Raw genomic sequence first — 144179 nt, forward strand, 5'->3', positions numbered from 1 at the left:
TTGCAGATGCTACCATGATGCCAACTTGACTTCCCTGGGCAGACGACCTCACCAATGTGTCCTGGAACCCCACCTACCCAGAGCCCTAACCCACTAGGGAAAGATAGAAAGAGGCTGGGGATATGGAATGAACTGCCAATGTCCATGCCCAACGGGGAAGCAATTACAGAAGCCAGATCTTCCACTTTCTATACCCCATAATGATCCTGGGTCCATACTCCCAGAGGGATAAAGAATAGGAAAGCTATCAGGGGAGGGGATGTGGAACTCTGGTGATAGAAATTGTACTCCTCTTATCCCACAATCTTGTCAATCCAAATTTAAAAAAAAGTTTTAAAAGTCCACCAAGAACAATGGAATTCTAGGCATAAGGCCACTGGGACACTATTAAACAAACAAACACTGAATACAGTATCTTTCTTTTTAAAGCTTTCACCCTCTTTGGCTTTGATGATGTACTGAATAAATAAAAATATTTCAATATATACACCCTTTCCATTATCATTATAATTAATATATACTTTTTGAAAAGAACCTCTAATGAGCACTGGCAGCATCACTATGACTTTTTTTTTTTTAAATTTCATTGAGGAGTTAATGGTTTACACTTTGGTTGCTGACACACGGGTACAGTTTGCATCTTCCCTGGTAGATGTCTGCAGAACATGATGATGTTTGATATAAGCAGTAATGCACATGCACACACATACTGTTTATGGTGGGGCTTGCCTGATTCTACTGTTGACAAGATTAAAGAAGCAGACTATCAAATCATTACTTTAATTTTTATTAGTGAGTTAATATTAATTTACAAAATTATGGATAATAGGGGTATAATTCTGCACCATTCCTACCACCTGAGCTCTGTGTCCCCATTCCCTCCACTGGAAATTGTAGTAGTTCTCTCAGGGTCACAGATATGGGATTCTATTATTTCTTTAACTAGCTATCTACATTTATATATGTTGGCATATTTTTTTTCAATGTTCTTGCCTTCCCTCCCTTTCTAAGTCACATCCACCAGGTTGTTAAATTAAATACAGACTTTATTCAATTAAAAAAAATGCAAGTACTCTCCAGTACTGAACTTGGAAGCTCCAGATACTTGGACTTTAGTTTTTCATTTTTTCATGAAAAAAAATTTTAACTTCATTTCAAATGTTAATATATATATATATATATATACATATATATACATATATATATATATATATATATATATATATATATATATGATAGGGACACACACACACACACACACAGAGAGAGAGAGAGAGAGAGAGACTGAGACCACAGAACCAAAACTTTCAATGTGGTGGGGGCCAGGCTTGAACCTGGGTTGCACTAATGGCAAAGCAGCACATTATGTTGAACTGCTTTTTGTATTCATTTATTTTGGGATGAAAGATTCTGCATATATCAGTTAAATCCATCTCTCTCTCTCTCTTTTTTTTTTTGCCTCCTGGTACCCTTGTTGTTACTATTGTTGTCATTGGATAGGACAGAGAGAAATTGAGAGAGAAGGGGAGACAGAGAAGGAGAAAGATAAGAACCTGCAGACCAACTTCACCACTTGTGAAGCAACCCCCCTGCAGGTGGGAGCCTGGGGCTCCAACCAGGATCCTTGGCTTCGCCCCATGTGCGCTTAACCTGCTGTGCTACCACCTGACCCCTCTGAATTGCTTTTTAGCTCTCCAACTGAAGACTCAGTGTTTTCATAAGTGATTCATTTTATGTTTTTAAAGCATCCTTGTTTAAGTTTCTTTAAATTTTATAATACTTTAATTAAAAGAGCCCTTGGTTGTTTATATTAACTTGTAAAGTCATCATCAACAACAAAAATTATGTTTTCCAATTTCAACACCTATTTTTGCAGGACAATACTATCTGAAGATTCTTTGCATCTTTCACTCTGTCCTCAAATCCTTGATTTTTGAATTCAAGTCTTGGTGTTCAAGTTCTTTCACTCTGTCTTCAAATCCTCTGATTTTTGAGTTCAAGTCTTGGTGTACTAATTTAGGTTATTACAAAGATTTCTTACAACTTAGAAGATAATCAAGCATCTAGGGCAATACAGAATTCATCTATTTTCATCATACTATACTTTAAGAAAGAGAAAATTGGGTCTGATTTCCCAAGCAGTGTTTGTTTGTTTATTTATTAAGAGAGGGACATCAAAAGCTCTGGCTTTTGAAGTTGGGACCTCTGGAATCTTAGCCATAATTTTCCCAGTACACACAACTGCCACCGAATATGTTCCTGAGGAGCAGTCAGAATTTTTTGTTTCCAGATAAATCCTGTTCTCGAGATGTATTTCCATCAGTTTACTTTCTTCTATCCAGGTAAGCATGTTTACCTGGATATAAGAAACTATTTCTGTTTAAAAATATATATATATATACTTTCCATGCTGATCCAAATCAAACAGACCTTAAGAGGGTACTGACAATGACGTCTTCATTGGATATGATCGCAGCCAAAGCTTTAGCTCCTTGTTTGCTCTATAATGCTGTGCCAAGGTTTTGGCCTTTAGATGTTTCCAGAATCCCTGGAAACATTACTTATTTGTTTGTGAGTAGAAGCTTTAGAAAGGTTTTGCATCCATAACAAAACATGAGGATGAACAAAGCAGTGTGAATCTCTTACTGGGTTGGAATTTTCTGTACCTAACCACAAAACTTAGGGCCAGTTTAAGCAGAATTTTAAGTGATAGGCTACATTGGTGCATTTACAAAATATACTAGAATTAAGATTGGATAAAAGGATTTGCTGTCACAGGATTCACTTTTTTCAACCTTTGGTATCAATTTTTCCTGAATATTAAAAAATTATTACCATATTCACATTTTGAAGGATACTGGTGGATACTATGATTAAGAACTCACATTGCTTAACTTTTAATATATAAATTTAAAAAACAACTCTTTGTATCCTAGTCTAATCACTTAAGGAAACCAGCAGGGCATCCTAAAATAACTTGTTATAAAAATGGAATTTGAATATTATCAAGGCTAACATGGTTCCATCATCAGCAAATATTAAGATTACTGACAGAAATAACATTTCATAACTGTTGTTTATAGAGGTCAAACTAGTACACAAACAAATGATTTATTTCTATTTGGACTGTGCTTTGAACTGTAGAGCAAAACATTTTTAAAAATGGGTCCCTTTGAAAACGCAGAGGAAAGTGAACAACAAGAATCATCAGATGCTCAGAGGGAGAAGAGTTTTTTTAGAGAGCATGGGAGCCACAGGCTCCTTCTCCACTTGCCCTCCAGGGTATGTGCCAGCTTTGGTGCTGGGCAGCAGGGCACTGTAGCGTGTGAAGACAGACAGTTTTGCTGGCTCCCACTTGCTCCTCAGGCCAAAGTCCAGGCAGAAGTTGGCTTTGTGGGGTTTCTGTCATTCTGCCAACCCCTGGCACTCCAGGGACTCTGCTAGGAGAATACTGGCCAAATTCTGCATGAGAAGTCACCTCCTTCACATTCTCCTTCATGTCAGGGGTTCAGACTAAAGGAAACCCCTTCTGTCAGAGTGTATGGTGTTTGTGCAATAGCCAAGGGAAAGTAAGAGAAAGGAAAAGTAATATGTTGAGCCTCATACAAGGAAAAGAATTCTTCAAAGTGGTTGATCTGGGAATAAAGCCCAACACTCCGATTACAACCCAGTTGGCTATTTTTTCATTAATCGATGGTTTTCTTAGACATTTAAGTAATCACAGTCCTATCTATTTGGACCATCATATCACTATATCTTCAAAGAGAGAGTTTTCCCAAACTACTGCTGTAAAAAGACAGAACCACCAATGCACTATCTAACAATTGTCAATACAAAGTGCATATTTCGATATTTATATAGTGCCACAGTGTAAACACTGACTTAAAAGGTAGGTATTATCAGGAAGAGGCCTTCACTTGTCATTCATAAGGCCAAAAATAGGGAATACTCCTTTTAATAAGCTTCCTCTATTATCATGTGTATGTAGATCTTCAAATCAATATTCATACCTGTAACAGTTCAGAAATAAATCTGGTCATCTCATATGCATGCAGTCTCTTCTTTAAGCCAATAAAAACAATACATTTCCATAACAGTTACTTGAATTTATTGTACTTAAAAAAAAAAGCAGGAATCATCTTACATAATTTCCTTCAAATGGATAAACTTAAGACAATTTATCACGGCTCCCTTAAATTTTTACACCACACTGAACTCCAACAGGTTTTTGTTTTAAGGTAAACCAGGTTTTTGGTTCTTCCCTGTGGAGAAGTTACTTTCAAGTCAGTGAAAGTTCTTGGCCCATGATTAAAAGTCTTTGCCAATTAGTACTCAACAACTTCAATTCATTTTTTTCTAGTTCAAGATGAGTAGGAGCCTAATAAGGCTGTGATAAAAGGGCAAAAGGCACTGAGAGCCAAAAGCGGATTAATGAGCTCCTCCATTTATTTGTCTTCCTAACAGCTGAACTGTTACAACTATTGACACTCTTCAAAAGGTTCCGCTCTGAACCCTATCCAGGCACTGCAGGCTCCAATGGACATCTTGAAATCCAGAGAATGGAGGGGCAAGAGCTTCCCCTGTGTGATGCCAAAACCAACAAAGCCCCATGGATCAGGTAATGAAACTTCAGCTTTTCCCCCTTTGAGATTTATTTACTGGCAGCTGACAAGGGGCAAATTCAGCTCGAATTGTGCAGTCAAGGCCCTGTCAAGCTTTTAGAGGCACCCTTGTCTTGAAGCACCTTCATGACTGGCATTTCGCTCAAAAGCCCTCGGCACTGGTCCTTAACAGCTTATGACATCACAAAGGACACTCCAGACAGATGCCTACATGGCATCCTGCAGCATTTTAAAAGAGAATTAGTGGTTTTAATTATGGTCGTAGTATGAAAGGGAACCATGCAAGCTCCACAGGAGACCTTTGATCAGACCCTTTTGCTAGTACAATGCCACGGAACTGTGACTATTCCTGGTAAGGGGCCTTTTCTTGCTGAATGACTCACCAGTGATCTTTGAATGCAGACAAGCTTCTAGCCCTCCCTCTTCATTAGTGAGCATTTCTATACAGGGGCCTATATAGTGCTTGGAGTCTAGGAGCTATACAACTGGGGGGAAAAGAATTGCTACAGATTCTGGCCTCTACTTAGGAAGTGCTGAAGGACTCTGAGTGACTTTATTCATTAAAACAGGTTGCTATTAATTAACTGTCATAATAAAATAAAGAACTATTATTTGCATTTCTTACTAGGTTCTCTTTAGTAATATGTATAAAAGATGCTTGTAACAGAAATGAATTTATTGAAGCATTTCCCCATCCTCCCAAAACTTCCTTCTCCTGCTTTTTTTTTTTTTCATTCAACATTTTTGGTAGCAGGAATCTACTAATTATTGGGTCCAGGTTTATGAACCTAGATAGAAATAAAACATAAATATAAAATTTATTAATGAAATTAAAAATCTATTGACTTGTCAATTATCTTATGTTACTTTTGAAAAGAGCAGTAAGTTTTATTTTTTTCATGATTTCTGAGAATTGTCTAAGACAAAAAAGCTTTTTTCAAAATATGAAAAGGTTAGTGGGTAGTGTGATGTGTGAGACCACGTAACAAGCATAGCTACTAAAATATTCTAACTTGAAGCATAAGATACAATCTTTTTTAGAAAAAGATTTCACTTCTGGCAAACAAAAATATCTTTGGTCTAATATGAATATTTTAGAAAGTGAGAATGTAGTCTTCAAAATGTGAAGGTGTCTGAAGAGCCCAGTGCAATAAACTGGGTCCTTAAAAAGTTAGTGCTCAATATCTATAAAGCTTGGGAATCTATTCCAGCAGTTATCTGGTGAAGGACTGCAGAAGTAGGACATTTTTAAAAAAAGTAATTCTCACTGAAATACTAGTTTGATAACATGTAAAAACAGAAGCTGCATAAATAGTACATTCCATTCACTAAACACTTATTAAACAGCACCACTGTACCATGCCACTTATATCTGGGGGATGACTAAGTCTTCAATTTTTTTTTTCCTTACTGTTTCTTTTTTTTTGGAGGAAAAACTTTTACTTTGGAATCTTGGAAGTGGATATCAAACAGGTCTTTTTCACATTTTGCTTTCTCAGACATTTTTCGTATTTCTCAGACTTCGCAGTTCTTTTCTTAGGTGCTTCAGTACCACTAAAATATCAGCCAGCTGTGGATCATTCTGTGCTCGCTGAGTGTAGAGATGGAAGTGTCTGATGGTTTCAGATAGGAGGACTTCGGGGTCTGCACCTTGTTCCAGAAGGCGCAGCATTCGCTCGCAGGCGATGGCATAGTTCTTGTGCCAGTTCACTGGGTGTCTCTTTTGTAAATAGACAATCTCCTTATAAAGCTGGAAGACAGCAAAAACTGTTGGTATTCCATTGTTATCCTTTGGCTTCCCCCCCCCTTAATAATAGAAAATGTAGAAGAAGAATAATGTATACACACCCCCACCAAATCCAAGCTGCCTACAGTAGAAATCTAATCGTTGCTAGGCCATGCAGAAAATGCAAGGATGTTACTGTAATTATTACAGTAGCAGGAGGCAAACATGGCTCATCTAAAACTGCTTCTGGGGGTTTTCAAATGTTGCAGAGGGAACCTAAGACACACTGTGTCAGGACAAAATGGTCTTCCTCCAGAAAGATGTTCTGGGAAAGGGATTTAGTTCTAATTCATGGAAAGCTATTTACTCAACAGGCAGAGAGGTTGAAACTCTAAATTTAGCTGTTGGAGAAAAAAATAGCTTTCTTTAGAAAACTGCATGGAAAAAGAACTTGAATGAATTTAAATTTTGCCCCACATTTTTACATAAATTCCCTTCTATATTAAAAGCCACAGTAAATAACAATAGCAATGAAAACAATACAAACAAACCCTGGATCAAAAAACCTGGGCATAATATTTAAGGGCCAAGATATTTTGAGATATTTAAATATCTCAAAACAAGATATTTAAAATCTTCACAATCTCTCATAACTAAAACCTTGAGAGCATAAAAATTTGCCACAGAATTTTGTTTTTCAACACCAGATATAGCATTAATTGAACAGACACTGAATTTCTGATGATTTCCAAAAGTAAAACTGAAAAAAACATATAAAGAAGTAGATCTAAATCTGTGAAAACAGCACAGTGCACTTGCTTATTTAAGAATTTCACAGCTTACTGAGGACTGCCAAGTTAGAATCAGACCCCACCAATGTGTCCTGGAGTCCTGCTTCCCCAGAACCCCACCCCACTAGGGAGAGAGAGAGAGAGAGAGAGAGAGAGAGAGGGAGACAGGCTGGGAGTATGGATCAACCTGCCAATGCCCATGTTCAGCAGAAAGCAATTACAGGAGCCAGACCTTCTACCTTCTGCATCCCACAATGACCCTGGGTCCATGCTCCCAGAGGGTTAAAGAATAGGAAAGCTATGAGGGGAGGGGATGGGATATGAAGTTCTGGTGGTGGGAATTGAGAGGAGTTGTACCCCTCTTATCCTATGTTTTTTGTTAGTGTTTCCTTTTTTTTTTTTTTTTTAGATTTTATTTATTTATTAATGAGAAACATAGGAGGAGAGAAAGAACCAGGTATCACCCTTGTACATGTGCTGCCAGGGAATGAACTCAGGATCTCACGCTTGAGAGTCCAATGCTTTATCCACTGTGCCACCTGCTGGACCACCAGTGTTTCCTTTTTTATAAATAAAAATTTAAAAAATTCAGATCTGTAGAACTTGAAGCTACCACTAGACTCCACAAGAACACATTAGAGGTTGACAGAGTAGGATATGACCAGGGTCTGACTTATTGGAAATTATAAAATGTATTTTATTTTACTATCACTATTACTTCCTGGCTGTAAGAATCAAATTCATAGTCTTACAGATACAAAACTTGCACACTACTATTAAGCTGTATTCCTAGACCCTAATTGATAAAGCTTATTCACATACACACACACACACACACACACACACACACACAGACAGACACACACAGACATACACACACTATAGCTATACACACACAGAACTATAGCTTTGCTGTCCTCAAGTGGGCAAACTAGACGGTCTGCCTTTGTCCCTGTGGTTCCCTGCTTATGAACTGGCCTCTCTCTCCTCACCCCTGATATTCTGTCCAGCTATACATCTGGCTGGTATTAATTAATTTTATTAGAGCACTGTTCTGTTCTGGCTTATCATGGTGCTGGGGATTATACCTGGAGCCCCAAGCATGAAAGTGTGCATAGCCATTATGCTATCTCCCCAGTCCCCTTTTAATCTTTCAAGATGATACTTTAGTGATATCTTTTTTTTTCTTTGTTGGGGAGATTAATGATTTACAGTCAACAGTAGTGACATCTTCTTGGAAAGTCTCCCCTCCCTTCCTCACACCCACTTTCCTCAGAAGCTGTAGTCTCTCTCATGACACTCCTGCAAACTTCTGTTGCCTATAAGACCCAACTTAACAGTCTTAAGAGACTTTACCTTCTATTTCCCTTTCTAGCTAGTTACCTCTTTAGTACCTGGGATAATACTTGATTGCTTCCATCATAAAATTTGGTACAGACTAAGCAACTAATACACGTTCTGTGAATGATTAAATCAGCAATGAACCAATGACAACAAAATTTAGAAGCAGACTGATTTGCTACAATGCTATTTTGACTTAGCAGCAAACTGCTGCCCTGCCAGAACTACACATAACAGCTTGCCTACCCTGAACTGTTTTTATTTTGGGCTCTGGGCTCTTTTTTCAATGGCCCTTACTAGACTTGAAGACTATCTCTGAAGGTGTCTCAAGAGCCCAGTGCTATAATCCACAGAAAGCAGGGACCTATTAAAACAGTGCCTCAAGTTGCCTCTTTTTGGTATGTCAAACTTCCTTCACAGAAGATGACTGGGCAAGAGTCCACTATGATTGGGTATTCTGAAGGTCTTCCTGTGGCCACAGAATACAGAGTCACTATAATCTTTTTCTTTTCTCATAAAGTCTCAGCTGGCCATGGTCCATCTGATCAAGCTTAGCCAGGGCAGGCTGTCAGAACTTGTATTTGTTTAAGTTATTATGATAGCTTTGTTATTATACTATTACTAGCTTTCTACTGTTAAGACAAAACAGTATGGGGCCAGGTGGTGGCATACCTGGTTGAGCACACAAGTTACCATGCGTAAAGACTGGGTTCTTTACGCCACTCCCCACCTATAGAAGAGGGGATCTTCACAAGTGGTGAAGCAGGGTTGCAAGTGTCTCTTTCTCCCTATGTTCCTATCACCCTTCTTTCCTATCTAATAAAATAAAAATGGAGAAAAAATAATACAACCTGGTCTCTTATTAAAAAAAAAAAAGGCAACACAATGTAAATGTAGAAGCTCAACACCAATATACATTTACTACCTTACATTGTTGGGGGTCAGAAGTCATAAAACTAAAAGTTTTTGAAACATCAGCACTGTTAATGCTTTTTTTTTAAGTTCTAGATTGCACTTCTTTCTCTTTTGAGTTTTCAGAGGTGTCTGCACTCATTCCTTAATTTTCAGCCCTTTCCTCCATCTTCCAGGTCACCTATGCAGCTTCTTCAAATCCTGACTTCTTGCTTGTCAAATCTCCTTTTGTTTTTTTCCTCCAGGGTTATTGCTGGGGCTCAGTGCCTGTACCATTTTTCCTCCCTTTTGTTGCCCTTGTTGTTGTAGCCTTGTTGTGGTCATTATTGTTGGTGGTGTCATCATTGTTAGATATGACAGAGAGAAATAGAGAGAGGAGGGGAATACAGAGGGGGGGGAGAGAAAGATACACCTGCACACTTGCTTCACCACCTGTGAAGCGACTCCCCTGCAGGTAGGGAGCCAGGGGCTCAAACCGGGTCCCTGCACTTTGTGCCACGTGTGCTTAACCCGCTGCTCTACCGCCCGACCCCCTAAATCTCCTTTTCTGACTGACCCCCTGCTGACCCTTTGTCAGGATCCTTGTTATTACATTAGGCTTATGCAAGTAATCAAGTTAGGATAACTGGTCCATTTCAAGATCCTGAACTTTATCACCTTTTGCCATATAAGGTTATATCTGGAAATAACAATGTGAAACTCTTCCATTATTTTGTCACTCTCAAATTATTTACTTTAGACATTATGATACATGTACTTTTCCATAGTACTGTGTAAATGCCTGAATAAAGCTGGGGGGGCAAGAAGAAAACAAGAACCTCTACTGTGATGTACCCTTTCTCTGTTCCAAATAATCACAACATCCCACCAAATCTCTTTATATATGCACACACACACATATATGTATATAAGCATAACATACGGAATATGCATGAGTGTAGAGTTGAGCTTTCACATTTGAAGGCATACTAGCAGTTTCTGCCAGGCTAAAGATGAAGAATGCGGTTTTCATCCTGGGATGGGAAGGTAGGACAGGGGATCCATTAAAGTCATGTTGACAATTTCACATTCAAAGCTGAATCTACTAAACTTTTCTTCTATTGATAAGAAATATACTAAGTCCATTACATTATTTTAAGTTTTCATATTCGTAGACATTTACTCTGAACCAACAGCAATCCCTCCACCACCAAGATACTGCATCCACTGATTGCCAAATCTCTTAGGAAAAAGCTTACAATCACCATAATTTTTATATATCATTTTTCTTCCAGATGTCTATTATTGTTATGCTGGGGCAGCTGGGAAAGAGGAGACTTGCTGAGTCTGTCAGCACTTCCCTGAAGGAACCCATTGCAAAGGCTCATGTCATGTGTGACTAGTTCTTCAAAGGTGGCCAGACTCTCTGACCACATGAACTCATCCCAATTGTATTCAACACACCCATTAAATCAATGCCTGTCCAAATAATGAACTGCTTCCTTCTTTTATGTGATTTCTTTCCTCCAGCTTTCACACACTTAATCACAGTAGAGGATTGTGCAGACATACAGTAGATTTTTAAATAAGTTTTCTAAAGCTTGTATTTGTTCCTGTAACTAGATGGATAACTTGAAATATACTGTTTTTTGACTTAAAAAAATACCACAATACTATATATGTATATTAATAACAGCTATTTTGGAGTTGTATATTTTTTATGAGTTTTTAAAAACCTCATTAAAATTACATATGTAACTCAGTTCTTAATTCACAGGGCAAAGTGCATCCCTGGTCCAGAGGGGGTATCAATACATTTTGTTGAAGGAAATGCCATATATATATTTGGTAGCCCTGACTGTACCCATCAGGACTTTTGCAATAACACTCAGGTTAAAGTCTGTTAATATCGGATTTTTATTACTTTAAAATAATAACAGGAACATTACGAACTGCCCCACATTAGGACAGGAGGAAAGTATAACATCTAACACATTAATACTCAAATCCCTTTCAATCCGTCTACCTACTACTCCACTAGACTAGTTTCCTGAAGGCAGAAACTATATGCTTTTCATATGTATGGCTTCCATGTCTAACACAGTACCAGACATCTAGTAAATATTTAATACATGCTTACATAACTAGCTAGGGCACTCCATATGGAGACACTCACTTTTACTTAGTCGAGGCAGGAGACTACAGCAATTATGAGTGCTCCAGAGTCAGACAGCAGCTACTAGAGTAGCAGAGAGCAGTTTTAGACTCTTTTACTAATAAGTATGTAATCTTGGACAACTTCTTTGCCTCCAGCTTGTTCTTTTGTAAAATGGGCACAATAAGTTCTTCAGAACTTCTTGGGTGAAAAGAAAAATGGCACAAAAGTTCTTCAGAACTTCTTGGGTGAAAAGAAATTATTCATGCATAATGGGGAGTATGATGCCACCAACAAAATCACTGCCCACAGAATTGTTTTTACTATCACCACTCAACCTACTCGCCAAATGAAAAGTGCCACAGGCTATTCCTCTTTGTCTGCCATAATGAAAGTTGAGTGAAAACACAAAAAAGTAGATGAGTCACCTTGCTTGCCACATCTCTTCATTGGCCACAGATTCCCAAGAAGTTGGATCAAACCTAGAATTAAAGAAAACAGGACTTTTCTTTTCAGCTGCACTTATAATGATGGACATATAATCTCTTTCATAATCTTTTTTTAAAGGCTTCAGTCAGTTTAAATTTTTTATTTTATTTATTTATTTATTTATATTTTTTAGAGAGATGCAGAGAGAGAAAGACACAGTGAGAAACACCAGAGCATTGCTCGGCTCTTATGGTGGTGTGGGGGGGAATGAATCTGGGACTTCAGAGTCTCAGACATGAGAGTTTCTTTGCATAACCATTATGCTATCTACTTCCTACCCCTCTTTTATAATCTTAAAAGACCAATAAAACAAGTTGGACTTTAGAGGACTTCTAAACATGGAACCAGAGTGGAATAGACATGCAGACAGAGCAACTCTAACAGAAATAATGCTACCAGGAAATATCACAGCAAACCTCACCAGAGAATAGCTAGGACTTCTGGGTAAAAAGAAGCTAGGTAGACATGTATAGCCAATGGGTAGTGACAGAATGGGTTGACAGACAGAAACATACTTCATCAGGTGGAGACATAGCCCTTCACAGTTGTCAGGGTCATCTTGGCAAGCTGGATGGTGGGCTCAAGGAAGAGGGGAGACTGCAGGCTCTTATGGCGTGTCTCTAGGGAGCTCCCCAGGGAAACTAACATGCTGACCCACCCAGAAAGATTTGCCTTTGTGGAAGAGAGGAAAGTTGGTTAAAGCCGACTACTGAGCCATAAAGAGATAGTCTGACTAGATCCACCTCCCTCTCCCAAGAGAGAGAGTCACGAAATTAGCTATAGGCACTCTGATTGGGGAAGTAATTCTTTGCTCTCTTCAGTACTCTGGGGAGTCTGTGCTTACATCAGATAGTTTGTAAAGGGCATGGTGCAGGTTGGAATCCTCATGAAGAACAACAGCCTTCCCTTCTTCAACATGTTTCCACTCTTCCCCTCAACAATTCATAGAATAGCTCCAGTATTATAGCCACAGAGCCACCTGCTGGTACTAACAGTAGCCAAACTAAATACACAAACAAAAAAGTGGAAAGCAAGCCTTCAATCAGCAAAACTCTTACAGAAAGTGAGGCTACTGTAGACATTTATAGAGATGTAGAACCAGAGGATTTATTAGAGAAGTTTGGAAATACATCACCAAGACACTCACAGAAATCACATACACAGGTTCAGATCAAAATAAAGTGATAAAGGAATTCAAGGTATACTTCAACAAAGAGACTGAAAATTTGAAAGAAAAAAAAATCCAGTTATAGGATGTGAAATATACTTTGACTAGAATAAAGGCTTGATTGGAAAGCCTTAGAAGTAGACTTTATCACAAAGAGGAGAAAATTTTAGGATTAGAGGAGAGAATAATTAATTACAATCTCTAGGAGAGTGGGAAAAAGTATAGGGGAAATAAAGCAACTCTTACAAATGTAAATAACCCATTAAAAAGGCAAATATGAAGCAGGTTAGTGGCACACCTGGTAGAGTGCACATATTATTATGTGCAAAGACCTGTGATCAAGCCTCCAGTCAGGGGTGGGCGGGAGGGAGAGAGTGCTACAGGTGTCTCTCTTCTTCTTTCCTCCTCTATCTCCGTATCACTATCTCTGTACCAATTTTTTTTTTTTAAAAAAAAAACAATGGCCACTAGGAATGGTAGCATCCTACTGTAGGCACTAAGCCCCAGTAATCACTCTGAAGAAAAAAAAAGGCAAATATAAGGGTAATAGTCGTCTCCAGAAAGAAAGAGCAGAGCCCATATTCAAGGAAATAACACAAAACTCCCCAGATCTGGGGAATGTCCAGAACACAGATATGCTGGGAGTGTCTATTTCTCTTGCTATAACTGATATGCTAAGATCTTTTCTTTTTACAGTTTTTTTAATCTTTATTGAGGGTTAATGGATTATAGTACAACTGTTGACAAATAGGTACAATTTTAATTTTATTTTATTGAGGAATACTTTATAGCACATTTGTCACAGGGGTACAATCTTACATCTTCTGCAAATAAGAGTCAGCATGCCTCATCTACCACCTAAGTGCCATCTTTCTCCACCATAAGGCACTGAGTCCTAACCCCCCCCCAAACATTTCTCCCCTTTTATAATCCTTAGAATTGCTGAAATACGCCACACCTTAACATTTTACTCTATTTTTTTCTCTTGATTTGTTTTGTCATAATAAGGGATTCACTTGATCCTTTTTTTTTTTTTTTTCTTTTTAATCAGAAAAAGACAAGACAGGAAAAGGTACCATGGCACCAAAACTTCTTCCAGTGTGGCAGGACCCAGATTCAGACCTAAGCTACATGCATAGCAAAACAGGTATAACTGTTCAAGTGAGCTGTTTTATCAACCCCACTTTGTTTCTTAAATCCCATTTCTGAGTGAGAGTTGTCGAAAACGTCACTATGCATTTTTACATAGAAAAAAATACATCATCGGGCCAGATGGTGATGCACCTGGTTGAGTGCATGTGTTACAGTGAGCAAGGACCCAGGTTTGAGCACCTGCTCCCCACCTGCAGGGGGAAAGCTTCACAAGTGGTGAAGCGGTACTGCAGGTGTCTTTCTGTCTCTCTCCCTGTCACCCCCTTCCCTCCCAACTTCTGGCTGTCTCTATCCATTAAATAAATAAAGATAATTTTAAAAATAATTTAAAAAAAAAGAAAAAATACTTCATGACTTTTCCAACAACTCAATATTATTGTGTTGCTGTATTATTGTTGCAATATTACTGTGTCATAGTGTCCCTTTAATTCAGTTAGAACTTGCTTTATAAATTTGGACTGAACTTCACATTGGACTGAACCTTTGATCATTATACAGTATATCTTTTTGTCCCTTATTATCAGATGCCAGGCACCTGTTGTGGTGCCCAATCAACCAAGTCTCTCTTCCCTTCCATCCCTCCTTGGTTCTTTAAACAAGACAGAAGAAATATATGCCCTATTTCTTTGTTATTATATACCCTGTGGAAAACAATAACATCAATAAGTAATCAAATTAATTAAAAGGCATTTCATAATTTAGTTTTCTCATGATTTATTTCATCTAAAGATGAGTTTTTTAATGACAGAGATACAAAGAAAGACAGACAGATTAGAGCACTTTTCAATTCTGTCTTATGGTGCTACCTGGGATTACACTTGGGACCTTGGAGCCTCAGGCATGAAAGTTTGGTGTGTTATGATTGTGTTCTCTCCCCAGCCCAAAATTTATTAAGTTTTTAGGGACATAAAACTGCTAATCTATAATTAAAATATAACTGTTATTCCTACCTTCCATATTCTTCGGTCCAGTTATAGATATTTCTTGTAAGTTTAATCCACTCTTCAGGGTTGAATACAATCTCTGAAGGAACTAATTTGTCACAAGAACCCCATGGCCAAAGTGAGTAGTTCTTTTTCCAGGTTGGGTCACCTTCATGAATTCCTATGCAAACAAATGTTTGTTTTCTATTGAAACAAAAAAAAATTGTGTATATTTAAGTTTAAGTGCTATATGCAAAATAAATATATCTCAGAAATGTTCATTTTAAAACTCAAACTTGGGTTACCAATAACATTTTGGTTTATAGCTTTCATAAAATAAACCAGTTGAAATTTTTACTAGCACAAATAGCTGTTTGGGAAAAGTTTGAGGAAAGCAAATATATATCTATCTATAAAACTTGCCTGCTCTACTCATAACATCTACAAATTAGATGGGACAGGAATTGCAAGAAATTACCCAATTATATCTAGTCTTCTGATCTGTGAAATGGGTAATGGTCAGCTTTCAGAGCTGTTTAAAATTGAGATATCTATTGCAAACATTTAGTCTTGAAATAGAGTTCTGGTTCTGGGGAAGATGGAGTAAGCACACTCTACACTCTCTCCCACTGCACACAACTATAATTTATGAAGTGTATACATGAAACTGTATCTGAGGACTCTGAAAAATAAATGATAGAAATAAGAGCAGGGGAAGGAAATACCCTATGACCCAGCAATACCATTCTTCACCATATATACAAAGGAGATGACAACACTCATTTAAAGGGACATATGAACCCATATTTTAATAGCTTCACTGTTCACAGAAGCCAAGGAAGCAACCTAAATGGCTATTAACAGATGACTGGATAAAAAAGTTAAAGGATATATACTTAATGGAATACTACACTGCAATTAAAAAAGACGGGGTCCCCTTTGGGACAAAATTGGTGGAACTGGAGGTGATAATGCTTAGTGAAATAAGAGATGAAAGACAAGTACTGGATGGTTTTACTTATATGTGCAATATAGGGAACTGAAACATGTGAACCTGCAAAAGCCAAAGAAAGAATAGAAATCAAGAAATAAGTTTTTCTTTTTTAAATTTTTAAAAAATATTTATTTATTTATTTATTTATTTATTTATTGGACTGAGGCAGCCAGAAATTGAGATGGAAGGGGGAGATAGAAAGGGAGAGAGACAGAGAGACATCTGCACCACTGCTTTATCACCTGCAAAGCTCTCCCTGTGCAGGTGGAGATTGAGGGCTCAAACCTGGGTCCTTGTACATTGATTGCAACATGTGCACTCACCAGGTGCACCACTATCTAGCCCCTAAGAAATAAGTTTTTCTTCTTCATATTCTGGACAAGGCCAAGCATTTCATGGACATGAAAAGTGTTCACAACTATGCCATTGAAGCAGTTATTTATTCTTGACCCTAACTATGAGTAATTTTATGTTCTGAAGTACAGAATTCACCACTCTCATGTTATCTAAACTGACAAGACTGTAAGTGTATTTTTTTTTAATTTATAAAAATGCCTATCTTTTGTTAAAAAAAAAAGCCTCCAGCTATTTTTATATGGTGATTATTCCTGAAAAACATTTGCTTTACACTTAAAAAGGGGCCACAGTGTTGATGAGGGGGGATTATAACTGCTTGTGATCCACCTGCAATGATTTCAAGTAGGCAGGCATATCTCCAATGTCTCTGAATTGTACTAAGATCTTATATGCTATTCTTGCTACTCTGTTTTTTTTTTTTTTCCTCTACCCAGGACAATAACATTTATTTCTGCCTGGTCTCATTTATGCACAGATATTCAATTTAATTACAAAGATAATCTTACCAGTGACAGGGAAATAGGTGTAGAAAATTGGTCTTTTGGATAAAGCACAGCTGTATATAAACAATTTTAGGAAAGCTTAAGAATTTAGAAAAGCTATTATATGAAAAGAATGCTTACTGTTTATTTATTTCAAGAAAATGATAAAGATTAAAGGTGACCATTCCGCTAGGTAATATTCCTTCCACAGGATTCCACCAATTCCCTGGAAAGTTGACACCTGGTAAGTGCTTTGCCATTTTGGGTAAATACCACTCATAAGTCATCATCTGTCATAAAATGAACATGACATCATATTTTAATATATTTCTTTATCTGTCAAGTACAGTGAAAAATTTCTAAAATGTAGTTAGACTCATTTAATATAAATGGAATTAAAATATATATTCATAACAGGGCTGTATAGCACTAATTCTTCATGACTTAAACCTTGGATTTTATGTTTTAAGTCTGTAACTGTCATTGGTGACAGCAGCACCTACAGTCATCTTATGTCTGCACATTTGATGGATTACCAGAACAAATTTCTTCCATTCTTAGACCTACAACATTACATTAAACTTTCAGAGTACTTATGTGATATTAAAGCTCTTCCTCAGTTTCCACAGCAGAAAGATACTCTCCTAGCACACTTTTCATCTGCCTCTATTATTACTCAGTCTATTTCTCCTTAGACTGCTTGGAAGGAGGGTAACTGTACTTTTTCATCTTCATGCCTCTGCACCTAGCACATTGCCTGGCATGGAATAGTTCTCGAGTTAAATCTGCTGAAGTTGAAATGTCTCTGATGGCCACACTAGACAACCTTGGTAAAATATAGAGATGTATCATTAGTCTGCTCATTCTTTCAAAAATGAACTATGCTCGTCTATAATGAATAAGATATATAATCTCTGCCCTTGAGAAGCTCCATTATGTGATAATTTAGATCTCAAAGTCAAAAATCCTTTTGGCTAAATTACCTTGATCTATTACTAGCTCTGAAACAATTACCTATCTTTTCACATTGTTTTGATTAAAGCAAAACAGTTATATCAGAAAAAAATGTCTAAATTAACACGAACCCAATTCCATACTTATAATCTACACATTTCCTCCTCTGAAAGGCTGTACTTATACTTTTAAAACTTTGTTTTAAAAAGCACTACTTGGCTCTGATAGCATCGTCGGCAAAGGTAGGATTTTCTGCCTTTAGCAGGCCAGTCAATAAGGGGGGGGGGCACCAAAGAAGTTATTACAGTTTAATTTGGGTTAACAATTAGAGCAAAGGTGACACGGACTAGCGGGGCGCCAGAATTCCCAGGCGGCGCCAGGCAAGGCGAGTGCGCCGGGCATTGTCCTCCGCCCGCCCGGGAAGGCGGCTCCTCCGCCAGTTGCAGAGCGCGGCGGGCAGAGGACCCGGAGAGAGCACTTTAGCTCGGGGGCTGCCTCTTGGGAGTTGCCAGGGTCCACCGCGACCCTGAGGGTGGATCCAAAGACTTCTTGAGTATAGCTCTCATTGGATCAAAGGACTTGGAGCTAGTTTTCATTTTTGAGAAATCCTTTAAAAAAGTCTGGAGGGCGGGGTTTCCCGGAAAATGGCGCCCGGAGAAGCAGAAGCGGCCAGCCTTTGAGCTCCGGACACATCTCGTGTAAACAATAGGATTTTCTGCCTTTAGCAGGCCATCCAATAAGGGGCCATAACGGTCATACCAAGGATGTTTCTATAACTTAATTTGGGTTAAGAATTAGAGTAGGGGGGAAAAAATTCTTTTTTCTTCCTTTTAATTTTCAAGCATACATCCTTCCCGCCGCCCGCCCCCCCTCCCCCCATAAGCAGTGCCTGGGACCAGCTACTAGCAGGATACCCCATACCACCAAACAGGGTTTTTTTTTTTTTTTTTTTTTTTTTTTTTTTTTTTTTTTTGTTAATTCACTGATACACATTTGGGAAGTTCCTCGCACTGCTCTTTAATTACAACTCTTCTTCCTATCTTCTCCCTTTTCTCTCTCTTATCTCTCGCAATCTCTCTCTCTTTTTTTTTTTTTTTTTTTTTTTTTTTTAATCTTGTCATACACGTCTTTCTTCTTTGACTTTCTGAATTTGTGAATTACTTTGGGGAAGAAATCTGACCCAGAGTGGACTCTCTATGTATGTATCTCTGCTCTAGTTCCCTTTACACTCTTGTCACCCTTAGAATATACACTGGATAGTAAATTTGCATAACTGTCTATTCTTGCTATCCTCTCTTCCTTTTCTCTTTCTTCACTGGGATTTGGTTACTATTTTTTCACGGACTGGAGAAATTGTTTGGCTAACTGGTAACGATTAAACTCCTTCAATACTTACTTCAGTTGCTACGGTTATTCCGGAGGTTGGTGAGTGCAATTGTCATAAAGGTATTTAGTACAGTGTTACTTGTGCTCAAAACACAACAACTGAGGAACAACAGAACATTAAAAAAAAAAAAAAAGAGAGAAACACATAAATTAAAAAAAATGGGTAGATTAAAAACAAATAAAACTGCTACCCCAATGAATGAAGACAAGAGCCCAGAAGAAACCACAAATCAGTCAGAAGTAACCATAGATAAGAAAAGTATGCAAGCAATAATAAACTTATTAATCACAGAAATGAAAACAACATTGGAGGAAAGAAATGGCAGTATTAGGGAAACAACAGTTGAGACCCCCAAGGAAAATACTGATTATCTTGAGACAATTAGAGAACTGAAAGCTGAAATAGCTGTAATGAAGAAAGAAGCTGAGGCAAGGGAAAGCAGACTAACAGAAGCAGAAAACAGAATTAGTCAGACAGAGGATGAGTTAGAGAAAACTAAGAAAGAGGTGAAAGAGCTTAAAAAGAGATTGAGAGACACTGAAAACAACAACAGAGACATATGGGATGATCTCAAAAGAAGTAACATTCGTATAATTGGCCTGCCAGAGGAAGAAAGAGAGGAAGGGGAAGCAAACATCCTAGAGGAAATAATACAAGAAAATTTCCCAGACCTGAATAACAGAAAGGATATCAAGGTGCAAGAGGCCCAGAGAGTACCAAACAGAATCAACCCAGACCTGAAAACACCAAGACACATCATAGTCACAATGAGAAGAAGTAAGGATAAAGAAAGGATCCTAAAGGCTGCAAGAGAGAAACAAAAAGTCACATACAGGGGAAAACCCATAAGACTTTCTGCAGATTTTTCAACTCAAACTCTAAAAGCCAGAAGGGAGTGGCAAGATATCTATCGAGCCCTGAATGAAAAAGGGTTTCAACCAAGGATTATATATCCTGCTAGACTTTCATTCAAGCTAGATGGAGGGATCAAAACCTTCTTAGACAAACAACAGTTAAAGGAGGCAACTATCACCAAGCCGGCCCTGAAAGAGGTATTAAAAGACCTCTTATAAACAAGAACATCACTATAATACTTGTAATATATCAGAGCAAACAAATTGTTTTTTAGAACAATGGCACTACAATACATTAAATCCATAATATCAATAAATGTCAATGGCTTAAACTCACCCATCAAAAGGCACAGGGTGGGGGGATGGATCAGAAAACATAACCCAACCATATGCTGCTTGCAAGAATCCCATCTGTCACAACAAGATAAACACAGACTTAAAGTGAAAGGATGGAAAACTATCATACAGGCTAATGGTCCACAAAAAAGGGCAGGAACAGCCATTCTCATCTCAGACACGATAGATTTTAAATTAAATAAAGTAATAAAAGATAGGCAAGGACATTACATAATGATAAGAGGATCAATCAGCCAAGAAGACTTAACAATTATTAACATCTATGCACCCAACGAGGGACCATCTAAATACATTAAACACCTATTGAAAGAATTTCAAAAATACATCAATAGTAATACAATAATAGTGGGAGACTTCAATACCCCACTCTCACACTTAGACAGATCAACAAAGAAGAGAACCAATAAAGATATAAGAGAATTGAATGAAGAGATTGACAGACTAGACCTCTTGGACATTTTCAGACTCCTCCACCCCAAAAAACTGGAATACACCTTCTTTTCAAATCCACACAACACATACTCAAGGATAGACCACATGTTAGGTCACAAAGACAGCATCAATAAATTCAAGAGCATTGAAATCATCCCAAGTATCTTCTCAGACCACAGTGGAGTAAAACTAACTTTTAACAACAAACAGAAAATTATTAAAAGACATAGAATTTGGAAACTAAACAACATGCTCCTTAAGAACCACTGGGTCGGACACTCACTCAAACAGGAAATTCAAATGTTCCTGGAAACTAATGAAAATGAAGACACAACCTATCAAAATATTTGGGACACAGCTAAAGCAGTACTGAGAGGGAAACTTATAGCTATACAATCACATATTAAACACCAAGAAGAAGCCCAAATGAACGAACTTACTACACACCTCAAGGACTTAGAGGAAGAGGAACAAAGGAACCCTAAAGCAACCAGAAGGACAGAAATCACTAAAGTTAGAGCAGAAATAAACAACATCGAAAATAAAAGAACCATACAAAAGATCAATGAAGCCAAATGTTGGTTCTTTGAAAGATTAAACAAAATTGACAAACCCCTAGCCAGACTCACCAAACAAAAAAGAGAGAAGACTCAAATTAATAGAATTGTCAACGATACAGGAGATATCACAACTGACACCACAGAAATCCAGAGAATTCTGCGAAACTTCTATAAAGAACTATATGCCACCAAGCTAGAGAATCTGGAAGAAATGGAACAATTCCTAGAAACCTATGCACTTCCAAAACTGAACCAAGAAGAACTACAAAATCTAAATGCACCAATCACAGACAAAGAAATTGAAACCGTTATTAAGAATCTCCCCAACAACAAAAGTCCTGGACCAGATGGCTTCACAAACGAATTCTACAAAACTTTCAGGAAACAGTTAATACCCATACTTCTTAAGCTATTCCATAAGATTGAAGAAACAGGAATACTCCCTTCCACCTTTTATGAAGCCAACATCACCCTGATACCAAAAGCTGATAGGGACAGAACAAAAAAGGAAAACTACAGACCAATATCTCTGATGAACATAGATGCCAAAATATTAAACAAGATCTTGGCCAACCGGATACAGCAACACATCAAAAAGATTGTTCATCATGACCAAGTGGGATTCATCCCAGGAATGCAAGGCTGGTTCAACATCCATAAATCAATCAATGTCATTCATCACATCAATAAAAGCAAAGCCAAAAACCACATGATTATCTCAATAGATGCAGAGAAAGCCTTTGACAAAATCCAACACCCATTCATGCTCAAAACTCTACAAAAAATGGGAATAGATGGGAAATTCCTCAAGATAGTGGAGTCTATATATAGCAAACCTACAGCCAACATCATACTCAATGGAGAGAAGCTGAAAGCATTCCCCCTCAGATCAGGGACTAGACAGGGCTGCCCACTGTCACCGTTACTCTTCAACATAGTATTGGAAGTTCTTGCCATAGCAATCAGGCAAGAGAAAGAAATCAAAGGGATACAGATTGGAAGGGAAGAAGTCAAGCTCTCACTATTTGCAGATGATATGATAGTATACATAGAAAGACCTAAAGAATCCAGTAGAAAATTACTGGAAGTTGTTAGGCAATATAGCAAGGTATCAGGCTACAAAATCAATGTACAAAAATCAGTGGCATTTCTTTATGCAAACACTAAATCTGAAGAAGAAGACATCCAGAAATCACTCCCATTCACTGTTTCAGCAAAATCAATCAAATACCTAGGAATAAAGTTGACCAAAGAAGTGAAAGACTTGTATGCTGAAAACTATGAGTCGCTACTCAAGGAGATAGAAACTGATACCAAGAAATGGAAAGATATCCCATGCTCATGGATTGGAAGAATAAATATCATCAAAATGAACATTCTCCCCAGAGCCATATACAAATTTAATGCAATACCCATCAAAGTTCCACCAAGCTTCTTTAAGAGAATAGAACAAACACTACAATCATTTATCTGGAACCTGAAAACACCTAGAATTGCCAAAACCATCTTGAGGAAAAGAAACAGAAATGGAGGCATCACACTCCCAGACCTTAAACTATATTATAAAGCCATCATCATCAAAACAGCATGGTACTGGAACAAAAATAGGCACACAGACCAGTGGAACAGAATTGAAAGCCCAGAAGTAAATCCCAACACCTATGGGCATCTAATCTTTGATAAGGGGGCCCAAAGGATTAAATGGAAGAAGGAGGCTCTCTTCAATAAATGGTGCTGGGAAAACTGGGTTGAAACATGCAGAAGAATGAAATTGAACCACTTTATCTCACCAGAAACAAAAATCAACTCCAAATGGATCAAAGACCTAGATGTCAGACCAGAAACAATCAAATACTTAGAGGAAAACATTGGTAAAACACTTTCCCATCTACACCTCAAGGATATCTTTGATGAATCAAACCCAATTGCAAGGAAGACCAAAGTAGAAACAAACCAATGGGACTACATCAAATTGAAAAGCTTCTGCACATCCAAAGAAACAATTAAACAAACAGAGAGACCCCTCACAGAATGGGAGAAGATCTTCACATGCCAGACATCAGACAAGAAACTAATCACCAAAATATATAAAGAGCTCAGCAAACTTAGCACCAAAAAAGCAAATGACCCCATCCAAAAATGGGCAGAGGAAATGAACAAAACACTCACCACAGAGGAGATCCAAAAGGCTAACAAACATATGAAAAACTGCTCTAGGTCACTGATTGTCAGAGAAATGCAAATTAAGACAACACTAAGATACCACCTCACTCCTGTAAGAATGGCATACATCAAAAAGGACAGCAGCAACAAATGCTGGAGAGGATGTGGGGACAGAGGAACCCTTTTACATTGCTGGTGGGAATGTAAATTGGTACAGCCTCTGTGGAGAGCAGTCTGGAAAACCCTCAGAAGGCTAGACATGGACCTTCCATATGACCCAATAATTCCTCTCCTGGGGTTATACCCCAAGGACTCCATAACACCCAACCAAAAAGAGGTGTGTACTCCTATGTTCATAGCAGCACAATTCATAATAGCTAAAACCTGGAAGCAACCCAGGTGCCCAACAACAGATGAATGGCTGAGAAAGCTGTGGTATATATACACAATGGAATACTATGCAGCTATCAAGAACAATGAACCCACCTTCTCTGACCCATCTTGGACAGAGCTAGAAGGAATTATGTTAAGTGAACTGAGTCAGAAAGTTAAAGATGAGTATGGGATGATCCCACTCATCAACAGAAGCTGACTTAGAAGATCTGAAAGGGAAACTAAAAGCAGGACCTGATCAAATTGTAAGTAGGGCACCAAAGAAAAAACCCAGTGGTGAGGGGTAGACATGTAGCTTTCTGGGCCAGTGGGGGGTGGGAATGGGCGGGAGGGATGGGTCACGGTCCTTTGGTGATGGGAATGGTGTTTATGTACACTCCTAGCAAAATGTAGACATATAAATCAGTAGTTAATTAATATGAGAGGGGGAAATCAATTGTATGTCTCAAAGGTTCTCAGGAGACAAACTGAATCTTTTTAATAGATAGGCTACGTATTCGATATGCGGACTCTCTCAAAAGCCTAGACCAAGTAGATTGGAGGCTTCCAATAGCACAGCTATATACAAGATACTGGGTACTGTACAGCAAACCATAACAAAGGGACTTTTCAAAGTTAACCCAATTAACAAATAATGTGATGATAATATTAACTATTGATTGTCTTTTTGAACCCTAAGACAGCAGGAACCTCACATCTTCACTATAGAGCCCCTACTTCCCCCAGTCCTGGCACCCATGGATAGGGCTCACTTTCCCGTATGCTTCTCCCAATCCATACCAAATAATATTGCATCCGCCGATCACAACCTAACCAAAGCAACGATTGCCATCTCAACATGCTTCACCTCAGAGTGTATCCAGAGACTTCACGTGTGGAATGACAACCCTTCAGCTTCATTACTCGGGTGAGACCTTTCCTTTTATAGTACACTCTAATTTCATCTCAGGTAGTTCACTTTCTAACAAAGTCCCATAACCTAGACATACACCAGTTTCTGTGAGAGAGAGCGTATGCGCACACGTATCCATAAACTACTGCAAAATATATACCTGAAAGCAGGATTACACTAGAGTTTGCAGTGAGTACCTCCCCAACACTTCCTCTCCACTATTCCAATCTTGGGATCCATGTTTGCTCAACAAATTGTTTGGCTTTGTATGTTAACTCTCTTTTCAATCACCAGGTTCCAGATGCCACCAGGATGCTGGCTAGGCTTCCCTGGATTGAAGACCCCACCAATGTGTCCTGGAGCTCAGCTTCCCCAGAGACACACCTTACTAGGGAAAGAGAGAGGCAGACTGGGAGTATGGACCGACCAGTCAACGCCCATGTTCAGCGGGGAAGCAATTACAGAAGCCAGACCCTCTACCTTCTGCAACCCTCAACGACCCTGGGTCCATGCTCCCAGAGGGCTAGAGAATGGGAAGGCTATCATGGGAGAGGGTGGGTTATGGGGATTGGGTGGTGGAAATTGTGTGGAGTTGTACCCCTCCTACCTTATGCTTTTGTTCACTAATCCTTTCTTAAATTAAAAATTTAAATAAAAAAAAAAAAAAAAAAAAAAAAAAAAAAAAAAAAGCACTACTTGAATAAGTAGGCTTATGTTTTAACTTCTGTAAGTCATCTAAATAGCATTCTGATTCTGACCAGATAGTTCAGGGCATTAATCTGTTTATTCCCCTTTGCTAGTGATAGTTTGGGAATGGACATTTGACATAATACTGGTTAGTGGTGATCTGTTTGGGGCTTTTGAGGCATATACGTTTTTACATCTCCCAATGAAAGGAGAGAGAATGAGAAAGGCTCCAGAAGAAGCACTGAATTTTCTAAAAGGTGGGTGGGTACAATAAGATCTATTTATTTTATCAAATAAAGAGAAACACCAGACAACTGCTCAGATCTGGCATATGTGGTACTGAGCATGGACTCTGGGCCCTCATACATTTAAGTTCTGAGCATGGTATCTCGGAGTCTACACTTCTGGATATGATGTTCAGAACTGCACAAGAAAGAAGCAACTCATATGGCCATTTACCAATGAAAATAAATAATGTGACCTTCATTCTAAAAAAGATCAGGAAATGGTAGCAATCCCTAGTTAAAAAATAGTCCGGGGGTATGTGGTATCATATTTTACCATACACAAGGACCTGGGTTCAAGCCCCAGCTCCCCACTTGTAGACGAAACACTTTATGAGCAGTGAAGCAGGTCTGCAGGTGTCTATCTTTCACTTTCTTTCTTAGTCTTACCCCTTCCCTCTCAATTTCTTTGTCCTGTCAAATAAAATAGAAAGTGGGGGGTGAGAATAGAAAAAAATGGACCCCCAGGAGCAGTGGATTCATTGTGTAGGCACCAAGCCCCAGCAATAATCCTGGTGACCATTTAAAAAAGAAAAGTCCTGGCACATGATGGTGAAAAAGGATCATTGGTGGAGGAGTGTTCTTCAAATACCTATCACAGGAGGTGAGATGTTGTACCCATGTATCAACAAGTATACTGTAGACTATTAGCCCCCTAATAAAGTAATAAATAAAAGTTTCAACATTTAACTTACTTCCTGATCCACTAATGAAATATCTGGCCTCAATCCCTCACAATAATGCATATAACGGAGAGAATTCCCTGGCAGGTCTCCTCTGAGTAAGATAATTGCATCAGGAGGCATAGAGAATAGAAGATTCTTTGCAAATTTATTGATCACGTAGTTGGTTCTTTGGTCACAGATGCTAAATAAAAGGATCACAAAACACTAAGTTAACCACAATAATAGTAATAAAAATGTCAGTTTCCAATTCATTTATTCCCATCATATGATCTATACTTAATGTTTTACACGATTCTAATAGAAAATTCATATATTTGATAAAAGAATGTATCATTTAAAATAAATTATGTAAATGAAAAAAAACCGCAACAAACTTCTTTCACAAAAAGGGAATAAAGGCCAGGTGGTAGCACACCCAGTAAACTATACACAGTAGCCAGGTTCCCAGCTACAGGGGGAAGCTTCACAGGTGGTGAAGCAGTGTTGCTAAAAGGTGAGTGGGTACATTAAGATTTATTTATTTTATGAGTGAGGCAAAGAGAAAGAGGAACACCAGAGCACTGCTCAGATCTGGCATATATGGTACTGGGCATGGACTCCGAAGTCCACTGGAAGCAGTGTTGCAACTCCCCCTCTCTATACCATTCTCAGTTTCTCTATATGCTATCAAATAAAACAAAAGGGGGGGGGGAAGGAATGGCCTCCAGGGGCAGTGGATTTGTCATGCAGGCACTGAGCCCCAATGATAATCATGGTGGCAATTAAAATAAAAGTACTGTATTTGTGCTCTAGTTCTCCTTTTTCTTTTTTTTTTATTGTTGTATCTATTATTGATGTCATCATTGTTGGATAGGACAGAGAGACATGGAGAGAGGAGGGGAAGACAGAGAGGGGGAGAGAAAGACAGACACCTGCAGACCTGCTTCACTGCCTGTGAAGCGACTCCCCTGCAGGTGGGGAGCCAGGGGCTCGAACTGGGATCCTTTACTGGTCCTTTCACTTTGCGCCACATGCGCTTAACCCACTGCGCTACCGCCCGGCTCCCAAGTTCTCCTTTTTCTTACAGTCAACAATATTTATACACTTTTCCCATATTTGGGAGTTACTCTCTTCCTTGATCCAGCTTTCTAGCCATTTTTCCAGCCATGACATCATCTCCCCAGACAATAACCTGGGTCCATCTGCATATCATATGTCAGGCTCAGGAAAAAACAAAGTCATGGCCCCCTTGGAATATACCTAAACTAGACCTATTAGCTATTTCCAAAACAGACTCCCCAAATCTTCATCTGCAATATTCTTGGCTTTAGGTTAATGATTAGTCATCAATTTGTTTGGCTTTATATGTTAACTCTTTTTTTTTCAGCCACCAGGTTCCAGATGCTACCATGATGCCAACTGGACTTCCCTAGGCAGATGACCCCACCAATGTGTCCTGGAGCTTTGCTCCCCCAGAGCTCTGCCCCACCAGGGAAAGAGAGAGACAGGCTTGGAATATGGATCAACCTGTTAACGCCCATGTTTAGCGGGGAAGCAATTATAGAAGCCAGACCTTCCACCTTCTGCATCCCAAAATGACCCTGGGTCCATATTCCCAAAAGGTTAAAGAATAGGAAAGCTATCAAGGAAGGCGATAGGATATGGAGTTCTGGTGGTGGGAACTGTGTGGAGCTGTACTCCTCTTATCCTATGGTCTTGTCAGTGTTTCCTTTTTATAAATAAAAATAAAAAAACATTTAAAATAGATTTGTACAGCCCTTGCTTCACCACTCATGAAGCTTTCCTCCTGAAGGTGGGGGCCAGAGGCTTTTAGCCTTGTGTACTGTAACAAGTGCTTAACCAGGTATGCCACCACCTGGCTCTGAGTAGTTTCTTTCTTTCTAGGCATTACTTATCAGTAACACCAGTGTACAACTTTTTTTTTTTTTGCAGACCAGTGAAGGAGTGTCTAAAAATCAAAGAAAAATTGGCATTTCTTTCAGCTTTTCGTGAAGTGAGAAAATGACTACAAGAGAGTAAAAGCAACAAAAAACCAGAACAAGTACTGTCCTCCCTGTACTTTATCAGGTCCACTCTAATAAATGGATCATAAAGCAAATAAAGACTTTGAGGAAAAAAATAAATCTCTTTGCCTTGACAATAGATGCATGTTTTCTACTATGAGCTCCTACTTTGCAAGGTGATGCCTCACACTGCCACCCAGCAAAGTTGCCATCTATTCCACTCATCTGAGGCAAACAAAAGAAAACCACCCAGACCGTGCAGGCATCCATAGTGTTGAGCCTGGATTGCCTAAAGACTTTTGAATCAGGATTCTGTGATTCAACAGAAAACAAAAACAAAAACAAGAATAAAAACAAAAACAGACAAGGTTAGGAAACACACTGTGGGTTTTACAAAGTCTCCTTGAGTTAGCAATGGAGCTTTGTATAAGTTGTGCTCTCCCACAAGGCCTCCTGGTGATGGGAAGATTGCCTGTGGCCCGCTGCTATAAAGAACATTGGCTTTTAAGGTTTTAAAGTTAAGTAGGAGGGGACATTTCATCTTATAAAATCAATTAACCAATGAAATTAAGCAAGAAAATCTCAATATAACAAAACTCTGGTGAACTCTTCCACTTTATAACCTTAACTCTATTCTGCTGGAAGTAAATGAACTATCATCTACATGATATGTGAATGTGACATCTTTCAAGTTAGACCAAGATTGTCATTGCAAAGATTATTAAGCCGATTTATGAAACTTCATCTAATATTAACAATGCATAAGGGTTAAAAAAAACTTTTAAAAGCTGTATCTTAAACAACCAGTATCATAGTGAACTAGATAAGAGCCAGATATTACTCAAAAGATAAAATATTTGAAGCATAAAGTGAACTATTTTAGTTCACATGCACCACCCCAACCTTTTTTTTTTTTATTTACTTTATTTTTGAGAGAGATGCAGAGAGAGAAAGACACAGAGGCAAATACCAGAGCACTGCACAGTTCTGGCTTATTGTGGTGTGGGGGATTGAAACTGGGATTTCGGAATCTCAGGCATGAGAGTCTCTTTGCATAACCATTATGCTATCTACCCCCACCCCACCCCAACCTTTGTTTGCCATGCTCTGAAACTCATGCTGAGGTTCTAGTTTAAAAAGTTGAAGACAGACTGCATCAGACCAAGTTGCCTCGCTTTGGAAATCAATGGAAGTTGAAGATGAAATAAAGTCCTAGAATTTAAACATGCAAATTCTCCGACATTAATGTTACTTTTCACAAATCATGTGTTACCTGTAATTAGAATAAATTTGGTAAGTTACAAAAAGAGTTGCTGAGAGCCATTCCAGACACTGAAGCCTGTCGGTCTTCAGCACTCGGTTACTTTCAGAAGCAAGGGCAGCCAAACCAACGCCAGCAAGGACAGCCACCACTGCATTGCTCTGCATCCAGAATCGCTCCACCTGTGAAAGATATATGTGGTATGTCCACTTGGCTGGCGCACAAATCATTCTGCTATTTAATATATTTTGAAAATACACGCATACAACTAACTGCCTCTGCCTACAGGTTCTTGTTAACTGACTTCCTTAATTCAATGCCCTGCCATTTTATTTTCTATTTTTTAAACACACTTCCTTCCTAGTTTGAAACATGCAACGCCCTTATTGTACCAACACATTCTTTTCAGTACTATGGGCTTCCCTTAAACTTTATTTCCACAATATATATAAAGTGGAAGAGAAATGCTTTTTACTACTCCCACGTGAAGAAGCTCCACTAGTATAAAGGCCTGACCTTCCTCAACCCTTTAACTGACTTCTTTTTTTTTCCCCCTTTTGTTGCCCTTGTTGTTTTTTATTGTTGTAGTTATTATTGTTGTTGTCATTGCTGAATAAGACAGAGAGAAATGGAAAGAGGAGGGGGAGACAGAGAGGGGAAGAGAAAGAAAGACAGACACCTGCTTCACCACCTGTGAAGTGACTCCCCTGTAGGTGGGGAGCAGGGGGCTTGAACCAGGATCCTGACGCAAGTTCTTGCACTTTGCACCACCTGTGCTTAACCCACTGCGCTACTGCCCGACTCCCACAGACTTGATTGGGGAGACTAGGAGCTGTGATTTGGCCCACATAGACCTTTCTTTCTACTCTTTTTCTTGAAAGTGAGCTGTCCACAGACAGTATTTGCACACAAGCAGATTCTGAGTCTATGGCCACAGAAGGGTGGGGGCAGAAAGAGTCCTGCTCTGTGCAGCACTGCCTGTGACTAGTGGGTTAAGTCAGAATTTGGAGATGGAGGGTAAGGAAGACCCTGCCACCATTACAAATTCTACAGGCTCAGCTTATCTTGTGATAAAAGTGGTTCTCCTACCATCTTAAGATTTATCTGGTTTCTTAACTGGTTTAGAACTTAAGCAGTTAGGTAGGGTATTACTTATTAGTTATATAATCTTCTGAAAACACACATACACACACACACCCTAACAGATGGTTTTGACTATTAAATAGTGCTATCTCACTTATCTCTTAGAGTTTCTATCAAAAAATAAATTATTATTTAAGAAAACTTCAGGGAGTCGGGCTAGCACAGCGGGTTAAGCGCACGTGGTGCAAAGCGCAAGGACCGGCCTAAGGATCCTGGTTTGAACCCTTGGCTCCCCACCTGCAGGGGAGTTGCTTCACAGGCGGTGAAGCAGGTCTGCAGGTGTCTATCTTTCTCTCCCCCTCTCTGTCCTATCCAACAGTGACAAGATCAATAACAACAACAATAATAGCTACAACAATAAAACAAGGGCAACAAAAGGGAATAAAAAAAATAAATATTTTAAAAAAAGAAACTTCAGGAGAGATGTAGCTACATTTATATCTGCAAGCATACATATGAATAACTTAAATCTGCTTTGCATTTATTTTTCCACTTAACTATTATATTTACTGAACACTAAAAAGAGGCTATAGACTTGCCAGTTCAGTAATGTAAGCTATTTATAATAATGCACATATAACTTTAAAGATTTCTGAGATAAGTTTCTTTTTAGAAGATTCATAAAAGAGAGATTTGCTCATTGTTCACAACTTATGCTCAAATGATATATGTATATATAAATAAAACTTACCACACCCATGAAAAGTGGTTTTGAAATATCTAAATTTGCTCTCCAAGCAAAGAACAATGAATAAATGAAAAACATTCCAGTAAAAAGCCATACTAATGATGGATTCTGTCTGTCCCTATAAACATGAAAATATGTCCAAAATTACTTACATGTATGAGTATCAATAACAATACACAGTTTTTAACTATAGGAGTAATATTTGGACTCATAACACTACATTTTTAAGCAGGAGTAGAGAAAGATCTCAGTGGTATCAATGTTACCTCAATGTTATCAATGTTAGTTGTCTGAGTTGCAACAGACAACTAAAATAGATGCTAGACATAGTACTACATAGAATGAGCAACTTAATTTGAAAGCAGAAAAATGTATACAGTTAAAACTTTTAGCAATAAGGAAATGGGCAGTGGTGCACACATATTACAATATGCAAGGGCCTGGGGTACAAGCCCCCAGCCCCCTCCACAGGGGGAAAGCTCTGTGAAGAGTGATGCAGTGTTGCAGGTGTCTCTTTTCTCTCCCTCTTCCCTTTCAAATTCTCTGCCTCTATCCAATAAATGAGAAAAATTAGTTAATAAAAAACTTGCAGAAATCTAAGTTAATTTAATCTTGTCAAATTCAAGGCATATTTAAACATACACAAAATAATATCAGATAACAAAATAGTGAGAAATCGTAATGATGGTAAGAATGTAAGTTCAATCTTGAAAAATAAGTTAACCGGAAAATTCATTAATAGCCTTGAGATACTGACATTCAATGACATAGTACTAGACATATAAATAAATATATTTAAGCAATATCAGAAATGTGTAAAGAAATTAATGGATAAAGATAAATTTATGTTGCTTATAGTAATGGTAAGAATAGAAACAATCTAAAGATTTTCAAGTTGGGAAATATTTAAATTAATTCTGCTATGTAACAGAATGGAACATTATATAGACATTTAGATAATTTAAATATTTTCATGATCTGGGGGAAATGTTTGCAATACAATGCTAAGTTTTAAGGAAACAGACTACAAGTATAGAATGGAAAAGGATAACAATATAATGTTAAGGAAACATAACTATAAATGTAAATACATAAATAAACTTACATAAAATACATCAACACTCTAGAAAGCAAATGAACAAAATATTAATGGATATAAGTTTCGCTACTTTTTTAGGTCTTCTTTTGCCTTCAGAGTTTACTTTTATCTTCAGATGAATTTAAATAATTTTTTACTTCTTTTGCAAAACAGTAGACAATAGTTGGATATGAACAGAGGAAGAGATAAAATCAGAAATTTTAGACAGGAAATGACTTGTTAGGGTGTAACATACAGGTCAGTCATTTTTAGATAATTTATAATAAAAAAAGCTAGCAAGAAGTAATATATTCAACTTAAGGGTAAGGTAGGAATATTATTATATATAATGCTAGCAATGTTCTGCAATGACATATGATAGATAAGTACTAATTCAATTAGTGGCCATGGAAAAGAAATATTACTTACTTTCTTGCTAAGCATATGTTTGCCCAAACAGCAAGGGCTTGGACATTGAATGAGAGTTCGGTCCTCATATTTGTTACTTGAGAACTGTAAAATAAAATGTAACTTAATTGCTTACAGAAAACAAATTTGGTTAATCCTAAACAAGATATTCTTTGTAAAACACATCTACTTATGCACTTAATAGTTTATAGAATGAAGACAAATTTTAAAATTATTTTGTCTTTTCTATTTCTGGAGAAAAATTACTACAAGAAAGATTGAAAGAGGTTTTCTATTGTAACATTTTGTTACCAACTATGTAACTCAAGATAGGATCAGAAACAAATAATAATTTTTCTGTGTTTGTGATATTGGTATAGTGTATAGATATTGCAGACCAGTTTTTATCTTTGGTGGCTTTGATAAGTTGTCTTGAGTTTTTGTATTTTCTTCCATCAGTGATATAGACACAGCTTCCAAGTGACTTAGCAGTTGAAAATTAAACTAAGTCAAACAGTTTCCTAGAGTTCTAATCATTGAATTTTCTTATTTATCTTTTTGATTTATGAAAAAAGTAAAGTTAAAAAAGACAGAAGTAATTTCTACCCACTAATCTCTGGGTTATCTTCTTCCTTGAGAGATTTCATTGCTTGTTATATTATCTGATTCAAAAAAGTGTCTAAGAAATCTCAGAGAAAAATATCTTTTATTTTCACTCATTTAAACTAAATTATTCCATTAATTGATAAGCATTTGTCAGGTGTTATCTGACATACAGGTCAGTAATTTTTAGATAATTTATAATAAAAATAAAGCTAGCAAGAAGTAATATATTTAACTTAAGGGTAAGGTAGAATATTTCAGGTGTTATCTGACTTGGTGAATAATTCTAGTTTTCAAAAAGGAAGTGATTCCATACACCATCTCAAAGAACTTTATTCTTCCTACTGGCAGTTTTAGTGAAGAAAATGTGATACCATAATTATGGTAACCACACAATGTGCATTTACTAATGGAGACTCATCTACTATGAGGAGATAACCTTGTTCATTTTCAAATACACTTGAAAAATTGATTCCAGCATGAGGCCCCATTTCAAGCAGAAAGGAATGAAGTCAGTCTCAAAATTAATTCTTTGAGATCTGTTGCTTAAATGTAAGCTCTAAAACATGGTCACTGCCTAGGGTTAGATTCAATAATTTCCTTGTACAGGATTGCAATTTAGAGATATGCATGAGGAAAGAATTTAATTTGCTTGACTGGAAAAGGGTAGATGATTAGGTTTTATCATTTTGAAGGGTTTTCTAGTAAGTTAATTATAAGTTGCCTTTCTCGAGACTCCTGTCCACCTGAAACAATTAACGCCTAGAAATTTTCTCACCCAGTCAAGAGTGCTAGGATTATGCCTTCATTCTACATTGTAATTTGGCTTGAACAGTGTGAGTGTGAATGGTCAACACTTTGCCAAGTTTTTTTCTAGCTATATAACTTAACTAACATGATTTCATTATAAAGAAAGCCTTTGGGGTTTCCCATAAATGGCTTTTATGTGCAACTAATGAAAGTTAGATACATGGTACAGAATTATTCTAAAGAGTTCCTTTAGGGGGACCAGGTGGTGGTACACCTGGTTGAGCGCACATTATAATGCACAAGGACCTGGGTTCGAGCCCCCAGACCCTACCTGCAGGAGGAAAGCTTTGTGAGTGGTGAAGCAGTGTTACAGGTGTCCTTTGTCTTTCTCCCTATCTCCCCCTTCCTCTTAATTTCTGCCTGTCTCTATGAAATAAAGATAATAATACTAATAAGTACTAATGAGTTCTTTGAGGACTTGGGTTGGATTTATTCAATCAAAATATAGAAAGGAGTAGATGGTAAGTCTTTGAACATGCAGCAAAGAAGAATAAGGTAAAAGTCCAGAGATATTGATAAAGCTGTCTTTATTTTTAAGAGGGAACTAAACTTAATGCTACTTTTTTTCCCCAAACAGAAAAACAAGTCACAAAACCTCAATCAAACATAAAAAAGAAATACTGAAAATAGTGAGAACCATCATAAAGTAATATGAGAATAAATAGTACCAGGAAAATATTTTCAAGATATGGTGAAAACAAAGACCAGCAGGTTAATAATACAGTCTATATATTCCTTTTAAGAAAGGAATCAAAAGTATTGGAAAGATAAAGACATATGCTATTGGATTAATGACAGTGCTAATCTCCATATGTTAAAATTATAGGTGATTTAGTTTCCTGTTTTTGGCAAACTATACTTTCTGAGTTTTCTATAGTAGCTATATCTTTTTTTTTTTTTAATAGGAGGAGGGTCACTTGAAAAGAAGAATAGAAGGAAGCAAGAAAGTTAACAAATAAAACAGAAATTGTGAGAATCTATGAACTTCCTCATGAGAGTTGAAATGTTATCCCCCTCTTTTAAAAACTGTATTCACATAGTCCTGCAAACTTCAAAATAGTAATCAGTTAGGAAATAATTCTAGTGTTATAGAAACATATCCTTCCCTAATTTCATATTCAGGATATGATATTAAAAAATCAATGAATTTATATAGATCTTTCAAGGTTCTTTTTTTTTTTTTTCCTCACCACTAAGACTTCTGAGTGGACCCTTTTTTAATTTAATTTTTTTTTAGATAGCAGGTGAAAGACAAAGGAGAGAAAGAGAGTGAAGGAGAAAGCTTCCCTTTTACAAGGTGCTCCCATGTGATGGTATGGGCTTTACCAGTCTTCGCTCTTGGTAAAATGTGTGCTCTACATTTGTAATAGCCCAAAGTTGGAAGCAACCCAGAAACCCAACAATAGATGAGTGGGTAAGAAAGTTGTACATATGCACAGTGGAATACTATGCAGCCATTAAAATGATGAGGTAATCTCCTTTGCAATATTTTGGTCAGAATTTGAAGGTATCATGTTGTATGAGATAAGCCAGAAAGAGAAGGAACAATACCAAATGACCTCACTCATAGGTGGAACTTAAAAAGACAGTAATGAAAAAACACAAGGTGAAACTTATACTGGGTGTAATGTACTGCACCAAAGCAAAGGACTCTGGGGAAGGAGAGAAAGGGATGACATGAAGGGACACTAGGATACTAGTGTATGATGAAAGTGGGGGTTCCTATGTTGGGAAAGCAAGTGTTTCCCACATACTTATCAAGAGGAGATGAGGGCTTGTACCTATATGTCAAAGACTATACTATAAACCATTAGCCCGCCTCCTCCCACCACCACCACCAACAAACATGTGCTCTATCAGGTGAGCCGTTTCCTGGTCACCAAGTTGTCTTAATTTGTAGGTTTTAATGCAAATGTTAATTTTTCAAAGAATGGCAGTAGATGACATATATAAAATATATTTACTTAAGCTGCTTCTAGTAAGGATGTAAAAAAGTATGTAAGTAAAAAAATAAATGTTAAGGACAATCTACAGGAAAAGTTTTAGAGATATTAAATAAAGTAAGATTTGAGAATTAAAAATACAATGTGATACAAGAGAATAATAGCTCAAATTGTGTTAAATACAGTATTCAGAAAACATCTTCAAATGGAAAAAGATATAAAAATCATCAAAAGGAATGTTATCTGTAAAGTAATAATACATTCATTCATTTTGTATTGAATTCAAAGTTGAACATTTTGCTTTTTTAGATTTTAGACTTTAATATTTACCACAGCTGTTAGGCACTGCTCATTGATGATTTATATTACTGAAGGAAATATGACAACATTTAACAGTGTACATACTGTAACTGTTAATTGTAGAGGTGAAAACTCTTCTTGGACATACTGTTCTACAAGAAGATAAACTCAGAAATTCCTAGCATTATTTATAGAAATCAAGAGAGAATTCATTTAAAAATGGTTCCATACTCACAGCAACATCTTAGACATACTCGATCCTGTTTCAGATCTGGCCTAAATGTAAAAAAGAGAAAGTTTATTTGTAGTCATTAAAGTAAAGTTTTGTTAGACTATTGTATTTTAACTATCTTGATATAAAAGATGCATGCTTTAAATAACCCAGGCAGTAACTTTTCAAGTCTTTGTATCAGTGCCTCATTCATTTTTTAAAAAGAAGTAAGTGAAAACTAAACATGGGCAGGCTTTAGGAAGAATTTCATTTCAGAGTAATAATTGGCTAAAAATCAGTTAAACTATTCCAGCAGGATAGATTCCCACATTAATGAATTAATAGACTTTATACTTCATGATAACCTCTAAGTTCTTTTACTTTATTATTAGAGTTCATTATCTACTTTTTAGTCTAAAATGTAATAATTATGTGTGAATTACACACATTTCTAATCTGGAATGGCCTTCAAACTATATAAATTAAAATATGTATTTATTTCATGAGAGTAAGAGTGATCTCAGCAGTATTCCAGCATATGTAGCACCAAAGACTGAACTTGGAATTCAATCTGAACTAAGCATGCACGTCATGTACCATACCCACTAAGCCACCTCCCTCGCTGATTACACGATATTTTTATGGAATAACCAGTATAAGTAGACCATAGCATAAATTTAAAGTATTAAACATGAAATAAAAATATTAGCGTATTATTAACAATTTTTATTATTAAATATCTTCTACATACAAACAATAAAACTTATTGTATACTTAAGGGATGAAGGGATTTTGAAATCTATAAACCAGCCAATCACTTAAGAAAGAAGAGACCAAGAGTCGGGCTGTAGCACAGGGGGTTAAGCGCACATGGCGCAAAGCGCAAGGACTGGCATAAAGATCCCGGTTCGAGCCCCGGCTCCCCACCTGCAGGGGGAGCCGCTTCATAGGCGGTGAAGCAGGTCTGCAGGTGTCTATCTTTCTCTCCCCCTCTCTGTCTTCCCCTCCTCTCTCCATTTTTCTCTGTTCTATCCAGCAACAGCGACAACAATAATAACTACAACAATTAAACAACAAGGGCAACAAAAGGGAATAAATAAATAAATAAATGTTAAAAAAAAAAAAAGAAAGAAGAGACCACAAAGATATTCCTCATGAATACAAAATCCCACAAAGCCCTCACAGCTTTCACTTTTCCCCCAATGCTAAGTACTACACTGAATTTTGCGTTAATTATTCCTCAGCTTCGTACAAATATATGATTTTGCTCCTCTTACATGGTTGTAATTTTGTCTAAATTATGTATATTGTATTCTGAGAGATTACTTTCTTTTTTCTTTCCCGTCTGAAGAGCCTGGGGCCTGATGCATGTGTGGTTTCACTGCTTCCGAGCAACTTTTTCATTCAGATAAGAGACAAAGAGATAGGGAACAACAACACAGTACCAGAGCTTCCCTGGGCTCCTGGCTCCTGACACTCTCACATGGTGCTGAGGTTAGAACCGGAGCCAGGCACATGGCAAGGCATATGTCCTACGTGGTGAGCTATCTTTCCAGTCCTGAGATTAACTTCTTGAGATAAGATACAAAAAGAAAGGAAGGAAGGAAAGAAGGCAGGCAGGCAGGAAGGCAGGAAGGAAGGGAAAAAAACAAAACAAAACAAAACAACAACCTGACAAAGCTGAAAGAAATATCAAATATAACTATGTTAAATTGAAAAAATGATGATCATTTCATTTTTGAAGATAATATGGACAGTAATGACATTTAGTGCCCCCCCCCCCATTTATATTTTATAGAGAACAAAGCTTCTTGAACTTCTTTAGAACACACTGCTTCCAGGCTGGGGAGATAATATGGTTATGCAAAAAAAAGCTTTCACTGCCTCAGGTTCCAAGGTCCCAAGTTCAATCCCCAGCACCAGGATGAGTGAGAGCTGAGCAGTGTTTTTTCTCTCTCTGTGTATACATTTCTCACTCCTTAAATTAAAATATTTTTTTTAAAAAGAACACATTGCTTTCATTTACTAAAATAATGTTTTATGAAGGATTTTATACAGTGTTATAACACTAAATATTAGCAAAAACAATATTCATCAAACATACTTTTCAAAAGTATTTTGGTCAAGGAAATACAACAACTTTGAGTCTTTCCTAAATATTTTTCATCAGAGCAAAAGAGGAATGAAACCCAATACTAAGAAAACTAAAATGTTTCAACTGCTGGTAGCAATTTTTCTTAAGGCTTGTCATTCTGTATTCAGATGAAAAGCAATTTGATGCCAGATTAAGTGATTTCAATTTTGTTTGGAACGTATGTTAAAGGCCATATTCCAAGAAGCAAATCTGTTATATGAATAACTCAAATAAGGATTCTGTTGTAGTCATTGATAAACACTGATTGTTATTTTTAATCAAGGTTCATGCTGAATGTTGAAGCTTTGCTAAGTAGTCCTTAGCTTGGCTAAGTAATGTCCTTAAAAGTGGTTTGTAACATGAACTTACCAGACTGAATGTTCCATATTCTTCCCTGAAGAAATGTGTCAAAAATCCTAGCAGTGTTGTCTGGTCTCCCCATGTCCAACGGGCTTGATTGAGGTAGGATGAAATGGGCAGATAGACATAGGGCAGCAAACCAGCAGAGAAGCACAGGCTCAAGTTCAATGAGAAACCCAGAGAGAGTTCCTGTGTCAGAACAGATTGTTACGTAACTATGTTTACTTTAGTCCATTCATCCTGGAACTTCAAGAATACATCAAAGAAAGCATCAGATATATTTACTCAGAGCTGATCTCTCTATTTATACTAAGTCACCAAAGACTACTATGTTAAATCTTCTCATTACAGTGGATTACTAGAAAATGACATCAGCCTGAACTCTTTTGCATGGAAAGTGAAATCAGAGTGAAGCAAACAGTATTAGCAAAGACTCATGAGCATCATGTTTTTTGTATCCTCTACATTTAAAACCCTGTCATGACATGAAGCATTGCACAGCTGAAATAACACACTTACAGGTGACTACATTCTTTGGATGATTTTGATTATGCCTCCCTCCCCTCCAATACTGTTCTAGCAAGAATTCATTTTATCTTAAAATTAATTTACTTAAAAAAGATCAATTAATTTATTAATGAGAAAAATAAATGGAGGAAGGCTCTCTCTCTCTCAGACATGTTATGACAGGAGTTAAACTTGGGATCTTTTGATGTAAGACAGACACTTTACCTGCTGTACCAACTCCCAGGTCACAAAACTAGGTTTTTAAAAAGCCTCCTAACTTATCAAATGTTTCCCCCACTTAATTTAACAAAAACGATGGGATACTAAAGAAGACAGTACTGGCAAAGTTTCGTAAAGATTTAAGTTCAAAAGAATTAAGATATACCAGAAAGGTTCGAGCAGTGGTTGTTTTTATAATTGGGAAAGGTGGTCTCTTACAAAGAAGGGTAATTCCTATGTGACATTTGAGCAAAAACCAGGAGTTGTATTCATCACAAATAACACAAGCAGTAGACTTATATTCACATTTTAAGTCAACATAAATTAAGATAATATTTTTTTAATTAAAGTACTAATCAGATATTCCTTGGTGGTGATGAGATACACAAAAGTGATGGCATGAAAAAGAGTGTAAGAATAATCAAACAACAAGCCTTTGCTATTATTAAAGGTAGTTTTAAAGAAAGTAAATGTTCATATTTTAGCACTTGACGCATGCTATAAAGTTCAATTTAGAATGGCAAGATGCAATTGCTACAGATTTTCCTTTTTGTGTGAAAATAAGCAGGGAGACAATAACATGAGAGCTATTTTAGAGAATGCAGGAGAGTGGTTCTAAGTCCTAGCTGCACATACATTAGAATCATTTGGGGGGAGATTTTTATTTTATTTTTCTATTTCGCCCTCAGGGTTACTACTGGGGCTCAGTACACAATTCCCCTGGTCCTGTCGCCATTTTTTCTCCTTTTCTTTGAGAGAAGATGAGAGACAAAGATAGGGAAAGTGAGAGAGAAGGAGAAGGAAAGGGAGAAAGAGGCAAAGAAGAGAGACACCTACAGCACAGTCCCACTACTCATGAAGCTTCCATTCTGCACGTGAAGGCCAGGGGCTTAAACCTGGGTCCTCACACAGGGTAACATGTATGCTCTACCAGATGTGCCACCAGCTAGCCTCCTGGGGAGCTTTTATCAAGTTTAGACTTTGGGACTGGGTGGTGGCCCACCTGGTTGAGTGCACATGTTACAATGCTCAAGGGCCTAAGTTCAAGCCCCTGGTCCCCACCTGGAGGAGGAAAACTCTCAAGTAGTGAAGCAATGCTGCAGGTGTCTCTCTCTCTCTCCCTCTCCATCTCCCTGTTCCTTTCAATTTCTGGCTGCATCTATCCAATAAATAAATAAATAAATAAATAAAATAAAGAAATAAAAAAAAAAGTTTAGACCTTACCCTAGAACAATTAAATCAGAATTATTTTAGGGTAGGATCAGTATAAATGTATGTACACATATATACAAACAAATATGTGTATACATGCACACAACCAATCTTTTACTGCTACTAAAAACATTAATTGAACATTTGGAGTTGCAAACAACTGACTCAAAAGTTCTTGTTTTACTGTTTGTTGTCACTGGGGTTTCACTACTCCTGGATGAACTCTGAAAATATATATACAGACAGAGACAAAGGGAAGCAGAAACATCATGGCTCCCCTCAGTGCTGTAGTGCTTCCATGTGGTGTACTAGGGGACTCCAACTTTGGTCTCATTTTTGGTGAAGCCCACCTCCCAGGTGAGTTATCTCACTGACCAGGACTCAGTTCTTTTTGTTGTTGTTGTTATGACCTGGGCTTCACCAATCTAAGCCTATTATTTTTTTCCTGACAGATAGACAGACAGACAGGCAGACAGATAGTCAAGACACAGACAAGACACACACAGACCACAGCATTGGAGTTTCCCCCAGTGTCATGAGAATCGTGTCTTCTAATGCCATAAATGCCATACTGAGCCCAAATAACATATCACAAATTTTCATTTCTAAAAAATTAAAAAACCTACCTTCTGTTTTAAAAGTCGAAAGAGAATCCATGGCACTATGCACAAAACATAGAATACTATTGTGTGCTGATTACATAAGCTAAGACCACAGCAGAAAGCACCAATTTTAGCTATCTGAAAATGAAAGAAAGAAAAAGATAGCTAAGTTTAAAACTTACCTCAAACTGTATGTAAATTCAATAGCTAAAAAATTACCCCTTATACTAACATTAAGTTTTGTTCTGTACCACAGGACAAAAGGTTTAAATCTACCTCTTAGGTACAGTCATATTTTGATAATCACTAATATATATCACCACTCTATTTCTTAACATTGTACAATCATTTTTTAGAGACTCATTTATTTTTATTTATGTATTATCAGAGAGAAGACTAAAAGAGAGAACCCAAGTACTGCTAAGCCCACTGGTGTCAGGGATTGAACCTGTGGCTTCTGAACCCTTAGGCATGTAAGCTGGTGCTCTAACAGGCTGAACAAACTAAAGTTTAGCCATTCTTTCTACTTTACATTCTCTCCTACTAAACAAACAAAAAAAAGTATCACTTTTATTTAGAAACCTAGTTATTTATGAGTACTGTTTCTGTTTTGAACAAGCATTACTTTGATGATTTAAAAAAAAAAACTTAGGGGGAGACAGCATGAGGGTTATGCAAACAGACTCTTCTGCCTGAGGCTCTGAGGTCCCAGATTCAATCCCAGCACTACCATCAGCCAGAGCTTAGCAAGAAGTGTTTAAAAAAAAGTTTATTTTAAATAAAAAATAATCCATAATAGTATCACAGATAAGAAAAACTACAGTTCAACCGTAGTTTCCTTTTGTTTCTATATTTTTCTAACAATACAAGGTTGATGATACTCAGTGATTGAGCATTTTCCATGCACAGGTTGTACAATCTTTGAAGATGGCGTTCCTTCACATTTCAAGTGATTTTAAAGACAGTGTCTGCCTGAGAAGTCACTGTAATCTTTCCTGAATTACTTTTCCTTTATGTGCACTCTTATTTTAGATTTTAAAAATTACAAATTTGTTTCTGTTAAGGTAATTCATCTAAAAGTTATCAATTCATAGTCTCAGTCTCTCTCTCTCTTTCACACACACACACACACACACACACACGATGGCAGATTAGTCAACAGGTCTTATTTTCTCTCATAGAATTCAAAGGGAATCTTTATAATTCCCTTACTCTCCAAAAAACTTTTGAGCTCCAAGGGGGGAAATAATAGTCCCATGTTTTATAAAGGCTATCATGGTTCAGAGTACAACAACTGGGAATATTTTCTCTTTCAACATGCCTAGATTACCTTGACAGTAATCAGAATGGATAAACAGTACCTGAACCAAAGTTAAAAAAAAAGTCAGCATCTATCTAAAAATTAAAACAAAAGTGATTTTGCTTTGATCAAAATAGGTTACCTTTGATCTTTCTTCTGCAGTTGCTGCCTCCTCAAAATGTACAGTAAGAGCCATAAGCAGACCCACAAACAGATTGTTTAAGCTAAAAACCTCTGCTGCAATGGACCACTGCCATGTTAGACGAGAAAATGAAAACACCCCCGCAGCAAGGATTCCTCCAGCATATGAGCCAGAAAGCCTGCAAATAAAGATAACGTGAAATCTTCTTTCCCACTAAAAAGAACTGACTTTTATTTTTCCTTTTTTATAAACTGTAGCAGCAGAAATTATGACAGTCACACAGACAATCTCAATACAGTGTACAGTTGACACATTACTTCATGTAGTAATTTCTTTTAACAGTTTTTTTTTTTACACCAGCAAGTCCATAAATTAACCTATTAGCAAACAAATGAACCAAACTACTTGGTATCCTATGGATGGAATGAGGTTTACTTCTCAGATGTAACCTCTAGGACTCAAGCCAGTACAGAAAGCCTGAAGATACAGTAGCTAGAGAAATGACAAACCTGTGTCATTTTTTTTTCTTGCTACATCTACAAAGAAGAACGTAGGTCTGGTTGAGATTGAAATATTATAAAATTCATGAAATGGCAATGTATTTATTCAGGAACACGTATTCTTCTTGTGAGATGTTCAGATCTAAGTACTTTCTATGGTTTTCTCCCAGAATAAGACACAGGATATCTTTGTCACAATATTTGGTGATTTTAAGATCTTACAAGCAAAGTTCATACTTTCTGATGATTTCTTTACATAAAACTGAAGTTAAAAGTAATTTGCATATTAGAGAGGAAAGAATAAAATTTTGACAACACAAAAAAGAATCAAATGGTGCGCTTGAAAATAAATTTTCCAGCCTCCAAATGCTGCCAAGAGCCATACTCAAATGAATCAAAAAATCTGCAACTCAATTCAGAGCTGTGACCTGAGACTGGTAAGGTAGTTGAATATTTAAGAGCACATCAAATCCAAACCAATTACTATTTTGCTATTAGAGTAAAACTGAAAATTAAGGCTATTACTAAATAGCCATTTCTTTTCCCAAATTACTTTACTAGGGTGCAACATAGTGTTTTATACTGCATCCCAACAAAGCACCAACCCTATGACCCAGCAATTCCTTTCCTGGGGATATATCCTAAAGAGTCAAACACACTCATCCAAAAAGATTTGTGTATACCAGTGTTCACAGCAGCACAATCTGTAATAGGCAAAAGCTGGAAGCAACCTAGATATTCAACAACAGATAGAATACTACTCAGCTATTACAAATGAGGAAGTCACCTTCTTTACCTCATTTTGGATGGTGCTTGAAGGAATCATGTTAAGTGAGATAAGCCAGAAAGATAAAGGTAAATATGGGGTGATCTGACTCACAGACAAAAGCTGAGAAATAAGAACAGAAAGGGGAAACAAAGTAGAACTTGGACTAGGTTTGGTGTATTGCACCAGAGTAAAGGAATCTGGAGTGGTGGTGGGGTAGGGGGGTGGACTTCCAAGTCCTGGTACATGATGGTGGACAAGCTAGGCTGAGGGTGAAAGTGATTTGCAGCAAATCAAAAAAACCTTACACATGTATCAACAACTGTATTTACTGTACCATTAATCCCTCAATTAAAAAAAATTGAGGAAGCAGCAAAAAAGCTCACTTGGATAGTATGTTGTTTTGCCACATGTGACCCAGGTTTGAGCCTGGTCACCTAATAAAGGATATTTTAGTGCTATAGTTTCATTCCCTGTGCTTGACCTTTCTATCTGAAAAATTACATTCAGAAAGCAATATTGTCTAATAATCATTATATAATATGGCCCTATGTTATTACATCATAACTATGTGCTACATTGTATAAAAATGTATGAAGCAATTCAATGGCTCTTAATCATTTTAGAAAAAAAAGTTAAAATAAAAATTTCATTATCAAACTTGTTTTGAGTTTTCCTTTGCAATTTATTTCTGCTGCTTTATTTTTTCCCTTACAAAAATAATGTTTCCTATTTGTTTCAGAGTTCCCATTCTCTCAGTGATCCTGATTCAACATACTAAAATCAATTCTTCCTTCCAAATTACTTTCCAAACCTTTCTACTATATTCCTACTGCTGTATGCTCAATTATCTTAATAGTTCTCTAGCTTGTCTTCTGCTTTCCAGTCTATTCTGCAACAAAACATCAGATTAAAGTTCCAAAAACATACTCTATGTTTACCTAGCTTTGCTTGAAGAATAAATTCTAAGGAAATCAGTCTGGATTCCGGGCTGCCACTATATTAGGTGCCACCTACCTCCTAATCACCAGCAATATTATTTTCATCGATTAGTAAGGTCCCACCAAAGTCTCTAGTGAGATGTGCCTATACTTAGTGCCATACCTTTCTTTGTTCATGCTGTGACTTGAACTGCCCTCTCTGTTCTTTCCTATTTATTAGAACTTTACACTATTCTCAATTTTTCTTTCAATTCCCTGGTTTCTAGACTATCTTTGAACAAACATAGTATTGAATTGTGTACAGTAATTATTTTGATACAGGTTGATGTATGGAGTGAAGCTTATTGAGCTCTAAGCACTGAAAGGAAACAATGAATCAGAGAATTAAGTCATCTTAAATGTTTTAGTAACATTTTAAGGGAAATTTCTAAGTTTCACCTGTCATATTACTTTGGAGAGTCAACATTCCTTTCTGTACTTTAAGTTATTTTCCATGGAGTAGTGTGCTACTCTGACTCCAGGGCTGGGGCAACTCAAATAGAAATTAATGGGGAAATAACAAAGGACACATGAATCAGTTCAAATGCAGAGAGCATGAGTGACATTTTGATTCTTTTTACATTTGGCTACTATGAAGAACACTTGTATAGATACTCACATACATATTTTTGTGTGCACATGTTGTCATTTCTCTTGGGCAAATAAATACATAAGCACAGAGTTTTGGAGAAATATGTAAAGTGTATTTTCTCTTTTAAGGAACTGTGATACTATTTTTCAAAGTGCCTATGCTATTTCACATTCATATCAGTTAATATATGAGGGTTCTGATTTCTCTACAACTTGAAAATTCACTAACCTTTCTAATTCTAGCCATCCTTGCACAGAAAGTATTATCTTCTCAAGGTTTTGACTTACATTTTCTTATTGGCTAGTGATGTTGAACTTTTTTTTCCCCCACATATTTATTGTGCATTTGCATGTCTTCCTTGGAGTAATGTCTGCTCAGATCCACTGGCTATTTTAAAATCTGGTTTTGTTTTGTCTTTTTATCATTGAATTATAGAGCTCTTCTCAACTTTCTTTTAATGTTTCTTTTCAGCTAAACACAGCTACAGTTAGTTGCTTTCAACCAAGACACTGACTGAAATAGTCTTTCCTCTTTATTGCTTTTGTTAAATTTTCATTGGAAACTGTGTAAACAAATTGTGAAAATTTGCTTCTGCTTTGTGGAAAACAAGAGAGTGCATGCCTAAAAGCACAGTTATGTGTACACACACACATACAGAATATGAAATGTCTTAGTGCCAGTGTTTTACAATGTTTTCATAACATGTTCTTTATAAACTAAGTCTGTATGAATTTTTTTTATTTAAGCTACCCCAACACACTAAGGGAGGCTTCAGTGCTGTGTTGTCAAGCAGTAATAGTAAGGTTTAAGATTTTCTGAAGACTTATTAACTAACTCTTAGATATGCAGTCTCATATTATTCAGGGTATATTACCTGAGCACTGGTTGAGCATCCTTCACTTGACTTTAAGAAAACTAATGAGTAAAAGCAAGCTGACATTAGATGATTTCATGAAGGGTCATGGCTAGGCTCAGTATTAGCCTCACAGCTTGGCCATATCTTCTACCTCCCTCCTCTGTCCTAGGCTTGACCCTATACTGAATTAACACCCAATGGCATCTGGCAGGTACAATAGGTTTTGTGGACATCTCTGTCGTGTTGATCTCTCTTTTGAACACACTTTAGGGAACTGCTATCTGAGGGTCCCCACATGCTTCTGGTTTTCCTTCAACACAGGTACTTCCTTCTGGACTCTCTGAATAGTTCCATTTCTTCCATTAACTCCTTTAAAGCTGGTATTTCCCAAGACTTCATTCTCAGGTGTTTGTTTTCTTCACTCTACATTATCTAAGTGGTTTTACCTACTATCGTTTACCTACTATCTCTGCCAATTACAAAAGGTTAAATTTTGTCTCCAGCACTGCCTCTCCCCTACTTTTGGATTAACACGTCTTCAACTGTTATACTGATCACAAAGCAAACCCTGCTCCACATGTCCCACTCAGTGTCACCATATGTAAAGTTAGTTTCTCATTCTCCCTCCCCAAATGGTTTCTGTTTTTGTAATAATCTGTATTTTCTTAGTGACATTCTTCTTCTTATTATTATTATTATATATTTTAACCAGAGCACTGATCATCTCTCTCTGGCTTATGGTGGTGCGGGAGATTGAACCTGGGAGTTCAATGAGTTTCTTTGCATAGCCATTATGCTATCTAGCCCCGCCCGTGACTTTAATTTTCTACCAAATTTGGAAACTTGAGAATTGACCCAAGATTCCTTGTACTCTTCCTCTCCCCCACTGAATACATGGTATTCAGCCAATTTTACTTCATGACATTTTATTTTAAATCCCTTCTCTATCTCTCCCTCTCCCTCTCCCGTGCCACCAGGGTAATTGCTGAGTTTGGTACCACATTATGAATCCACCACTTGCAGTGGCCTTTTTTTATTTTTATTTTTTTGCTTTCTATTTGATGGGACAGAGACAAATTGAGAGGGAGAGATAGAAAGGGAGAAAGAGACACCTACAGACCTTCTCCATCACTTGTGAAGTGTCTCCACTGCAGGTGGGAAACGGGGGCTTGAACTTGAGTTCTTGCTCATGGTAACATGTGTGCTCCATCTGGTGTGGCACTATGAAGCCCCCTGCCCTTTTTTCTGTCACCCCTGCAGGATTTCAGATATTAGCATCACCCCACACTCAACAGGTTTGTGTGGTCTGCTGTAGTTCTGGGTCCACTATGGGCACTAGAGGAATCAAATACTTATCTGATCTTGCTCTTTTCTTCCAATCCTTTGGCTCTCTGGCTTCAAAATTACTTCAAGCTCATTATGATAGACAAAATGTTTCTTCATCTGATCTCAGTCTACCTGTAGCTTCATTTTATATTATCTAACTCAAACTTCATCTCTGCAACACTGATTTTGAAATCCCTGTAACTATAAATAATTTCTCTCCTCCACCTTTGTTTCTTTGTAGATGAGTTTCTCCGTATCTGGAACTTTGCTTGGTCTTTACTTGGCCCACTCCCACTTACTGTTTACAACTCAGGTGCCTTTTTTATCCTCATAAGTTTTCCCTAATGTATTTTTAAGAGACTCTGGGTGGCTCCCTCATCTTTGAATTTATTATGTCAGATACAGAATCAACTTATTTTCTATTGCAACAAAGTAAAGGACTTTAGGGACAGAGGGTGAGGAAGGGTTTGGAAGTCCTGGTGCATGACGGACCTAAGTTAGGGGTAAGAGTGTTTTGTAGACACTTATAATCACAAGGAGATGAGAAATTGTCCCCATGTATACTGTAAACCATTTACTCCCTCAAATAGTCATGATAAGGGGAAGGGGTGAAAGTACAGGGTGAAACCTAAAAATGAACTGAATAGAAAAATTTAACTATCTTAATAATGGTATGGAAATCAGTTGAGGAATTTAAGATCCTGTATACAATGTATTACACATCTGATAGAATTATTTTTAGACTACTGATACCACTGGATAACCATGTCAGTGTACATTTTAAAAAGTAAAATCATATCTGATTTCATATGTGTCTCTAGAAAAAAAATGTGATTTTTTGGAAAACAAAATGTTTCCCCATATATATGTATAAATTTATTTCAGAAATAGTTTATCTTTAATTTGTAATGCTCAAAAAGCAATGATTTCTAACTACCTCAACTTAAGTCCAATCATTTTCTTTTTAAATATTTTTATTTATTATTGGATAGAGACAGAGAGAAATTGAGAGGGGGAGGAGAGGTTGAGAGGAAGAGACACCCGCAGTCCTGCTTCACCACTCGTGAAGTTTACCCTGCAGGTGGGGACCAGGGGCTTGAACCTGGGTCCTTGTGCACTGTAGTATGTGCGCACAACCAGGTGAGTCACCACCTGTTCCCTATGATTTATTTTTTAAATATTTTATTTATTTATTGGATAGAGACAGAGATGAATTAATAGGGAAGGGGAGACTAAGATGGAGAGAAAGAGAAGACACCCGCAGCCCTGTTTTACTGCTTACAGAGCCTCTACCTCCTGCGGACAAAGGCCGAGGGCTTGAACCCAGGTTCTTCTGCATTGTAGCATGTGGTCAACCAGGTATACCAAATGCCAGGCACTGATTTTCAAACAAAGCTTTATAAAATTTCTTATAACATTCTTAAATAAATTCATTTCTTGTAAGGAAAAAAAACTTAATAGAAAAGATGTTTTTGGCATGGGGGAAATACTCATTTTTTGTTATTTATTTATTCCCTTTTTATTGTTGTAGTTATTGTTGTTTTTATTGATATTGTCATTGTTGGATAGGATTGGGAGAAATGGAGAGAGGAGGGGAAGACAGAGAGGGGGAGAGAAAGGCAGACACCTGTAGACCTGCTTCACCGCTTGTGAAGCGACCCCCCTGCAGGTGGGGAGCCAGGGTCTCGAACCAGGATCCTTACGCCGGTCCTTGTGCTTTGTGCCACATGCACGTAACCTGCTGTGCTACCACCCGACTCCCTGGGGGAAATATTCTTTTAAAAACCATATCCTTCATCATCGTTGTCACTCACTGTTATAAAAATGGTGTCAGTAACAAGGGGGATATCAAGGATTCATTTGGATTTTGTTACATTAACATTTAATGTATTAAGTGCCATAATTTAATTTTTATTGAAGGAACCTTGCTTTACAAGATTAGTTATTTTAGGGTACAATTTTTTATCTCCCTTCTGTTCTTATTTTATAACTTCTGTCTATGAAATGACATCATCCTATATTCTTCCTTCTCTTTCTGGCTGATCTCACTTAACATGATTCCTTCAAGCTCCATCCAAGATGAGGTGAAGAAGGTGAATTTGTCATTTGTAATAGCTGAGTAGTATTCTTATGTGTATATATAACACAACTTTCTCAGCTACTTATCTATTGTTGGTTGCTTCCAGCTTTTGGCTATTACAAATTGTGCTGCTATGAACATAGGTATGCACAAATCTTTTTGGATGGCTGTGTTTGGTTCATTGGGATATATCCCCAGGAGAGGAATTGCAGGGTCATAGGGAAGATCCACTTCAAGCCTTCTGAGAGTTCTCCAAACTGCTCTCCACAGAGGTTGGACCAATTTACATTCCCACCAGCAGTGCAGAAGGGTTCCTTTGTCCACACAACCTCTCCAGCATTTGTTGCTGTTACCCTTTCTGATAAAAGTGGTATCTTAGTGTTGTCTTTATGTGCCTTTCTCTGATAATCAATGACTTGGAGCACTTTTTCATGTTTGTTGGCCTTTTGGATCTCTTCTTTGTTGAATATTCTGTTTGTATCCTCTCCCCATTTTTGGATGGGGTCATTTGTTTTTTTGTTGGGGAGTTTGATAAGCTCTTCATATCTCCCAAACAATGTGGCAACACACCTTACTACCAAAAGTGCCATCTCCCTCCAAAGTGCCATCTCCCTCCACTGTAAGGCACTGTGCACTCAACTCCTTTTGAAATGCAAATGGATAAATCTTACAGTTACAAGAAATAATTTCATCATTTTTAATAGCTTAGTATTCCACTGTGTATATATACACACCACAGCTTTCTTAATCACCCATCTGTCACTGGGTATCTGGGTTGCTTCTATGTTTGCGCTATTACAAATAGTGCTCCTATTTGTAATCATCCTGAAGGAATGATATTAAGTGAGATCAACCAAGAGAAGGATGAATACCAGACGAATGATCTCACTTATACGTGGAACTTAAGAAAAAAGGAGGGAAAGGCAAAACACAGGGTAAATAAAACCTTGGATTAGACATGATATGCTGCAGCAATGCCACAAATGTTGGGGGGTTGGGGGACAGGGGGAGAAGGCTGAGAGGAAGTGGGAACCCAGTGCATGATGGCAGAGTGGGACCTAAGCTGGTGGTGGGACTGGTGTGCAGATAGCTTATACAGAAATGTGAGAAATTATACTCATGTGACAACAACTGGGTTTAAAGATCATTTCCCTAATAGAATATTTTTAAAAGAAACTAAGAATCATTTCATCATTCTGTACTTTAAACTTAAATGTTAACATATTATTTAATTCAAGTGTTGCTAAATAAAAAATATAAATTATATCTATAGTATTATGTATAAGAGAAAAATAAGTTACCTTAAAGTAATTCTATCACTTAATTTACTTATCTACAAAGTGTTCCACAGAGAATAATAAAGTACCAAATGCTTACAAGTACTCATACTATAATTAATATGTTAGTGTGTAAAGCGAGTCCTTTATTGTCTCAATTTTTTGTGAAGCTTCAAACAAAATACCTCAAAATTTTTACCTTATGTCTTGTTGAACCAAGTATCTACAAACCTTCCAGATCACAAGTTACCGCAAATTTTAAAAAGACACTAAAATGTGCAGGAGGCTTAACTAAGTGGTGCTGTGATACTGATGACTATGTCTGAAGGAAGCTGGGGGGGCCAGACGGTGGTGCACCTGTTTAAACACGCACATTACAGTGTACAAGGACCCAGGTTCAAGCCCCTGGTCCCCACCTGTAGGGGGAAAGTTTCATGAGTGGTAAAGCAGGGCTGCAGGTGTCTCTCTCCCTCCCCTTTCAATTTCTGTCTCTATCCAATGATAAATAAATAAATATTTATAAAAAGTTGTTAATGGGGGTGAGGCGGTAGCCTTATGTGGCATGAAGTGCAAGCACAGGTGTAAGGATCCCAGTTCAAAGCCCCAGGATCCCCACCTGCAGGGAGTCGCTTCACAGGTGGTGAAGCAGGTCTGCAGGTATCTATCTTTCTCACCCCCTCTCTGTCTTCCCCTCCTCTCTCCATTTCACTCTGTCCTATCCAACAATGACAACAACAACATTAATAATAACCACAACAACAATAAAAAAACAAGGGTAACAAAAGGGGGGGAGCAAAAAAAGGTGTTAAGGAAGCTAGTTACTGAGCAAGATGTTATTATCTACTGATTTCAATTTAAAATTTTTTTAAAGATTTAAAAAAATTTTTATTTATTTAATTCCCTTTTGTTGACCTTGTTTTTTTACTGTTGTACTTATTATTGTTGTTATTGATGTCATCGCTGTTGGCTAGGACAGAGAGAAATGAAGAGAAGAGGGGAAGACAGAGAGGGGGAGAGAAAGATAGGCACCTGCAGACCTGCTTCACCGCCTGTGAAGTGACCTCCCTGCAGGTGGGGAGCCGGGGGCTCGAACCGGGATCCTTAACGCCAGTCCTTGTGCTTAAAAAATCTTTTTAAAAGTATTACCTTGCAGTCAGAGGAGGTTCTTCAGGTAGAACGCAGGATTTGCATGTAAGAAGCTCCAGGTTGGATCCCCAGTACTTAACAGACTAGAATGGTTCTCTGGCCTGCCCCCTGCTCCCCACTAAATAAATAAACCTTTAATTAAAGTATGTTATTTCCTTATGAATCTACACTATTCCTACAACCTCCAATTAATGTACTGTCTGTTTTGATTGCTCTGGAGTAATGAGCCTGGCCAATTATGGCCCCTCTCTATGAAATGTGTTCTGGAATGAGCAATTAGACAAGTCAATTGCAACCTTTGGAGGAATAAACTCTAACCAGAACACATATACTAATTTTTGTTTTCATGAAAAGGCTCCAACATGATCTACAGTCTATAAGAAAAAAAAAAAAGTCATGAATCTTACTATATGCAATAGTGTTAAATAAATTGAAAGTTTGTGAATTTTTAGTTTAGTTCTTTTTTTTTTTTTTACCAGCGGACTGCTTATGTTGGTGTCAGGAATTGAATTTGGGACTTTCTGTTGCCTCAGGCATAAAAATCTATTGCAAAGGGGGTCGGGCAGTGGCGCAGTGGGTTAAGCGCATGTGGCGCAAAGCGCAAGGACCGGAGTTAGACCGGAGTTAAGGATCCCAGTTCGAGCACCCGGCTCCCCACCTGCAGGGGAGTCGCTTCACAGGCAGTGAAGCAGGTCTCCAGGTGTCTATCTTTCTCTCCTCCTCTCTGTCTTCCCTTCCTCTCTCCATTTCTCTCTGTCCTAACCAACAACGAACAACATCAACAATGGCAATAATAATACCTACAACGAGGCTACAACAACAAGGGCAACAACAAAAAGGGGGGGGGGAGAAAAATGGCCTCCAGGAGCGGTGGCTTCATGGTGCAGGCACCGAGCCCAGCAATAACCCTGGAGGAAAAAAAAAAAATCTATTGCATAAACCATTGTATTATTTTACACTGGTCCTCTCAATCTAGTTTAACAATCTTTTTAAAAAATATATATGAAAGAAGGGAGTCCGGTGGTAGCACAGTGGGTTAAACGCATGTGGCGCAAAGCACAAGAACCGGCGGAAGGATCCCGGTTCGAGCCCCTGGCTCCCCACCTGCAGGGGCGTTATTTCACAGGCGGTGAAGTAGGTCTGCAGGTGTCTCTCTTTCTCTCCCCTTCTCTGTCTTCACCTCTCCTCTCCATTTCTCTCTGTCCTATACAACAACAACAACGACATCAGTAACAACAACAATAATAACTACAACAATAAAACAACAAAGGCAACAAAAGGAAATAAATAAATAAATATGAAATATATATATATGAAAGAGGGAGTTGGGCGGCAGCGCAGCAGGTTAAGTGCGGGTGGTGCAAAGTGCAAGGACCAGCTCAAGGATCCCGGTTCGAGCCCCCGGCTCTCCACCTGCAGGAGAATAGCTTCATAGGCGGTGAAGCAGGTCTGCAGGTAATCTATCTTTCTCTTCCCCTCTGTCTTGTCCTATCTATTTATGTCTGACATAAATAACAACAATAACTACAACAACAATAAAAAACAAGGGCAACAAAAAGGAAAATAAATAAATATAAAAAAATTTAAAGATATATATACATATATATATGAAAGAAAATATATCTGCATATATAGGAGGGAAATCTAATCTGACATTATTATTTAAGCAGGAGTTTTAAGTAAAATTGTTGTTCTGATTTAAAACAGCAAGATTTCTCGCATCATTTATAAGGTCTAACATACAAATAGACTATAAATACAAAAAACCCTAAAACAAGACAGAACAATTGTCATCAACTTACAGACTACATCTGGCATGATATTTTTCCCAAATAAAAATGACATAATCAAAATCAACCTTTGTGTTTCCACTTGACAATCCAAGAGTCCTACTTTCCATTTTCATTTCATTCTTTTGAATAAATATGAATAACTAATTATGTTTCACAAAGCAACTGAGAAGTTAATATATTTATTTATACTTCATGTGCTAAAATGGCATCTTAAAATTTAGCTCATTAAAATGAAAAGGTATTTTTCTACTGAAATTGATGAGAACTTCAACCAAACTAAGAGAAAGAGAAATTCAAATGAGGTTATTAGTAAAGTAAGAATTTTTTCACTAGACTCACTAATAAAATGCAGTCTAGTATGGACTATTTTCCATTTTAACTTAAGATGAACCAGATAGAAAAAAATGTTTTCCATTCCCAGTTTAATTCTCATAGGGTCTCAAAGAAGGAGGTCAAAGAGACATTTCTTCAGATAAAGTACATATTTTTCGAATATAAGCCAAGTTATAGAAGATAACATCTATGAAACTATGAAAAGCTCATATACTCTAAACACTACTATTATGATAATTTTAAAATGTAGTCACTGTATTGCTAAGAATAGTTACATCCCAATATCACTGACTTTAACTTTTTTAAAGTCTTTACATTCTTAGAGAGATATACTCAGTTTTCAAAGTTTTGCAATAATGGAATAAAGTTATTAAATAAGTTAATAAAAATATTAAATAATCCCAAAGTCACTGAAATATGCTTTATCATCCACAGTTACATTTATTTTTATTACATACATGTCTATAGTTATATATAAAATATTTTATAGTATATTTGTAGTAACTAAATCTAGTTCTTTTTTGCTTGAGTTAGCACTAAAGTCATATAGTTTCATTAAAGTAGAGCACAATAGTCAGCCAGTGAGGAAAGATAAAGTAAAAGTATGACATATTGTATGGGAAGGTGGTCAAATACTTAGTAATAATGACTCAGATGATGCAAATGATCGAAATTCCCTATTGGAATAAAGAAAAAATACCAGGTGGTAATTATTAAGAGCATCCTGAAAGAAATGTGAGGACCACAGTCCCATGGTCAAAACATGTACCTAATTTTGGGTTCACAAAACCATGAGACCTAGATAAGATAAGGAAAGGTACTGATTGTGCAGTTTTTTTCACTGATGGAATATTATTCATCTGTTGACACAACGGATAAATCAGGAGGTAACAATTTATACCACTGACACGTTTCTTATTGATAAGGTATATTTTCTTTTCACTACATGGTATTTGATTTTCATGTGTAGTCACATGTTTGTCTAACCCTCAATCAAAAGGCAAATAACAAAAACCTAAAATTTTCTTAGAACACACATTTGACACCTCATAAAATGCATGAATGTATGTCTTCAGTGTTACTTGCATAGGAGGACCCAGCATCGGTACAATACCTTTCTTCCATACTGAAAACTCCTACTTCAAGTAAGTGAAACTGAGTAGGCAGGCCACAAAGCAGCAATTGGGTATTATCATTGAATAAATTACCATTAGTCATCAACTCATATTGATGACTAAAAAAGTGCAATGGATTGCAGGGAAAGCAGGATATACTCAACAGCAAATTTGCCACCCCCACCCTCCCAAGCTCTTATCCTTCTGGTTCATATTCATGAAAATTATATGTATTCCCCAGACTTATTCACATAATTGACAGCATTATATACATTTCTTCATTGTACTTGGGGAGTGGTCAAACTGGGAAGCTAAGCTATACTGCTGAACCTCTCTCTTTTGGTGGAAGTCCATTCAATGTCTCTTTTCTTCCTTTCTCCCCACCCTCCTTTTAAAGGCTGCCCAGCTGGTGCTTCTTTTTTTAAAAAAATAATTTTAGTTTTGCTTACTTTGGATAGAGACATAGACAAATTGAGAGGGAAGGGGAGACAGAGAGGGAAAAAGGTGAGAGAGACATCGGCAGAACTGTTTCACAAGTGGTGACTTGAGAAGCTTCCCTCTTGCAGATGGAGAAAGGGGATTTGAACATGGGTTCTTGTACATGTAATGTGTATGCTCAACCAGGTAGGCCAACCGCCCAGCTCCCATTCAGTATTCTCTTTAACAAATACATACTGATCATGTACTATGTGCTCCATGCTCCATGAACAGATTATAATCAGTGGTCATTTAGAAAGTAGTAGTATTTTCAAGTTTAGATCTAATGAACATAAATCAATAATTTAAGACATAGTATTATTAAAGTTATATCCTTTATTTCCCTTTTTTTTACTTTATTGGACAGTAATGGCTTATAGCATAGTTGTTGACACATAGGTAGGTGCAATTTCTCATCTCCCTGTGGTAGGTAATCTACAAAACATTTTTATCCCCAATCTAGGTCCTTTTCCACCATCATGAACCAGGACCCCAAAGCCCATTCTCAACCCCCTCCTTGCCCACCTTCCTCAAAGTCCTTTGCTTTCATGCAATATACTATACCCAGTCTAGTTTTTACTTTGTTTTCCTTTTCTGTTCTTATTTCTTAAATTCCACCCATAAGTGAATTCTGTGACATCTAAAAAAAATTAAAATGTTTCCATCTTTTTCTGTTTGCAGTGATTTTATAAATTAAGTCCTGTTATTACCCACACTTTATAAAGAATAACTTTCACTTTAGATAAAAATCCTACCAAAGTAGGTTCTACTTTTGAGATTCAATCAAAAAGAGAACTGTTTCTTCCCTGGATTTTCAGCTAGATAAATATCAAACTATAAGTACATCAAAAAGAAAAAGTACAAAGAATAATTTCTGATCTAAAACCACTACATAAAAATGAAAAAATTTAACCCCCCTGCAAAAAAGGAAAAAAGCATAACTGAAATAAAGGGAAGGAATAAAGTTATAAGTAGTTTCTGCAGATAAAAAAATGAAACTACATAACTTGCACTAGAATTAGGGTTTAACCAATAAATAATAGATTCAAGATTTAGAACAATTCAATTAATTATCCCCCCTCATTTTATATATGAATAGCTAAAAGAAAAACCAAGAGCTGAGCTTTATATTTTACATTTTACAAGGTTCTCATGGTATGCCAAATAACTTGCACAATGGGAGGTGTATCTTTTTAAGGCATGGCCTAGTTTAAAGTAACTATCAAATTATAGATTCATTAATTTTATTTGAAATGTTTAAAATCACATAAGACCTCGAGATTAGCTTCTCACCCAGTCTTGATAGAATATTTTGTATTAGTAGCAACCCTGAAATTGGTTGAAAGTTTGTTCCAGCAAATACTTTTCAACAGCACTGGCTAAGATGTCATCACACTAAATACTTAATTGAAAACTTAGAAGATGCTGCATAATTTTTAAATGTTAAGATGCTAAAGATATATGAAAAGTAAACTTAAAATAGCTAATTATTAGAATCAACAAAATGAGAGTATTAAATGACTTTCATGGTCAACACTAGCCAACTGAATATACAATAGATTAAATCAGTCTTGTTATGAAAAGTTATACCTTAATACTTTAATTCATTAAGACTGTTTTCTGTTTTATGGCCTTGAAAAGCATCAAAACTATATGAGTTAGGATCTATAGTTTTATTTGGGATTTTAAGAAATATATGCATTTATTTATTAAAGCCATAATGATTGATGACTAGTTCCAGTGGCAAAATCTCAGCAGGAAGCAAATTTAGCAATTTAAATGTTTTATAAGTTTTTGTAATTGAGGAAACTTTTCATAATCTGACATTTGTTAAAACCACTTATTAGAAATTATGCAGCACAGTAGCTGTGGAAATATGAGCTAGCTTCACAATTATAAAGTCAGCCTATGTAGCCCTTTCCTATTGTATATAGTGGCATAAACCCCACGGCGGCCTATCAGCTAACTGGCAGGCAGGGGGCTGCTCTATTCAAAGTGAGAGATACAAGCTGCAGGGCAAAAACCTGGCAGCTCCCATCTGACCCCACAATCCCCTACTGGTGACAGCTCCAAGCTCCATGGCAAATTAGGCCTTCTCATATTACAATTGGAGAAGACAGATTCCATTAGCAGTATCTGAAATTGAGTGGAGAGCTGCACTGTTATCAGACTTGACTCATAAGCACTGCTATTAATCAGAGCTATGATAGCATTTATATATTTCAAGCTATCTGCTGCCGCTGTGATATTCTGCTACAAAGGGTTGATGGGACTTAGGAAAGTGAACAATAGAGCTTTCTGGGAAAAGCAGAGTAAATCAAGAAAGTCTATGACTTCCGCACATTCTGAAGGGATTGTGGTTTACATAAATTTTCTCCCAATTGGAGATTGAGCTCTTCCTCATCTTACACATGGGATTTAGTTGTCACTCAATGGTAACAGCTGTGAAAAGGTGAAGCGGCCCACCGCTCAGAATATTGCCTTCGCTTTTAAAGCAATTAACCCATGAACAGGAGGATACCTGGTGATATCAAAGGGATTAGACCAGGCAGTGCATTATTAACATTTCCTTGAACTAATTCTAACTCTGACTAGCTGTCAGAAAAGACTCTACAGTCTTAAAAAAGAGTTTTTGCCCTGCTTTTTTTCCCCCTTCAAAATGAAGTACTGCTATTTGAGCCTAATATGTCCCTTTACTTATAAGAAAATGCAAATGAACCAAGCTCTTACTATGCTTAACCAGTCTAAGTCAATGCAATTTTAATAAAAGTATGAGGGAAATATATGATCAATTAACCAGGGATCAAGACAGATATCCTCCTGAATGGAAATTAATGCTCCAGTACTTTCCATTCTTCTTCAACTACAAAAACTTGGTGACTATTTGTTACTTATGCATAGTTACCTCTGAAATTAGGAAGAGCTCCACATTATTCTCTATGGCAATAATCTAAAATACTCTGTGAGCTGGAAAATCCAAATGTACCTTAAGCAGGAGATTCTACATTCTCTAAGGTATGGCATTTTAATGTTCTATTCTTTATTGAATGGAATTTTAGCCTCGGCTTTAAGAATAGCAGTCACAATGCTATGAACCAAGTGTTCATTTTCCATGCATTTCATCAAATTAATTCTTATCAGCAGCAAAATAGTTATAAATATATAACTTGTGAATAAACTATCCCATAAATATAATACTGGCACAAGACAATGTACCAGAAGTTAACTTAGATATTACTAAAATCGCTTATCAGTTCTTTCTAGTAAGTAAGCACAGTTTTAACACACCTTTAATTATTAATATTTGTATATTCTAGACAGTCTGATTGACATTAAGAGATATGATTTCTTACTACACACTATTAATGTTAAACTTTTTTTATGCGAGTTTCCTGGAATAATTCCTTTTAAGAAAAAAAAACTTTTTTTAAACTTAATGGCTAACAACTTTTCCTTATTTTCTTTAGAACAAGCATTGAATTTTGGTGGTCACAACTAATACCACTTTACTTCTGATTCACATGAGTGCTCAACAAATATTACGAATGAATGAATTCTTCTATAGTTCTAGTTGGCCCATAATAGTTTGAAAAGGATATGCTAACTATAGAGCTATGTCCCCACCAAAACAACTGATGCAAGAGATGCTCTCATCTGCAATCATAAGTAATGTAAATCTTTTGTGAGGTAAATTATTTATTTATTTACTGCACTACAACTTTGTTGCTATTGGTCAACTTTTTTTTTTCTTTCAGATAGAAGATGACAGACAGAAAGACACCACAATACCACTCCACCAATCACGAAGTTCTCCCTGTGCAGGTGCTCCCATGTGGTGGCTAGAGAGTTCAATACTGGTCCTCCCATATAAAGAGTATCGTCTATCAGGTGAGTTATCTCCCAGCCCCTGAGGTAAAGAATTTTTATACAATGCTATCAACATATTCCATAAAGCACTGATATTTAACAATACCAATTTCTGTAATCCTTTCGTTACACAATATATAGAACTTGAGTTTCTTTTTCTTTTTAGTTTCTTAGTTTAAAATTCAAGTATGGGAGTCGGGCGGTAGTGCAGCGGGTTAAGCACACGTGGTGCAAAGCGCAAGGATTGGTGTTAGAGCCTCTGGCTCTCCACTTGCAGGGGAGTCGCTTCACAAGTGGTGAAACAGGTCTGCAGGTGTCTTTCTCTCCCTCTCTCTGTCTTCCCCTTCCTCTCTCTATTTCTCTCTGTCCGGTCCAACAACAACGACAGCATCAATAATAATAATGACTACAACAACAAAACAAGGACAACGAAAGGGAATAAATATTTTTAAAAATATTAAAATAAAATTCAAGTATAAGCAATTCTAAGTTGTGCTCAGATTAATGATCTACTTTATAACCTTTTAATTTTGTCTTAATAGGATGTACATTTCAAATGATACTTTAAAAATCATATTATCAACTTAAAGCCACTCACTTCAATAACCTTAAAGAATCCTAGTTCCTATAAATATCACTAACAGCATTACAGCCGTAAGTACATAGATGTAAACATTAATGAGTACTTTTCATATAAATGAAATGTATTAAACTCCTTTAATATAATGTGTGCTTAAAAATTCCCCCTGAAAGGCACAATAAACAAATACATACAGAAACAAATGCCACAATCTTAGTATTTTTAATTCAATAAATGACATTGACACATTGAGCTTTCAATGTGCTGTTTTACTCATGTGCTTTCTTCACTAGGGAAAAGCAAATATAACTGAGTTCTTGCCAACCATTAGGAAAGATTGACAAAAAAATGCAGTGTTAATGACATCTTATGGCTTTTAAAAGCAAGAGAAAGATTCAAGAAAAGCAAAAATTACATAGTAATTGGAAACATCGAATAAATTGTTCTTTCAATCTAAGTCATGTTTACTGAAAAAAAAAATCAGAGCTTTTTACATCAACACATTTAAACAGAAATTTGCTTTTGAAATACAATCTTTGTTTAAAAGGTAAAGAAGGTCTTTATGTCCACCCCAAGAGCTAAATATAGTGAATGCTATGTGAACAATTACCTGAAAAAAAAAAATCTAAACCTGTTAAAAGAATTAATCTACTGCACACCAGTCAGCACTAATCCTTCATGTACAGTAATGTTCTCTTAAGTGATGGAGAAAAAGAGAATAGAACTGTTTTCCTGGATCAAAACCCTTCAATATTTAACAACAAAATGGAGTGATGATTTGGTCTGTAAATGACTAAAGTAGTGAAATGTCGCCTAACAAAATCTGATAAAGGAGTCAGCCAGTAAAGGCATATATTTACTGTACACTGGGACTGGAAAAAAGCTGTCACTGTAATGGCTGTACAAAAACCGTGTCCTGCTGTTGAGTTTATATTCACAGAAGAAAGGTTTTAAAGGTTAAGTTCAGGTCATACAACAAATGAAATTGTAACAAGCCAGCTGACATTGTATAATGTCTTCTTCCACTCAATCAATAGGCTATTGTTAGTCCTATTACCATAGAGATGGCTTGCTCTTTCCTGAAGGGTGTCTATTGTTTGACAAAACAGATTTGCCACTTGAACTAGGTTGTTCCCAAAGGACATGTACCTTGTCAATTATTTGTATTCAAAATAATGAAGTATTTTCATATTAAAATGCATGTAAGAGATAATACTACTGTTAGATCCCTTTTTCTGAAAGAAAGCAACACTTTCAAAGCACTGTATTACTAAAACCACTCAAATATTTATTTTAGTCATAGTAAGTGTTTTAATTTAAAATGTGTATCAACAAGTATAAAAATTTAGACTATATGTGAAAGTCCACTGGCTAGTGTGCTAACCTAAAATCCATTATAATTAAACATAATAATTAATAAAAAGTTACCTAAAGTGTGGACAACTCAGAGAAAAAAATATTGTCCAAAGCTATTTAGATTGTATAGAGATTAATATTTTCATACATGATTTTTCAGTGGTTTTCATGTGGAATGGCATCACCAATTAAGATACTGAAAAATACGGAAGAGTTTTAGATAACAAATAGTTTTGTATACATAAAAGTCACTTACATCTACATAGCATATAAATATAATATTATCTTCTAAAATACAGAATTACTAAAGTGAAAGTATTTTCCTTAGAGGTATTTGTCTTAAAATGTCTTATAAAAATTAATAACTCATAATTGAATACAGAACAAGTGTGTTCTAAATTGCAACCTAGATATTAAAACATTTTTAAAGGCCAATCAGTATTTCTCTCAACAGAAATCATGGTTCTGAGTTATAAAAGACTCAAATGGCACAATTCTGATAAAGAGTACTCTAATAATTTAGGGGAAAACATTTTAATAGCACTAATTAATTCAAGCAGAGATTTTACTTTAAACATTTCACATTTAAAATCTTGACCACCATTAAAAACATGTAAGAATAAGGTAAAACAAGTTAAATATAGATTTGAAAATTAGTACATAATAGAACAATTAAAATGTTTGGGTCTAAAAATTTTCCACAAACAGATTTAAAAAATTCAGAGTCATAATTATGTTAACACTTACCTTCCTATAAACCACTCAAAAAGAATTTAACTAAAGAGCAAGATTATGATTAATTCAACTAAAAACATTGGTCTTCAAAATGACATCTAAAATTATACAAATCATATGTTTACACACAAAAGCATTTGCTTTTATTTTAAAAAAACCTGTAACTGGTTTTTGAAAGGAGTGTTTTTTCTTTAGCAAGAATAATTTATATTTTTCACAGCAATACTTTTAAATATAAATTAAACTGAGATAAGAATGTGAGAGACAATAACAACAAAGACAAATGAGTTTACTGATATTCTAAAGGGATGACCTGGTTTTTAAAAGTAGGGTAGCCTTCCAAAGTAAAAAAAAAATCCTTCCACCAATGAAATAAGTGGAACTTCATTTGCTTATCTTCCCTACATGTGTAATAGAACAAAGTGAACTAAACCATAAAACCACATCCCAAACTTATTTAGTTAATAGACTCATTTCAAAAATAGTATGTAGCATGTGCATATAATACAATAACATTAGGTATTAACTCTGGACCGGGTAGGCAGTTGTCCATTAGCAATACTGTATGTAATTAAATGATTTTTACTATTCACCAAAAGATGAACTTCATATTGTGAAACCAAACGGCCCCATCTGCATCTTCAAATGACAAATGCCGTTAGTTCTACCTAACTAGAGGATTGTGATAATGAATTGATGACACCTTCACTCTATTGTAAGCAGCAGAATCAACTGTGTAATCATTTGCAGGGTCGAATGCATATGATATTCTCAGAAATTAAGGAAGTGAAGTCACATGAGTGACTAGGAAAGCCACTCAAGGGACAAAAGACTTTTGCTTAATGGGCATATTTGAGTCTTAAGATCTGTAACTAGTCAATATTAACTTTAACTAATCAGCTACTTTACCTGAAAACCGTGAAAAAAAGGAAGGACGCAGCTACTGCTCCAAATAAGCCACACAGAAGATTGACTCGGTAGGCAACAGAACCAACAGGAAATAATATGATTGCCAGTTTAGCCACCAGAGTAAACAAAGGATAGCCAGGAGGATGGGCAACCTACAGACAAATTAACAACAGTAAGAAGGTTTTTCCTCTAACGAAGGAAGAGCCACACTGGCTTGAATTGAAAAGTTATCCTTTTCTCAGGCAAGTATAAAGATTGAAGTGCCAATGACTAAATGTTTGTATAGTGGTTTTCGATTGTAATCCGCTTGTACCAATACAAATAAATATTTTCTTTAGTGGATTTGGCAGTGTATTTCACATGGTGTGTCACCTAGAGAAAGGGTGACATATTTCATTGTCAGTTCTTAAGCAGTTTGTTCTCTGGGTTCACAGCACATTAGGGTCATTTAAAAGGCTATTGAAAAAAAAAAAAAAGCAGGATCTGAAATATCGTATTGGTTAGAAGGTTGAAAGACCACACTGCTATCGGATTACCACCATGCTGACAGTCCTAAGGTCTTGCCTAAAGGGATCATGCACCATAATAAAGTTTATTAAATAATAAACTTATTAAAACTGCTAACCCGATTTATTTCATTCTCCACAGCTTATACAAAATTTGGGGTGATAATAAGCCAGGGACTGTATATGTAGTAAAGGCTTTGCTTTATAATTTAGTTTAATTGGATTTAAAACTTAAAGTAAATTGTCACGTACTGTACTTATAAGTTACTAAAAACTAGGGTTTGAAAATAAATTAATCTACTTTATTCCATGCTTAATTAAACTTTCTTAATTCCTAAAACTGTTAATGAGAGCATTGATTAAACAATAAAACTAATACTTACTCCAAGCTCATGTGCAGCTGTGATCAGTTCCCCTGTGAAAAAATAATGTAAAACCAATAATTACTATTAGAAAATGACACTCCTCCAAAGTTTCCAAAATCCGAATGCTTGCATTGGGGTTTTGCATTAATTTGACTGGATAAAACTGTAAATGTGTAGAGATTTAACAGCATGAAATAGTCTAAGAATATTTCTTTCCTTATAGTTTATTGAACAAACTATCTTTTGATTGTTTTTAATAGCTGGCCACTAGAAAATACAGGTGATCCTAGCTTTTTAAAATACTTACTTTCCCTCCTGAACGTTGTATACACTTGCAGATATGAGAGCTGTTATCTGTTACAGAACATTCTTCTAGTATGCCGTATGATTAATCCTCAAGAATTTAGTACAAATTTTTCTATAAAGATGAAACCTTATCATATGTTAAACATGCAGGTATCTGAGGTTTCTACTCTTGATAAAATGTGCCACATTATCAAAAAGAGGCTTTTGACATTTTCTCTATTATTACTAAGATTAGGTTTTTCTTTTCCCCTTTTTTCAAATCAGAGCACCATTTACATGTGGCTATTGGTGGTGCTACTTGGGACTTCTTGCATACAAGTCATGTACACACTGCTGTCTATCACCCCAGTTTTTCAATGGACATCTCTCTAGCCCTATTCTCATCTCTAACACCATCTTCCCAGACTAGTTTTAGTTCACCTGCATGTTAGCTATCAGGCTTAGGCAAAAGTCATGGGCCACATGGTATATACCTAAAATAGACTCTCTAGCTTCTTCCAACACAAAGACCTCTAATTTTATCTGCTCTATCACTACCCTTTGGTTCTTCTTTATTAAACAATTTGCACTGCTTTATATCTTACTGCCTTTCAGCCACCAAGCTGCAGATGCTACTATGATTCCATCCTGACTTCCCTAGGCAGACAACCTCACCAATGTGTCCTGAAGTCTCACCTCTCTATCCTACTAGGGAAAGATAGAAATAGGCTGGAGATTTGGATTGACCTGCCAATGTCCATGTTCAGCAGAGAAGTAATTATAGAAGCCAGACCTTCCAGCTTCTGCATCCCATACAAAATTTTGGTCCATACTCCCAGAGGGATAAAGAATAGGGAAATCATAAGCCCTCTTGCGGGCCTCTACAGGATCTTGCCTTCAGTGTAGAATAACAGTGATAGAAATTGTCTCTCTCTAAAGGGAGGCTGGGACAACATACTCTACCACTTGAGGAAGAATGGTCCTGAAATGAGTGCAGCTTAGAATGTTCCTAGTTATGATCATGGAATGTGAGCTCAGACTGACAGAGATGCAGAAGTTATACAGGCTTCTGTGCTGAAAATGAATAAACATGGGCCCGAGGTTAGATGGATGGGGTTTACAATTAATGGTATTTACATACTTTTCCCCTATTTGGGAACTACTCTCTGCCCTGATCCAGCTTTCTGGTTCTATTCCCAACTCCGACACAATCTTCCCAAATGGTACCTTTAGCTCACCTGCATGTTAGCTATTGGAGCTCAGGCAAAAATTAGTAAAGCCACAGGCCCCTTGGAATATACCTAAAATAGATTTCTAGTTTCTTCCACGATGAAGACCCCAAATCTCATCTGCTCTATTCTTAGGTTCCTGATTATTAAATAATTTGTTCTATTTTACATTTTAATGCTTTCAGCTAACAACTTGTAGATGCTACCATGACACCAGCATGACTTCCCTGTGCAGAGACCTCACCAATGAGTCCTCCCAGAGCCCTACCCCACTAGGGAAAGATAGAAACAGGATGGGGGTATGGATCGACCTGTCAGCACCCATGTCCAGCAGAGAAGCAATTATAAAAGCCAGACTTCCCACTTTCTGCACTCCACAAAGATCTTTGGTCCATGCTCCTAGAGGGATAAAGAACAAGGAAGCTTCTAAATGTTTTATTAGCTCTAGGTTATTTAGTAGGCTCTGACAATGATACTACATTTTTCTCAAACCATTAAATCATATTATTTGTAACATATAGATTTTTGCCTTTAGTGATAATTTTTAAAATTTTGATGTAGTAATTCAACTATTTTTGTTAAGATTTTTAATGGTTACAGCATGATTTTTTTTTGGAATCAGAGCATGCCACTAAGGTTTGGCTATAGGTGGTAATTGAATCAGGGACCTCTTGAGTACGTATCTGTATGCTACCACTGCATTACCATGGCTTAGAAACTATTTCTGACTTGTCCTTCTACACCATAAAATATACCATATAATATAAGAAACCAATAAATACTGATTTGTGAAAGTTACTGTTTTCTGTAGGAAAGATACCATTATCCATTTTCTACCCTTCAGTGGCTATCAATAACATTCTTTTAATTTCTACTGCTCCAGTCACTATTTAGATAGAGGCAGAGAGAGTGGAAGAAACCAAAAGCTTCCTTCAATACAGGATTGGAGGAAGCTCAAACTTGGGTCAGGCACATAGCAAAGCAGCACTCCATCCAAGTGAGCTATTGTCACTGCCCCCCCCCCACACACACACACACACACACACGTTAGACCTTTACCCTCTGGCACGGACTACATCAATAACTTTGGCCAATCTACTGCAAGTTAGTTCCATATAGAAGCCACTCACTCATTACTGCTACCTCTTCCTCCCCTACCCACTGCAATCACACCTCACCCCCCAAAAAAGTTAACTAACTCTGATCTTAAGATTTCTCTGTGACAGGTCTCTTACTGAAAGTTCAGAATCCTCAGCATAATATGAAAGCCCTCTATGTCTACAGGTGCCTTTACTAGGTCTTTATTACTGAAGCCTAAGGGATCCCAACATATTCCCCTAAATCCTTTAAGATCTAGTTCAATTGTCACCTTCTGTCAGTGATAAATCTTTATACACCTCACCCCAATATTCCCCATTAAAACTAACTATTGCTTTGTCTTCTCTATGGGACATGGTTGAGCCTCTATAGTTAGCACTTATTTAGATTGTCTTATATTCTGGTCAGTAGTTTTCATTTTAAGATCCACATGACAAAGACATAAATTCAAATTATCATTCTATCCATTTCAGGATCCTGTTAAACTATCATTACTTCTCCCTCCTCTGGTCTCATACAGAATATGTATTATAAAATTCAACACATAGTTACAAACAGCTCTACAATGTCATACTTACTACTCAAGATACTCCTCTTAGAAGAATGCCTACATGCATCATAGAAACTTCATAAAGGTGGGGTAGTCGGGTGGTAGCACAGCAGGTTAAGCACACGTGGCACAAGTACCGGCTTAAGGATCCCGGTTTGAGCCTCCGGTTCCCCACCTGCAGTGGAGTCGCTTCACAGGAGGTGAAGCAGATCTGCAGGTGTCTTTCTCTCCCCCTCTGTCTTACCCTCCTCTCTCCATTTTTCTCTGTCCTATCCAACAACAACGGCATCAATAACAACAATAATAACTACAACAATAGAAACAACAAAGGCAAGAAATGGGAATATATATATATATATATATATATATATATATATGGAAAAAACTTCGTAAAGGTGGGACCAGGTGTTGGCACACCTGGCTAAGTGCAGACACTGTAGTGCATTAGGATGCAAGTTCAAGTCTTTGGTCCCCACCTGCAGAGGGAAAGCTTCACAAGTAGTGAAGTAGATCTGCAGGTGTCTATCTCACTCCCTATTTCCCCTTACTCTCAGTTTCTGTCTCTAGTCAATAACAAATATGTTGGTATGCTTCTAAAAACCTCTTCTGTTTCATTAGTTTAATCCCCCCTGCTTAACACTATTCTATTTACATAACCACTTCATTCTATTTACATAACCTCTGTTAACAAGCACCACCTTCCCTCCAGGGCATTGGTGGTTCAGTGGTAGAATTCTCGCCTGCTCTGCCCCCTCTCCTTGTCACACCCTGATTTTCACCAGTCACTTTTCTCTCCACCCTCTCTGCATCGCATCCTGTTCCCACCCTACTCGGCTAGTATATTTATAAGGACAAGATTGTTTGTAGTTTTCAGTTTAGCTTAGCTTGGTATAGATTCCGCTGCGTCCTGCATGAGTAAAGAGCTACTGCGTACAACCCAGCCATGAGTCCCTGGTCGTCTGTTACCCGCCCGTGAAGCCAGCCTGGCGAAAACAACACAAATAAATTAAAAAAACTATTTAAAAAAATAAATTTCATAAAGGCAACCAAAGATAATCTATTTCAGTCCACCACTTAAGAGCATCTTTTAAGTTTTTCTAGGCACTCTTAGCACCTTACTTTTTAAAAATATTTATTTATTCCCTTTTATTGCCCTTGTTGTAGTTATTATTGCTATTGTTATTAATGTCATTGTTGTTGGATAGGACAGAGAGAAATGGAGAGAGGAGGGGAAGAAAAAGAGGGGGAGAGAAAGATAGACACCTGCAGACCTGCTTCACCACCTGTGAAGTGACTCCCCTGCAGGTGGGGAGCCAGGGGCTCCAACTGGGATCCTTACGCTGGTCCTTGAGCCTTGAGCTTTGTGCCACGTGTGCTTAACCCACTGTGCTACCGCCCGACTCCCAGCACCTCAGTTTTTATAGTCCAAAATGTTTTACTTTGAAAGTATTGCCAAGAATATTCTTTAGTTTTATTCTAGGATAATTAGTTCTTATATTATTAGTCCCAAATACATAAATATATTTTTCCGCCAGGGTTATTGCTGGGGCTCAGGGCCTGTAAGACATAGCTACTGCTCCCAGCAGCCATTTTTACTTTTTTTCCCCCTTTCTATTTGACAGTACAAAGAGAAACTGAGAGGAAAGAGGGAGAGAAATATAGACACTTGCAGACCTGCTTTGCCTCTTGTGAAGTGTATCAGGTAGGGAGCGGGAACTTAAACCTGGGTACCTTGTGCATAATGATAAATATGCTTAGCCAGGTCTGCCACCGCCTGGCCCCAGTCCCAAAAATGTCTTCATAATTTTTTTAAACATTTATGAAGGTAGAATGAAGCACAATAACATGCATGTTTAATCCAATGCACCACCACCTAGACCCCAAATAAAATTCATAAGTCCCTTTCTTGTCTTCACTTCATTTTTTATTACCTTTATTTATTTATTGGATAGACAGCCAGAAATTGAGAGGGAAGAAGTGAGAGAGAGAGGGAGAGAGAGAGACAGAGAAAGAACTGTTAACACTGCTTCACTACTCACAAAGCTTTCCCCCTGCAGGTGGGGACTGGGGGCTCAAACCCAAGCTCTTGCATATTGTAACAAGTGCATTCAACCAGGTGAACCACCACCCAGCCCATGTCTTCACTTTTTTCTTCCTCTCTAAAAATTTAGAGGTTAAGTTTGACATTAAGAGAAACAGACTATACTTTCCAACATTTCTGTCACTAAGAATGGTTGTGCTGGTTTTTGTGTTTTGTTTTTGTTGAAGCTACATAGATATAAATCTGGGATATTCCAAGCTTCCATCAACTCTAATCAAATGTTAAACTAAAATTTTATTAAAATAAAAGACAAAAATATTATGCAATGTCCGTGAAAGAATAAAGAGCTAACTATTCTTAAAAGTGAATATAATGAAGATGGAAGTGAATGGTAAAAAAAAAAAAGTTACTGGGTCCTTGCTTTCTATAAGCCCTTTCTTTACAATGGAGTTTCCTCAAATTTAAATATTAGTACCTGCATCAGAACTTGCTGATTACTTTTTTTTTTTTTTTTAATGAAGCTTCCCTGACCATGTTCCAAACCTAGCTAGCTACATTAAGACCCTCAGGTATGGGCGACCAACTTTCCCAGGCAACTGTGAAACATTAAATACATTCAAATTTGAGAATGACAATTTTTTTGTCTTGAACACAATAGGCACCAAACCCAAGAGTTGTTAACAGCAACTTAACCTCTACAAAACACAGGTACCTTTTATATATACTATTTACATTAATTATACAACTGTGTCATCTTATGTTGTCTGCTAAATATATATATTACATTAACAAAGGACTGACAAAATAGCTGTTTCGACAGGAGTGAGACCAAAGCTCAAGCCCAGCCTTTACTGTAAGGGGGACGGAGAGGGAGAGGGGGAAGATAGTGTTTGTATCTGAAAAAGTTAGCCCAAGTAGTGAACCCTAGCGATGACACCATCCCCCCAAAAATATGCCTATACTACATTTATATACTAATTTATTTTTGCTAAGAATAACCAATAGAAATGAAAGTTAGGTCCCTCACTGTCTTATAAAGGACCATGAGAACTTAAAAAAATTTTTTTTCTTACATATTTATTCCCTTTTGTTGCCCTTGTTTTATTCTTGTAGTTATTATTGTTGTTGTTACTGATGTCGTCGTTGTTGGACAGGACAGAAAGAAATGGAGAGAGATGGGGGGAGAAAGATAGACACCTGCAGACCTGCTTCACCGCCTGTGATGCGACTCCCCTGCAGGTGGGGAGCCGGCGGCTCGAACTGGGATCCTTATGCCGGTCCTTGTGCTTTGTGCCGCCTACGCTTTAACCCACTGTGCTACCGCCCGACTCCCCCATGAGCACTTCTATACATAAATCAACTACACATATTAAGTGGTGCAAAATTATTTAGGCAAGGATAAAGTTATGAGTTTACAGAGTGTAATTTAAGGCTTATGGGGAAGAATAACACATACTTTCTATTGGTTTTGAGATGTGCTTTGTTTATTGAGACATATTTTATAAACACAAATATTAATGGAGAATAGTACATTCAACATATAAACAAACTTATCAAAGATATGATTATATATACATTTTACTAGGAACATTTGCAAAAGTTCATTTTTCAGTCCCCAAAAATGAACCACAAAAGAATTATTGAGGCAACCACTATTTAGTACCAAACTAACAAATTGTGAACACTTACAAAGTTTGATAATTCCAATTTAATAGTAACTTTCTACTTTGGGGGAAATGAAAGTTAAGGCAACAATTAGACTTTGAATAACTTTAGATATCATTCTGTATGTGCTGACAGATTTAAGAAAAAAAATTCATGAAATTCTTGGACAAAGAACTAAGGTTAAGTGATTATGTCCTAAAATCAATCTACCAATACTTAGGAGTTTTTCCGTAGCTGTCCCTAGTTTCTAGTCAAAGGGCTCTGGATATAATTTAATCTTGGTTTTGTCATCTAGAGAAGGAAAATACTGACAATACCTACCTCCTACACAGTAGCTAGGAGGGTAAAACTCTAATCCACATAAAGCACTTGCAACAGTGTTTAGCCCACAGTAAATACTTAAAAAAAAAAAAAAAGTGATATCTTATTATTCACCCTTCATTTGAGGTTCAACTATGGTATAAATTTTTCTTTTTTTTTTTAACTTTATTTATTTTACTTGATAGAACAGAGAGAGATTAAGAGGGAAGAGAAGGTAGAGAGACACCTGCAGCTCTGCAGGTGGGGACAGGGGCTTGAACCCAGGTCCTTGTGCATAGCAATAAAAGCATGTAAACAGGTATGCCAACACCTGGCCCCCCAAATTTTTCTTTTAAGGTACAGCACTACTCAACCTATGAGTAATGCTCTCCAATGTCAAAACTTTCACAATTAAAGTTGTTTTATTATTTAATACATTAATTTAATATAAACCTGAAAAAGTGGCCTATCCATTCCTCAATGAACTGAAACACTGCTTTTTTTTTTTTTCTCTCAGCATTTGAAAGAATTAAGGAAGTGAATGGTAAAGTGGAACCTCAAGAATCCTCAATGTGGTAAGCTGCCTTGAAGGTGGTTCCCAATGACCAGCAAGCACACAAACACTACTGGCACCCATTATGAAATCCTCTCCCCTTGAGTATGGGCTGGTTTTACTAACTCCCATAAATAAAATAGGATAGGGATATATGGCTCCTTAGGTTAACGTACTCCCCACCACAAAAAACAAAAAACAAAGCAAACAAACAAAAAAAACAGGCAAATGAGGTCAGATAAGGGTGTGTGCCTAGGTTGGAATGGGAAGTATTGGACAATCGCATAGGAGGCTCTTAGTAAAACTTTTAAAACTACATTTTACATTATTATAGCAATTGTTCTGGAGTGGGAGGGGAGAAGGGAATACCTTCCCCCCATCTCTCTCTCTCTCGCTGAATGAAAAAGCAATCCTAAACAGTCCAGCTAAAGGCAAGATATGTCAGAGAGGTGTCATTTCTTTTCCTTGACAGCAGCCAGCTTACTGCGAACGTCCCACGTGACACGGAACTGAATCCGGCTTACAGGAGCAAATCCTCTCCCAAACTGAGCCCTGAGGTCCGCAGCCCCGGCCCACCCACGTCAGAAGCCTGTCTGGAGCTACAGTGCCCCCGGATTCCTGATCCACAGGGAAAAAAAACAAAACATCACACAGTAAACGTGTGGTTTGGGGATACACCCGGCAGTATACGCGTATGCAACAGCAGGGAACCTGTACAGTCGGGTTTCTTCGATTTCCAGATTCACCGCTTGAAGTCACAGCACCATTATGATAAAACTGGTCGCTATTAGGCATTCTTAGATAGCAGTCTCCTCATCTGGGCGCAACACACACACACAACCTACATCTCGTGTCATATCCCAACTGTATTCTTGTGACCGAAGGATCCTAAGTCTTTTCAACGGAAGCAGCTAGACTCCAGAAGCAACTGGCCTCTCTCTTCCAAGGGTCTCCCCTCAACCCCCGCCCCCATACACGCACCCGCATGGCTGGTTTCCTCTCAACATTCAGGTTTCAACTAAAACAACACTTCCTCGCGGCTCGCAGCCATTCCGAGGGCGCCCCCCACCCCTACCCTCCAGCGCATCTATCTCCTCCTTGCTGCCTCACCCTCAGACGTGGCTGCGGGGTCAGCCGCCCCGGGACAGCCCGAGGCGGCGCGGGAATAGGGACGGTTTCGGGACCACAAGACCCGCGCAGGGCAGAGCCGGGGGGCGCGGAGCACAGTGTGGACCCGGGGCGCGGCGCAGGGGCCAGCCCGAGTCAGGGTACTTTACCCGAGTCTCCCCCCGGGACCGAGGGGGGCAGCGTGAGCGTAAATAGCGCGGCCACCAAGGCGAACACGGCGACGCCGCCCCACAAGCCCCCGGCGCGCCGCGGTCCCTCTCGGGCTGCCCGCCCCCGGGCCGAGTCCCCGCCGTCTCCATGGAGACCCATGAGCCTGCGGAGACCGAAGGAGGGCAGGGCAAGCCCAAGGACACCGGCAGCTCGGAGCTTCCAGGGCGAAAGTGAGCACAACCGGCCCCGTAGCTCCGCCGCCTTCCGGGTTGGGGTTCCGAGGCTGGACCGTACCTCGATCCCTCAGAGCGGGAGGAAAGGAAAGACCAAGCCTCGCGAGACCCGGCGCTGGGGGCTTTCTGGTGGCGTGCCACGGACAGTGGTCTGTAGAGTTAAGAGTAAAAGCTGGAAATTGGTTCTTCAAGGGGGAAACCCTCTCTGTGGAGAGCACAAGTTTGTTATCTCTATGGTCATTCCCCCCACACACACGCTGACTTGGCTGGGCCTGACAGAGACAGAAGTCGAAACAAAAAGCTGGAGTAGAAAAGTCGTGCTTCTGCCCCCTATGGTGCGGGGTGGGACTGCAGGACCAAGGTCGAGAGCCTGGAGTCTTCACTGTGTTACAGAGAAATTCCTATCACCCGCCCAAGCTGGTCTCCACCCAGGAAGATCTACCTGCGAACAAGCCCTGGCCCTCTCAACTTACATTGAAAATGGATTCCAGAAGAATTTAAAGACGGGTGCTGTCTTTGTTGATCTCACAGCAGCCTATGACACGGTCTGGCACCGTGGTCTCCTAGTCAAGATCTCAAGATGCCTGCCTCCATGGGTGGCCAACACTATATCGTTTCTTCTCCAAAACAGAAGACTCCGGGTGCATCTGGGTGACAAGTCTAGCAGATGGAGACTTGTCTCAAGTGGCCTCCCCCAGGGCTTTGTTCTGGCTCCTACTACGCTATTTAATATTTACATCAGTGACCTCCCAGAAACTTCTTCAAGGAAGTTCATCTACGCCGATGACATCTGCTGTGCAACTCAGGCATCCAAGTTCGACATCCTTGAGGAAACACTCACGAAAGACATGTCTCTGATATCTGATTACTGTAAAAAATGGCGACTAATCCCTAGCACTGCAAAAACGTATCATCTGTTTTCCATCTACACCGTGCCTCGGCCTCGCGTGAGCTTAATGTGCAGCTTGGCGATACAAGAATACGGCATGAAGCCCAGCCAGTCTATCTTGGCGTTACTCTCGATCACACTCTGTCATTTCACGAACATCTCATAAAAACTGCAGCAAAGGTGGGCGCGAGGAATAACATCATTGCAAGACTGGCCAGCTCCTCATGGGGCGCGAGCGCTTCCACACTACGATCATCATCTCTGGCATTATGCTATTCCACTGCAGAATACTGTGCCCCAGTATGGTTCCATAGCCCCCATGTCCACTTGGTCGATTTCAAATTATATTCCTCCATGAGGATCATTTCTGGAACCATCCGTTCCACCCTGGTTCCATGGCTGCCAGTTCTTAGCAACATGGCCCCGCCAGATATTCGTTGGGATGCGGCATCATCTAAGTTCATTTCCCACGTCTACGCTCGACCGGACTTGCCAATATACGTGGATATCTTCGCCCACCCTGTCCAACACTTGACGTCTCGTCACCCAATCTGGTCCCCTACACCTACACTGAACTTCTCTGTTCCAGAATCTTGGAAACAGAGTTGGCAGTCAGCTGAGGTCAAGAACAAACACCTCATCACAGACCCCTGTAAGCGTCTACCCGGCTTTGACCTAGCACGTTATGATTGGGCCCTCCTCAATCGCTATGGAACAGGCCATGGCCAGTGCGCCGCTATGTTCCCTCGCTGGGGAGCCAGAGACGACCTGAACTGCCCCTGTGGCTACAGAGAGACTATGACCCACATAGTCAACGACTGCCACCTCTCCAGATTCAAAGGAGGTCTCAAAACTTTACATCAGGCTCAACCTGATGCTGTTGATTGGCTACGGAAGAAGGGCAAACGCTAGAAGAAGAAGAACTGTGTTACAAATAGAAACTGTGTAAATCTCCTAATTGTGTGTTTTCATTGTGATTCATTAGAAGCCACCATGCTTATCATTAAAGCGCTGGATAATTTTCAGACATATCAAAATAAACTAATCTTTGGATTTTTCCATATAACATAAGGAAAACTTGTCAGATGAATTTAGAAATTTGTTAATACAAGTGACCCACGATGGAAAAAAGTTCACTCCCACTTTAGTGCAGAGGAGTGTTTTGGGAGAGCTTTGGCCACAAAATGGGGAAATGTAATGGAGATGCTGTACTTTCTAATCAGCAGTCATGAAAGAAAGAATGGGATTATTGGACAATCACAGCAGGTTCTTAGTAAAACTTTTAAAACTACATTTTACATCATTATAGCAATTCTTCTGGCGTGGGAGGACAGAATGGAATACATCTCAACATACACTGAAGATCAGTGACAATCTGAAACATGTTACAAACAAATTAGTAGGAACAGAGCTAATTGTAAAACAGTTGACACACTCCCACATTGATTGACATTGTGTCAGCAAATCTTAACCTTTATCCAGTAGTTACATGTTTTCTGGGTAATTATGTGAGTGCCTGGATGACAGGCGCTATGTGGGAGGCTACTTTTGAAATGACTCCCAATGACCCCTAGTGCCTGTTATTCACTCCCTTGTATAACCCCCTCTTATATGTGGCTTGAACCTCAGTCACTTCTATCAACAGGATAAGACAAAAGAGATGGGTGGCATTTTCTAGATTAGAATAATCTGTCATAATCTTTTTTTTTTTTTTGCACTTTTTCTTTTGCTCTCCTACTTGTTCACACTGATGAAATCGCCTGTCATGTCATGAGATGTTCTATGGAGAGGAACATGGTAAGGAATGAAGTACTGCTACCAGCCAATAGCCAGACAGTCCAACAATCTTCATGGAACCGAAATAGTCCAAAAGCACTTGAGGAATCTAGGGAGTAGACAGTAGACCATTCCCAAGACTGTCACCCCTACCAGTACCTGATTACAGCCTGTGAGAACCTACCATGCCTGTAAGTTTTGGAGTGATTTGTTACTTAGAAATAGATTGTAAGATAGGCACAATTTTATTTCTTTTCTGAAAGAACATGCCAATGAGTAATACTGACTGACCCAAGTAAATAATTTCTTTTCCTTTATTGTCAATTTCACCTTTTGCTAGTGAATTTTATAAAACCACATTTTTTTACACTGTCAAATAAAAGAGTAAACAATTATGAATTTCTAAGAAGTTTGACATTCAAGAGAGAGAGAAATAGTATAGGAATTTACAGGGACTGAAACATGAGTATTATTATTATTATTATTATTGTAATTTTGGAGATAGTGGTGAAGTAAAGGAAACTGGATGGAATAGAAGCAAGGAGGGATGAAGAGAAGGGATGATGGAAGATAAGAGGGAGATCAAGGTAGCACAACATAATTGGACTCAATTCTTGGAATAACCCCTGAACTATATAAGACATATTATATAAGGCATATTTACCTATTGTGTGTGTTCTGCTTTATTCCACGATGAGTTAGACATTATTGCTATGATATGTACTCCAACATAGGAAAATATATCATTTATGATTCAATTAGAAAAATAGAAACTTGTGAGAGACACATGTTTTGAGATTTATTATAAGGAATTGTCTTAGGTGACTCTGGGGACTATAGGTAATCATACATGCACTGAACAGAACTTTGAGAAGGACAAGATAAAATCTACTGAGCCTGGGAGGACACTACTGTTTACACATGGAATTTCTTCATCAGAGAAGCTTTGCTTTCTTTCTTTCTTTTTTTTTTTTTGCATTTATTTATTTATTTCCTTTTGTTGCCCTTGTTGTTTTATTATTGTAGTTACTATTGTTGTCATCGTTGTTGGATAGGAAAGAAAGAAATGGAGAGAGGAGGGGAAGACACAGAGGGGGAGAGAAAGATAGACACCTGCAGACCTGCTTCACCGCCTGTGAAGCAACTCCCCTAAGGTGGGGAGCTGGGGGCTCTGCCCCGACCAGCAGGGCAGTGAACAGGGGCTAGGAACCTAAAAGACCTGGAATGATAGGGACAAGAGACACGAAAGAACGATAGCAAGACAAGTTTCTGATCAAGCTGCAAAATTTTATTGTGTACACAGGCATTATAAGGCTTTGGGGAAGGAGGGGGCAAGTGCTGGAGGAGGAGGAGGGGGAGCAATCTTCAAAGGGGAATGTTCCTTGCAACATACAATGGGTGAAATCATGTTTGCTACCACAACTATGTGTTGTGTCACTATTTCTGATAAATGGTCTACCTGAGGGGAAAATGGCCTGCCCAGGGGGGAGAATGAAACTTGTCTTGAGGGCTTTCATTGTTTCAAAGCTTATCATCTATCAAGCAGAGAAATGGTTCCTGGCATCTCATCCCTTCGTTATAATTTAACTTGAGGCAGGAAATGGGGGTGAGGAGCAGAGACCCTAACAGCAGGTTTGGTGGGCATAACCAGAGGGGAGAAGTATTGACCCGATTCCTCCCGCGGGGTGGGTGCAAAAACCAATCTTCCCGCATCTTATAAGGCTCTCGGTGTCTTTTTGGGGAGGGGAGGCAAAGCCACAGTTTCCAGGGAAACAATTTTTTGTTGCTGACACCAACCTCCATGCAAATCAGGTTTGCTTCACGGGGGACTCAGAGGCGGACTATAGGGTCCTCCCCCTGCAGTGCTTTGCCTTGCACCCCTTACTGGTATCCTTGCCCTGCCAAGGTTGGATGTCTCGATGCATAATTCTGAGTTTTATGCCATCCGAAAAGGAGGTCTGTCATCCTCAGGTTCAGCCAGGCCTCTATCAGCCAAATCAAGTCTGTGATAATGTATTTGCAAAGGTTTTGATGCCAAGGAGTCAATCTGCCATTTTATAAAATCAGTAATCTTATTAAAAATAAAGGGTCCTAAGGTAATCATTAACAAAAGACTAATAAGGGTCCCATAAGGGGCTCTGTAGTGACTCAAGACTATTTGTGGTGGAGTCTATAACCTGTTGTAATTTGTCAGAAAATTCATGGGAGGAATATATAGAGTGTCCTAGCATGCCACCAGCAAGTCTAAGGGAAGCAGTCAGTGGATGTGATGTCCAGGAGAAGAAACACAGCACGTCTGGTCTGGTCAGCGCCAACTGATGAAATTTTTCTTCTTCATAGAGGGTCAGCTGTGGAACAAGAAAAACTAGGAGGCAAGGACCAGGTAGAGAAGAATTGACATGAAAATATAGGATGGTGTTGTACCAAAACACAGAGGAGGTACATACACATTAGGTGAGGTTCCTTGAACATGAAGAATATTTTGAGAAAAGTGAGCAGTCAATAAACATGCAAAGATGAAGTTAGCAGTGGTAGGTCAGCAAAAAGAGAAGACTTGGATAGGCTGGTGCAGTTAGCTGGACTATATACTGCCATGCATCCTTTGTGGTAAGGACTTGCCAACAGGGACTCCGTGGATTTTGTAAGAGCAATAATGTCATCCACCATAATAAAAGGAAAACAAACATGGACATCCAGTGTTGAAAAAAGAGAAAAAGGAAATATGTCTCTAACTGGAAAAGTGGGTGGCTTTGTCAATGAGATATAATAAATGGACAATTAGAATTTTTGTAAATATTAAGAAGGATTAGTATGTTACTTCATTGACACTTTAGCCAACTGAATACTGGGGGGTGCATTCCCCTTCTTTTTTTTATTTAAGCTTAAGGGTTTTAGTTTTTCTTGTTTGAGCTGTAGCCCACATAAATTTAGAAAAAGTATCAACTGAGAAAGAAAAAAATGTTTTTTTTTTTACTAAACATGGGAAGGTGAATTACATCAATCTGTCAGAGAGCATTGGCTTTTATCAATGGAGATTAATCTTAAAAGTCTGAATAGCAAGATCTTAATTAAACAATGCAGGAGCCAGTAAAGTGCTCTCACTATGCCAGGTCAAGCGTTAAAATTTTTAAGAGGCTTGTAAAAAAATGAGAAAAATTTTAGGATATGAGTGACTTTAGGAGTCATCACACACCCATAAATAAAAAATTAAAAATGTTTAGTTTTAAATCTTACCATATGAGCAGTCAGTTCTTCATGTGCAGATGTACCTATAATTATTTACTTAGGGAGAGAACTTGTACCAAGTTAATTGATGATCTAATGGTTAGAATTGGCTTGAGGTTTTTTTTATGATTTTAGAAGGCTCTTTATTAGAATATACCAATATGTTATAGAAAGTCAATACCTAATGTGTTGACATGATAAAATGTTTACCATTTTTAGCATTATTTTAAACTGATTAGACAGTTTAAGTACAATACTCTAACTTTAGTTTACTAAGATCTTTACTCATCACAAGGCTATCAAGAGTAAGCATAGATAAAAAACTCTTAATAGATTTTACTCCTTAGAACTTTAATATGGCAACTTAAAAGGCTAAAATAAAACCTCATAGTTTAAATGTTCAAAATATTAATTTTGTTAAATCAGGATTTGCCAAAACAAATCTATCAGACCCAAAACACCATTTGCCAAGAACAAATCTCTGACACCGTCTTAAAACAAACCAGATAATTTTTAAAAGCAGAAAGATATAAAGAGGAAAACCAGAGCAAAAGCCTCTGGCATGTAAATAATTAACATAACCATTGTGTTATCTTTTACTAACCCAAGCCAGTCTTAAACAATTTTAAGTAAAATGTTAAACTTTGTTAGGATCTTTGTTTATCACAAAGCTATCACACCCTTAGGGCAGCTATGAACAAGGGTGGGTACACAACTTAATTGATCTTTCACTTTGATTTGGATAGGTAACTTAAAAAGCTAAGATAAACCTCATAGCTGAAATGTTAAAATTTTTACTGTTAACATTTCTTTTAGATGACCATTTTACACTAAATAATTTTGTTGAATCACATCTGCCAAATGAAAATTTTTTATCAGGCCAGGAATATGTTTAACCCTTTTTTTCCTGGCAAGGCCACTGCTCTACACTGACTGGGTTATTAGAAAGTCAATTCAAGCATGGAATTAACAAATTAACAAACAGTGGCAGTTGGTATTGGGGTGCTGGTGATATTTACAATTCTCACAAGAGTGAGAGAGACTATAGAGGCATTTTACCATGCCTAGATATCTCAGAAAATCTTTTAACTAATGAATTGATGTTGATATTAGCTATCAGAAGGACGAAACTGTCCTATATTTTATTTGGTAAAGGTGTGCCAACTCTATGAGTCGGGATCTTTAAAACCACATTTAGCTTAACTAAATCTTATTTAAAACTTAAAACAAACTTTAGTTACTTAGGGGTTAACACACATTAATGAAAACAAGGTTAGCACAGACTTAAAACATACATTCTTGGTGAAAAGAAAAATTTCCCTTTTGAAAAACCGCTTTGGTTTTTGGATTCATAACTCACAGACTGTCTACCCCTCGAGGAGGGGTGTTAGTGGCTAGGGAATGATTGACTGGAGTCTTTGCCAATCTGTGGAGCAGGACCTCTGTGCCGTGATTGGCTGTGCGGGCGGAACAGGCAGGCTCAGTTTACCGCTGCGCAGAGAAAAATCTTTGAAATTTTTTTTTCCTTGGGGCTAAGGTACATTTTACAGTTTTAAAGAAACAAATCATTAAATTTTTATCAAAAGTGTGTACTGGTTTTCTGATTAATAGCTTTTAAGTTAAAGAGAACGTCTTGTTTGATTGATTTCATTCTTTCTCTAAGGAATAGCTTGTTAGCCAGATAAGATCTCACTCAGAACTGGTTTTAAGCTTTCTGAGAGTAGAGGGAAAAAGCTGGATGGGTGTAGGGAAGCAGTCTGGACAAGGAAGAGCATAGGGGTTAGGGTTAGCCAGTTTGAGCCTGGCTCAGAGTAACAGGGAAAGCCAAAACCGGTTTTGATTTGGATGGTTTAGTTTTAGTTTTAGTTTTAGGGATTGGGTTTTTTGGTGAGGCTAAAAATGTAAGTTCTTCTGTAACTGCAGCTATTTCTTTCATTGATTGAAGCTGCTCTCTCCAGTCAGCAAGGACCTTGTGGAGGGTGGAAATTCCTGTAAGGGCTCCTAAGCGTTCCCGCCTGAAGGAAGGATTGTCTAGAAGAGGGTCAGGCTGGAGAGCAGGGGCATAAGTGTTGGGAGGGAGATTAAAGGGAGGAGGACACCAATCGGGATTGTAGTATTTGGCAGCCTCTTTTTCTAGCAAAGCCTCATCCTCCGCGGGAAGTGCTTCAGGAGAGGGAGGGTTTTGTAAAAATGGATAGAGGCGGGAGAAAGGATGCTGGGTTTCATTCTCCTGTGAATTAGCAATAGGAGGGTCAATAAAGGGAACTTTAGTAAGTGCGGTGTAACCTATAGGGAGGGGGACAGGGCTTTTACTTTCATCGGGTGCTGGGAGGCTTTTATTTTGACTGGGTACTGGGGGATGAAGACCAATAATCACAGAAGGGCATGGTGATGGGGACTTTGTCCTGGACGGTGGACTAGAAAGTTGCCGGAGGACCTTTTCACCCTCTGTAATAAGGTTTTTAATATCAGGGTGATTATTATAAATTTTTAAGATATCATTAATTAAATTCCAGTAACAAAAGGCAGAAACAGGTACACGTTCAGGACCAAAAGACTGATAGTAATCATTAAGACAATCACCAATTCTCCTCCAATGTTTCTCATCTATAGTGCCTTCCTGGGGGAACCAGGGGCAAATATTTCCAATATAATCTAAAAACTTCTTTAATTCTTTCTTTTTAACCCTAGTTCCTCATGTCTTGAGTGACTCCTTGAGTCCTTTAATGAATAAATCTTGTTTGCTAAATTCATGTCCCATGGTTTTGCTTACCTCAGCCGCTGTGACACTCTCCTCCAGATGAGACTCACGGTCGGGTAGCTCCGTGGCGATCTCTGCGAGTCCTTGCGTTACTCCCTCGGCCGCGGTAACTCAGTTAATTCGGATAGGCCTATCCTCTCGATCAGCGGAGTTCCTAGGTCCAGAAGGCTTCTTCGCCCCACGCTCAGGCACCAGAATGCCCCGACCAGCAGGGTGGTGAACAGGGGCTAGGAACCTAAAAGATCTGGAATGATAGGGACAAGAGACACGAAAGAACGACAGCAAGACAAGTTTCTGATCAAGCTGCAAAATTTTATTGTGTACACAGGCATTATAAGGCTTTGGGGAAGGAGGGGGGAAGTGCTGGAGGAGGAGGAGGGGGAGCAATCTTCAAAGGGGAATGTTCCTTGCAACATATAATGGGTGAAATCATGTTTGCTACCACAACTATGTGTTGTGTCACTATTTCTGATAAATGGTCTACCTGAGGGGAAAATGGCCTGCCCAGGGGGGAGAATGAAACTTGTCTTGAGGGCTTCCATTGTTTCAAAGCTTATCATCTATCAAGCAGAGAAATGGTTCCTGGCAGGGCTCGAACCCGGATCCTTACACCAGTCCTTGCACTTTGCACCACGTGCACTTAACCCACTGCGCTACTGCCCACCTCCCTCAGCTTTGCTTTTTAAGGTCTTTCAAGTGATCAAACCAGACCTATCCAGAGTATTCAGTATAATAAATTGTGGACATCAGTCACCTCTATAAAATACCTTCACAGCAGCACCTGGATTATTCTTTACTGAAAACCGGGGAATGCAGCTAAAGCAAATTGGAATACAAAGGACATCACAGTATATTCAAATTCAAGGCATCAGACTGAGGGAAAGTAAATACATGGGTGTATGGGCCTGAGGTATCCCAGATTCGGTTCTGGGACTCTTGAAAACTGTAAACAAAATGGAGATAGGATCATTTGCCTTTCAGTTTCCAAGGGAAAAGAACACTTCCTGGCACTATGGCCAAAAGTTAACCTCGGTAAACACCAAAGGAGTGGTTACTCATTACATTTAAGCAGAAGTGGGTGTTCCAGGTCCCTATCAGGCATCCACTGAGCCTTTTCTAGCTGGAAACAGTAGAAGTCGCTACTCCTCAAGTGACTTCCACTCACACCATGGTGAAGAAAAGATAGGTGGGGAAGTGGCCTCATCCTTTTTCTTTTTTTTTTTTTCTTTCTTTCTTTTTGAGATAGAGACTATAAAGCATGAAAGGAGGTACATAGATGCTTATCCTAAATCAATTGCTTTCTGCTTAAATTACATTTGTTGTTATTGTCACTTAGGGCTTTACCAGTCTGGCCAACTTTTGTTTAGATAGGAATCATGTTAAGTGAGTTAAATCAGAATCAGAAAGATAAATATGGGATGATCTCACTCATAGACAGAAGTTGAGCTATAAGAACAAAAAGCGGAAACACAAAGTGGAACTTGACTGGGTGTGGTGTATTGCTCTAAAGTAAAGGACTGGAGGTGGGGGTGGGGGGCTTGAGGGGGATTATGGTGCATGGTTCTGGTGCGCAGTCATGGAGGAAGACCTAGGTCAAGGGTTAGAGTGTTTTGCAGAAAACTGAGAAATTTTACACATGTATCAACAACTATATATACTGTAAACCATTAATCCTCCAATAAAAAAAGAAAGAAAAGAGACAGTGTGAGCAAGAGAAATAACACAGCATCCAAACTTCTCCCAATGGAGTAGAACCTCTATGAGATATACCAAGGGGCAAAGGAGGTATCCTCATAAGGGGATCATAAGGCCCATGAGTTACTTTTGAAAGTGTTCTTACTTAACTTTGATGGTGGGTGTGGTATAGAACTATACCCCTATTGTCTTGTAGTCTTGTAAATTACTATTAATTCACTAATTAAAATAATAGGGACCTGGGCAGCGACACATCTGCATGAGTGTATACATTACCATGCTCAAGGACCTGGGCTCAAGCCTCTGGTCCTTACCTGCGCGGGGGGGGGGGGGAACTTCATGAGTGGTGAAGCAGTACAGCAGGTGTCTTTTTTTCTCCCTTTCTATCTCTACCTCCCCTTCTCAATTTATCTCTTATAAAAATAAGTGATAGATAAATAAAAAATTAAAATTAATAAATAAAAGTACTTTTACTTTAATTTGGAAATATATTTTGTCTATACTAGACAAATTATTTTTTCATTCAGTGTACTAAAATCTTTGTTGTAATATGTCTTGTCTCTAAAATTACCTTTATCTGCTGCTCTGTAATTTAAACGATGGTGTCAGGGGCCAGGTGGTGGCATATCTGGTAGAAAACACACATTTCAGTGCATGAGGGTTCAGGTATAAAAGCCTGGTCCCCACCTGCAATGGGAAAGATTCATAAGCAGTAAAGCAATGTGCTGCAGGAGTCTCTCTTTCTCCCTGTCTCCCTCTTCTCTCTCAATTTCTCTGTCTCTATCCAAAATTAATTAACTAATTAATTAAATATAAAAAATAAAATGGTGTTTGGAATAAAATAGATGGAACGGGAGCTGACAATACAAAATGAAGTACAAAGTGAAAGATAACTACCAGATGGCTTCACATGTATATGGAATATAGTTTAATAATGCAAATGAACTAAAAAAATGTAACAAACTGTCTTCTCGACTTGGCAACAGCTGAGGTAGTTAGCAGAAGGAAAGAGGGTTCAGGAACTTTGATGGCAGGTACTGTGAGTTCCATATACACATATGGGTATGAAGCAATACCCCTGAAATTTTAAAAGAATAAAATCATTTTAAAATTAACATATCTTGAAATTCAGTGAATAGCAACACAGCATCAGTGTATTTATTGCATCTTAAAAGTTTATGAGTCTGAAATGTGAACAAGGCTGACCTAGAAGATTCTTCTGTTTTCTGTGGCATTGACTGAGATCACTTGGTGGTGGTTAGCACTCAGAGTGAAAGATTCAGGATGTTTTCATTGCATGCCAACAAGTAAGGATGGCCATGCTTTGGGTCTATTTAGAATTTTAATTTGGTGATCTCTCTGGCCTCTCCAATACTGCAGTTTGAGGGTAATTATCACACAGACAAATTTCCCAGACTTATAAAAGACCAGGTAACATTTGCAAGGATTTTTCTTTTTTATGACTTAGGTTCAGAAAACCTAGAACATTACTTCTGTCACATTCTGGTTGGCTGGATAAGTTATGAAAATTCAACTCTACCTATCAAAGGGAATTGGGCAGATGTTATAGCCATATTTAATCGATTTATCCTCTGGTAAGAACCTTGATACAAAAATCAAAATAACACCTGTGACAAATACTGTTTCTTTCTGTCTGAATAGATAAAATACCTTAGAGGCAGAATGATGGGAATAGTCAAACCATTAGTGCAATATACAGTTATGGAAAAATATTGTTTATCCCAACATTGGGATGTATTATAGCAATTATTATTATATTTTTGTGTCAGAATCTGGTAGGATTATGTTTGACTTAACTCAGCTAGAATTTTGAAAGGCTTATTTTATTTTCAAAACCATTTTGTTCAATTTATATTCAGATATGGCATTTTAATAAGAAGATGACATTTAAAATATCTATTCAGGCTGAAAGTGAGTATTGAATGCCAGGACTGTGGATTTATCTCAGTGCCTAGAACTTAGTAAGTACTCAAGAAGTATTTGATGATTGGTAGAAATCATAGAGGGGATATTTAATTTTGCCTATTATTTCAGAAAAGCTATATTTAAACTATTCACTTTAAGAAAAATCTTGTCGAAAGCTGACTTGAGATACAAATCAATTGGCACAGAACTTTAAGAGGCATATAATTATACAGAGTTTTTGGGAAAGTATTTATAGATATTATATGATATTATTTCCATAATAGTTTAGAGAGTAGCCTATGTTACATTCTAACTTTACTACTACTTGTTGCTATTTTAAAAACATATTTATTTTTGTCTTCTCCCTGCCCCCCTCCTTTTTTTTTTTTTTTTCTGCCAGAGCCCTGCTTAGCTCTGGTTGATACTGTTGCTGAGGAATGAACCTGAAGCTGCAGGCAAGAAAGTTTTTTTTGCAGAAGTACTGTTCTCTCCTCCCACCCAAAAACACATTACTTTTTTAGTTTTTTTATTAATGATTTATAATCATTGACAAGATTACAGGATAAGAAGGTAAAAATCCATACAGTTCCCACCACCAGAGTTCCATGTCCCATCCCCTTCATTGGAAGTTTCCTTATTCTTTATCCTTCTGGGAGTATGGACCAAAGACCTTTATAGGATGCAAAAGATGGAAGGTCTGGCTTCTGAATTGCTTATATGCTGGAGGTGTACATTGGCAGGTCAGTCCATACCCCTAGACTGTTTCTATCTTTTCTAGTGGGGTAGGGTTCTGGGAAAGTGGGATTCCAGGACACATTGATGAAGTCATCTGCCCAGGGAAGTCAGGTTGGTGTCATGGTAGCATCTGCAAGTTGGTGGCTGAAAAGCATTAATATATAAAGCAGAACAAATTGTTTAATAGTCAGGAACCTAAAGGTAAGAATATAGCAGATGAGATTTGAGGTCTTCATGTTGGAAGGAGCTAGGACATCTATTATAGGTATATTCCAAGGGGGCCCATGACTTTACTAGGGTCCAAGGGATAGGGGATAAGTGCACCATAAGTTGGAGAACATATATACCTTAAAGTAAAAGTGTGCAATAGTCTACAGTGACTTAGTAAGTGCAGCAAGCAAGTACAAAGGCCTAAAAAAGAAACTATAAAGTCTTTAAATATTTTCTACTTAGACCTAGATATCCTCCTTACCTGCTTCTTATTTCACCTTCCTCAATCACTCTAAGTTCAACCTTATGAGATAAAATAAGGACTACAAAAGCTGGAAAAGGGGAAGAGACTAGCACACTTTAATTATGGTCCTTTTGGTCACTACCAGTTACCCATAACCTGAGTCCCTAGTCAGGGAACCCTGGAATTCCCACATAGATATGATGGGCCTCTAACAGATCCCTCTCTATACCATATTTCCATCAGGAACGACATCATAAACCTTCTTGTGGGCCTCTACAGGACCTTGCCCTCAATGTAGAACAACAGTGGTAGAAATTGTCCCACTCTCCAAAGGGAGGCTGGGTCAACATACTCTGCCACTCAAGGAAGACAGGTCCTGAAATGAGTGCAGCCTAGAATATTCCTGGCTGTGACTATGCACTGTGAGCTCAGACTGACAGGGATGCAGAGGTTATATAGGCTCCTGTGCTAGTATGAATAGACCTGGGCTCTAGGTTAGTTTAACAGTATTTATATTTGGGAGCTAACTTCTGCTCTAATCCAGGTTTCTAGCCCTATTCTCAACTCTGACACTATCTTCCCAGGCAATACTTTTAGCCCACCTGCATGTTAGGGCTTAGGCAAAAATTAGTAACATATTTATTTGTATGAGAAAGAGTGACCTCCATTCTAGAAAATTATAATAAGAAAGTTAACAATCTACAGCTCTCAATTATTAATGCAATGGTGGTGGTGGTAGTGTGTGTGTGTGTGTGTGTGTGTGTGTGTGTGTGTGTGTGTGTGTGTTAAAATAGGTGTCAGGCTATTTATTCATTTACCTACTTATTTATTTATCTTGGATAGAGACAGAGAGAAATTGAGAAAGAAGGCAGACAGAGAAAGAGAGAAACCTGCAGCTCTGCTTCACCACTTATGAAACTTCCCCCTATGCAAGTATGGAGTATGGAATTGAACCTGGGTCCTTGCTCATATATAATGAGTGGGATGTCTCTACAAAGTACACCACTATATGGCCCCAGACTACATTTTAATGATTTTCAGAGAATTTTTCCTTTGGGAAATACCTACTAGTTGAGTTTTATAAGAAGGCAATATTATCTCAAAAATCTTTGAGAGTCAAAAGACATTTTAGTGTTTCCAGAACCCATCAGAAGAATATCTGGTTATATAATAGGTGTAGACCTCTCTCTCCACCATCACTGGTCACTTCCATCAGCAAAAACATTATAAGATCTCTTGTGGACTTCTTTAGGATCATACTCTCACTATGAACTAGCAATGGTAGGGACTGTCTCACTCTCCAAAGGGAAGCTGTGTCATCCTACTCTGCCACTTGGGGAAGACTGGTCCTGAAAGAGGACTGTAGCCTAGAATGTTCCCAGATGTGACCATGGACTGTGAACACAGACTGACAGGGACTCGGAGGTTATACAGGGTCCTGTGCTAAATATGAATATATATGGTCCCTGGGTCAGGTTGACATCGTTAACAGTGAATTGTATTATGTATTTTTCTTCAAATTAGGAAGCTACTCTCTGCCGTGATCCAGCTTTCTAGTCCTATTCTCAGCTCTGACTATGTATTTCCAGACAATATGTTTAGTCCACCTCCTTATTAGCAATGAAGCTCCTGCAAAAATTACCAAAGTCGTGGGCCCCATGGAACATACCTGATATAGACTTCCCCTAGATTCTTTCCACTCTAAGATCCCTATTCTCATCTGCTCTGTTCCTACTTTTTGGTTGCTGCTTACTAAACATTTTTTCCTGCTTTATATATTACTGTCTTACAGCAACCAAGTTGTGGATGCTACTATGAGTTCATCCTTACCTCCCTGGGAAGACAACCTTACCAATGTGTCCTTAAGTCTCACCTCTCCAGAGCTCTACCTCACTGGAGAAAGATAGAAACAGGCTGGGGATATGGATCGACCTGTCAACATCCATGTCCAGTGAAGAAGCAATTGTAGAAGCCAGACCTTCCACCTTCTGCACTCCATAAAATATTTTAGTCCATTCTCCCAGAGAGGGGAAAATGTTAGGGGAAGATTATGAGAGGACTCTGAACTCTAACTCCATCAGAATGTGGAGAGAGAAAGAGAGAGGAAAACAAAAAAAGAAGGATGCTTGGAAGTAGTAGGTGTGACTTAGAAAGGAAGAGAAGGCAAAACTATAGGAAAAAATGGACAAATATATACAAAGCTAGATACATAATTATAAAAAGAATATTCATCCCATATCTGTGATTTTAGGAGAACTACTGCAGTTTCCAATGGGGGCATGGGGACGCAGAACACTGGTGGTGGGAACAGTGTGGAATTATACCCCTATTACCTTAAAATTTTGTAAAGCAATACTAAATCACTAATAAAAAAATGTCATTCTAAGTAAAATAATATGGGTCATCTTTTTTTCTGCCTAGATCTTAAGAGTAAATAAGACGGACAAGGGAAAAATCCCTTAATTTTCATATGATAGAATCTAGTGGGAAACAGGCCTTCTCTGAGGGGTAGGAGTCTCTAGTAGAGTAGAGAGAGGATCACTTCTGCATGTCTGAGCCCAGGTGCACCAACACTTGAGTTTTTTCATACAGTCTTTCTTAAATTTGACTGTTCATCAGAAAGAGTCAGTAGAGCTTTCTAGAAAAAAAAAAGTGGATTCCTGGGCCCACCCCTGGAGATTCTAATTAGTACCTCTAGGGACTTCCTAGATTTGTGCATGCTTTCAAAGCTTCCCAGATGATCCTTTTGACGTGCCTGGTTTGGGGTCCAGTAATTTAAAGTTACACCCTTCGTTTTACAGATAAGTAATAACATCAGGGAGGTTAAGCATCTTCCTGGAACCACATAACTGGTTGGTGGCAGAACTGGAAGTGGGCCTTGGTTCAGTGTTCTTTCTACAATATTCTAAATTCTTGTCACTATATTTATGGAGAAAAAATGTTTACAAATATATGTGCATTTGTGTTTTAGGATGAGATCATCACATGGTGTTTGTCATCACAGATTGAATAACCATCACGATGCCCAATAAATGCTATGTAACAATGTCCCTTTACAGCTCCAAAGTATACAGTTCTATCTCCACATGGAATTTAAGTTTCCCAGAAGTCAGAACCATATAGTTTGTTCTTTATTATCATCACTATGCTGGCATTTTAAAAATTTTGAATTACTTCATTTTCTATTAAATTTAATATATTTTTTTACTAGTGATTTGATAATGATCTACATGTAGACAAGAAGATTACAGGGGTGTAGTTGCACACAAAGCCCACCAAAGTTCTGTTCCTTACCTCCACCCTTATCCCCACCCCCATTGGTACAATTTTTCAGAGAGAGAGAGAGAGAGAGAGAGAGATGAAAGAGCACCCTACAGTATTCCTCCAGTATGTTGTGAGCCAGGTTCAGGCCTGGGTTGACTGTAAAGCAAAACAGTATCCAAGTGAGCTATTTTGCTGGCTCCAAGTTCACCTCAAGATGCAAGGTTTTTTTGTTTGTTTGTTTTTGTTTTTAATATTTATTCATTAACTATAGAGAGGAAAGAAAGAAAACAAGAATATTACTTTGGCACATCCAGTGCTAGGGATCAAACTTGGGAACTCATACTTCTAAGTCCAGCACTATAGCCACATTTTATGTCTCCAGTTTCACTCATGGTGCATTTAATAAGTTTCAGTTCAATAACTGCAATGAATTTTTGACTCTAGACCCCCCACCATGGAGGAAGCTTCATTGCTTTCTCTCATTAAAAAGTCAATCTGGAGTAAAACTTTAAAAATGGTCAGAGAGAGAGCAAAGCATTAAAAATTACCAAAGAGAAGAGAGGAGAGAAGAGAAAAGAGAAAAGAAAAAAAAAAAAAAAAAAGGAAAGAAAAGGGAGAGACAAATTGAAAAAAGAAATAGAGGGACAGAACATCAAAACATCAAAGTTTGCTCAGTGCAGTGGGAGTCAGGGTTGGAGATAGCTCACATGCCTGGTAAAGTAGGCATCCTCTCAGGTGAGCTGTCTTACCAGCCCAATAATGATATTTCAAAACTGACATATAACATGCTCAGGAGTGAAAACTCAGTGTTGTGGTAAGAAGATATATTTGCGCAAAACTGAGGGTTTTTTTTTCTTTTAAAGTTTGTCAAAGCTTTGCTGCTTTGCTCCTCTAGCTTGTTGAGTAGGTAATATAAACTCAAAGAGAAATAATATTGACACAGTCTTCCTTTTGCAAGGCAGATTTGACAGATGTGGCTGAGGATACCATTTTCAGATGGACTGATCAGTCCGTGCACCTCAGTGGACCAATTCTCTGTCTGATTTAATAGCACTGGTTTTCTTTTGCGGGGGGGGGGGGGGGGGGGGTAGCAAGCAGTAAGTCACACTCAGCCTGCTTTTCACGATCTTTTCTTTTACAATGAGAGGAAACTGAGACCCAAAAAGTGAACCTCTGTGATTATGTAAACAACTGATAAATTGAGGAATTGGGGCCAAGTGAGAAGGAGATTGCTGAGATTTTATTTTATTTTATTTTATTTTATTTTATTTTATTTTATTTTTCCTCTACTCAAAGGGTGTGTGGCCACATGGACATAGAGGATGAAGGAAGTTCAGGAGGCAGGCAGAGTCAGCTGTGGGACTTTGCTATCACTTCTTGAGTGTTTCGTATAAAGATTTTTGTCCCAAATGAGTGTCGGGATTGGAGGTAAAAATGATGCCCATTGCCCCATGAGGCTACGACATGCTCCTCTGAGTTTCTGGAACTGGAGTCTGAAGGATTCACGACTCACAGCAGAACAAGAAGGGCAAACGCTAGAAGAAGAAGTGATTTAGATAGATGGGCCCTATTTGGAAGCCAGAGAGGCTACTTGTTACCTGATCTGGTTTTAGCCTATCCTTACATAGTAAGTGCACTGATTTTGTTTAGAGTCTGCTTTCCTCTGAAGCAGCTTGAAAAAGGGGCAGGGCAGGGCAGTGGCACACCTGGTTGATTGCATACACTATTATGCGCAAGTACCCACCAGTTTCCCATGAGCAGAGAAGCCGCACTGCAGTTATCTTTTTTTTCATCTCTACTTCCTCTTCCCCTCTCAGTTTATTTCTGTCTTATCAAATAAATAAGTAGAAAGAAAGAGGGATAGGTGGAGATGATGTGTGTGTGTGTGTGTGTGTGTGTGTGTGTGTGTGTGTGTTGGGGGGGGTGTACTGAAATCTCTCAGGCTGTCTTATTTATTTCCACTGTGCTACAGAAACCTCCAACCGAAGAATATTCAGTACTGCCTAGCTGGAAAAGAAACTGGAAGCCTCTACTCAATCCGCGGTCCATAGTTAAACACCTCTCTGGGGACAGAGGAAGCCTGCTACACAGGGCCACCCAAGATGGCTTTCTGAGTCCTCTGCTTCAGGGAGTTGGACCTGAGCTGAATTTCTGTCCAGGCTGGTCCAGTTACATACTTCTGTGAAAAATGGCCTTGAGTTGCTTTCTGCCTGGAAAAACAGTGTGAGCATTAGAGGATGTGATCACTGAATCCTAAGCAGAGTCTTAGACATCAAGAGAGATAAGTGGTCACAGTCACGAGAATCTAGCTGCATACTTTGCTGAAGCAATTTCTCCTGATGAATGAGAAGGGAAATGATGCTGAATCTGAAGGACAGACCTTCCCAGAATGTCTTTACCAAATGTGCCAGTTAAGGCCCCTCAAGTTGGGGAGAAAGTCCTATATTCCCTTAACTACCAAGAAGAATGAAAATTGGTGGTATTGAACATATTTCAGGTTCATTTCAGAAATAACCCTTCTATCAAAGAAACCCATTTTTCTTTTTCTTTTTCCTTTTTCTTTTTTTTTTTTTTTTTTTTTTTTTTACCAGAGCACTGCTCAGCTCTGGCTTATGGTGGTGCAGGGGATTGAACCTGGGACTTTGGAGCCTCAGGCATGAGAGTCTCTTTGCATAACTATTATGCTGTCTAGCCTGCCCCAATTTTTATTTTTCATTCTTCATCATGTGAATCTCCCTCCCCTCTCCTTGAAGCCCTGGCCCTCTCCTCTACCCTTTCCTTAGCACAGGATGGAAACTAATGTGTTGTCCTATCACTTTCCAATTTACATCTACCTGTATTCTCTTTACATATGCAAGCAATTTGTTTTCTCCTACTAATTGTCTGCTGCTAATTTGATTGCTCCACCAAAACAAGCAGAATGGAATAGGAGGGCATTTCTTTTCCACCCCCAAGATCTGAAGCCATTTGAAGTTCCAAGAGCAAAAGGAGGAGGCAGACCATGTATCACTGAAGACAAAAGGGCAATTGAGGAGCCACAGTACCCACAGCAGAGAGAGGGTCAGGGGCCCACTGTTTCTTAGACAGAGATAATAAAGTCAGTTCTCTGATGCAGTAGAGCTCTGGAGCTGGTGTTGGCAAGATGTATTTGAATCACCCTTAACGTGCTCCACTAGGATCAGCTTCCAGTTCGGGGCCTGAAACTCTACTTTCATATCTCCAAGAGTGGACAAGGGTTTCCAGTCAGTGGGGAGAGACAGTCAAGAGGTGAATTCTTCCCAAGTCACCCCACTAGGCATCCACCCATTAGGGTAACAGTCACACTTAATTTATAAACAATCTGAAAGTTATTATTTGAAAATATAGATTGTAGCTGGAGGGGGGAAACATGGTTCCTAACCCTATCAGAAAATAAACTCTCCGAACATAGTGTCAGCTATTAACAATGAAACCAAAGACTTTAGCTCCATCTTAAGCAAATCCATGGATATAGCCCAGTCCCATCATCAAGACACTTAAAGGGAGGCTGGTAATTTGATGGAAAGTATTTTTCTAGGCATTTTATCTCCCTAGCCAGGCAGCTGAAGAAAAATAAACTGGATCTTACAGCACTAGGGTACCCTCTAGTGGTGGTAGAGCAAAGAAAATATTTCCAACTGCAAAATGTTCCATTGCTAAAGAGGACCAGATAATATATTCCTTGTTTGGGCCAAAGGTTATGTAGGATTGCCTCAGACCAGCAAAGGGAATTAATAGGACATTATATCATGACTGCAAGCCATCTAATTCTCTTTTAAGAACAAAGCTTGTTTTATTTTATTCAACCTGCAATGACAAGGGCAAACAAACAGAATGATTACAAATCTTAAAACAATCTAAAATAACATCCTACCCAGTGAGGTTTTAGAAAAGCTTTTGTTTTTCTTTTCTTCTTAAATCTGAGACACATTCAGACTTTCTCCTTGGAGATCCTGTTTAAAGAAGGGAGAAGGAAGGAGATAATAGATATAATACCTAAAACAAACTCCTTCCAGCCATGACAGTGTTATTACAAACTTGAGTGAATACCATTATTGTAGACAAATAAAAACAATGGACCAGAACCAATTTTGCATAAGGAAATATCCCCCAATTTGTTGTAAGCCTTGGTGAAGTCTTTCCTCTGGTCTATCTAGTGATGGTTAATATAAACTAGTATGCCTGTCTCTCTTTGCTCAAAGATTGTACTCCTTGAAATGCGCACAAATACATTTATCTAAGTAACAACATTGTCATCTTTTGTGTGTGTTTCCAAACTGAACGAAATAAATTCACTTGATTTGAAATATAAATTATGCTCTTAACTAACATAAACTAACATAAATCCAAAACATGTACATAAAAAATAAATAAAACTTTTTAAAGCTCGAAGCTTTGTGTTCTATTGTGTTTAGACTTAAAACATGGAACTATTTAGAAAGAATTAAAGAGATTATGTTTATTTGATTTCAAGTTATCTCAGCAAGAAACACATTTTTCATACCTCTTTGGAAGAACAGCAGGTCAAATGACACATTTCTAAGTGACTGTTTGAAATATTTCAGCCACGCTGCAGGGTCCACCTGACCTGAGCACCATAGATTGAGGGAACAAAGGCTTGTGTTTTAAATGTTCCTTTAAGAGCCTTTCTGGAGAGTGGGGTGGGGAGGTGAGGGAAACTGTCACAGGCCTGGCTTTTTATTTTTTATCTTATGACACTAATCAGTTTAATTATATTTCTAGCCCATGACATGGGATCATAATGAATTCCCCCAAATGCAAACATTATATAGCATAATTTTGTGACTTTGCAAGAATAATAGTTTGTTTCAAAGTCACCCACATCCTTATACTCTCAATATGTGCAAATCCATTTCTCTCTTTGAGTAGGTTTGTTTTTTTAAAATTTGTTCTACAGCAAAGGTAGGTCTTTATTCTTAATGCTGAAACAAGGAGCAGAACAGGTTTATGAAAGAAATTTACCATCTGAGAGAACTATGCACTTGACTAAATGAAAACCATACAATCACAGAAAGGCACGTGGGGCTACATTTCCCTTATTAATATTATAAGTGTCTGAAGATCATGCTTGAGAAGACTTCACTGAACATTGCTGAGAGTAATCATTCCAAACAGAGAGCAAAACATAACCCCTATTTAGGGTATAACACAGTATAAGGACTTGTAAGTTAAATGTTGAACCCTTCAGTACTCTACACCTTTCTTTGTGACCTTATGGAAGAGATTTGTCCATTTCCAATTAAAGGAATACATTGGTGTGGCCTAAAAAAAAAAAAATGACACAATACGCCAGAACCTAAAACCTTACCACTACACCTGATACTTCCCATACTGATTTCCTTCCTGTGCCTCTTTCTCTTTGCTCCAGGTTTTCATAAGCCAGAGAGAGAAAAATGAATTTCACTTCCCAAATGCTGGAACTGCTGGTGCAGAACATAACTAATATCAGCAGCTGTGCCAGGGCACCTGGGGCCATAGAAGGAAAACCTGACAAAAGGCTTAGTTACGAACCAGATCAAGGTTCCCTGTGCAGCTTGGTTTCATGTGCTTAAGAATGGTAGAGAGAATTGCATTTATGCCTCCCAACCACACACCCCTGCCCCCCAAAAGTGTGTTGGGGGAAATTCTGAAGAAAAAAAGAGATTTAAAGCAGATGTTCTAAAGCAACAAACTGGGACAGAAGTAATGTAGATGTTGCTGGTGACCACTGCTTTTCAAAGTTTAATTTATAAACATGTCACTTGGGGATGATTTAAGTTATAGATTCTCAATCAGCAGGGGTGAGGGTGTAGTCTAAGAGCCTGCATCTTTAACAGTAAATTCTCACTTGATGTTGGTGCAGCTGGAAGGGGACCACATTTTTGTTTTCTTTGCTTTATTTATTTCACTGGACCACATCTTAAGTAATAAGGGCTAGGGGTCAGGCATTGGTGCACCTGGTTGAGTGCACACATTGCAGGGTACAAGGGCCAGGGTTCAAGTCCTTCAGTCTCCACCTGCAGGGGAAAGCTGTCGCAAGTGTTGAAGCAGTGTAGCAGGTGACTCTCTCCCACTCTCCCTTCCCCTCCTTTCCCCTCCCCTTCCCTTTCAACTTCTATCTCTACCCCAAATAAACAAATATATAAATAAACAAAATGTAAAATAAGGGTCTAGAGAAATGCACTACCTTTCAAATAATTTGCCCTCTGCTATGTTGATATATATGATTTCAAAGTAGTTTCACTTTTTCCTATTCACCAAGTGATTCACCTAAAATAAATACTATTTTATACAGATCTTTCAGCATCTAGCATGGAGCCACATGTCATGAAAGCAAGAAAGGCGGAATATCAACATAGGCAAATACTTTTCTGGAGGCTTATGAGGAAGTGGACTTATTCAAGAACAGTGGTATGATCTTGGCAGACAAGTTGTTCGAGGGCCTCTCAGTGTTGCTTGATAGTCATCCATAAAGAATGCTTGAGGAGATAATCTCTGATTTCTCTCTACTCACCTTTTTAGTGTTGGAAAGATGGCGCTGTCATTCCAGGGAGGCAGCAAGGACAGCAGAAAAAGATGAGGTTGGGGGCAGGCTGACAGCTTAGACTTTGCTTTCACCTTCCACCTGAGTTTACTCCCTTTCCAAAATGGGATGAGCATATCTACCTGCAACGTTGGTTTTTCAGCACTAGAAAGGTTCTTAGTAAACCATCTAGCCTAGTGCCACAGATTAGTAGTTGCTCAATAAAAGTTATGTTTACAACCTTGACAGCTGCAGCTAAAGTTAATTTAGAATTACCAAAAAGAACTTTGAAAAAATCCAGGTAACTGCCACCCCAACACCTCAAGCCAATTTAATAATAGTCTTTGAGGCAGATCATTTTGAAAGTCCCCAAGGCAGTTCCAATGTTCAGCCTAGGCAGAGAACCACTAGTCTATGTGTAGCTAAGGAACCTAGTAATAGGTACCAGCTAATTAACCTCACCCCCTGGGGTGGTAGGTCGGGAAGGAGGAGCTTTCCAACCCTTCACACATCCCCCAAACCTTGTCTTCTCCCTTTTCCTCCTGCAGGGATAGCAATCTGCCAGCCATCAGTGCTAATCAGTTTCTTCCTAGTTACAGATTTGCCCTGGGGACACAGCCCTCTCTTCCCTCCAGATATCTGAGCCTGGCCTACTTTGTTTATTTGTGATTTGTGGTTATCTGCCTTCTCCTTAACCCAACAAGATTACTTTATTATCCTTACCCATATGTTCTGGGCTTTCACCAGCCAGTGAAATCAAGAAGGTGGCCTCATGAGTAAAATAACCCCAGGAAAAGCTAGCCCTCACATTCAGGTGGGCCCCAAGAGAACCCTCCCCAGGTGGGCCTGACATTTGCTAGGGGGGGATGTGTTCTCCCCAAATCCAGTCAGTTCTGTTCCTGGTTCTGTCATTTCAAACCTATAGGATCAGGCCACCTCAAAGGATAGTAAATAATAGTAAATAGAGATCATATATGCAGAGTATTTACCTAACCCCAGGACAAAAATGTGTTTTCAGTGAGTGTTAGGGTTTTTACTAATAGTAGATGGCATTGGCTGAGGTCAGACCCTCTCTCTCTCTTTTTCTAGGCACTGACCACCCTTCATGGCTGTGTTCCCCATAACTTGCTCTCTTCAAGGGCACCTACTGGTGCCTGGAGACTGCAGATGGATTTGTGGCAAAGTTGGGCAGAGTCCCAGACTTTTGGGTGACACATTCTTTCATACATGCCCCCAACAATCCTGCATGGATCCCAAAGTGAACTCACTCTGTTCCTTTTCTTTCTCGAACTCAGTCTCCACCTTGGATCTGCATAATTTTGTCCCTGCTCCCTAAAATGTTGCTGCCTGGTGAAGCTCAGCCAGCTGAATTCCCCCCTCGTCCTACTTGTTGTGGCAGCTGTATTGAATCATTAGGCAGTGAACAATGGATCTCAGCAGGCAGCGTGGTTTGGACCCAAATAGGGACACTGATGTGCTTACCTTTTATAAAAGGCAAAAGGGCTTTGGGGAGTACTGCTTTGCACATAGCCATACAATTCCCTCTTCTGCTAACAACTGAGGAATAATTACTGGCCACCTCTTATGTCATTGAGTGGCTGGTGAATGTTGGACCCAGTCTAGCCCTCATTATGTTATCTGAGGAGATACAGGATATGCAAGTAATTTGCACTTAGGGATGCATTTAAATAAGGGCTAATTGAGAGGGACAGGATATAGTGCTTATGGGAGATCATAGGAGGAACCAATAGTGAGTCAGCTAGAGAAGAGATAAATTGAAGTAAAATATTTGAAAGAACAGTAGTGTGACCAGGGGTAGGGTGAGTGATGGAAAGGGTCAGTTAGGGGTGCAGAGAAAATGGGAGTGTATTGCCTGGAGAGAATCTAAAAACAATAAAACCAAAATAAGACCCTCTCCCAATTTTATCATCTCTGTGCACCAGCAATTCTAGACAGTAAGAGATTATTCTGGGAGTTGTCCTTAATTGGACTGACTTCCAAAATGCTACCAGTTTGGAGTTTCATATCTTTATACTCAAGATAAACTAGTAGCTGTTTGCTTGTATATTTGTTTATTTTTAGTAGTTGACCTTCCCAAGTATTTTTCAGTCTCCCACTTCATACCATTCCTGAGTCTGGCACCTTGGGTTCCCTTTTTGAATGGTACAGTGTTTAGTAAAAAAGAAGTCATTGTTCCATTTTAGAATGAAAATGGGGTGTCAGAGAGAAGACTACTGACATATATAATACTTGAGGAATCCTAGAATTGGTTTAGAATCCTCAAATTCTGCCTGTAGTCTTTAATTTATACTCATCTACATGGTACCCATCCAAAATCAGATAGCAGGTGTTTTCACGGATAACTGGAATGAACCCATGAGTATAGACCTCATGTCTCTCTGTTATTCATGATGCCTCCAAAGCATCAAGATTAATGCATGGCCAGAGGAGATGCTCAATAATTATTTGCTGTGTTCGGGGGAAAAGAAATAATTCAAGGCATTTAGATAAAGGCTAAAAGCTTTATTAAATTGATGTAAATCTGAAGACCCAGAAACTAACCAAGAGGAAGTAATATTAGGGGATGGTAGGCTTAGAGGTTGGTCTAGGTTGCAACTTTCTTGATCTCTGATTGCTACAAATTTTACTTTGTAGCAAACAGATGGAGATTGTTCTGGGCTGTCATGTAATTCTGGTTTGGGATCACTGGAGAAATCTTATCCCAGTAACTGTCAGAACAGTTTATTCAAAGGTTGTGTTAGGGGGTTGTTCATTAATCAAGGTTCATGGGAGAGGGAGATAGCAAAATAAGGAAATAAATAAATTTAAAATTTTGTGGTCTGAGAGGTGGCACAGTGGATAAGGCATTGGATTCTAAAGCATGAGGTCCCAAGTTCAATCCTTGGCAGCACATGTACCAGAGTGATGTTTGGTTCTTTCTTTCTTTCTCATAAATAAATAAATAAATAACATCTTTTAAAAAATTTTAAAAGGAGAAGAAGAAGAAAAATAAAGGGAGAAAGAAGGCAAGAAATGAAGCAAGGAAAATTGGGTCTATCTATAATCTTTTATAGATGAAAGGCTAGATGATGGACGGACGGACGGACGGACGGACGGACGGACGGACGGATGGAGTGACAGATACATGGATGGATGCATAGGTAGGAAATTGCCTTTTCTGCTTTTTTTTAAATATAGCATAGGATTTGGAACTAGAATATTTGAGCCAAATTGTTGTTGTTGTTTTGTATACACTTATATCCATAGTATCTACAGCAAAATGTTCCCGAGAGCTCTGATCTTACATAGAAAATTTGCTTCTGCATCTGTTTCTAAAGCTTCTGTCTTAGCAGTCACGGTGAATTAAAATCAGATCTGCCAGAGGCATTCTAACATTTCTTGAATGACAAGATCAGGATTTGGGGTCCCCACTGAACACAGAGAGAGCAAATGAACCAAGGACTACCAAGTTTTAAATCTAGTCTAATTCTGTGCTTATATACTACTTTGATCTGTTCTGGGGGGCACAGGCTGTACTTCTTATCTGGGGCCATTCTCTTGGAAAGGTACATCCTGCTCATAAGAGACACTGAGAAAGAGGAGTTAACTAGAACAGGACAAGGTTTCCATCAGTTTTGAGAGAACATTTCCAGAGGCATTTCTAGTGCTCAGTCAGCTTTGCCTCAATAGGAAAGGTCCTTCCTGAAGTTTTCAAAGGTATCCAGCTAATAATGATGACTATGTTTTAATTTGTGGTTGAGAAGGGAAAGAGATAGGGCAAAATGCAATTTTATTTCTTAGGAGAACATTGTTTTTTTTTGTTTGTTTTTTTTTAAAAGGTGAATGAGAGAGTATTATGATTATGCAAAGAGATTCTCATGCCTGAGGCTCCAAAATTCCAGTTTCAATCCCCAGAACCACCCTAAGCCAGAGTTGAGCAGTACTCACAAAACAAAACAACTTAATTGAACTTAATGAATTTACTTGTAAACTTCCAATTCAATGGTGTTGGTGTTATCTTGCAGTGGGCTCACAGGAGACCAAAAAGAATGTCTCTCTCTAATTTCATATTCAGTGGTGTTAGGTTTTCAGTGTTAAACCCACCATAGAGGAAGTATTTGTGGAAGTTGGCAAAACCTGTAAATCAAATTCTCCCAGTAGAAGAGTTGATTTTTTTTTTCAAAGACTTTTGTTCTAAGGAAAGCCATAGTCTTTTTTTTTTTTTTTTTTAAGAATTTATTCATTCATAAGAAAGATAGGCAGAGAGAGAAAGAACCAGACATCACTCTGGTATATGTGCTGCTGGAGATTGAACTTGGTACCTCATGGTTGAGTATCCAGTGCATTATCCACTGCAACACCTCCCGGACCACAGAAGAGTTGATTTTTACAGGCACACACTGCCCCGTCCCATATTTCATGAACCAGCTTAAAACCTTTTTTTTTTTTTTCCCCATTAACCTTGATAGGACTCCTCCCTCACTTGTTCCCTGACTGTCATAGTAGAGAGGATTTATATGGCCTATTCCACTTATTTGACTCTGAAGAAATGTAGGGTGGCTTAGATAGTTGACTTGAGTACTATTGTCCTAACAGGTGAGTATTTAACCTGGAGTAAAAAATCCTTCACGAAGACTGTAAACCCCAAGAGGGCAAGAACAATGTACTAACACGTATCAATATATAACCATGAATTTTATCAGAATGGAAACAAATGGCAGGTGCTCTAAAGAAACAAGTTGCTGAGTAACAATTGGATGCTGAAAGAATTTAGGAGACTGAATGGGAAACAAAATATTCTGAAGTATGTAATATATATATACCATGTAACTTTGCACAATGCCACTTTTAGTTTTGTGTTGGTCAAAGTGGGTCATAGCTTTTGGCCAATTTGCCAAGCCTTTTGTGATAGCTATAGCCCTGTCTACTTGTGAACACTGATGTGCTGTTTATGTCAGATGTCCTTCAGCACTGTAGTAGGACACATTCAAATGCAGGGAAGCAAATAACAAGGCACCCTTCTTTAATCCACAGTCTCACTAATCAGTTATTAAATGACTGTCACATCATTCCTTTGCTACTACTTGAAAGTGCTATTAATCATAATCTGTATTTCCTACCCAACTTCACCAACAGTCCTGATTTCTACTAAATGTCTTTGGGGGTCAGGGTATGTCTTAACATTAAGAAATAATGTTAAGCTCCACACATAATGTACTAGTAATGGATACATCTGTTTTTAAATATTTGCTTTAATGCTAATGTCAGATTATTTAGGGCTTAATTGTTTGGTTGGTTGGACCTAACTATAAAAGCAAGGATAAGGATTTCTAGCCCTACATTAATAGATTTTATGAGCTGCAAAGCCATTTGCACTCACTAAAACATAAGGTCATGAAGTAATAGAATCCTCACTTTCTGAAGGTTTCATTTAGCTTAAAAAATGGTTTTAGAAGAAGATTAATCTGAAGATGAGGATTGTAGAAGTACTGAGTATGGAAAACATCTGAGTTTTATAAAATAGGGCTCTGAAACCACTGTCTATTACTCAAAACATTTTTTGGTAAATGTTAAGAAGTACTCCAAAACTATTTACATAAATATGTTGTTGCAAATTAAGATTTAGGACTTGAGCAATTTCCTACAAAGCAAACAAAACAACTAAAAGGAAAGATTTTGGATCCCTTCATATCCTTTTGACCCTAAGTGCCCCAAATTCCTAGCTTATCATCACTAATAATTGAATATTATATGATTTATTGCTATTGATTTCATTCTTTGGTTCAATTTTCACTCTATCTCATACCTGAATTTTCCCTATGCATCTGTTTGTACATCAAAAATTACAATATTATGAATAAAAAAGCAAGAAAATAACTTAATTAGCACTTTGTTTCTAAAACAAGTAAGAATTTTTTCTTAAAGTGAGCTTTCAGTTACTGTCAGTCTCCATCTTGACATTAAGAAACCTCTCATGATTTTGTATATCAATATGAAATCACTAATAATATATTTTTTAAAGAAACCTCTTTTTTTTTTTCTATCTAATTTCCAGAGTTCTACTGCATTTGACTAGTTTGTCCTGAGAATGGCCCATTTACTCTGTTCACTGGGCACAATAGCTACAGATACAAAGTTCAGAAGGCATCTCAAATTTGGCCCAACATGACACCCAAGTTTACATCATGTTTTAGATGTTTATTCACAAGATTTCCCATTAACTTGAATTTATATGGCATTTCTCAGAGAAATCAGGTCTTTCTCTGACCTTGACTTTCACATGCCTGGTTATTACTATCTTCATAGACAAGTGGTTGCTTTTGATTTATATTATAAAGTGCCCTCTCTATTGGTCCCATCTTTTCATCAGTCAGGGTGCCACTGTAGCTCTGTCTAAATGGGTTCCATTTTTCCCCTAATGTAGGTCTTTAAAATGTCAATGCATATGATACCTTGATATGCTAGTGTCATATCAACATGTTTAACAGAGGTACCTAAGGATACTTTCAATTATTTAAACATTTTATTACTATTGGTTTTCAAATTTATTTAGAGATATGGTTTCATAGCTCTGTGTGTGTGTGTGTGTGTGTGTGTGTGTAACTCACCTCAACCACAACCAAGGTCTCTGTGTCTTCTCTCCCCTGTCTGATAACCACTCGGTTTTTGGAGTCTAAGAAACAGTTTGGTTGCCTTTTTTTTTTCCTCCCCTTGCAAGTGTGTTTGCTTTAACTACTTATATTTCACATATGAATGAAATGATCTGGCAATTGTTTTTCACTTATTTTTTTTTTAATTTCACTGAAGCTTAATAGACTCAAAGAAGCTTAGGAACAGTCCCAAGCATGGGTCCCACTTCTTTCTAAATTCTGGATTAGGATTGGGACATCAGTAATATTATTTAAATTTTTAAAAATTTATTTATTTATGAAATGGAAACACTGACAAAACTATAGGATAAGAGGGGTACAATTCCACCACCAGAGCTCCGTATCCTATCCCCTTCTCTGATAGCTTTCCTACTCTTTAACCCCTTGGTAGTATTGACCCAGGGTCATTATGGGGTGCAGAAGGTGGAAGGTCTGGCTTCTGTAATTGCTTCCCTGCTGAACATGGGCATTGACAGGTCGATCTACTCCCAGCCTGTCTCTCTCTTTCCCTAGTGGGGCAGGGCTATGTTTTAAGTTTTATAAATAATTTTAATTTGTAGTTAGGGATGAGTGTTATTGAGTTAGATCTAGGGAGGAAAGTTTATCTAAAGAACTAGAGCATCTGCCAGCACTGGAGGATAGATATTAAAACAAGCATGGGATTTTATATCTAATAAACGATGACTGATAGAGGGTTAGATTTTATAAAGATTCCAAGTACACCTTCTAAGTAAAGTATATTAGGGGAGCAATACCTAGAGGAACACTTCTCCAAGAAAAAAATCAACAAATGATAGACTCACAATGAAATTTAGGCTATAGAAATTTAAAACATTAACAATTTTGGAAATGCATACTGTTGTACAGGAATTGTTGAAATAAATAGGGCCAGAAGCTAATTATTTGGGTATATTTCTGTTGGCACATTTCTCCAGAAGGCAATGTAGAGATTGCAACCAGCATATCTAAACAAGTGACAAGAATATTAAGTTTTCTATCATTCCCCCAGTACACCACCTTTCTCAGCATGCATTCTGTCCTAGTTCTTGTGAAGGTGAGAATAATATCAAACTCATTAATTGTCAGCATTTTAGATACGATAAGACTTTAGTGGATGGTGTTAATTAAACTACAAAACAACTCCTCTTGCTGTGGTGTGCATTCCAAGTTAGAGCAATTAATTCACTCACTTAAACTGATCAAGATTTAATTACCATCACTCTGTGCAATTACTCCATAATTAAAGTAATTTGGTTCATTCCACTTGCTGACAGTGTCATTGAACAGCCATTCAGAGAACCAAAAGAAGTGATAATTAACTTAAAGAATAGCTCATGGCAGTTTTTCTCAGACAAGTTCACTGTTATTCCTAAAATACCTAGAATGGGGTAAGGTATGGAAAGAAAAATCAGAGAAGACTTTAAAACAAACAAAAAAGAAATGATCATTTTTTTAAGTTAGTGCTCCCCCCAATCAAAGTCCATAAATTAAGTGATTGTGGTAGCCATCATTATAACCTAACCATAAATTAGTGTCATGAACAAAACAAACAGAACATGAGCAAATTTAAGCACTTAAATATTGGTTTGGGTAAATCACTGTGGGGGATTAGTACTTACTTGAGAGTTGGTAGGTGTAGAACGAAATATGCTGGTTCACAAAGAACATTCATAATCTTTAAAGAAGAACCAAAAACATTTGAGAATTTCAAATCTCAAATTTGAAATAAGCTCTGAGAAACAGATACACACTGTTCCTCTGGCATTCTTCTGTACACAAAGGCCACAGAGAAGAACACTTTCAGGTGGAATGGTTGTTTTCAAGAGTAGCTAAGAAGTTAGTTCTTCAGTCAGAAAATGTGAAGGGACTTAGCTTCAGAATTCCAAGAGAACATTAATGGGATGTGCAAGAACAGATAACAGGGTATATGATTTTCCCAAGAAAATCATAGGTTTAGAGAGTGAGGGAACTGAGGCTGGAACTCTGCAGAAGGTATACTCTGAGGCATTGAACTGAATCCCACTGCATCGGACCAAATAGAACTGGAATAAATTGAATTTCCTGGAAAGAACCAGATGGAATCTAAAGTGACTTCCCCACTAAAAGACCAAATAAATCAAAATACGCATGCAGTGGCAGCTTGGCTGGGATTTATAGAGTAACTGAGAATAGTTTTTGGAAGTCCTACTTCCAAGGGAAGTATTAAAAGAGGCAATAGATTTCTATTGCTCTCCAAAGAAACTTTCTGCTTTTGATGGTTATTCTTTTAATATATTTCTACTGCAGGAGCCCAGGCAGTAGTGCCCAACTGAACACACATACATTGCTATGTGCAAGGACCTGGGTTCAAGCCCCCTGGCCCCCATCTGCCGGGGGTGAAAGCTCCATGAGTGGCAAAGCAGTGCTGCAGGTGTCTCTCGGCCTGTATCCTTCCCCTCCCTCTATTTCTCTCTCCTGTCAAATAAAGTAAATGGAAAAAGACCTTTTTAATCTTAAAAACAAGCAAACAAAAATAACTTCTATCTACTGGGATAGCATCTTCCAAATTTTATACTTGGAATTGAGGAGAGGGCAGGGATATCATCTTCTCCTGCCCTTTTATCAACATTATTTACATACAACTTTAAAATATTTATCTTTAATAATATATTTCATGGAACCTGAGAGAAAGTTGCCAAGAATGAGGTGTCCTTTCAGATGTCATCGCACACTAGGGCAGCTACCCTTGAACCAGGTTTTTTGAACAGATTTTTTTCTTCACTGTTGTATTGTAAAAGAATAGTGGGACTAAACTGTTCTTTTTCAAATACTGAGAACAGAGGTGGGGACTCTCATAGCTTTAGCTAATACTGCACCTGAAGCTGGAATCCTGTCTGGTCTGCCTCCATGTTTTTTCACTGAACAATGAGTAAAGCAAAATATGGCATGAGTGACTAGTAATCAAAATGTTGTGTACCTCCCCCATCACTACATTTCCAAATATTCTTTAGAAATTCAGGCTTAATGTATTTCTTAGGCTTGTTCCTTAGATAAAAATTCTTCTGAAAGTCCTTTCCATTTCTAGTTTCCATTTGTAAATCTTATAAGAGACACGGTATTAAAATACCATCCAAGGGATAAGACACATAATCTCAGAAGAATTTTATTCATAAATTAGTATTATAAGTCACCTTTGTGTTATTATGTTTAATTCCTTGGGACAAGGAGATAGCTAAGTCTGTTAGAGCATGGACTAGCATGTCTGAGACCCCAGAAACCAAAGGTTCAATCCCTAGCACCGCCTTATACTAGAGCTGAGTAGTGTTCTGCTCCCTTTTCTTTCTTTTTTTTTAAATTTTTTTTTATTTAAGAAAGGATTAATTAACAAAACCGTAGGGTAGGAGGGGTACAACTCCACACAATTCCCACCGCCCAATCTCCATATCCCACCCCCTCCCCAGTAGCTTTCCCATTCTCTAGCCCTCTGGGAGCATGGACTCAGGGTCATTGTGGGTTGCAGAAGGTAGAAGGTCTGGCTTCTGTAATTGCTTCCCTGCTGAACATGGGCGTTGACTGGTCGGTCCATACTCCCAGTCTGCCTCTCTCTTTCCCTAGTAAGGTGTGTCTCTGGGGAAGCTGAGCTCCAGGACACATTGGTGGGGTCTTCAGTCTAGGGAAGCCTGGCCGGCATCCTGATGGCATCTGGAACCTGGTGGCTGAAAAGAGAGTTAACATACAAAGCCAAACAAATTGTTGAGCAATCATGGACCCAAAGCTTGGAATAGTGGAGAGGAAGTGTTAGGGGGGTACTCACTGCAAACTCTAGTGTACTTCTGCTTTCTTACTTTGGTGCCATACTCCAAACTCAGTCAATTTCTGCTTTGCATTTCTACTTTTTTTTTTTTACATGCATAACATTCCCCAGATTCCCATTTAACAATACAACCCCCACTATTTCATTCATCATTTCTCATGGACCTGTATTCTCCCCACCCACCCACCCACCCCAGAGTCTTTTACTTTGGTGTAATACTCCAATTCCATTTCAGGTTCGACTTGTGTTTTCTTTTCTAATCTTGTTTTTCAACTTCGGCCTGAGAGTGAGATCATCCCATATTCATCCTTCTGTTTCTGACTTATTTCACTCAACATGATTTTTTCAAGGTCCATCCAAGATCGGCTGAAAACGGTGAAGTCACCATTTTTTACAGCTGAGTAGTATTCCATTGTGTATATATACCATAACTTGCTCAGCCACTCATCTGTTGTTGGACACCTGGGTTGCTTCCAGGTTTTGGCTATTACAAATTGTGCTGCCAAGAACATATGTGTACACAGATCTTTTTGGATCGATGTGTTGGGTTCCTTAGGATATATCCCCAGGAGGGGAATTGCAGGGTCATAGGGTAGGTCCATTTCTAGCCTTCTGAGAGTTCTCCAGACTGTTCTCCACAGAGGTTGGACCAATTTACATTCCCACCAGTCCCTTTTCTTTCTATTTCTCTTTCTCCTCTAACTAAATAAATAAATCTTTAAAAAATAAAGTTAATCCTTTATATAAAGATAAAATGAACTTGTAAATAATGTAGTTTCAAAGTAATTCACATCATAGAACTTCATAGCTAACTGTGACTGTTGAAGGCAGGCTAACTTTATTTTTTAAATTTTTTTAAATATATATTTTAATATTTATTTATTATTTATTCCCTTTTGTTGCCCTTGTTGTTTTATTGTTGTAGTTATGATTGATATTGTTATTGCTGGATAGGACAGAGAGAAATGGAGAGAGGAGGGGAAGACAGAGAGGGGGAGAGACAGACACCTGCAGACCTGCTTTACCGCCCATGAAGCGACTCCCCTACAGGTGGGGAGACAGGCTAACTTTATTTGTCTACAAGGAAATGGATGCCTAGTGAGGTTGTGGGACTTTCCAAAGGACAGGCAATTAATTAGTATTAGAGCTAGAATCAACTCAAATTTCATTAATTCAGGAAGCAGTGTGGGTGAGAAGCTTTCATGGCATAAATGTCTGTGTTTTAAATTTTTATTTATAAAATGGAAACAAAACCATAGGCTAAGAGGGGTACAACTCCACCCAGTTCCCACCACCAGAACTCCATATCCCATTCCCTCCCCGGATAGCTTTCCTATTCTTTAACCCTCTGAGAGTATGGAGCCAAGGTCATTATGGGGTGCAGAAGGTGGAAGGCCTGGCTTCTATGGTTGCTTCCCCACTGAAGTGTGTGTGTGTTTTTAAACTAATTTATCTTACTTTTTTTTTTTTTAATTGCAACCAGGGCTATGAATCTACTACTCCTGGCAATCAATTTTTGTCTATTTTTACTTGACAGGATAGAGAGAAATTGAGAGGAGAGAGGATGGGGGAAAGAAAGACACCTACAGACCTGCTTCACAATTCATGAAGCTTCCTGCCATAAATGAGAGTGGGAGCTCAAACCCAGGTCCTCTCAGGTTTCTGCATGTGAGGGATATACTCCCTGGCTGCTTGTACCTCGGTTTCACCAAGTGCAGACAAAGAAAGGTGGTTATAGGCACAACCCAAACCTGAGAAGTTTCTTTTCATTCTTAGTGAAAAACTATAGCTGCTACCTCCAACTTGTCAACATCACCTTTAATCTCACCCATAGTTCAGTGAATTCTTTCCATGTCATCCTGATGGACTTTTTCTTGTTTCTTATTTATAATCCAAATTTTGTTCTAGTTGAATGTAAAAGTAAAATCTCACTTCTGTAGACTTGTCTTAAAAGTGTGTCCCCTTGTTTGCTGTGTAGCAGACACTGTGCTTTGCTTATGTGAGAATCTGGGTTTGATCTCCGGCACTCCATATGACCAAGTAATGCTTTGGTCTCTCTCCTGTATACTATACAAGTAAATAAGTTATTAAAATAATAATCAAAATATGTGTGCAACTGTACACACATGTACCCATCAGTGCAAAGCTGTACATATATAGCAAAATATACAAGAGCACTGAAGTAAGATTTTGAGGAATTACTTCACATCTTAATTCATTTCTAAATGGCTGTGTGACCTTGAATCCCTTCATTAATTCTAAACTCTAAATGGAGAATTTGGATGGAATGTTTTCTGTATTGGCCACTGTTCTCCAGTGAAACAAAACAATAGATATATGTTTGTACAAATAAATTTAGCATAACGAATTATCTTAAGTGATTATGGAGGCTCACTCCCAAAAGCGAGTCCAATGGTCAGCAAGCTTGAAATACAGAAAGAGCTGATGTTTTGGTTTCAATTTAAAGTCACACAAAAAGCCCAACATTTCAGTTTAAAGGTCCTCAGGATAAAAGAAGTCTCCCTTAATTCAGGTGAGATTCAACCTTTAGTTCTATTCATGTCTTCAACTAGTTAAATGAGGCTTATCTAAACTATGGAGAGTGAGCTGGTTTACTCAGACTGCTGACTGAAATGCTATTTTTAAATTTAATTTAATTTAATTTAATTTTATTTTATTTTTTGCTTCCAGGGTTATTGCTGGTCATATGCACTACGAATCCTCTGTGGGGAGGAGTGGGGGAAGCTTCACAAAGGTGAAGCAGTGCTGCTGGTGTCTCTCATTCTCTTTCCCCTTCTCTCTTCCTCTCTCATGCCAGTTTCTCTCTGTCTCTATCTAATTAATGAATAAATAAAATGAAACAAGATGTTCATACCTAGTCAGACATTCTAACTTTTTCCCAATCTAGCTGCTATTCTAACTTTATTATTCTAACTTCTATTCTAGTTAACTTTTACATGTCATAGTCAATATTTTAAAATGTTTTCTTCTCCAATATATCAGATTTCTACTTATTTTATTTTTGATTTGATGCATATTATTCAGACTACTATTAAAAATGAAAAATTTCTTCCATTTGAGCTGTTTATGAGATTGAAAAGAACTGGATTTAGAACTAAGCATTCCATCCTTTCTGTTCCCACTAGACTTGATATGCACCTACTTTGTTCCAATTTTAGGCTTCCTGCACTTAGAGAGTGACTAAGGGAATAGAAAGCACTTTCTCTGCCTATTGGAGAAGGGGTTTTACCTGTGTGCTAGTGATAAATAGAAGTGTTTATCATAGGAGTTTAAATTCGGAAGATATCTCAGAAGATATGGTGGTTAACTTTACATATTAGTTTCACTGGACTGACCAATATCCAGATATTTGGTCAAAAGTTATTTTGGGGTCTGAAAGGTGGCACAGTGGGTAAAGCATTGGACTCAGGTATGAGGTTCAGAGTGCTGCATGTGCCAGAGTGATGCTTTTGATTCTTTCTCCCTCTCTCACTCTTTCTTTTAAATAAATAAATAAATAAATATTATTTTGGGCAATTTTGTGTGGGGTTTTTTGGATAAAATTAACATTTCAGAAGGTCTGGTGATGGTGCAGCAGGTTAAGCGCACATGGCACGAAGCACAAGGACAGTCTAAGGATCCCGATTCAAGCTCCCGACTCCTCACCTGCAGGGAGGTTACTTCACAAGCGGTGAAGCAGGTCTGCAGGTGTCTATCTTCCGCTCCCCTTCTCTGTATTCCCTCCTCTCTTGACTTCTCTCTGTCCTAAAACAACATCAATGGCAACAATAACAATAGCGACAACAACAAGGGCAACAAAACGGGAAAATATGGCCTCCAGGAGCAGGGGCTTGAACCTGGGCCCTTAAAGACTGACTATGGGGAAAAAAAAAGAAGGCTGTAGGACAAGAGGGGTACAATCCCACACAATTCGCACCATCGGAGTTCTGCATCCTATCCCCTCCATTGGAAGCTTCCCTATTCTTTATCTCTCTGGGAGCAAGGACCCAGGATCATTATGGGGAGCAGAAGGTGGGAGGTCTGGCTTCTGAATCTGTGGCAGAAAGAGACTGGAGCACTTCTGGACTGTGTCATATGATGGTGCTGAGGGTCAAACCTAGGACCTCTGGTCTCAGGCAAACAAATCTATTGCGCAATAGTGTCACTATCTCCTAGCCTACATTTTTTTTCTAAATTTATTTGCATATGTAACTTTGTAGTATGTATTTGTTTATCTGAGGTTGATAGAGAGACTAGAGACTGCTGGTGCTGGAGATCAAATCTAGAAATGCATGCATGTAAATCTTATGCTTAACCTCAGCTCTCTTGCCCCCCAAAATTTGGGTTTTAAAGCAGGTAGTAAACCTTCTGTGTGACATAACCTTGCGTGTCCTATACAGTCCAGGTGAAAAAAAAAAACACAAGTAGAGGGAGTCAGGCAGTAGCGCAGAGCGTTAAGCACACGTGGCTAAAACTGCAAGGACCGGTGTAAGGATCCCAGTTAGAGTCCCCCACTCCCCACCAGCAGGGGAGTCGCTTCACAAGTGGTGAAGCAGGTCTGCAGGTGTCTATCTTTCTCTTCTCCTCCTCTTTCCATTTCTCTCTGTCATATCCAACAACGACAATAATAAAACAACAAGGGCAACAAAAGGGAATAAACAAATAAATAAATATTAAAAAAACAAAGAATGTTTAGAAAAACACAAGTAGGCTCACTGCATTTAACACTTAAAGGTTCCTGGAAATTAATAATGAACAATATTCAGAAAAATCATTTTGACTCATTCACACTTAATTGTCATCTCCCCAGAACTTGAATGGCAGACATGAATTTGACTTTTACTATCACAGAGTTCCAACAACATGCATTTTATTTAGACTTAACTTAGGGGAAGCATTATTTTTAAATTTGAAAGGATGTAATGGGAAGAAATCACTTTGGTAGTGGGTGTAGTGAGTCTTGTACACATTTAGAGACATAAAGAAAATGTCATAGTACGGGAAGTTAATAAAATTTGATTTTAAAATAAACCAAAAATGATACACAAACATGACTGTCTTATTATATGTTATTACTATGGGTCCCGCGGCAAAGAAGTGGCTCGCTTCATTCCTGTCCCACATCTTGGAATCTGAGTCTATGCCCAAAGTTTGGCGTCGTGCGAAGATTATAGCGGTTTTGAAACCAAAGAAAGACCCAACACTGGCCGCCAGCTATAGACCAATTTCTCTCCTCTCCATGTGTTACAAACTCCTTGAGAGGCTGCTTCTGTCACGTATTTCTCATCTTACAGAGAAATTCCTATCACCCGCCCAAGCTGGTTTCCGCCCAGGAAGATCTACCTGCGAACAAGCCCTGGCCCTCTCAATTTACATTGAAAATGGATTCCAGAAGAATTTAAAGATGGGTGCTGTCTTTGTTGATTTCACAGCAGCCTATGACACGGTCTGGCACTGTGGTCTCCTAGTCAAGATCTCAAGATGCCTGCCTCCATGGGTGGCCAACACTATATCGTTTCTTCTCCAAAACAGAAGATTCCGGGTGCATCTATCTGGGTGACAAGTCTAGCAGATGGAGACTTGTCTCAAGTGGCCTCCCCCAGGGCTTTGTTCTGGCTCCTACGCTATTTAATATTTACATCAGTGACCTCCCAGAAACTTCTTCAAGGAAGTTCATCTACGCCGATGACATCTGCTGTGCAACTCAGGCATCCAAGTTCGACATCCTCGAGGAAACAATCACAAAAGATATGTCTCTGATATCTGATTACTGTAAAAAATGGTGACTCATCCCTAGCACTGCAAAAACGGTATCATCTGTTTTCCATCTACACCATGCCTCGGCCTCGCGTGAGCTTAATGTGCAGCTTGGCGATACGAGAATCCGGCATGAAGCCCAGCCAGTCTATCTTGGCGTTACTTTCGATCGCACTCTGTCATTTCACGAACATCTCATAAAAACTGCAGCAAAGGTGGGCGCGAGGAATAACATCATTGCAAGACTGGCCAGCTCCTCATGGGGTGCGAGCGCTTCCACACTACGATCATCATCTCTGGCATTATGCTATTCCACTGCAGAATACTGTGCCCCAGTATGGTTCCGTAGCCCCCATGTCCACTTGGTCAATTCCAAATTATATTCCTCCATGAGGATAATTTCTGGAACCATCCGTTCCACCCTGGTTCCATGGCTGCCAGTTCTTAGCAACATCGCCCCGCCAGATATTCGTTGGGATGCGGCATCATCTAAGTTCATTTCCCATGTCTACGCCCAACCGGACCTGCCAATATATGCGGATATCTTCGCCCACCCTGTCCAACGCTTGATGTCTCGTCACCCAATCTGGTCCCCTACGCCTACACTGAACTTCTCTGTTCCAGTCTCTTGGAAACAGAGTTGGCAGTCAGCTGAGGTAAAGAACAAACACCTCATCACAGACCCCTGCAAGCATCAACCTGGCTCTGACCTAGCACGTTATGATTGGGCCCTCCTCAATCGCTATTGAACAGGCCATGGCCGGTGCGCCGCTATGTTCCATCACTGGGGAGCCAGAGACGACCCGAACTGCCCCTGCGGCTCCAGACAGACTATGACCCACATAGTCAACGACTGCCACCTCTCCAGATTCAAAGGAGGTCTCGAAACTTTACATCAGGCTCAACCTGACGCTGTTGACTGGCTACGGAAGAAGGGCAAACACTAGAAGAAGAACTATGGGTGCACCTGAGCACTGATTTTTTTTTTTTCTTTATTAGAAGGAGGAAACCCAGGTGGAGATATTCAAAGCTTTATCAGAAGGTAAGATTTTCTTGGATAAAGTGCATTTATAATTGTGTGTTAAGGGCACACTATAAACTTCCATGAAGTCTTACCTTCCTCTATGAATGACCCAATTAAGTGGCCCCATTCTGCATCGACTAAAGTAGAGATGTATATCATTGAACACTTATCCACAGATGTACTATGGCTAAGTTCATCTTTTTTTTTTTCTTCAAACAGAGCATTGATAAACTCTGGCTTATGGTGATGCAGGGGATTGAACATGGGACTTTGGAACCTCAGGCTCCAAAGAGTCTCCTTGCATAACCAATATGCTATACCCCCACCCTAGTTCATCTTTTCAAAGCTTCTACAAAAAAACATTTTAGAAGTTAGAAGAGTGGAATGTATTCAATAAGCTTTTATACACAGAATAAGGCACATTTAGTAATAGGTAGATGTGGACATAATTCATACCAACCTGTACACTTAATACCATTAATTTGTCAAGACTAATAATATTAATTCATTCAAAAATGAGATTAAACAGGGCACCCCTTGCAGCCGTAATCCATGACTGTTGGCTCTGTTGCATGGACAGCTCAGTGCCTCCAGCAGAGCCAGCCTCATACACGTAGCAGATTGCAATGGGAAACCATCTACTATCCTCTCTTCACTTAAAGCATCTTAAAAAAAAAAAAGCTTGCTTGTCTCTTTGCACTCCTCAACTCTTGTATTTTAAGCAGCCAAACCAATGATTTATATTTAATGGCAATAGGACAGAGTCATATAATTATTTCTCTAAATAGCATTTAATAGAAACCAGCAGGTAGGAGGAGCCCAACCAGGCTCACAAAATGATGGTCGCTGCTGTTGACTTTGTGTCCGACCATGAAAATCAGGTCTCTGCATCATTAAATACAACCAGCTCAGAGAAGGGCAACCAGCTGCATGGCCACTGAGTTACGAAGGATACCCACTTGCCCCCTTTTTCACTTTGCTCTTTTGCTCCTTTGAAATATGTTAATACTACAACCTGCTTTTCTCTGTTGTAAGGCTTTCTAAAAAATATTTACTGAGCACCTACTACCAATGAGGTGCTAGAATTGAGCACCTGAACAATTATAGTAATGACAGACTCCCATGGAGTTAACTGCCTATTGAGAGCCACTGGGGTGCATGAAAAAAAGTCTATGAATTTAGTGCAGTCAGACAGCTCCAGCATCTAGTTCCAGAAGCAGAAATGAGAATAATTAGCTCTATAACCTTGGGCAATTTATTTAGTCTCTCTGAGTTTCCATTTCCACCTCTGTAAAACACTGATAACTACCTAACTGCTGATGACACTGTCTTGAGGATGAATTGAAAATATAAACCTAAGGTAATTAGTACAATTCCTGGCCAGTGGTTACTATTTACTTAAAGTGATAGTTACTATATATTTTTAATGTTTTCTTATTATTGTATAAAGTATCCAGCAAGGCATCTGTGTGAGGAAGTCAAAATTCACACCCTTTGTTCTTTTTTTCAGAAACTTGCATTTATTTAAATTTGGTAGCAAAGAGAGAAATTGAGAGGGTAAAAGGAGAGAGAGAGGGAGAGAATGGATCTGTAGCACTGCTTCACTGCAGGGCTTTTCCCTGCAGATGAGGACCAGAGACTTCAACCTGGATTCTTGTGCATGGTGACATGTACACTTAATCTGGTGTCCTACTATTTTGCCCCCTTTCTTCTTAAGCTAATGATTTTTCTAGGCACTAGCCTGAGGAAAAATTTTCTTGGCACTAGCCCCAATTCTTCCATTTCATCCTAGGATTCTGGAGAGAGGTGAGTATATGACACCGGACAAGAAATATGACACATGTACACACTATTGCATTTTACTGTTGACTGTAAAACATTAATCCCCTAATAAAGCAAATTTTTTTAAAAAATTGTTTTCTCTTTTTTTCTATTCTTTGTAGCACATTTCCAGGGATAAAATTTACATTCCCAGGTTAAGGCTCTTCTCCAGTTCAGATCACATAGTTCTGGGGCCTGACACTTTTTATTTATTTATTTATTTATTTGTTTGCCTGATACTTTTTAAATTTGGATTCTTTTAATTTTAATCATATTAGAAAATATGCCAAATCTACTTCATCTGAAATCTTTACACCTGGATACAGATAAACTAATCAGATATATCAATAGTTACACTTTTCCCCTAAAACATAGTAGGTTAAAAACATTCTTTTATTTTTTTCTGTAGTAACCCTAGTAAAAGTATTTGAATAGCATTTTTAAAATTCTGTAGTTAAAAGTACTAATTTAGGGGGCTGGGCGGTGGCACAATCGGGTTAAGGGCACATAATGCGAAACACAAGGACAGGCTAAGGATACCAGGGTGTACCCCTGGATCCCCACCTGCAGGAGGGTGGTTTCACAAGCAGTGAAGCAGGTCTGCAGGTGTCTCTCTTTCTCTCCACCTCTCTATCTCCTCCTCCTTTTTCAGTTTCTCTCTGTCGTATCCAATAAAATGAAAAAAAAAATGGCCTCCAAGAGTAGTGGATTCTTAGTGCAAGCACCAAGCCCCAGCAATAACCCTGGAGGCAAAAAAAATTTTTTTAAAAAATACTAGTTTATGCCTTACTGGTCAGCTGTGTTCATTTTGGATATTTTCATATCAAATATCAAAATTATGATGTTCTGTATTGGCAGATGCTCATATTGTTTTATATAGGACGTGAAAAATGCCATTTTATGGTAAACTAGTAAAATTAGTCCAGTTTTTTATTTTGTTCCCCCCGCCCCCCAGAACTTGGACTAAAATGCATATTTTAAAGACACTACTGTAATTAATTCCTTTCCCCAACCTCAAAGGGTCTACTGAAAAAAGGTACTAAGTCAGTTAATTACAGTGTGGTTTCATCTTTTGGCTCATCAGTTCCGAATGGAATAGCAATCTGGGATGTTTCTTTAATCGGCAATGACTGATGGTTTATGGAGACTCTTTCTTTAGTCACAACTACACTGTCTCAACATACCCTCATCCAAGGGAGGGCTCAAATGTGACTAGACTGTATGAAATGTTTTCATTTCCTATTGACTGGCTGTGTACTTCCCTTGTGTTAATCCCTTGTTAATGGACACTTTCTTTGAGCCAGCTGAGATCGGAGTTGTGTTGTCTTTGTGATTCTAGCAGATTTTATTACTTGGATATCTTTGTTTTCATTATTTTGAGATTTTGGGATTTTGTCTGTTTTCATTGATATTGATTCTCTCAGTTAGAGATGGCCTGGCCTCCCACTGTTTCTGTTTGTGTTTGATCTACAAACAGTGGGAGGGAATCCTCAGGCTGCAAATGTTTTGGTTCTATGCTTCAACTGAGAAAGGCATGGTAAGAGCCATTAGCAGTTTTCTCAACTAAAAACAGATGAATGTGGCTTTCAACCGAGGTGGGGGACTTGTATTTTGTCATTTAAATGACCCGAGGCCATTGTTCTGGGACACTCATTTTAGAAAGTCAGGTGAAGTTTTGAAGAGCAATGATAATCACTAAGAAATCTAAAGAATATCCTTTCTTTAGATTTAGTTACTAGCTCTGCTGCTTGCTGACTGTGTGACTTTGGGCAAGTCTCTGGATCTGTTTTCTTATCTTTAAAATGAAGATAAAAGAACAGAGGATCTTAAATGTCTTCCCTCTTGATTAATAAATGAAAAAGGCAGTAACATCTCAAGCCGTTACCATATGCTCAGTAGTTCTTTTTTTTTCTTTCAATAACATATTTTATTTAGTGGCAGTCCTGTGCTGAATTTAAAGATAGATACAAGTCCTATTGTCTGTCTATGCTGAGATTTAGTTTCTACTGTAAATACCTAGTATGAGAAAACGGACTTAAGTTTGCTAGAGGGGAGAGACCACATCTGGTAAACATCTATCCCAAGGCTTTGTTTTAAATAAATGCTTCTTGAATCAGACTGCTTAGTATCTCATGATGTATAAGGATAAGGTAACTCCTTTAGAAACACCCCAAGCAAATGGATCATGACACTGAAAATGCAGTAGCTGTGTGATGGCATCCAGACAGCAACAAATTCACATGACACTTACAAGACCTGTAATGAACCTCTGCTGGGGGCTCTGTTACTTGCCTTGTCATTTGACTAATTAATTGCCAGAGAGATTTGCCTCTTTACTCAAGATCTCTACTTCAGTAACTTGCCATTTTATTTTATTTTATTTTATTGGCTTGCCCTTTAACTTAGACCTGACAAGGAAACTTACAAGTTGACTAAAATGAGAGAACTCACTTCAAAAACAAAACAAAACTTAAATATTAACGTTAGTAAAGATTTTCTACAACAAACAAAATATAACAAAAGAAAGTACATTGGCAAAAATGTTTTATAAGTGCACAATTTATAATATTTAATCAGATTGATTAAAGGGCTTATAATAAATTATTGGAACAACAATGCCATTAGAGAAAAAAAAGCATAGTTTTGAACTTCCCTCTCTATTATCAAATGAAGCACATCTGGCTGGATAGTGTGTCTCTTTCTACAGGAGAGAAGACATTTTTACCTGGAAACAGAGGAGCTCTGTCTGGACTGGTCCAGACCAAGACCAGAAACCTTAATTACATGAGTCCTTTTCAAGCTGATTTCAGTTTTTGTTGTTGTTGTTGTTTGTTTGTTTGTTTTTACCAGAGCACTGCTCAGATCTGGCTCATGATAGTGGGGATTGAACCTGAGACCCTGGAGCCTCAGGCAGGAGAGTCTCTTTGCACAACCTACACTATGTACCTCCACCCATCAAACTGATTTCTTTACATATTTGTTGAAAAGGCAGAAAAAACTGAAGGTCCAAGAATCTCATCTTGGAAAATGTTCACTGCTGATATCAATAATTCATCTCAGACCTCAGATCTGCCATCACCATCACCATCACCATCACCACCATCATCATCATCATTATATATTTCTTTTTACCAGAGCACTGCTCAGTTCTGCTTTATGGTGGTGTTGGGGGTTGAAGCTGCGACCTCAGTATCTCAGGCATGAAAGTCATTTTGCTTCTCTTAAAAGCCTAGACCAGGTAGATCAGAAGCAACCGGTGGCACAGCTATATACAAGATGCTGGGTATTATACAGCAAATCCTGACAAAGGGACCTTTCCAAGTTAACCCAATTACCAAATAATATGATGATAACAATAACTATCCATTTTCTTCTTGAATCCTAAGACAGCAGGAACCTAACATTTCCACTATAGAGCCTGTATTTCCCCCAGTCCTGGAAACTTGGGGTGGGGTGCATTTTCCTGAATGCTTCTCTCAATTCATATCAAATAATGTTGCATCCACCAATCGTAACCTAATCAATGCAATGAATGCCACCCCAGCATGCTTCACTTCAGACTGTGTCCAGAGACTTCAGGTGTGGAATGACAACCCTTCAGCTTCATTACTCAGGTGAGACCTTTCCTTTCATAGTATTCTCTAATTCCATTCCAGGTGGTTCACTTCCTAACAAAGTCCCCAAACCTAGGTATAGACCAGGTCCCATGAGATAGAGCATATGTCACACGTATCCATAAACTAGGGAGAAATATATACCTGAAAGCAGAAGTACATAATAGTCTGCAGTGAGTACCCCTCAATACTTCATCTGCACTATTCCAGCCTTAAGGTCCACAATGGTTCAACAATTTGTTTGGCTTTGTATGTTAACTCTCTTTTCAGCCCCCAGGTTCCAGATGCCAGCATGATGCCTACCAGATTTCCCTGGATAGATGACCCCACCAATGTGTCCTGGAGCTCAGCTTCCCCAGAGCCCCACCCTACTAGGGAAAGAGAGAGGCAGACTGGGAGTATGGATCAACCATCAACACCCAATGTTCAGCGGGGAAGCAATTACAGAAGCCAGACCTTCCACCTTCTGCATCCCACAATGACCGTGAGTCCATATTCCCAGAGGGATAGAGAATGGGAAAGCTGTCAGGGGAGGGGATGGGATATAGAGATCTGGTGGTGGGAATTGTATGGAGTTGTACCTCTCCTAGCCTACAGTTTTGTTAATGTCTCCTTTTTAAAATAAATAAATAAATAAATAAATAAATAAATAAGAAAAAAAAAAGGAAGTCATTTTGCACTCTCATGCTTGAGGCTCCAAAGTTTCAGGTTCAATCTCCCAATGCCACCATAAGCCAGAACTGAGTAGTGCTCTGGTTAAATAAACAAACAAAAGGTCATTTTGCAGAGCCAATATGCTGTTTCTCCAGACCTAGATTTCTAATTCCTATCCAGTAAAACAAAAATTTTTGTGGTTAACTGAATTCATTCTTAGAACACATTTAGTAATCATTGACTGCCCCATAGCACGTTCTTTTGGAGTTTAAATTATCTTATACTTCCAGCTATTTATTTGATAGTTCCCTCCAACCTGTCATAATTCTGTCTCTACAGGATGTTCCAGTAAGTATAGTTACATTCATCTGCTTCCATTTCTAGAGTCACTTTAGTGAAGTCTTGAATACTTGCTTTGCAAAGTCACTTTTCTCCCTCTCTCTTTCTCTTCCCCGTGTGTGTTGATTTTTTTTTTTTTTGCCCTCCAGGGTTATTGCTGGGGTTCGGTGCGTGCACTATGAATCCACTGTTCTTGGAGGCCACTTTTTCCCTTTTGTTGCCCTTGTCATTTTATTGTTGTTGTTGTTATTGTTGTTATTACTGTTGTTGTTGGATAAGACAGAGAGAGATTGAGAAAAGAGGGGAAGACAGAGAGCGAGAGAGAAAGACACCTGCAGATCTGCTTCACCAGTAGTGAAGCGACTCCCTGAAGGTGGGGAACCGGGGGCTCGAACCCGGGTCCTTATGCTAGTTGTTGCACTTAACCCACTGTGCTACCGCCTGGCCCCACAAAGTCACTTTTTAAAACCATTTTATTTTTTTTGGGGGGGTTAATGGTTTATAATACAGCTGTTGACACTTCTTGAATCAGTAATAAAAAAAGAGGCTATAGAGTATTCAAAGTATTACCAGAGGATTAATGTAGTAACTCCACATCAAAGTAGCATATATTAAAAAGATGACTTGGTACTCCTCACACTGGTCATATCCTGGACACTTTAGTGCTTGGCTTCTTTTGCATCAATCTCTTTTGTCTATGTGGAGAATTTGATCAATTTTTCAACATCCAACTAAATACGCCACTTTCTAGTTAAAGTCTTTCTTTATCTCTGCAAAATTTATTTGTTGTATCCCATGGACTCTCTTGGCATTTTTGTCTGCCTTCATCTGTCTCAAACTATCTGTGGCCTCTAGATCTGACAGTGCCTGTTCATCTCAGCATTACTTTAAAGCCTCATCATGATTTGGCACATGGTAGGCATTCAGTAAATTTGGTCTTGAAAGGCAGGAGTAGGCATCCATCGGACCTACTCATGCAGATGCAGATAGGAGCATCAGAGCAGTGGGAATAAGATGAGCAGATACCCCCTTCCCAGCATAATTGTGCATGGTTTTCCCTGCAGTCCAAGAATGATAAGAAATCCAAGAATCCCATGTGAGGACCACCACATCCAACATGCTGGTGGATGCAGTTATTCCAGACTCACAATCCCTTAGGCATTTGGGTACGGAAGAAGGGCAAACGCTGGAAGAAGAAGGCATTTGGGTAAAGCAAGGGCTATCCAACCAGCTGAGGATTTTGGTGTCAGCAGTAAAAATAGCTAGCATGTGAGGCTTCTTGCGTGCTGGATCTTGTGCTGAGCATGTATTCAAGGTTGTAGAGCAGAAAAGTGGCAGAAGTGTGATTCAGACTTGAGTGGCCTGACTACAGAGTCTGGATTCTTCACCATTGTGTGTTAGTGACTCTCTGTAAGTACTGGACTATGATGTTCATTTTGTGGTGAAAGAAATGGGGGAGAAGGCCATCATTTTTGCAGGATTCCCAGTTTTCATTTTATTAGGTTTTCATATCACTGGAAAATCATTTAATCCCATTTGACAATCCATTTACAGCTATGACTCATCATTTTCAGGTATTTAATTCCAGCTCCGAATCTATATTAATTCACTAGGTGAAGACTTTTGGGATTCAACATTTTTTTGCTTACCTCTTCAGTGGCTACATAAGAAAGCAAATTGACCATGCAAAATCCTTTCCAGTACTTTGTATGACTTTATAGAATGAATTATTTTAGCTATTTAAGCTCAAATAATTTTCAATGATAATTGCCTATTGCTCTCCACTGAGCTTGCTTTTTCTCTTCATTTCATTGCTTCAAGGTACTCATTCAAAAAGATTTAAAATTATTGCTTAGAATGCTCTTTCCCTTGACTACAAGTAAAGGACATTATGTTTCCAATCGCCTGTTAACTCACCTTTTCCATTGGCCTTTTCAAAAATGTTACCCTATGCTTAATATTTGCAAGAAGTGAAATAAGAAAAAAAAAGCTTAGATATTGATGATTTGTGAGAATCAGTGCAAGTGAGCTCAAGGAAAGTGGCAGCAGCACAGCAAAAAAAAAAAAAAAATCTTAAGGAAGGCAGAAAGAGGTGATCTTGTCAAAATACTGTTGGTTGGCAATAGTGAAAAACAGAGCAATAGAGGATTTCTGAGTAGTCAGTCTGATGCCAGAGTCTACAGCAGAAAATTGTCTCCCACTGCCCAAGGCACAGGACATTCTGCTTCACCAGCTACCAAAGAACCAGAGAGTTAGAACTTTGGTATTTGTCAGGAATTGTGTACCAACTCATGAATCCATGTTGTGATGACTTACAGAAGGAAAAGATGAGGTCAGGGCAATTTCCCCTCCTCAAAAGGGGAAAAAAAAACATTCAAAGATGGGCTGAAAAAAATGGAAAACTTCCTAAATTTTACAGATTACCTATAATGACTGTCTTTAAAATAAATCAGTGATTTAATAAAAGTTTACAGATTGTATTATTACATAGGTATGGAGCTGGGTGGTGGTGCACTTTGTGGAGTGCACTTATTACTGTGTTCAGGGATCCAAGTTCAAATCCCTGGTCCCCACCTGCAGGGGCCAAACTTCACAAGTGATAAAACAGTACTGCAAATGTCTCTATCTTTCTCCTTCTCTATCTCATCCTTTCCTATCAATTTCTCTATCCAAAACAAACAAATGAACAAATAAATAAATAAAATAAAAAATGCTTAAGAAAAAGTGAACTCTCAAGCTTTGGACTTTGAGTAATTATGTCTCAATATAGATATCCCTGGTTTTAATATATTTTTCTGTTTATTTATTTATTATTAGAGACAGAAAGAAACTAAGAGGGGAAGGAAAGAGATAGAGAGAGAGACAGAGATATACCTGAAGCACTACTTTACCACTTGTGAAGCTTTCTCCCTGCAGGAAGGGACCAGGGGCTTAAACCTGAGTCCTTGTGTACTGTAATGTGAGTGCTTAACCAGGTGCACTACCATTTGGCCTCTATCCTTGGTTTATTGTTTAAAAAAGGTACTATTCTGGCCAGGGATACTGATAATAGGATGATTCTATGAGTGTGTGTGTGTGTGGGGGGGAGGAATATAGAGGTAAATAACTGTACTTTCTCTCTTTTTGTTATAAAAAAAATAGTTCCTGAAATTTCTCTAAAAGTAAGTACTTTAAACAACTTTTAAAAGAATTACTAGTGATTTAGTAATGGTTTACAAGATTATTAGTTTGCAGGTGTATAGTTCCACTCCACAGCCATCACCGAAGTTCTGTGCCCCCTCTCCATTCCCATATAATGATAATCACACCATATAATGATAATCACTCCATTCCCATATAATGATAGTTCTCACAAAGTGCCAGAGACAGTTTGGCAGCTTTTTCTTTTTCTTTTTTCTTTTTTTTTTTTTTTTTACTTTTAAAGTTTATGTATTTCAGTTCTCTGTATTCTACCTATGAGTCAAACCATCCTGTAATTGTAGAATTTTTTAACGATATAGAAGAGAATGAATATTGGAGAAAAACAGTATTAGTTCTTTGATTTTTTTTTCATTAGAATTTTTTCTACACAGTTTGTTAGTTTTGTACTTATATTTTTAAATCTTAGATTTTCTGATATAAATAATACTGTGCTTTCTAAATTCCACTTGTTCATTACTAATATACAATAAAGTGTTAACTTTTGTATATTAACTTGCATTTTGCAACTATGATATTATTGCTTATGAGTTATATGAGTTTTTCATTGATTTATTAGAATTTATACATAATTGACTATATCATACAGGAAGAAAAAGTCTGATATCTTTCCAATATATAAACATTTTATTTCTTGTTCTTGTCTTATTGCATTAGCAAGAAGTTCCAGTGTAGTATGAGAAAGTAGTAGACATACTTGACTTACATTTGATATTTAAAGTTTCTCACCATTAAGTGTGATGTTACCTGGAAGGTGTTTGTTTGTTCTGTAGTTTTTATCAAGTTGGGAAAGTTATTTATTATTAGTTTTCTGGGATTTTTAAAATTTCTATTTATTTTGGCTCAAGATAGAGAGAAATTTAGAGGAAAGCACGAGACAGAGAGAGAAATACAGAGAGACACTTGCAGCATTGTTTCACTGCTCATAAGCTTCCCCCTGCAGGTGGGGACCAGGCATTTGAACCTGGGTCTTTGAACATAGGAACATGTTCACTCAATCAGGTATGCTAGCATGTGTCCCCTTGTTGAAGGTTTTTATGAAGACTAGGTATTGGATTTTTTAAAACATTTTTTATATAATCTGGTTATTTTTCTATTTTAGTGATGATTACATTAATTGATCTTTGAATGTTGAACAAGTCTTCTATAAATTCATGTATTACCTAACACTGGAAGTACATTTTGAAAAATATAATGATGCATTACTTAACAATGGATAATATATATTGATAACTGTCTTACTAGGCCATGTTTTTCACTGCATGAATATTATAAAGTATAATTACCCAAACCTGGATGATATAGTTTACAACATACCTAAAGTATGCAATATAGCTATTAGCAACACTATCATAAATGTAGTCCATCACTGATAGAAATATTAATTGATGCCAATAAGTTCAGCTATATGATTCTTTTTATACTTTTTTGGATTCAATTTGCTAATATTTTATTGAGAATTTTTGAATTGACATTCAAATTAATATTGGATATACTTTTCTAATAATGCCTTCAGCATTTGGCACTATGGTCTATTTGTATTTGTTTGTTTGCTTGCTTGCTTGTTTTTGGTCATTAAAAGACTTCATTGCCTCCCACACCTATGAACATCTAATCTTTGATAAGGGGCCCAAAATATTAAATGGAGAAAGCAAGCTCTTTTCAATAAATGGTGCTGGGAAAGCTGGGTTGAGGTAAGCAAAAGAATGAAACTGAACCATTTTATCTCACCAGAAAAAAAAATCAACTTCAAATGGATCAAGAACCTGGATATTAGACCAGAAACTATCAAATACTTAGAGGAAAACATTGGTGGAACACATTCCCACCTAAACCTCAAGGACATCTTTGATGAAACAAACCCCAACTGCAAGGAAGACTAAAGCAGAAACAAATCAATGGGACTACATCTAATTGAAAAGCTCTGCACAGCCAAAGAAACTATCACACAAACAAAGAGACCCCTCACAGAATGGGAGAAGATCTTCACATGCCATATATCAGACAAGAGACTAATCACCAAAATATACAAAGAGCTCAGCAAACTTAGCATCAAAAAAGCAAATGACCCCATCCAAAAATGGGCAGAGGATATGAACAGAACATTCACTACAGAAGAGATCCAAAAGGCTAACAAACATATGAAAAATTGCTCCAGGTCACTGATTGTCAGAGAAATGCAAATAAAGACAACACAGATACCACCTCACCCCTGTGAGAATGGCATACATCATAAAGGACAGCAGCAACAAATGTTGGAGAGGCTGTGGGAACAGAGGAACCCTTCTGTACTGCTGGTGGGAATGTAAATTGGTCCAACCTCTGTGGAGAGCAGTCTGCAGAACTCTCACAAAGCTAGATATGGGCCTTCCATATGACCCAGTAATTCTTCTCCTATGGATATACCTGAAGGACTCCATAACACCCAACCAAAAAGAGGTGTATACTCCTATGTTCATAGCAGCACAATTCATAATAGCTAAAACCTGGAAGCAACCCAGGTTCCCAACAACAGATGAGTGTCTGAGAAAGCTGTGGTATATTTACACAATGGAATACTATGCAGCTATTAAGAACAATGAACTAGCCTTCTCTGACCCATCTTGGATGGAGCTAGAAGGAATTATATTAAGTGAACTAAATCAGAAAGATAAAGATGAGTATGAGATGATTCCACTCATCAACAGAAGTTGAGAAAGAACAGAAAGGGAAACTGAAAGCAGAATTTGACTAAATTGGAGTAGGGCACCAAAGTAAAAACCCTGAGTTGAGGGTGAAGGTGGATATTTGGCTTCACGGGTAGTGGGGGATGGCATGGGACACAGTCTTTGGTGGTAGGAATGATGTTTATGTACACTCCTATTAATTTGTAGGCATATAAATCAACATTTAATTAATACGAGAGGGGAAAATTGATTGAATGTCTCAAGCTTTTTAAATCACAGACTGAGTCTTTTAAATACATAAGCTGAGTCTTTGATATGTTGACTCTCTTAAAATCTTAGACAGGGAGAACAGAAGCAACCAGTGGCACAGCTATATACAAATAATGTCAAAGGACATAAATTATGGTGATGTTGTGTATGATACAGCAAATCCTAACAAAGGGATTTTTCAAAGTTAACCCAATTGCCAAACGATGTGATTATAGCAATAACAAGCTATTGTCTTCTTAAACCCTAAGATAGCAGGAACCTCCTATTTCCTCTATAATAGCCTATATTTTCCCCAGTCCTGGAAGCTTTAGGGTGGGGCTCACTTTCCTGCATGCTTCTCTCAATTCATACCAAATGATATTGCATCCGTTCATCGATCCCAACCTAATCAACACAATGAGTACCACTTCAGCATGCTTCACTTCAGATTCTGTCCAGAGACGTCAGGCATGGAACGTCAACCCTTCACCCTCATTACTTGGGTGAGACTTTTCCTTTCATAGTATTCTCTAATTCCATTCTAGGTGGTTCACTTCCTAACAAAGTCCTAAAACCTAGATATAGACCAGGTCCCCTGAAATAGAGCATATGTTCACATGTATCCATAAACTAGGGCAAAATATATACCTGAAAGCAAAAGTACACAATAGTCTGCAGTGAGTCTGTGTAAAGTGTATAATGAAATAGTGTCTACTTAGACTTAGATACCCTCCTCACCTACTTCCTATTACAATTCTCTCACTTACTCCAAAGCTAACCTTATCAAAGCAAGGACTGCAAAAGCTGAATAAGGGCAAGAGACTGGCATACTTTAATGATGACTCTTTAGTCTCTGTCAGGCCATATCTTCAGCTGGGGTCCTAACTGGGGAGTTGTTACCAGTCATCTCTGTCAGGAACAACAAAATAGACCCCTTTGTGGGCCCCCACCAGACCTTGCGCTCAACTTGGATCATCAACGGTAGAGAATGTTCCATCCTCCTAAGGGAGGATGGACAACATACTCTATGCTACAACTGAGGAAAATGGGTCGATATTGGAGCAGCTTGGAATGTTCCTACTCATGACCACAGAATGTGAGCTCAGATCTACAGGGATGCAGAGGTCACATAGGCTCCTAAACTAAATATGGGCCCCAGATCCCATCAAATCAGTGGGGTTTATAGTCAACAACATTTATACCCCTTTCCCATATTTGGGAATTACTGTCTTTCCTGATCCAGCTTCCTGGTCATTTTTCCAGCCATGACATCATCTTCCCAGATAATAACTTGGATCCACCTGCATATCAGATTTCAGGCTCAGGGAAAAAAACTAGTATAGCCACAAGGCCCTTTGGAATATAACTAAAATATCTGCAAAATGGAGGACACCCTAACTTTTCATCTGCACTATTCCAGCCTTTAGGTTCATGATTAATCAACAATTTGTTTGGCTTTATATGTTAACTCTCTTTTCAGCCACCAGGTTCCAGATTCTAGCATGACGCCAACCAGACTTCCCTGGACAGACAACCCCACCTATGTGTCTTAGAGCTCTGCTTCCCCAGAGCCCCATCCCACTAGGAAAAGAGAGACTAGCTGGGAGTATGGATTGACCTTTCAACACCCATGTTCAGCGGGGAAGCAATTACAGAAGCCAGACCTCCCACCTTCTGTATGGACCCACATTGACCCTGGGTCCATACTTCCAGGGGGTTAAAGAATAGAAAGGTTATCAGGGGAGGGGATGGGATATGGAGTTCTGGTGGTGGGAATTGTGTAGAGTTGTACCCCTCTTATCCTATGACTTTGTCAGTGTTTCATATATATATATATATGCTTCATTGCTCCAGAATGACCTTTTCAGAAACACACACACACACACACACACACACACACACACACACACACACACACACATACACACACACACACACACACAGAGAGAGAGAGAGAGAGAGAGAGAGACCACAGTACTGAAGCTTTCTCCAATATGATGGGGAACAAGCTCTGAACCCAGATAGTGCACATGGCAAAGAAGCAGCGTATTTAAAAGAGCTCCTTTGCTGGACCTTAGGGTGTTTTTTTAGCTTTATAGAATGAACAGTACTTATTCTGAATACTGAGAAGGATTTTTGAATATTGGTATAATCTCTTCTTTAATTAATATTCATCAGTATGTCCATCTTGGTCAGTTGTTTTCTATTTGGAAGGCTCCTACTAATGATTCATTTTTTTTTTTAACAGATATAGGCTATTCATATCATTCACTTCTTTTTAAAATTTTTTAAATATTTATTTATTGGATAGAGACAGCCAGAAATTAAGAGGGAAGGGCTTGATAGAGAGGGAGAGAGACAGATATACACCTGAAGCACTGCTTTACCATTTGCAAAGCTTTCCCCCTGCAGGTGGGGATTGAGGGCTCAAAGCCAGGTCCTTGTGTATTGTAATACGTGCGCTTAACTAGGTGTGCCATCACCCTGCCACTGTATCATTCACTTCTATTGAGTACTTTTGGGCAGATTTTGACTTTCAGGAAAATGTCTATTTTATCTAAGTTATTAAACTTGTGGGCACAGAACTGTTTATACTTTTTCTTTGCTGTTTTAATTTTAGGGGAATCTGTAGCAATACTTTTTCTTTCATTTCTGCTTTTAGTAATTTCTGTGATGGGAGCCAGGTGGTGGCTCACCTGGTTAAGTGCTCACATTACAGTAATTTCTGTGTTTCTCTTTTTCTTGGTTAACCTAAAGGCATATCAATCTTTTCAAAGAACTAGTCTTCAGCTTTGTTTTGGTATTGATTTTCCATTTTCAACTTCATTAATTTATGCTATAATTCTTATTATTTTTACTCCTCTGCTCATTTGGCATTAAATTTTTCTTATTTTTCTGTTTTCCTAAGGTAGAAACTTATGTTATTTACAACTTTCTTCTTTTCTAATATATGCACCTAATGGTATAAATTTCCAAGTAGGTATTTTATTTAATACATCCTATACAATTTTTAAAAAGTATTAGTGATTTAATATTGATATAAAATTATAATAATTTTATAATAATTATAATAAATGTGTAATTCTACACCTTTCCTACCACCAGAATTCTGTGTTCCCATTCCCTCCATTAGAAATTGCATTAGTTCTCCCAAGATCACAGATATGGGTTGACTATTATTTCTTTTTTAAAAAAAAATATTTTATTTATTTATTAATGAGACAGATAGGAGAGAAAGAAAGAACCAGACATCACTCTGGTACATGTGCTACTGGGGATTGAACTCAGGACCTAATGCTTAAGAGTCTAGTGCGTTAGCCACTGCACCACCTCCTGGACCACTAACTATTATTTCTATAACTAACTATCTATCTATCTTTGTACATATTTGCCTAGTTTTTTTATGGCCCTGCCTTCTCTTTCTTTCTAAGTCTCACTACTTCTAAGTGTCCTTCTTTCCTGCCCCCTCTCCCTCTGGGTCCTGATGTAATTGGTGATATTCCCCTAAAACTTACTCCTCTGTGAGTATGAACCAATAATTTGTATGGGGTGCATTAGGAAGAAAGTCTGGCTTCTGTAATTGCTGACACGGAGAAGCCATACCCTCCAGTCTGTTTCTATCTTTCTGTAGTGATAGGGTTTTGGAAAAGTTCTAGGTTCCAGGACATATTGGTGAGGTTGTCTGCTCAGGGAGTTGAGGAAGAAATCATAGTAACATCTGCAACTTGGTGGCTAAAAGGCAGTAAGATATAAAGCAGGAAAAAAATGTTTAATAAACAGGAACCAGAAAGTAGGAGTAGAGCAGATGGAAATAGGGATTTCAGGATTAAAAGAAGCTAGGAAGTTTATTTTAGGTATATTCTGCGGGGCTTATGACTTTGGTAATTTTTGCTGGAGCTTGATAGCTAACATGGAAGTGGACTAAAAACATTGTCTAAGAAGATAGTGTCAGAGTTGAATATAGATCTAGAAATCTGGATCAGGGCAAAGAGTAGCTTCCAAACTTAAAGAAAATATATAAATACAATTGACTGTTTACCTCATTGATCTGATCCAGGGCCATATATATTCTTTTTTTTCACATTATATTAAATTTATTTTTATATATCTTATTTTATTTATTTAACTTTTTATTTTATATTTTTATTTATAAAAAGGAAACACTGACAAAACCATAAGATAAGAGGGGTACAACTCCATACAGTTACCACCAGAACTCCATATCCCAGCCCCTTCCCTAATAGCTTTCCTATTTTTAACCCTCTGGGAGTCCAGGGTCATTATGTGGTGCAGAAGGTGGAAGGTCTGGCTTTTGTAATTGCTTCCCTGCTGAACATGGGCATTGACAGGTCAATCCATACTCCAAGCCTGTCTCTCTCTTTCCCTAGTCGGGCAGAGTTCTGGGGAATTGGAGCTCCAGGGCACATTGGTGGGATTGTCTGTCCAGGAAAGTCTGGTCAGCATCATGCTAGCATCTGGAACTTGGTGGTTGAAAATAGAGAGGTTAAATTGATTTTTATCTTGGTGAATGTTCCATATAATCTTGGGAAAAATGTGTATTCTGTTGCTAGTGGATGAAGTTTATAGTTGACAAATGATGATGTTGAGTCCAATAAATTCTCACTAGTTTCTGCCTGCTGGATATTTCTTTTATTTATTTATTTATTTATTTATTTATTTATTTATTTATTTATTTTTCCTTTTGTTGCCTTGTTGTTTTTTTATTGTTGTTGTAGTTGTTATTGATGTCGTTGTTGTTGGATAGGACAGTGAGGAATGGAGAGAGATGGAGAAGACAGACAGGGGGAGAGAAAGATAAGACACTTGCAGACCTGCCTCACCACCTGTGAAGTGACTGCCCTGCAGATGGGGAGCCGAGGGCTTGAACCAGGATCTTTAGGCTGGTCCTTGCGCTTCATGCCATGTACTCTTAACCCGCTGCACTACTGCCTGATTCCTGATATGTCTATTTCTTAGAGATGGAACATTGAATACCCCAGCTATGATAGTAGATTGACACTTTGTTTCTTACAGTTTTATCTGTTTTGCTTTGTAGTTAATTGCTTTGTTGGTTGGCATATACACACTAAGAATGGGAAATTCCCTCCTGGTGATATATCCTATGGAAACAAATAGACCTATCCAAAGAAATTGTGTATATCTATGTTCACAGCAGCACAATACATAATAGGCCAAATTTAGAAGCAACCTAGGTGTCTAACAACAGATGAGAGGCTAAGAAAGTTATAGTATTTAGGGGCTGGGCAGTAGCACACCAGGTTAAGTGCATATAATGAGAAGCACAAGGACCTGCCAAGGATCCCAGTTTGAGTTCTTGGCTCCCCACCTGCAGGGGCATCACTTCACAAGTGGTGAAGCAGGTTTGCAGGTGTCTATATTTTTCTCCCTCTCTCTTCTTCCCCTTCTCTCTCAACTTCTCTCTGTCCTATCCCACAACAACAGCAATAACGCAACAACAATGGAAAAAAAGATGGCCTCTAGGATCAGTGGATTCGTAGTGGAGACACCTAGACCCAGCAGTAATCTTGGGGGCAAAAGAAAGAATACACACACACACACACACACACACACACACACACACACACACACACACACACAGGAATACTACTCATACTACTCAGCTGTTAGGAATGATGAACTTATATTCTTCACCTCATCTTGGATGGAGCTTGAAGAAATCATTTTTAAGTGAGATAAACTAGAAAGAAAAGGGTGAATGCAGAATGATCTCACTCATGGGCAGAGTTTAAGAAACAAGAACAGAAAGAGAAAATATAAAGTGAAACTTGAACTGCTGGTATATTGCACCAAAGCAAAGAACTCTGGGGAAGAAGGATAGAAAAGGAGTGGTGGCAACTTTCAGGTCCTGGTATATGATGATGGACCTAATTTGAGAGAGAAAGTGTTTTTCAGACACCATCTTGGTGAGATGAGAAACTATACCAATGTACCAACCATTGTACTGCAAACCATTAACTATTAACCATTAAGTCAGTCACCAAGTTGCAGATGTTATCATGATGTCATCCTGACTTCTCTAGGTAGGAGACCTCACCAATATGTGCCAAAATTCACCTTCCAGAACCCTATCCTAGTAGGGAAAGATACAGACTGGAGAGTATGAATTGACCTGCCAATGCCTATGTCCCTAGAGGAGCAATTATAGAAGCCAGAACTCTCACCTTCTGCACCTACAAAATAATTTTGGTCTGTATTTCCAGTGGGGGAGAAATGATTGGGGAGAGATGACCAAAAGACTCTGAACTCCAACTCCATCTGGACCCAGAGAGAAAAGAGGAAAAAAGTAAGGACATTCAGAAGTAGCAAGAGGAGTAGATGTGACTTATAAAGGAAGAGAAGATAGGAGCATGGGAAAAAATGGGCAAGTATATACAAATAAATATAAATATAGACAGATAGTTGTAGAAATAATAGTTAACCTATATCTGCAACCTTGGGAAAACTGGTGTAGATTCCAATGGAAGAAATGGGAATGCAGAACTTTGGTGGTGGGAATGGTCGGAAATTATATCCTTGTTATCTTATAGTTTTGTGAATTTCAGGGCTCAGGCAAAAAAGAAAAGAAAAGAAAAGAACACTAGTATAGCCATAGGCCCTCTGGAATATAACTAAAATATGCCTACTAGCTATCTACAAAATGGAGACCCCCCCCCCCAACTCTTCATCTGCACTATTTCAGCCTTTAGGTCCATGACTGGTTAACAATTTGTTTGGCTTTGAATGTTAACTCTCTTTTCAGCCACCAAGTTCCAGATGCTAGCATGATGCTGACCAGACTTCCCTGGACAGACAACCCCACCAATATGTCCTGGAGCTTTGCTTCCCCAGAATCCTGCCTGACTAGGGAAAGAGAGAGACAGGCTGGGAGTATGGATCGACATGTCAACGCCCATGCTCAGTAGGGAAGCAATTACAGAAGCCAGACCTTCAACCTTCTGCACCCCACAATGACCTTGGGTCCATACTCGCAGAGGGTTAAAGAATAGGAAAGCTATCAGGGGAGGGGATGGGATACAGAGTTCTGGTGGTGGGAATTGTGTGGAGTTGTACCCCTCTTATCCTGTGGCTTAGTCAATATTTCCTTTTTAAATAAAAATTAATAAAAATATGTTATAAATGAAAAAAATAATTTCGTGGATCAATGTTTAGTCATTAATAAAATTTAAAAAAGGGTAAAATGAGGGAAAATAGAATAATAAAAAAAGAACGCTGCTCCCAGTTCTAAAAAAAGAACTGCTATGTTTTCGGAGAATGAATTATTTATCATGATGTAACGTTTGTTTTTTTTTTCTGATAACCTCCTCTACCTTAAAGTCTATTTTGCCTTAATATAGCTGCTTTATTCTGATTAGTGTTAAATTTTACTTCCACTTAATTTTACTTTATATGATTCTTTGTATTTAAAGTAAGCTTTTTTGTAGACAATATATGTTATCTACCATCTTTTATTAACTAGTATGTTTAAATAACTAACATTTAAAATGGTTATTGAGTCAATATTTCCATTTTATAAATAAAACTTAAAAAAATAAAATGATTATTGAAGCAGTTGGATTAATGTCTTCCGTATTCACTACTATCTTCTGTTTGCTTTTTCTTGTTCTTTGTTCCTATTTTGACTCATTTTCCATCTTTTGCAGTTATAATTTAACATTTTATAGCTTTGCATTTTCTCTTTTTTCTTAATATACCAGTTTCATTTCCCTTTTTAATATTTTATAGTGGTTTCCCTATCCATTTTTGTTTATTTTCTTAATTTTGGAGAGACCAAGAGAAATGAAAAGGGAAAGAGGGAGTAGAGAAAGACAGCGGGGGTGGGGGGGAGAGAAAGAGAGAGAGACCTACAGTACTGTTTCATGACTTCTGAAGCTTCCCCTAGCAAGTGAGGACTAGGGGCTTGAACTCAGCTCCTTGCAGACTATATAATATGTGCACTCAAACAAGTGTGCCACCACCCAACCCCCCATTCCTTTTTAGTAATAGAAATTATAATTATTAGGTGTATTCTAGTTAAAAGAATATGCCTCTCAATGTTGCTTGAACTGGATATGGCCAAATAACTGAAATTAGATCAGTGGCATGTAGTGTGTGTGTGTGTGTGTGTGTGTGTGTGTGTGTGTGTGTGTATGTATATACACACACAGAAAAGAATCATCAAAGGGAAATGATAAAATCTTCTCTCATTCTATCTTCTATCTGGAAAATGAATATGATGGTTGGGAACTTAAACAGCCATTTTGGAATACAAACTACCACAGAAATGATAGTTGAGCAGCAAACTGATAAAAAAAAAAAGTTTTGTGAAGGTATAAATAAACTGACAATTTTACATTCCATTTCCTCTTATCAACAGCCTCCAGGAAAATAATCCATTACAACATCCAGCTTCTAAATAATAAACTTGACAAATTTCAAACTGAACTAGTTCTCAGCAATAGCTGATATTAATTCTGTTATTTCAATTATTAAGAAAAAGTCAGTGTAACTGAGTTGCCACTTCCTCTTGCACTAAGTGAATTGAAGTCTTCAGCTGGTACATGTCACACTTTACAAGAATAAAAGTAGGCTTGGACTTGGGTCTGGCAAGAAGTTCAAAAGCAAAAAACTACAAGTTAGAATATTTGGTTTGTAATCAATGTTCATCTGAATTTTCCCAGGGTTGTGGTAGCTATGTGCTACTTTATTATTCACCACCCCCTTCATGTCCCTGGAAAACTTTGTCAGTTCTCTGCTCTCTTGTTTGTATCTAAATGTGACATCTCCAGATGTCACATTTAGATACTTCTCAACATAGCAGCTAAACAGGTATTACCAATTAATTGTTCTTAGCATAAAAAATGATATTGGTTCGTTGCCCTGAATACTGGAGAGTTTGATGAATTTTGTTTTATCCAAAGCCATTGGATGGAAATCATGGCTTTACTATTGCCAATAAGTCTGGTGGAGTTTCTAGTGACTAGAGTAGACTTAAGACACACACACAAGGAGCTTCAGCCATGATTTTTCACTTCTTTTAAATGAAGTTTAGATGATAAATGTATTTGTAAAGCAGCCTAAGTTCAGAACCCTTTTTCATTTTATAATTTCCCCCTATCTTAAAATACTTTATTTATTTTGTTTCTATTTTGGATAGAGACAGAGAAATTGAGAAGAAAGAGGGAATTAGAGTGAGAGGAGAGCTAAACAGAGAGAGAGAGAAAGAGAGAGAGAGAGAGGAGAGAGAATGAGATGAGCAGCACTGTTTCACCACTCTTGAAGTGTCCCCCTTGCAGGTGGGGATTGGGGGCTTAAATTTTATTTTCTCCATATCTAGTACACCTGACATATATTTTAGGGCTCAACTTTGCCATGTTTTACCAAGGCATTCAACTTGATTTTCATTAAAAAAAAAAAGTCTCACTCTTTGTGGTTCATATTTCACTAGCTTACATAATATTTAATTAAGTTACATAATTAAAATAACCTATTGTAAACAGGTTTAAGAACAATCCTAACTGAATCTCAGGAGGCATGAAATGAATGGGTGGGAACAGAATGTAATCTCATATCTACTGTGCTTGGCTTCCAGTTTTTCATGAGTTCTGTTCAGTGTGTTCTACAGATGCAATGCAGTCAGTTAAATGAAGATCTTCTATTGAAGATTTAGTGAAATGCAAAAAAGCACCACACTTTTGCACATCTATATCTTGAATACAGGAAAAGGTCCCATTGTTGGTTGTTTTTGTTAATTGAGGTCAATGAGGATATAAATGAATATAATCATTTTGGAAAACTCTATGAAGGTTCTTCAAGAAATCAAAAACAGAACCACTATATGATCCATTGATCCTGCTTTTGGTATCTATCTATGTAAAGAGTCTGAAAACATCAACCTGAAAAATTATGCCCATTGCAATTTTTATTGCAGCATAGATAGATGGAAATATCTGAAATGCCTGCCAATAGCTGATTGGCTAAAGAAGATATGATATACATATACATGGAAAACTATTTAGCTATTAATGAAAAAAGAGATTCAATTTTGCCACTAAAAACAATCACAAGAGTCTGTTGCAGAATCATTCAAAGACCAAAAGACAAAGACAAATGCTGGATGATATTATCTCCATGCATGTGTAATATAAGAAAATAAAATTGACAAATAGATAAAACAAAATTAAAATGACCTAGTGGGCAGTAAGTATAAACTGAGAAGAAAAATTGGAGTGAGAGGAAGAGTAGAGGCAGTGCTGGAGTTGGGTATTAAATTTTTAAGTAAAAAAAATGTGGCCCAATATATAAACACACAATTTACCCTTTTTTGAGTGTATGACTCAGTGGCGTTAAAACTCAGTCTCAGTTACATAGCCATCAATGCTATCTTTAGGACTTTCCCATTACCCCTTAATGGAAACGTTGTATTCATTAAATGCTATGTCCCCAATCCTACTTCCCCTTGACCCTCACAATTCATTATTCTATTTTCTGACTGTCTGCATTTGACTACTATAGTTAGCTCAAATAAGGGAAGCATCCAATATTTAACCTTTATTATCTGCATTTCACTTAGCATAATATCTTCAAGGTTTATTGCTGTTGCTCATGGCTTTTTAAATAATTTTTCAAATTCATACCACAGCATCATAGTCTAGAGTCTTCTGTATATTCCCTGTAAAGGCCATTTTGAAGTTGCCTTTCTTCCCTCAGATCTTGGAAAATGGTAATCACCTGTCCTACTCAAGCATGAGTGCCAACTACGGGTCTTTTATGAAGACCACCTCCCAACCCCTGCCCCCCCCGAAATTGTCGCTGGGTTGCAATTGTCCTTTCCAAGTTACTAGGATTTTCAAATGCCCATTAAATCTGTAACAATCAATTCAAATACACAAGTTTGGCTATTCAAATTACTTTTCCCAAAAGTACTTTAAAATGCATTAAGTTATTAATTGCCTGCTGGCACTTTAATCAAATGGGAAAATTGACATAGCCAGAGGCATGTATTTTTGTGGAAAGAAAATTTATTTAAGAAGAAACTGCAGCTCTTACTGCTTAATTTAAACCAAGAAAACTGTGGAAAATCAACTGCTATGGGAAATTAATAAAACATTTCCAGCTGCAAACAGTGACTAATTGTACAAGATGAAGACTGCCCAGAATTAATAACTTGCAGTCTTCTGTATGAAGAACCCCCCACCACTTCAATTTACTGGGAGATTAAATTACTTCTAAGTTTGCCACATTAAAACAGAACATGAATAAAACGTTAGTGAGCGAACATCTATTATTTACTGTCTGTGATATGGATATAATTATTTCCAAACAACTACAATGTGACGTGACCAGCAATATTTAAATGACTCTTTTAACAAGAGAGTCTATTGCAAGATTTTTACCCAAAAGTGGAGGGTGTATGGGTGGGTGGGACGCTTTTCTTATTTCTAAAGTGATGAAATGATGCCTGGTGGATTTTCACGGATGGTATGTCTCCCTGTGCTACTAGACTGAGACACTCTCAGGGTCCAAGTTTGTTCTACCTCTTGGCATCACATATTGCTTTGGAGAAGCATATGTAGCAGGAGATCTTAGTACTTCATTTACAAGGTCTGATCTTAAATGGAAGCTAATACCACAACCTAGGGAACTGATAGAGATGCTTAAAGGCTTCTCCAGGTGTCTTGTGTGACCATGAGTACATGTGCATAGATTCCTTTATGGCAGGCAGAAAGGAAGGTCGTCAGGATGTCCTAACAACATGGGTTTTATTCATAAAATATATCAGCACTCACCAACATCAGGGGTGCATTCCCTTAGTTCACTTAAGATACTACTTTCCCATGAAGTCTTGGTTTCCACAGCAATCAGATGAAGATTAAATAACAAACTCCATTTCCAGATTTTTTTTTTTTTTGGACCAAAGTGCCATCAGGAGGCTCTGTTAATTTTCCTGGTGCAGTCAAACTCCGAGTTCCCACAGAACAAGATTCTGCAGACACACCATTCAATGACCAGGCAAGAAGCCTTCAATAAAGAAAAAAAAAAAATTCTAAAGATCAAGACATCTAGTGTTTTGTAGTGGTGGGATGCTTTTTGGTTTGTTCAAAAACATTTTTTTTTTTTTTGCTTTTAAATTTTTAGAAAAATGACCCAAGAAACCAAGAAGGAATGAATCAATTCAAGGTGTGTGTTGAGAAGACATCAAAGATGGAGATTTTCCATCTTTGGAAAATCTGCACTGCCTTCTTTGGCCATTTATCCTTTAATGCTTACACAGAGGGTACATTCAGCCTCTTGCTATTTGATATTGCTGGCAGGAAGGTCTGAGTATTGGCCTGGAGAGAATAAAGGCATGTTGTTTAGAAATGCAGAGGCTTAACCTGAAGCACAACTGGTTTGGGGTTTACCACAGAAGTTATCTGGACATATCATTTAATTTACAGGTTTTAAATGTAATTTTAAACAAGATCTGGCCGCACAGCCCTCCACTGTGTGACATAGAGAGACTTTATCTGCCCCTGAATGCCATTCAGGCTTAATGTTGTAGAAGTGAATTGTATAAATTGGGGCATTCTTTGAGGCCCTGAAGCATTACGTCCTCTCAGAGAAGAGATGAAGCCTACTTCCTCCTCCCCATTACTCTGGCAACGCACTTTTTTTGGTTGTTCATTTCTGTTTAGGCCCTCTTTTTCTTTTCTTTCCTTCCTTCCTTCCTTCCTTCCTTCCTTCCTTCCTTCCTTCCTTCCTTCCTTTTCTTTCTCTCTCTCTCTCTTCTCTTTCTTTCTTTCTTTCTTTCTTTCTTTCTTTCTTTCTTTCTTTCTTTCTTTCTCTTTCTTCCTTTCAAATATGTAAGACTTGTGTTAACAGGAAAAGCTTTATTTGTATAAGGTCTGTAGTCAGCTGCAGATACCATTAGATTTCCAAAGTCACTGGAAGAAAGTTTCTGGACCTAAACAGTCTGCCCTCTCTGCTGACCAGCACAAGGCAAGCACTCCAAAGAGAAGTAGTATAATTGATTCCTACTTCTGCTAGTGACTGCTATTAAACAGGGCTTGAAAGCATGGGTAGATCATTAGATTCTGAAGAGGAAAACATCACTAGAAAATGTACCTGAAATGTAAAGAGGGTAAACAAGGTCACATTGCTGGTGTAGAGTGACTCCTGGCCATTAGTGACAACCTAACCTGTCCACTTGTTACTTATTACTTCATGTGTATTTGCCCAAACTTAAACCTGAACATTAAAAAAGAGAATAAAAACAAATCCTCCCTGAATAGATATTCCCTCCATTTCCCTTAAATCCATATCAGTCAGCCTCTCATTCCTTCAAAAGTGCCTCTGTCAAGGTCATTATGAGATTCATGATACTAAATCCAGAGGTCAGTCTCTAGTCTGAATGTTACCTGATTATCATGACCATGTGATCCAGCTGTTGAGCTTCTTCTCCTCACTGAAAATCTCTTTTGTACTAACTTGCCAAGTGGTCACCCTCTTCTCATCTTCCTTCTACCTCTCTGACCACTGTTCGGTCTACTTTTTATGGTATGTCTCCCTCCTTACACTTTGGTGCTTAGCACTACCTTATATAATACATTGTTCTTATTATGTGCTTATTGTTTATTTCTATATAACTAGACTATAACTTCTATGAGATCTGGGAATTTTCATCTTTCTCATGTACTCTTTACACATGGTAAACACTTACTAAACATCAATATAATATTAAAAAGATAGGGTGGGGGAAACAGCATAATGGCTATCCAAGCAGACTCTCATGCCTAAGGCTCTGAGGTCCCAGGTTCAAGCCTCCCGCACCACTATAAGCCAGAGCTGAGCAGTGCTCTGGTAAATAATAATGATAACCTTTAAAAAAAGATAAAAAGACTTAGGGTACTCAATTTAAATCAAATTAGGGATGTCCTATGTTTACAGGGTATGCAAACTCAGTGCAGTATAATCTTATTTTATTTTTTAATCTTTATTTATTTATGTATTTATTTTTTCCCTTTTTGTTGCCCTTGTTGTTATTATTGTTGTTGTTATTATTGTTGTTGTTATTATTGTTGTTGTTAATTGTTGTTATTATTGTTGTTATTGCTGTCATTGTTGTTGGATAGAACAGAAAGAAATGGAGAGGGGAGGGGAAGACAAAGAGGGGGAGAGAAAAATAAACAATTGCAGACCTGCTTCACCACTTGTGAAGCGACCCCCCTGCAGGTAGGGAGCCAGGGCCTCGAACTGGGATCCTTATGCTTATCCTTGTGCTTCGTGCCACGTGCGCTTAACCTGCTGCACCATTGCCTGGATCCCTATAATCTTATTTTACATAAGGATTAGACTCTAAAGTTTATAAAGAGAAAATCCCATATAATCAAAAGCCCATCCTTAACATCTCCTGAAGTATCATGTTATATTCTAACCTTGCCCAGCTGACCTCTCCTCTAGGATTGGAATAAGAATTACTGTTTCTTTGCTTTAACAATAGATGAAGTTGTTGACTTGATTCAGGAGCCATGATTTACACAAATACACATTTTAATAACCAGTATTTTACTGTTGGAGTAGCAAAATGGACATACTCTAATGGGGGAAATCAGTCACAGCAAACTGGGTTCCTGGTTTCTACTTCTTGGGCACACATGCTCACACACGCTGCAGGGCTAATACACTCTGAGTGGTATAGTAATGGATTGGTAAGGATGCGACTGGTCAGTGCTTTCTACTTATCTGTGTGTCTTCCTTTCCCCTCTCTCATCCCTGGACTAGGTCTTCTTCCATCATTCACCAGGACCTAAATTTGCCTCTTTCTCCCACCACCCCCAATATCCAAGCTCTACTTTATGTTTTCCCTTTCTGTTCTTATTTCTTACTTCTGTCTATGAGTAAAATCATACCATATTCATCCTTCTTTTTCTGGATTATCTCACTTAACATGATTTCTTCAAGTTCCATCCAAGATAAGGTGATGAAAGTGAATTCATCATTCTTTTTGTTTTGTTTCTTTTTTAATTAGTGATTTATGATTGATTTACAAAATTATGAGATAACAAGGGTATAATTCCACACCATTTCTCCACTAGTGTTCTGTGTACCCAATCCCTCCAATGTAAGCATCTCCATTCCCCTTAAAGTCCATATTTCTTCTAGTTCTGGAACTTCTGGGACTTTCTTTGTATTTCTTTTTTTTTTTTAAATTTTATATTTATTTTCCCTTTTGTTGCCCTTGTTTTTCATTGTTGTTGTAGTTATTGTTGTTATTGATGCCATCGTTGTTGGATAGGACAGAGAGAAATGTAGAGAGGAGGGAAGACAGAAAGGGGGAGAGAAAGACAGACACCTGCAGACCTGTTTCACCGCCTGTGAAGCGACCTCCCTGCAGGTGGGGAGCTGGTGGCTTGAACCGGGATCCTTCTGCCGGTCATTGCGCTTTGCGCCACCTGCGCTTAACCCCCTGTGCTGCTGCCCGACTCCCTTTCCTTGTATTTCTAAGTCTTTTCTTGATCCCTTACCCTGTTTCACTGTCTCTGCTGACCTCAACTAAATCAGTACAACCAGTGCCACCATGCTACATTATGTTGCCACTGCCTTTTCACTTTGAATTGTATACAAAGATGCCATGCCTGAGATGTCAACCTTCCAACCCCAATAATCTGGTAAGACATTTCCTAACACATGGAAATACCCAGTTCCATTTTAAATGGTGCACTTTCTAACAAAGTTACAGATGTCAGGTAGTAGGTGAGTATGTTGTCCAACCTCCCTTTGGAGGATGGAACATTCCCTACCATTGTTGATCCACATTGAGGACAAGGTCCTATAGGGGCCCACAAAGGAGTCCATTATGTTGTTCAGAATGAGGTTATATTGTAGGTAGAGCATTGGAAGAGGTGGTTAAGTCAAATTAGCCTTAAGGTAAAATCTAATTCTATATGAGCAGTGTCTTTGTTAGAAGAAGAAATTTGGACTCAAAGAAAAGCTGGGAGGGCACATACATAAAGAACTGGCCCTTTATAATCACATCAAGAGGGCACCATCTGCAAGCCAAAGAGAAATTTCTCAAAGAAGCTAAACCTGCCAACACCTTGAGCTTAAATTTCTAGCCTCCAGACATATGAGAAAGTAAATTATTGTTGTTTAAGTCATTCAGTCTGTAGTTTTTTCTTATGGCAGCTCCAGCAAATCAATACACTTGTCAAAATATTAGCTACTGATAAATCAAAAGTTAATCAAGTATGTGTCTCTGATACATTATATGAAGATGAAAAAAATGTAAGACTTTAGCCTCCAGAAGTTTACCGTGTGTTCATAGAGGAGTACTTGAATTCTGAGGAGTTACTCTGGTTTTTCTCCATTTCTTTCTCTAGATTTGTCCTTCATCCCACATAACCCTACTCCCTGTGATATTTATCCAGTAGGTAGCGTCACCTGAGGTACCTGTCATCTGTCTTCTGATTTGGCGTTTGGCCTAAAGAAAATTAATAGCACATGGATGGAGGTGAATAAAAGAAGTAAGTTGGGGGCCTGGCGGTAGGGCAGAGGCTTAAGCACACATGGCATGAAGCGCAAGGACTGGAACAAGGATCCCGGTTTGAGGCCCTGGCTCCCCACCAGTAGGGGAGACTCTTTGCAGTCTGTGAAGCAGGTCTGCAGGTGTCTATCTTTTCTCCCCCTCTCTGTC

The 144179-nt window shown here is 38.2% G+C and overlaps 1 protein-coding gene across 2 annotated transcripts; it reads right to left on the minus strand.

Moving 5' to 3' along the window:
• Positions 1–4085: 4085 nt before the first annotated feature.
• TMEM260 (transmembrane protein 260) lies at positions 4086–74471 on the minus strand. 2 transcript variants are annotated; one of them, XM_007533120.3, is made up of 16 exons: positions 74222–74471; positions 65242–65273; positions 64353–64504; positions 43665–43842; positions 42247–42360; positions 39692–39871; positions 37213–37253; positions 33343–33426; positions 31839–31953; positions 30017–30186; positions 26750–26921; positions 17233–17381; positions 15286–15462; positions 11955–12008; positions 10315–10405; positions 4086–6372 (listed from the first exon to the last, which is right to left on the minus strand). In XM_007533120.3, exons 1-16 carry the CDS (start codon positions 74379–74381, stop codon positions 6118–6120), a joined length of 2124 nt encoding a protein of 707 aa, XP_007533182.1. In that variant the 5' UTR covers positions 74382–74471; the 3' UTR covers positions 4086–6117. The 2 variants fall into 2 exon arrangements, with proteins under 2 accessions (XP_007533182.1, XP_060030907.1); XM_060174924.1 differs by lacking the exon at positions 74222–74471 and adding an exon at positions 74055–74203.
• Positions 74472–144179: the final 69708 nt, after the last annotated feature.

The sequence above is a fragment of the Erinaceus europaeus genome, chromosome 16 (assembly GCF_950295315.1).
Source record: "Erinaceus europaeus chromosome 16, mEriEur2.1, whole genome shotgun sequence".
Lineage (NCBI taxonomy): Eukaryota > Metazoa > Chordata > Mammalia > Eulipotyphla > Erinaceidae > Erinaceus > Erinaceus europaeus.

What these genes read in the sequence shown, in the direction of transcription:
- TMEM260 (XM_007533120.3), bottom strand. Translation starts at nt 74,381, where the DNA reads ATGGGTCTCCATGGAGACGGCGGGGACTCGGCCCGGGGGCGGGCAGCC. An exon ending in AATATGGAACATTCAGTCTG is followed by an intron (nt 37,254 to 39,691) that starts GTAAGTTCATGT and finishes TTTTACATTTAG; the next exon opens with GCCAGATCTGAAACAGGATC. An exon ending in CAAATTTATTCTAATTACAG is followed by an intron (nt 26,922 to 30,016) that starts GTAACACATGAT and finishes CCTTTTATTTAG; the next exon opens with CATCTGTGACCAAAGAACCA.